This window comes from Peromyscus leucopus, chromosome 12 (genome assembly GCF_004664715.2).
Source record: "Peromyscus leucopus breed LL Stock chromosome 12, UCI_PerLeu_2.1, whole genome shotgun sequence".
Classification (NCBI taxonomy): Eukaryota; Metazoa; Chordata; class Mammalia; order Rodentia; family Cricetidae; genus Peromyscus; species Peromyscus leucopus.
Genome location: NC_051073.1, coordinates 72,047,475 through 72,175,138, shown reverse-complemented (window position 1 = coordinate 72,175,138; position 127,664 = coordinate 72,047,475). Strand labels below are relative to the sequence as shown.

General features: G+C 45.7%; 1 protein-coding gene and 1 long non-coding RNA gene across 3 annotated transcripts; one reads left to right on the top strand and one right to left on the bottom strand.

Annotated features, from left to right (window-relative positions):
- Positions 1–6,493: 6,493 nt before the first annotated feature.
- Masp1 (mannan binding lectin serine peptidase 1) lies at positions 6,494–72,055 on the bottom strand. Of its 2 annotated transcripts, XM_028875193.2 has the most exons (16): positions 71,696–72,055; positions 67,236–67,467; positions 47,889–48,066; positions 46,316–46,447; positions 43,704–43,900; positions 38,025–38,172; positions 36,793–36,911; positions 35,782–35,860; positions 28,646–28,783; positions 27,215–27,289; positions 16,268–16,405; positions 13,606–13,719; positions 12,146–12,331; positions 9,079–9,146; positions 7,035–7,134; positions 6,494–6,753 (listed from the first exon to the last, which is right to left on the bottom strand). In XM_028875193.2, exons 1-16 carry the CDS (start codon positions 71,698–71,700, stop codon positions 6,563–6,565), a joined length of 2,100 nt encoding a protein of 699 aa, XP_028731026.1. In that variant the 5' UTR covers positions 71,701–72,055; the 3' UTR covers positions 6,494–6,562. The 2 variants fall into 2 exon arrangements, with proteins under 2 accessions (XP_028731026.1, XP_028731028.1); XM_028875195.2 differs by lacking the exons at positions 6,494–6,753; positions 7,035–7,134; positions 9,079–9,146; ... (3 more) ...; positions 27,215–27,289; positions 28,646–28,783 and adding an exon at positions 32,149–32,866 and having other exon boundaries at positions 71,696–72,054.
- Positions 70,861–83,242, top strand: LOC119088804. Its single transcript, XR_005092544.1, has 2 exons — positions 70,861–71,594; positions 83,018–83,242. It is a non-coding gene; the product is annotated as an uncharacterized LOC119088804 (long non-coding RNA).
- The last annotated feature ends 44,422 nt before the right edge of the window (positions 83,243–127,664 follow it).

The following is a 127,664-nucleotide window of genomic DNA, read 5'->3' as shown; positions in this document are numbered from 1 at the left end:
TGTTTAGGAAAACACTAAGACAGAAATGTCTTAGTGATGGTATTGCTACCGAGCCACAGGAACGTTCTGGATCACAGGCTAGAACACCAGGACACCTTACCCCATTCCTGTTTCCTATCAGCAGAGTCAAGGGCTGAAGCCTGGGAAATAATGGCTCTCATATTGTTCCAGAAGGGGCATGTCGTAGGGACAGGATGGCTCAGAACAGCAATTCTCAGACTGGACATCTGTTAAAATCATCTGGGGGGTCTTCTAAGAAGCACCAGTGCTCAGACCTTACCTAGACAGGAGAAGGACCCGAGAGTCTGTTTGGCTCCTGTATGTAGCCTCATTTCACCAAAGTTGGTATGCTTGTGTGGGGGTTGGGCTCCGGAGTCCGTCAGAAACTGGTTTGAAATCCTGTGTCCTCTACCTTCTGTCTGAAAAGCCACACGTGTTGTTTTAAAGTCTCTGTTTTAGAACAGTTTTCATTTACAAAGGTTGTAATGACAGCATAGACCGTTATATATTCTACACTCGTTGTATCCGTTCAAAAAATGCTTTATATCAGTTTACATTAGAGAGCTGCTTTGCAATATCCAATGAACTAACATGGATAGTATTACCAGCAATCAAATCCATAGTTTTCTTGAATCTCCTTAGTGTTTGCCTGAGTCCTTCCCCCAACCCCGACTCCCGTTCCAGAATCCTACACAAGAAGCTTTTGCTTGTGAGGTCTCCTATATTAATGTCCCCAATTAAATGTTTGAAGCCTTTGAGGTATGGTTAGGAAGCCAGAGGTCTAAAATCAAGGTGTTGCCCTGAGATCTTCCTGACCTGCTCCTGTCTTCTGGGGACGTGATGGCGACTCATTGTACTGCCCGACTTGGGGCTGTAGGATTCTGTATGGACCGACATGGTGCTCTCCCCTGTGTGTGTTTATGTCTTAGGAGGATAACAGTTGTCCTGGATGAAAAGTCCACTGGCTCTAGGATGACCTCTTCTTAATTAATCCCATTGGTAATGATGCTATTTCTAAATAATTCACATGTGGAAGTACTAGGGTTTAGGGCATCAACGTCTTGTGGGAGATATAATATAACCCATTCTGAGCTTCTGTTGGCTGTGACAGGTTTTTTTTTTTTTTTTTTTAAATGACATTCTTCCCCTCTTTTTGATGACCTGAATAGTTTTTATAGATCATTGGTCAGATACTTTGTAGAATATTCTTCAGTTGCAATGCGTCTGATACATTTCTCACAGCTAGACAGGAGCTGTAGAGTTTGTGGAGAAGAATGGAGAGATTCGGAGCCATATTGAACCTCACTGTGGCTTCTTATTGTCAATATTCACCTTCACTTCCTGGTTGAGGTAGGGTCGGTTGGTGTCTGCACTGTGGAGCGGCTCCTTCCTTCCTCCTGTACTGAGCTGCTTCTTCTGCCTGTATGGTGGGGGATTGAACGTGGTGCCTTGCGCACGTCAGGCAAGTGCTCTTCCACCAAGCTACACCCAGCCCCATTCTGTGTTTTCTCAAAGAAAACTATCATGTACTGCTCACCCTTCAGGGCTGGGCAAGTTTCTTCACAGCAGGCTTGTCTTCTCTCACAATTTATGGATTCATTAAACAATTTATACATAAAATATGTGCTTGTCTTTCCTTGTTTTATATTTTGGATTATTATTCAATACCACTTTGTTTTGTGGCTCAAATTGTTCCAGCTTTGTCCATTGGGACTCTTTCTGTTGGCTTTGTGCTGTTTGGAGATGTCCCCACCATTGAGGAGGTTTTTGAATGTTTCCTTACTTTCTGGCACTAACTATAAGATGCTCCAGGCTCTCTAATGTTTCATGCCCCAGTTCTAGAATCAACTTCAATGGGCCCTTGTTCAACGGGGCCGTGGAGAATTCTATGATACACCAAGATCTGGGGCTGTGGTGTGTTTGTGGCTGTGGGAAGTTCCTGCTTCGAGGTTCAGTGGCAGGAACTTTATGGCACTCAGTGGCTTCACTGCAAAATGGGGATTCCAGGAGTAATTTCATCGCAGGTTATTGTTGGGGCTCAATTAGAGAATGAATTCATAGATTCAGGAGTCTCAAATAAGAGAAGGCAAGCAATATTTTCTTTTAGTTTAATGAATAGACTGAAGTCAACCTTCACTGTTTCAGATCTCACCTCTTGATTTCAAGACCCATTCTAGACTGAGATTCTATGTGCCTCTGTACCCATTCCAGACTGAGATTCTCTGTGCCTCCGTACCCTTCCAGACTGAGATTCTCTGTGCCTTTGTGACTCTCTACCCATTCTAGACTGAGATTCTCTGTGCCCCTGTGCCCATTCTAGACTGAGATTCTCTGTACCTATTCTAGACTGAGATTCTCTGTGCCTCTGTGCCCATTCTAGATTGAGATTCTCTTTGCCTCTGTGTCCATTCTAGACTGAGATTCTCTGTGCCTCTGTGCCCATTCTAGATTGAGATTTGCTAAACCTCTGTATGTGAGTGATCCTGATCTCCCTGCATCTTTCTTAACTCTTGTTTAAAAAGCATTTTAGGTAGTTTGTTTTTATTTTCTTTGTTATGCCTTTGTAGAAAAGATTAACTTAGAGCAGAAAGCAGGTGCATCTTCCAATCTTGAATATGCCAGTATAGACATGCTGCAATATTTTCTGAAGCAGACATTGAACATACAAACTGAAAAAATAAAATAAAAAACCTTTCTAATCTGGATGTGGGTAGCATTCAAGTAATATAATTTGTGTGCTGAGACATTGGCTTCATGGTGTCTTGATAATTTGCAGGGACAATAGTGTAGGGTTTTTAGACAGAATGAATCAATAATACCCGAGACATGCTTTTGCATCTCTAACTCAACCTTCCCATCGGTTTCTCTCTCTTCATGGTACACTGATCCTAATCGAATAGAACAAATTTTTGAAACATGTAAACAACTTACCAGACTCATCAGTGCATGAAGAAGCACACAAGCCAAGCAGGGCTCTTTGACTGAACACAGATGTTTATTGGAACGAATGTGTAGTTTCCCATAAGAACAACAGCTTCTTTGACTAATGAATCCCAGGCATGATCATCATTGTTAATAACAGTGCTCACAGTATGAAATCATAGCTTTCGTTACACAAATTCATTTATCGGGAGGTAGATTTCAGTTGCCTGGAAGCCAGGCCTTCTTAATGGCAGCACATTTTAGAATTGTTTAGGGAATGGCTGGATTTGAAGGTTGCGAGTTTGTTAGCATTAGGTTATGAACTTAGACAAAGTGGTCCTTATGGCTATACTATCTTTCTGTTTTTGTGGCTCTAGGAGGTTAGGTTTCTTGGATCACAACAGCAAAAATTAGATTTCTGTCTTAGTCAGTGTTCTATTTCTGTGAAGAAAGACCATGACCATGGCAACTCTTTTTTTTTTTTTTTTTTGGTTTTTTCAAGACTGGGTTTCTCTGTGTAGTTTTGGTGCCTGTCCTGGATCTCACCCTGTAGACCAGGCTGGCCATGAACTCACAGAGATCTGCCTGGCTTTGCCTCCCAAGTGCTGGGATTAAAGGTGTAGTAACTCTTATAAAAAGAAAACATTTAATTGTGGCTTGCTTACAGTTTCAGAGATACATGTGATTTCATGTGATACATGGCAGAAAGCATGGTATCACACACAGGCTGAGGTGTAGCTGAGAGTCTTTCATATGGATCCACAGGCAGCAAGGAAGAGAGAGCCTCTGGGCCTGGCTTGGGCTTTTGAAAACCTCAAAGTCCACCCAAAGTGTCACACTTCCTCCAACAAGGCTGTGCCTACTCCAACAAGGCCACACCTCCTAATCCTTCTCAAGTAGTGCCACTCCCTGATGACCAAGCATTCAAATACATGAGCCTGTGGATGCCACATGTTTTCAAACTGTCACATCATCCCATGCTTGTTGGACAAGATTGAAGTTTCATGGGCCAATTAGTTAGTTATTTTCTCAAGATAAGGATGAAGTTGTAATTTGGAGGATAAATAGGATAAACTGGGCCCAGCCAGAAGTTGGTGTCTGCACCAGAATCCCAAGGCTTTTAAAGCATTGTTAAGTATTCTGATTCTAGGGAGAGGCCTGTTTAGATGTTGATTCTCATGCTTGAATACTGGTTTCCTGGAAATATCATTTTTGTGGGAGGAGCTGGTGCTATTGAGGAAAGCCTGAGTGGACTCGGACTCCTGTTTGTCCTTCCAGAGTCTTCTTGGCCTCACTTGTGGAAATGCATGCTTTCTGAAGGTCTTCTCCCCTCAAACTGATTGCCAGTGTTTCCTTTCCTCAAACTCCATACCGTGATGGGCTTCCTTCCATCTCCACATCTCTACAGTAGACTCGTCAGGGGTCATCCCCATATGGCAGTCACATATGTGTCACACATCCACCAGGAGCTTCTGGAAGGCATGGTCTGTACTCTCCTCACCACATCAGTCCTGATACAGCAGCCAGCACGACCCGGAAGAGCACGCTGTTCAGGAAGTGCTGGCAATGAGAAGGCTCGTGGCCTCGAAGCAGTTTCAAAACTGCATCAAAACTCTTCATCGGGAACTGAAATAGATGTCTTAGTTACGGTTTCTGTCGCTGCAATGAAGAGTCAAGACCATAACCAAAAAGCAAGTTGGGGAGGAAAGAGTTTATTTGGTTTACACTTCCAGATCATAGTCCATCACTGGAGGAAGCCAGGACAGGAACTCAAGCAGGGCAGGAACCTGAAGGCAGGAGCTGATGCAGATGGGTGTTGCTTTCTAGCTTGCTTCCTTTGGCTCACTCAGTCTGCTTCCTTATAGAACCCAGGACCAGCAGCCTGGGGATGGTCCCACCCACCATGGGCTGGGCTCTCCTCTATTGATTACTGGCTGAGAAAATGCCTTACAGCTGGATCTCATGGAGGCGTTTCCTCAACCGAAGCTCCTTCCTGTCTGATGATTCTAGCTTGTGTCATATTGGCACAAAACAAGACAGTTCAGTAGAGGACCAGCTGAGAGGTGTGTGATCATCATCGGGTCCAAGTGCCATCTCCTGGCAGAGTCAAGAGCAAACCCCGCAGAGGTAGAATAATTTGCTCGGGGGAACAGAAGCAGGCTGTGAATTGTTGTCCCTGAGTGTGCAGCCTGGGGCTTGATGCCCACAAGCCCTCCTTCCCCATGGTTTTCCTCCTTCACCAGAAATCCACCTAGCAGCAGCTCTAGCAGCAGCAACACAGCTCAAAGGTCAAAGCCTTCTATGGAGAACAGTTCTCACACACAGACACTCGGGCTGGGCTTCTGGTCCTTTGGAAATCTTCTGTCTTGGGTGAGGTTGAAGAGGAAGGTTCTCAGATGGGTCAGACAAAGGCAGGAATGGGAGCAATGGCTGCTGGAGGTCAGCCAGGATGTGGGGAGGGAGAGAGTGGGTGCCTGAGACCGAGCCTGCCGGGGCCTGCCTTGGACAGCCCGTGTTTGGGGGTGAGAAGGGGTTGGGGCTCGGGGAAGCTACTCTACCTAAGAGTAAGGGGAAGAAGATCCTTGCCTGCACTTGGATCTGGTGATGTCCTTTGGGACGTGGGTGTGGTGGACCAAGGTGGGTATTGCAGGGGCAGCAGGAGAATTTTGTCTTTTGAACCTAATGGACATTTTCCTTTGGGTATACTTTGAAAACACGGCTTTGTTCGATTCTAGCATGTCAGTGCTTGCAGGGTCCTTAAAATGAGGGGAAGGAACTTGTAGAGGGACATGTGAGAGATACGTGTAGGTATCTGACTTCACAGTCCACCATTCCTTCCCAGCCTCTGCTTCCCCGAGTCAGTCTTACCATTTGGTACTTAGCTCAAATGCCCAATTACATTGCTGGGTGTGTGAGCGGGGTCATGCCATAGGGCTAAGAATGAGCTTTTTCTTCCTTCCTTCCTTCCTTCCTTCCTTCCTTCCTTCCTTCCTTCCTTCCTTCCTTCCTTCCTCTCTTCCTTCCTTCCTTCCTTCCTTTCTTTCTTTCTTTCTTTCTTTCTTTCACCTTTTTATGGGAGATTGGGGCTGGGATTGGGGGACTGCATTTGGTGAAGAAGCTTAGATTTTAGGGGGCAGACTAAGAAAACGGTGGTGGGTGGGAGGAGGGGTGTGTCGCTAATCACCCCTGAGTCGCAAGCAGGAGTTCATAAGAGAACTCCATCTGCCTGGTGGGCCCAGATGCCCTTTGCTAAGTCACAAGTATGGAATACATTTATTCATACTTTTAGTTCATACACGGACTAAGTCCTATGCATATATTAACTTTCTCCTCATCATACTCTTGTGAGGTAGATAAGGTATAGTCACATTGCATCCCATGGATGAAGAAGCAGGCTTAAAGAGGTGGTCAGCTGCCCATCGTTACAAAGATCCCAAGTGATGAATCCCAGATCCAGCCTTTTGCCCTGACCATTCTGCTACCTGGCCTCTCTCCAGAGCAGGGAGGAGGGGTTGAAGGAATACCGTTATTACCCAGGCATGGGCAGTGAAGAATGAGGGCCAGGAGGAAATGTGACTCACACTGATCATCTTCTGCTGGGGACTGACCACACAGCGGGTGCTGGGGCTGGGGAGCCAGCTCAGTTCCTCACCCCAGTGACTCTCTGGATCCAATCCTTGTTGGGATAGATGTAAGAATATACTCCGTAGCGATCTTTCTTCCCACAATCCTCGCCCCAGGACACCACGCCCACCAGGTACCATTGGTCTGCCCCTTCATCTTTGGTCACCATGGGGCCTCCAGAGTCACCAGCACAGGCATCTTTCCCGCCTAGATGGAAGGGAGTACCAATAAAATACAGCGCCCCCCTGTCCCCACGCAAACCTGTGTCCGACTTGTAGTTCACACAATCGGGCACTAGAGGGTGCAGCAGGCCATTGGATCCAAACCCGTGCTCTAGGTCAGGCAAGCCACAAAGTGCTGGTTCGGGAAGGGATGCTGAAAGTTCTGTATCTCTCTCCTCCCTTTCTCCTCCTCGCCCTCTGCTCCCTCTTCCTGCTGTCTGTGTCCACCCCAGGTTCTCAGTGCCTGTATTTCAGCCAGCTTCTTACCTTCCTTTTCTCCAGCACAGATCATGTCCTTGGTCACCTTCTTCTTTAATGGGACATAGGCTTCCTGGCAGGTGTCCGAGTTTACAATTGGGATTTCAATCTGCAACACAAGGCTATCATTGGTTCCCACTCCGGGCTGAGGGGATCTTGCTGTCTGACGGCTTTGAGCAGGCCTCCAGCGACCTTCTGCTCAGTTTCAGGGACTGCTGTGTGGTGCAGGTGAGGGCACCCCTGATGGAGAGCTGGGGACTCATCCGCTGTAGCCTCAGCTACAGACTTGCTCTGTGACCTTGCTCAAGCAGCTTGGCCTGTTTGAGATTCAATGATCTTATCTGTCATATGGAGACAATGATAGTTGCCTAGCTTCACTTACCACAATGTATAGAAAACCATGTTAATTAGCTTATGCTTCCTCTATCCCTGCTCTGGAACCTGATGCATGTGGCTTTATCTCTTTCCTAGACCACTGAGACTCTCATACCTAATCTTAAAGATGGACCTCTCAGGGGTTGACAAACCAATCACATGCAGTTTCACGAAGGAAATGAATGATCATGTGCTTGGACAGTGTATAGATATTAGGTACTATACGGAGATGCTAGGTATTTTTTAAAATTAAGAGTGTTATTATTTTCAATACATATGGGGTTTTGCCTGCTTGTATGTTTGTGTGTCACATGCATACCTGGTACCTGTGGAAGACAGAGGAGGACATTAGATTCTCTGAAACTATAGTGACAGATAGTTGCGAGCCAACATGTGGGTACTGGGAATTGAACCTGGGTCCTTAGGAAGATCATCCAGTGCTTTTAAGTGCTGATTCATCTGTCCACCCCCCCTCCGCCCCCTCAAATACTCGGTCCTTGACAGCTTGCCACACTTGCTTTGTAGTGAACTCGTTTCCTACTTTCCCTCACTGGAGGAACTGAATGGACCATGTGCTCCGAGCATTCACCTTCTGCGGGTTCTTGTTACAAGGGAACTAAAGTCCATGCAGACTCTCTTTGGGCTATGGCCTTCCTAGAAGGTAGGGACAGGAAGCCATGTCCTGAGGACATGTTTTCAGCATATGCTGGAGTCCCTGATTAACTACTACTATTCATCATTCAGATACCATTTAAGAGTATTATCCTTTGGGAAGCCATATTTGAGCCTCCAAGATGGGGCCAGATCTCCCTTGTACATCGCTGAGCATCTTGCATTTCGTCATCACCTTCATCATGCCCATAACTACTTCCTGTCTGTGCCACTGGACTGTAAACACATGGAGCCCTGAAGCTAGAGCATCCCTTTTGCCCGCTCTTCTCCCTGGCGCACCTACTAGCTAGTTCACAGGAGACAGCAAGCAACCATCTGGGAGTTCACGAACGAAGCAATGAGGGATCGCTACATGTTCAAAGCTTTAAACTGTGATTTCAAAAAATATCTCTATGGTCACGGATTTAGAGCCCAGCCCCATAATAGAACCCAGTAATGCCAGAACCAGGCAGTTATTAGAGGAAATCTAGTAAGTTCGATGCTATCCCTGTCCCTTATAACCTAGAAGGGTCAAATGACCTCTTTCAGGTGACTACAGAAGTCACTAGCATCCCAGACTTGGAACCATGGCTCCTTAGGTCAAGTTCAGCTCTCTTGTCTCAAATGATAGGGATAAAGGTCACTTTGGAAAGAACTGTGGTTCCTGGAGCCTGGCCCATCCTTGCTAATTTGGTATGCAGTTTTCATGGTGTACAGATGAATCAGGAGCCTGCTGGGTACCCACACTTGCTGTGTTCTGGGAGGATTTCCATATTCTGAGACTTTCACAAGCTATCAGGGACACAGGATGGTGTTTAGAGACTGGAACCCAAGTCCAGTTAAATACACCAAACTTTCTGGGACGTTGAGTCCCGTTAAATTTTGGAATTGCGTCTGGTCCCTGTCTGGTCTCGTATCCTTTCCCTTCTCCAAGCCTCCAGAACCCAGAACAGGCAGCAGACAGCAGGGGGGCCTGCCTGATGCACAGCAAAGGTGTCTTGCTTGTAGGCTATGAACTGAACCGCACCTCCATCAGGTTCTCTGGAAACCTATGTAAGAACTGCTTCCCCCAGCCGCTGACGATGACCATGGTTCCTGGAGGAGAGAAGACACAGTGAGGAGAAAGGCCATTAGGAGTGTGCTGAAGATGGACCCTGCCAGCTGCATCATCCTCTGCCCAAGGCTACCTCAGAGAAAGGCAGCGGGGGAAGGAAGAGGGCGGGAGGCCTGCTGAGTTGGATGGCCTTTGCCCCTGTGGCATATTACCTGGTTTCTTTGTTTAGCTACCTCACCTTCCTGGCAGCTGGCAAGGTCCTGAGGCTCTTCGAGAGCTGTAATTCACCCATCTTGTTCCCCATTGTACCCTCAAGTCTACAGCAGTGTTAGGGTGTAGGAAGGGGGTGCCCAGTCAATGACTGGGAATAAATGAAGAGCCCAGCCTAGTCAGCTACAGGTCAGGCCACATTTGCTCCCCTTACCTCATCTTCAGACTCCACATCCCTAAAATGAAGAGGCCTTGGTAATCCTGAAAACAAGCCCTGACTTCCATAAGCTTATGACGTCCCAGATCTGGGGCCAATGTGGAAATGGGCTGAGGGTAGAGAGAGCAATTGCATTCTTATTTAATAAGGAGCCTTGGATACTATAAACAGTTCTGCGTTTAAATTCAGAGAACCTCAACTCTGCTCTGGAATCTGCTTCTAATGACGTTGGTGAACCTCAGCATCTCTCTTCCCTTCCTTCCTTCCTTCTTTCCTTCCTTCCTTCCTTCCCTTCCCTCCCTCCCTCTCTCCTTCCCTCCCTCTCTCTCTCCCTCTCTCTTTCTCTCTTTCTTTCTTTCTCTCTCTCTTTCCTTCCTTCCTTCCCTTCCTTCCTTCCTTCCTTCCTTCCTCCTTCCCTCCCTCCCTCCTTTCTCTCTCTCTCTCTCTCTCTCTCTCTCTCTCTCTCTCTCTCTCTCTCTTTCCCTCTCTCTCTCTCCTTTTTGCATTTATTAGTTCTTTGACAAATTTGTACACTGTGTTTTGATCAGATTAATCCCCTTCTCCCAAACTCATCCTAGATCTACCCACCTTCCCTATCTACATTTTTTGTGACCTCTCTCCATTTTTCTCTCTTTCATCGAGAATTCCAATCTGTGCATCTTTACTTGGCCGTGTGGCCTTACCCTGGAGTGTGGTTGACCTACTAGAGGCCACTCCCTTAAATAATCCCACTCTCCCTTTCCCAGAAGCTATCAATTGCCCATACTCCTTGGTTAGGGGTGGGGCTTTGTGTCAAGCTCCCCTCTGCATGCTGGGATTGTGTCTGGCTTGGGTTTGCACAGGTCTTGTACTGTGCTGTAACACAACCAATGTGAGTCCATACGTGTGGCTGCCCTGCTGTGTCCACAAAACAGTCTTCCTGTGGGCATCCATCACCTCTGGCTCTTACATTCTTTCTGCCCACCTCTTCCACAGTGATCCCTGAACCCTGGGAGGAGGGGTGTGATATAGATATCCCATTTAGGGCTGAGAACTCCACAGTCTCTTAGTCGCTGCAACATGACTAGTTGTGGGCCTCTGTGTTCATCTCTACCTACTGATGAAAGAAGTTTTTCTATGTGCGTTGAGAGGTGCCGTAACCTATGGGCATAGTGATAAGTCCCGGCAAAATGTTGTACAAGGCTTCCAGGAGGAATAAAGTAAGTAGGTGAATGCCAGGCTGGTACATTCGAAGTACATATTCGAAGTGCCTGGCTGATCAGTCAGCCTTACCTACACATTTCCTGTCGGCTCACTGCTCTTAAACACTTCTCAGATTCCAGCATTTTCTTTTGCAACGTCTTTAAGCTTCAGGAAATGAGTGAGGATATGACACACTGAATTCCAATGAGAAGGAGGCCAGCTGCCCCGGGCTGGCCTTCCTGCTCTCAGCTGGATAGGTTCTGTGTGTGATATTTCATTTTAATAACATAGCCAGCCTGATTGGGGTTTCGTGTCCACTTTAGAGGTGAGGGACTTAGGCTTAATGAGGCTGGCAGCATCCTCAGGATGACTCACAGGAAAGCCAGCGTCATGACTGGATCTGTGCTGGAGGTCAGCTACTGGCCCTCAGCTTCAGCTTGTCCTTCCACTCTTTGTTGGTTGTGTGATGCTGGGGATGGAAGCTAGGGCCCAGGGCACACCAGGCGAGCACGCCATTACAGAGTTCTGTTGCCAGCCTGAGCCACACCGCCACCCACCCCTCTGTGTACTCCTTGGTGATGCCAGGGGTGACAGCAAGGAATGGCAGCTTCTCTTGATGGATGGGGTTTTCAGAAAAGGGAGGCACTTTCTACTCTTCTAAGCTCTATAATTTTCTTGTTTCATTCCCTCCCCCCACCCCCAGCTATATGCAATTTCTTCCTGTAGGCATGTCTCTCCTCAGATTTCCCCCTTTGCTTATGTAGTTTATCAGTACTTGGTTAAAATGTTCTATTGTAATTGCTCACCTGGTTTTTGTGTTCCTGTGTGGAAAAACAAGCATGCCCCTTTACCTCAAGCCTAACACTACCTGTGTCCCCCGTGGAGTTAGTTCTGCTTTTGTTGTTTTAGGGGAAGCGATTCTGTGAGATGCGCTGTCTTACTAGAGTCTCATCGGTGCTGGAGAAGAAAGCCTTGCCATAGCCACAGCCACACTACAGAGACGCAGCCAGGGCAGAGATGCTGTGCTGGCTGGTTGTTATGCCAACTTGGCACAAGCTAGAGGTACCTGAGAGGAGGGAGTCTCAGTTGAGAGATTGCCTCTATAAGATCTGGCTATATGCAAATCTGTAGAGCATTTGTAAATTAGTGACTGATTTGGAGGGCTCAGTCGAGTGTGGTTGGTGCCATCCCTGAGCTGGTGGTCCTGAGTTCCGTAAGAAAGCAGGCTGAGCAAGCCAGTAAGCAGCATCCCTCCATGGCCTCTGCATCAGCTCCTGTGTCTAGGTTCCTGCCCTGCTAGAGTTCCTGTCCTGACTTCCTTTGATGACGAACAGTGATGTGGAAGTGTAAGCTGAATAAACCCTTTCCTCCCCAGGTTGCTTTGGTCACAGTATTTCACCTCAGGAAGAGTAACTCAGCTAAGACAGGTACCTTCCCCGGAGGGATGCTCAGGCAGACAGACAGGCATCACAAAGTCGTTCAGCCTCGGGCTCTCTGACAGCTCCACCAGACCCAGGTCGTTCTCAAAGGTGCTGGGGTCGTACAGCGGGTGCAGGGTGATGCGCTTCACGCTCAGATGCTGCTCGTCTTCGTCTGAGCGGTGCCTCCAGTGCTTTCCTGCGCCATGGAAGGCGTGTGAGGGAGAGCGCAGCGGAGAGAAAGGTGGAGCCTTGCTTCCCTACCAGCCCCGGTCCCATCTAGTACTGCTCCAGCCTTCTGTCCTTTTCTGTCCCCACCCCCTCAGCTGTCCTGTTCACTTGTCAAACCCCACAGATTCTCAGGGCTCCACCTCTGATGATCGCACCAACTGAGAATGTTTGTGCTGATGCCCATGGCCACTGTCCGGTGGAAAATAATCATCCTTTAGTGTCTGTGTCGTAGGTTGCCTGCTTAATTAGAGGATTTTTCCTGTGTGATGATCCGGGCTGAGAGAGGCAAACACTGTACATTCTCTCTCACATGTCTATCCTAGCCTCTGTTAAATATGTGCCTGTCGGTAGGAGCAGATGTGAGTGACGATCAGGACACTAGGATGGGACCCATCCTCTGAGGGGGTGGGGGAGGGGAGGCAGTGGAGCAAAGTGGAGTAGAGGTTAACTGGGAGTAAAAAGACACAGAAGGGAAGGGGGTGGGGAGAACCAACCACAATGAAATATGTACATATGTCAACCTCACATGGAAATATTAGTCTGTAAACTAGTTTTTAAAATAAAATAATAAACAAAAAAAATGAAAATGCTTCTAAGCTCTTTATTCCTGGATGCTGTTTTTGGTGTTTCGAAAGGTTTTTGTTTTATTTTAGTGCATGTGTGTGTGCATGTGTGTGTGCGTTCTCTCTCTCTCTCTCTCTCTGTGTGTGTGTGTGTGTGTGTGTGTGTGTGTGCCATGCACATGCGCAGGGGTACCTGCAGGAGTCAGAAGAAGGTGTCAGGTTTTCTGGAGCTGGGGTCACAGGTGATTGTGAGCTGCTGAAGTGGGAAAGGAAGTCTGGTCCTCTCTAAGAGCAGGTGCTCTCAACTCTAGACCCATCTTTCTGGTCCTCTGAGACTAATTTGTAATGCAAATTAGCTCTAGGAGATTTTTTTTTAATTTCCCAAATGAAATTTTAGTTACTAAAAATCTTGATGTGCATCAAAAAATATATCTCCCTACAAAGTTCCCCGACTCAAAACTTCCAGCTTTCACTCTTACAACAGACCCTGCTCCTGTTTTAGAAGGTTTATAGGCTGCCACGAGCAGGCACTAGTTTTTAATTAGACTGTGGCAGAGTGTTGAACTGAACTGAGCCAGTGGGTGGTCTTTATTTCATAAAGAAGAGCTTTGGAAATGGTAGCTGGGGCACTCTGTTCCAAGAACCGCAACTGGCTTTAGAAATCTTGACCCTCACTCACCCATGATAATTTTGAAGTCAGAAGGGCTGAGCAAGTATGAACTGTGTAGGGTTGGCTCTTCTGGATCAAGAGGATGGTGGAGACAGTGAGCCGCTGTCAGAACCCAGCTGGAACCTGAAGAACAGAGCACACACGTTCTGTGTCCTGCATTGTCCCGCCCTGCCTCCTACTGTTCAAAACCCTGCAAATGTCCAAACCTCCCTTCAGTGTGCTCATGGCCCCAAGTCAGACCCTCACAGGATCCCATTTGAAGATGAGGGAGGAGTTAAGTCTGTGATTCTAACTCCCTATTCAATTTAGGCTAGGCTAGACATTGAAAAGAGGTTTTCTGGGCTTCCTTAAGGCCCGGGGTATGGATGAGTACCAGATAGCCCAAAGTGGGTCCTCAAAAATCTGGTGAGGCCTGCCTTCCTTCCCAGCTTTGCTTGTTTGGTGTAGTTCTGTGTCTGCATCAGCAGCACTCGGGGGTCCCTCAGAACGTCTTTAGAAGACCCCTAAGTATTTCCTATGCCCGTGAAAGCTTGGTAAGTATGGTGAGAACGGTGAGTAGCTGCCTAGGTAACTGCACATTGCAATCACCTTGGGAATTAGGGAAGGCGTCAGTATTGTGACCTGTTGTGATCCAGGCCCAGCAGACATATATGAAAAACTCCTCCTGTAATTTGACTGCGATCAGGGCCAGGGACAACTGTTCAGAGCCAGCCCTTCAGAACGGTTGTGTGGCTGGAGTGACTGTAAGCGAGTGGTACCAGGTCTCGTGATTAGTGGCCTAGCGCGCTCCCCGCCTGTCATCTTCCCCTGGAGGAGTATGCCCTTCACGTTTATTTAACTCCGAGTCAGACTTCTGGCCTTCCTTTCAATGGAGCTAATAGCAAGTCCACAAACAGCTGAGGCCTGGACACACCCAGCCGGAGTCAAGCAGAAGAACATCATTGTAGACAGAGCTGGGTGGACGTAAGCGTCAGTGGTCCAGGCTATAGCTCAGAGTCAAAGGCAGAGGGGTGTTTCCGGAGCAGCTTCCAGACTCCATTTGTCCCTCTCAGAAGAGGCCTCGTGTTATGGACAAATCTCAGCACAGAACACTCTCTCCCATGAGGCACATCCTGAACCTGCCCACGACCAGGAATTATTAGAATGGCGGATAAGGTGGGCTGAGGTACTCAGGTTAGGGAATCCTGCCTCAGAGCAGGGCTCTCTAGATGAGTCTAGTGGTATTCTCTGGCTTGTCCAGAGATTAACTTCACCTTTGAACTCTGCCAGCGTCCCCCAGCCCCCACTGAACCTCAGCGTGGACACAGAGACAGTGCTCTGCCTCTTCCTCGGTCTCTTAGACACTTTCTGACCCCTCTGCTCTCTCCTACCCACCCCCTACCCACCCCCTACCCACCCCCTTCCACTACAGGAGCAGCAGAAGCAGGGATTACAGATCTGTAGGGCGGTGGGGAGGGCCAAGTGTGCAGAAACTCTTAGCGGGGCTGATGGAAAAGTGAATTTCCGCTTTCAAACATAAACATGCAGCCAGTTCCAACACAGGACGGATATTATTGACATATTTAAAACATGGAAGTCTATGTTTTAAAAAAAACCTACTTCAAAGTTTTAAAGCAATGGGTGAAGTCCATCTTTCATCCTTTCTAACAAAGTTGGAAACATGACAAACACGCTCCCCGCCCCCACTGCCTGGGGCCCTTCCTCTCCATCTCTCCTCCTCTTCTGTTTCTTCGACAGGCTTCCTCCCTCCCTTTCTTCTTACTGATTTTTTTTCCTCTCCCTTGGGTGTCTTAGGCCCCACCAGTCTCTCTTCTTGTCATACATCACCTTTTTTTTTTTTGTGGGAAATAAATTAAGTATGCAGAAAGTAATTAGTGTGAAAGTGACTAATTGAATTAGTTACCCAGACTCTGTCAATCGACTTGCTAAAACAGAGTGGAGTGTATAGAAGAGTCCTGTTCAGCCACTTTGTTCTCCTAGCTCCTGCATTACCAAACGCATGAAGCAGGTACAGCATGGGGCTTGATGTAGCCAGTGGCTGCGCTTTCAACATTCTGCCTTCAAGTCATTTATTTATGTCTTATTCTGTCTTCATCATCTCCCTCTTGTGTCCCAGGTCTCCTGTGTGCTGCCCCTTTGGTCTTATTCTCTTCCCGGCATTCTCTGTTTATCTCCCTTTCCTTTTCCTTTCTTGGTCCCCACTGGACTGGCCAGTATGTGCCTAGAAATCTGCTTCTGGGTCCAGGATCTGCCCTAAGTTCTCAAGTATACATCCAAGGCCCTGTAAAACCCACTTTCCCTGATGTCTAGGGCTGCTGCTCATGAGTGGGTGTGTGGGGAGGGATGGGTAAATGTTCTGGTTCTCCCTGATCTGGCAGCTCTGGCACATCCCACCCCAGTGCCACATGTGTGTGCCATGGGTCACCACCCATGTCCAGCCGCCTGTCAGGAGACTGACCCGAATCCAGGAAGTGCACCACAGCTCAAGGAATTAGCACAGGAGGATGCTTGTCCTGGTTCCGGCCGAGGGCTTGCTCTTCTGCTTTTCCACACTGTCTGTCTGGGGCTGTGATTCTCAGTGAAGAAACGACCAGTTTCCACGGGAAGGTTGGTCCTTAGCTTTCACCCTGTCCCCAGCCCTGGGTCCTTCCCCCCTTCACCTTCTCCTTACCTAAAAGGCTACCCCCACAGAAGGGCTGCCCGTTCAGTTGTGACAGCATGGCAATCCACGGAGTGGTACCCTTCTGGGCTGGGCGTCCCATGAAGATCCTGGAGATCTGCTTCCGGGAGAACTGGGGGAGACCACACACTGTAGCCAAAGGAGGGGGGAGGAGGTCACATTCTATACTCCACCTTACCCGTTAGGGTCGCCAGATTATCATTCTCTTAGGAACATGTCACTACTAGTCACCCATCATCCACTGGCCCTCCTAATAGTAGTACTATTGTTGAGGTTTTGTTTGCGTGCGTGCGTGCATGCGTGTGTATACTTGTATACTTTCCCCATTCATGGTCTAGGTGACCTGAGTGTGACTGGCCTCAACTCTGGTTTCAGGAGCAGGAATGTGACTCATCAAAGGTCTAGATCCTGGGCCATAGCAATGTCTTTAAAGTGAGATGTGTCCCTGGACAGCCAAGCAAAGTCTGGGTTGAAGGTTTTACTAACGTTAGAATAAGAAGTTTTTCTCTGCCGGATTGCTGAGCTGCTGTTTGCAGGCCCAGCTCTGCCAGCTTTAGTCTCGTGGAGAACATGCAGAGAACAGGAGAACGGTGCTACCAAACATCATGGAAAGGTGCGGGCTGAGACGGGCACCAAACCCCAGTGCTGAGCTCTGCTAAGGAGCCATACCGAAAGCGTCTGGGAATGATCTTTTCAGTTACGTGAACCCGTGGACCCCCGCTTCCCTGTCTTTCTTTTTCCCTCTTCTTCCTCTTGATGTTGATTTTCTGTGACTCCGAAATGTAAGATTCCTAATAAAGAAGCTTCGTGCTCCATCAACAGGGGCCTTGTCCCTAGAGAAAACCTTTCTCAGGGCCTGTGGAGTTGCACACTCCTACAATGAAGGTCTTCCTGCTCTCTTGTCTCATCCCCTGCCTTCCTTGATACAGATTCAGAGCCAAAGCCATGACTGAATGCCCTTAGAAACCATCCGTGTGTCCCTCTTATAAGTCAGAGTCTAGCTGGGGGGTAGTGGTGCACGCTTTTAATCCCAGCATGTGGGCACAGGCAGCCTGATCTCTGCAAGTTCGAGACCAGCCTGATCTACAAAATGAGTCCCAAGATAGCCAGGACTGTCACACCGAGAAACCCTGTTTCAAAACAACAACAAAAAACAAAAGTCAAAGTCTAGAGAAAATATCTGATGGGCAAAGTTATTCTGTGGGGAAATGGCAAGAATGTAATTCTGGGTCACCTGACCCCAACTCTGGGCTTGTTCCACTCCAGCATCACTAACTCTCAACAATGTGGCTTGCCAGGGCCCACGGAGCTCTCTGGATCCAGGGAGCCATGACCACTTTCAAAGCCAAGACTGGGCTGAATCCCAGACAAATATGCTACACCCTTGATTACAACCTCAGCTGCTGCACAGAGTTTAGGCAGTGGTCCTCGTCAACACCCTACCCAGTTCCCAGCAGACACTCAGGGCCCTGGGGATGCTGCTCTTCGGTAGTTTTCATCTCTCCTTCTTCCACAAAACATGGTCTCTCTCTCTCTCTCTCTCTCTCTCTCTCTCTCTCTCTCTCTCTCTCTCTCTCTCTCACACACACACACACACACAAGTTTCCCTTCCTTCCTTCCTCTCATTCCCCAGTCTCTCTCTTCCCTTCCAATGAAGTCTCTCCGAAGAAGACGGAGCACACACCCTTTGCATTCTTCCCCCTCTTTGGACCTGATGAAGGTGCTTTTTACTGCTCATACTTGGAAATGAGGCAATCACTGGAATAGCCAGTAGACCTACACTCAGGCGGCTTTGGGCCCTAAGTGCAACTTCAACAGCGATATTTACATCTACGAGAGAACACTGGTTTTGATTTTGTGTCCTATGTGTTTTCTCCGTTTTCACAGCTTTTCCTTGCCCTGTGGCCCCACCCCCACCATTGAAGCTGGCCCTCCTTTTAAGGAAAGGATAGATAGACTTGGACTTCAAAGAACAAAGCAGAGATGGAGGGAGGGGAAGAAAGACTTTTATTTGAAGTTGGGCACTGTGGTAAGAATAAAAGATTTCTGTGTTTGAAGGAAGCAAAGCCCAGGAACTGAGCATAATTTTGACTGGATGCCACAGAGAGAGGATGATGCGACTGCAGCTTCCTGTCTCTCAGGGGATAGTTGAAAGCCTTTCTCAGGCACAGGAAAGACTGGAGGGAAGGAGGGGGGTGCCTAGGAGGGAGGGAGAGGGAGCACAGAGGAAGACTGGGTTCAAACACAGGCAGCTTGCACCCTGACAGTCCCTCAGAAAGGACCGTGCAGCTTGGATCCTACCTTGATGAATGTCCGCCCCAGAGGCCTTTGCCGAGACCCCCAGTCTACACTGGATGAGTGAACACTTAACTACGCTCCAGTCTTTCTCCTTAACTACGGAAGCACGTTTTTTTTTTCTTGCCTTTAATCCTCTGTCTTGCTGTTCTCTTTTATGCCCTTGGCTTCCTTTTGTTCTCTGCAATTCTCACTAGACAATGCCTTCTCTCGCCAGGCTTCATCCTACCCATTGCTGCTGAGTATCACCTCGCGTCTGGACAGCGCCTCTTCTCTCCTGAAGTCCCTGATTCTGTACGGGGGATGGACACTTGCAACTGTGTTGCTCGAGAATTCTTTGACCCTAGCAAAGCTGCGCCCCTGTCCTCTCCTTCCACAAGCCGCCCTCCCACCCTTGGTCATTCTAGACCTCTTTTGGTGTCTGAGCTGACCGCATACATGTCACCTCCATTTTCCTTCGCTTCTGTATCTTATCAGTCATTAAGCTGATGGAAACTTACTAGACACAGGGTAACACATCTTCCCATTCTATGTCACAGCATGCTGCAAATAATCCATGTGCCACAATACAAAGCCGCGTAGTTAGTTAGTGGAAAATACAGATCAAAAATACTGTCAAATTCGAGTCATGGCAGTCTTTGAAACCAGCAGGGTGTAAAGCTTTCAAAGGCTGATTTAAGATTGTTTTATTTCTCAACAGCATATAAAGCGTGACACACACTCAAAAGTATGATAGAAATCCCAAATGAAGGCAAACCATGTGTGTGTGTGTGCCATGAAGAGACACCACTCTCACGGTAGGTGATTCTGCCTCTGCTTCCTCATGTGTGCGGTGTCTCAGGAGATGCCTATGGCCCAAGCTTTGCTGATGCACCCCCTAAGTTGGCCTAAACTGCCATATCTGCGTTATCATACACGGTGGGGGGTCCCCACGTATGGTGATATTTTATTTGTACTGAAATGTGATTTTATTTGTATGTTAATAAATAAAGTTGCCTGGGGGTCAGAGCTAATAACAAGCCATAGCAGAGCTGAGCGTTCGTGGCACACTCCTTTAATCCCAGCACTTGGTAGGTAGAGCTAGGTAGATCTCTGTGTGTTCAAGGATACAGTCAGCATTGGAGACACATGCCTTTAATCTCAATACCATAGAAGACCTGGAGGGCTGTATATACAGTCAGTGTCGAGGCAGTCATGTGGTTGGGTTTACAACCAATGAGAAGGCAGAACAGAAAGTCTATATAAAGACAAACAGACAGGAAGTAGGCCCCTTTTCGGAGAGGTCTCTTGGCTTAAGAGGCTATCTGCAGCAGGCGGGTAAGGCTCTTAGCTCTGATCTCTTAGCTTTCTTCTTTGCATTGGTTCTGTGTTTCTTATTTAATAAGACGGTTGGTTGCATCTACATCTGGCGCCCTCTATACCCACGTCTCACCAAGATACTTTCAATAGCCCAGTTTTTCCCTGCCATGTCCCTGTCATGCTAGCTGTACTCAGACCCTGTTGAATTCAGAATTGCCAGGGGGTGAGACTCAACAGTTTGCAATGTTCAGCCAGTCAGTCCCACCACATGAATCGAACATGATGCACTCTGAGAATCTCTGACTAGAAAATAGTGCGGGCCGGGGCTTGTAAGACTGTCTGTCTGTCGGTGCCCACTGCTCCGTCTTCAGCTCAGGCCTGCTGTCCTGTTTGTCTGCTCTTGTCCATTATGCCCTTTCTCTCCCCTTCCCCATGAGTCTTTGCAGCCCCTGCTAAGCCATCCTGAGTCCCCGTAGCTATTCACTCACACCGCCTTTTAATTCCATCTCCACAATACTTAAATCTCATTCCTTCGGTGACAGCTAGCTGCCTTGGCTTGTGTTAATATCTATTCCCACATAGCCCCGTCTTGTCTGCTGGTGTGAGCTCTTTGAAGCCACGGGCACAACTGTAGGCAGTTAAATGAGAGGAGTTACAGCCTTACTTCTGAGGAAGAAGTATGCCAATAACCAACAAGCACCCCCTCTTCCTCACTACCTCATCTTAGATGCTGCTCAGAGGCCAGCATCTGTGCCTACACAGGGGCTGGGAGCCTAATGAAGGCACATTGATGTTTTAAAAGATCAAAGTGAATGAACACACGTCACAACGAGCTCTCAAACCAAGGCTATTGGTTATCCACAGCTTTATTGCCACCGGAGACCCCCGACAAGGGAACCGGTGCAGAGGCCCCTTAGAGAGTAGCAGAGCCTGTGGTATTAAATATACAAAATATAGTAGTAGCCTTTACATGTGCCATTCATAGATACAGGAGTGTGTTTTGATTGACCTTTCCCAGTTCTCTCCACATCCCTTTCTGGGTCTTTCCAGCTGCCTTTGTCAGATGGAGATTCCTGGGATTGTGAACTCGGGGAAAGGAGAGAATTCAACCAGGAGAATCCGAGCCAGGAATGCTGCTAGCAACCAGGGAGGTGGCCATTGAGAGTGCTGGACAGACCCCAATGGATCTTCTGCCTTCACCCTCCAGATGAGGATGAGGCTCAGAGGGGAAAATAATGTCAAGGGTCACATGGGCAGCTGAAAGGCAGAGCTAGAGACAGAACCCAAGACTCAGGGCTCTCTATCTCTTTCCAATGAGTGAGCCTTGTGCTTCTCTGACCTTGGTCCCTGGAGCACCAAGGAGTGGATGGCTTGGAGGATGCTACTTGGTAGATTCTCTGCTGAGTTCAGGCTCCAGGGGCGAGTGCAGGTTTGGAGTGATTCATTGTGTCTTGAGTCCATATTTTCTTCTGTTTTCCTGCCGAGAAGCAACGGGGCACAGCGGGGCAGAGTCTTCTCTTTCTCCAAATAGTTGCCTGATCTCCGTACGTGTGTCTGGGGGCAGGAAGTCTAGAGATGAAACATTCCAGGGCTGGAAGGTTGCTCTGTGTTTGTGTGGGGTGGCAGGTGTTGACACCGTACGGTGCCAGCCGGTATTTGAGTGGCACATGGGCCCAGTGTACTCTGAGTGGGCAGCAGGCATTTAAGGGGCTTCGGAGAGCTGTTTCTACTCCCCCTTCAGTCAGTACAGCCCTCACCGTGTCCTCTCAGTTGTTGGAAACTCTGAGAGCACCAAGCATAAGCCTTGCACGGCAGGAAGCTCTTAGGAGAAATTCCAAGAACGGAAGTGTTCCAAGGTACTGCACTCTGAGAGCCAGCTCAGGCTCATATCTTGCTCCCCCGAACCTGAATGGTTCCTTCCTACATGAAGAACTAGGCTTAGGGCAGGCCCAGAAACCAGAGCTGGGCAAATACACAGATGCAGACTTGAGCTGAATGTAATCCTTTCCTAAGGATCAGGTCCAAGCATTCTGACATCGATACTGCGCTTCCTGGGCTTGGCAAGTGATAAGGCGTGATTGACACTGAGGATTGAAGCCTTCTGGAACAGCTTCCCCTGTACGGCCGGAGAGGTGAGGCTAAGGGGGAGGAAGAGGCTTGGTCGAAGCTTTGGACTGAGTCCTCCTGCCTAGAGACTTTCCCTGCACCACGCTAACCCCCCTCTTGGGGGATGGGCAGCTATCTCAGGAGCTAGGTCAGTGCGTTGTAGGTTATTTGGTCTGGTAACATGGAGTATGCTGTTGGCAGTGTGTAGTGTAACCTCGCTTGATCTGGGCCAGGGGAGGCAGGCCCCGAGGAAGTCAATGCATTCACCGTTCCACCCGAAGCTCCCCAACACCCCTTGGGGAGTTCATCTCCTCCCATACCCAGTCCACATAGTTGGAGACCTTTGTGTAGACTCCATATACTTGCTTGCTACCACATTCTTCAGGTCCTCCCCAGGACACCAGGCCTTGGGCCACCCAGTGCTGGTTCAACTCATCGAAGATGACAAAGGCCCCACCACTATCCCCAAGGCACGTGTCCTTGCCGCCCTCATAGTAGCCAGCACAGAACATGTTCTCTGTGACACTGTAGTTGCCTGAGCGAGATTCATAGCTGGCTTTGCATTCAGCATGTGACACCACAGGTAATTTGACGTACTGTAGCACGTCTGACAAGGTTCGCGTGCCACTGCTGATGATCTCATCCACCGTCACATTAGGATTAGAGATGCCCCAGCCAGCCACCAGCCCAACATATGAGGGGCTGGACCTTCAGGCTCAGGTCTCGGTAGACAGATGGGCATGACGTGGGCCCCCAAGGGCACAGGCTCCTGCAGCTCTACCAGCGCTATGTCATGGTTGTAGTTCTGGATGTTGAAGTCTGGATGGAGCACCACTCGGGCAGCCGAGCTGTTGACGGCTCCTGATTTGTCCCGCACGTCATGTAGACCCAAGAAGACGGTGACATGTTCCTTGGAGACAGGGATGACTGTGTTGTCTCTGCGCTGGGAGCGCAGCACGTGGGCGGCTGTGAGTATCCAGGATTCAGAGAGCAGGGCCCCGCTGCCAAACCACTTGTCGTTGGGTACCCTCGATGTGTCCTCCACCACGATCAGGGCCTGCCACGGGAAGAGGCCGAGCTCAGCGTTCCGGCCTCCGATAATCCTCTTCACCAGGTTTGGCAGGGGCCGGGAGGGCTGCCCACACACTGCAAGGAGAAGGAGGAGGCGGAAACAAGAGACACGGACAGAGTCAAGCACGTGAAAAGAACCGAGAGAAATTCAATCTCACCCACTGTGGATTATGCCACCATGGAACCCTCACTAACCTGAGTCCTTGAAGCTTCAGAGAGCTTAGCTGTGGTTCAGTCATGTCTAATGCTCTCTGGGTTGGCCTACGTCTAATTTGGACCTCCATAACCAGAGCCATTCCTGCACCAGATCATTCTATATTTCGGTCTTGTCCAACTTGAGCCACTTCTGGCTCAACCGCTTTTGGACGGGGCCACGTTTAGCCACCATTAGCCGAGGACACTTATACCCCTTCTTCTCTAGGAAGGTACCTTATCTCCCAGAAGCCATTTGCACCACAGGCACTCAGAGAACCTCCTGGCACTTTCTCTAGCTGGGCACAGAGAAATGGAGAGCGCCTCAACGGCCATCCATCAGACAATAGTAGTCAGATGTCAAGCTTCCAACTCCACAACTTCCCTTTATGAGCCATGGCAAGTTGTATGACTTCCAGAAGCTCAGTTTCCTCATCTGCAGAATGGGTGTGCTACTGGTGCTTATTTTATGAATTATGCAGCATGTGGCACAATTACTAAGTTCAGTGAGAATTTCATAGATTTCACACCAGACCGAGATACTTGGGTTCTTGACTTAACTTTTCCACTTTCCAAATGAACTAAGTCAATACTCCTGTATTTCAACTTCTGAAAGTTGATGTCCAAATTTTAAATTTCTTGGATTTTTTTCTTATGTTTACTCTGTCCACAATTTATACATGAATGTCATTGTCTAGAGGTTGAGGTTAGCCCAAAGGACATGGTTATCACATCAGGCACGCAGGGCCTAAACTAGACCATAAGATAGAGTTTTTATCTGTATACTGCTTTATTACACATTAAGACCATGGCCATAGGCTTCTCTGGCCTAAAGGACTCACTGGTGTTTGTGTGTTAAGGCTCAGTGTGTACAGGGTAAGGAGAAGGTGGCATAATCCACAAGCAATGATGCATGCTCCCTGCTCAGGACCACCCATCATTGCACCCAGGGGTCCTGTAATACCTTCAAGAGAGAAAACTCCGTTCCTTTGAGCTGCACCCCAGCACAAACACGTGTCACCAAACTCCCACAGCCAAACTTATGAGCAGAGGGTCTTCAGTAACAAGCCCTCACTGGCTATGAACAGACTCATACAGGCGTTTCCCAGGCAGGGTGTTAGAGGCTGGTGTGGGTGTGCGCATCCTGTTGCAATGGTCAGGCTATCCTCTTTGGCCCTGAGCACTTCTAACAGTTCTTTAGAGACCAAGGAACATTTGGGTTCTTTTGTGACTTTGGGAGGGTAAACTTTCAACAGGCTAATGCTTTTCGGATGCTCTTCTTCCCAGTGCCAAATGCTTCTTCCACGATCCTGGGCCATCCTGTCTTTTATTCCAAACCAGATGTAAACAGACCTTCTAACCCGTTTTGGCCTGGGCTTTGAAGTTCAGGGCCAGTCTTTCATTACCAACAGCAGACAACAAGGTGACATTTCAAGGGGGGCCTGTGGCATGCGACATAAAAACTCATCTAGCAGACAAAGGCCATAATCTGATGAGGGACAAATAGACGACCATGTCATAACGGAGCTCATAGACAGCAATGAATGGTTTCTTTCCCCAACCAAGGTGCCAGTACATCCCGAGGTCACAGAAGGTCACAGCCCAAAGAATGTTAGAGAACAGCTAATTTATAGATGGAGAAACAAAGTTTCAGAGAAGGTTGTTTGCTTACAAATAATATTAAGAAAAGGAAATACAGCCTGCTTCGTGGGACTAGCTTCATTTGCCAATTTACAACGTTTTACTTCTGATGTACCTTTGATTTTTCAAGGGGTTTAAATGATGCAGCAGGTCACTGGGGGAGTTCACTGAAATAGGACCCTCCTGTTCCTCCTCCCCACCCTCCTCCTCTTCTGCTTTTGCTTCCATTGTTTAAGTAGGTGGGACTCCAGGTGCGCACCACTGAGCTCAGTGAAACTCGGCAGTTGGTGACAATGACCTCTGATTCCATGCCTGGAATCTTCCATGTTGATCACTGTTACTTCCCTCCCAGTCTTCCCTTGGACAGAGAACGTTCTTGGAACGTTCAAAGTTTTGGCAATGCTGAAGTCAGATTAAAACAAAAAGTAATAATGGTGGGCGCCAAAGGAAATAGGCTCCTTAAAACAAAAAGGTGGTGTTCTGGGATTCTCAAGACCTTTGGATGAAATACATTATGACCTGTCAAGGAAAGTGCAGCACTGCCCACGTAGATAGCAACATTCCGAGTTATCTTGTAGATCAGCCCCAACTCGAAAGGTGGCCTTGCAAAAGTCACCCCACCCATTTGATCCTGAGTTTTCATGTCAGAAAAAAAAGTAGTGAATCTTGACTGCTTATAGCCCTCCACCACAAAAGGGTAGTCATTGTGGTACTGGATGAAATGGTTTTGTCAAGTCTGGCTTACTACCCGGTCTTTCAGAAGGAAAGAATTTGGAAAGTTCTAGTGTGGTCCAATGATACATTATGATTCTGCCAGACTCTGCGTGTTAAAAGGATTTCATGACTCAGTGTATCCAAGCTGCTCTTTACAGAGTGGGACTGATGACCATTGAGAACCATAAAATGTCAGCCATTTCTTGGTCTTGCCCACTCATTTCTGAGGTATGAAATCCCATCCCCAGATAACATAATTTCTTACCAAAGACCCCACGGGGAAACAGCTGCAGCAGGCATGCACCCAGCCCAGTATATATTCCCCAACCAAACATCACACTGTGGCTTTCTAGGATGGGAACTGATTTTTAGTTTTCTTGGCCACATAATATTTTAGAAGTACGGACATCTGAACCTCCAGCTTGCTACCGACCCACCATTCTGCTCTTTTAAAAGTCTTCCCCACTTGGAGTTCGTGAACGCGCTTGTGGCCAAGACAACTTGAGGTGAGTGGAATTGTTAAGCGTGTGAGTGGCATGGCCTCTTCCTTATGCACTGCCTCAGTCCCTTTCTGGTGTTTACCCTCATTCCTGCACCAGCATCTACCTTTAGTTCCCCTTGCTAGGAGGCCCAGTGTGCCTGTGATGGAACATACTCAAATGCTGCTGTGCTCTCCATGTCCTGAGGATTAATCTCAGAAAGCTCCTTAGCCTGGTGTTTCAATGTGTAACCCACTATTTAGAAGTCCACTAAATGAACACCAAGGGCCACTAACATGTGTCATGCATAAAGTACACTATCTCAGTTTGCCCGACATTTTCCTTCAGAAAAAAAAAAAAAAAGCCACCAGATGCAAAGCTGCTCTTCATGGAAATGTGCATGCTGAATCAGGAAGGGCGATTACATTTCAGTGTTCTTCAATGCTGTCTTAAGTGCTGCATCATTTAATTGCTATTATTCTCGAATTTTAGAAATTAAAGTGTACAAATTCCAGCGTTGTATGTACTAAAGTTAATTTCTGTGGGTTGTGTTTAGCTCTACAGTGTGTGATCTTGGGCTATAATTTTCTAATTGTGCATCGATGCATTGTGAGTCATGATGCAAAGTTAATCATCTGTACTTTCAATGCCAAGACAAATTCCCCAACGTCTATATTCATCCTGACACCTCTTGTTACCTCAAAATCTGCTTTCCACTTTAAAGTGGGGCCAGTAGATGAGACATGGAGGAAGCAGAATCAGACCTACTTGCACACATAACTCTTTTTGGGCTCGATAGCACATTCTAGTTATCTTATTTAGGGGCTGGTGCATGCCCAAGGACAGGGTGTCCATTTTCGTGATTTCCCTGGCACAACACGAGGTGCACACGCAAATTGCTTTGGCTGAAAAACCTAGTGGGAAGGACTGGAGTTGAACATCAAAGAGATGGGAGGCTTCTGGGATCTTAAAGTAGGCCGCATATGGACACTGGTTAGTTTGAGAAGAGGTGGGGCTAGACTTTTCTGACCTTTAACCTTCTGATGACGTCACTTCAAAAACAAAGCCTTTTTTTCTCAACTTGACATTAACAGACCTCACGTGGGGAACCGTGAGACAGAGGACTCGGTGAGTGAGGTACCTGGAAGGCAGGTGGGCAGGCTTCTCTTGAGCACTTCATTCGTCCAGACCCCGTGTGCAGAACACGTATATACACCTTTGTGAGGGAAAGGAGCGGAGAAAGGAAATGATTATGTGGAACACCCAGGAAACGGGCCTGGGCTCTCAATTGCTCTAACATGGATCACAGCAGCTCTTCAGGATCTCTCTGAGCCAGTCATCTCTGAGACCTGAAGAAGCTTTTCTCTTCAGCTCTGAATTACTGTCCTCAGAAGCGAACACCGTACTCCTCAGCATGGCCCCAGAAGCCCTGCCGGTCTAACCCTGCCTGCCTGAGGACGGTCTGTGCTCTTCTCCGGGCCTTGGCAGGTGTCTGTCATGGGTCATAGAACCTTTGTTCATCAAGCTCTGTCAGCACACATGCTTCTCTCTCCCTTTTTTGAGCTCTTTAATAAGCCACATCTGTGTCCACCACCCAGCGTGGGCCTGACAATAGCCGCGTGAGCTAAAGCACGCTTCCTTATTTAAAGGTGAGCTTTGGAGGAACTAAGTCTCACTAAGGAACTAAGGGGTTGTCCTGGGTGCTCACATGCAGAGGGGAGGCTTTCTTGTCTCCACCAGGGTTGGTTGTTTTTCTGCTGGAGACCAGGGGTGACTTTGAGGGTAATGATGGTTGGAGTCCACAAGGCCTCATTCTCGGGAGAAGTGGGGCACATTTCTAATTATTTCTCCTTCACTGTGACCAACAGACTGGCTGTTGCTAGTCCTTCACCCTTGGCCTACATGCTGCCGCCTGACCCCGGGCCGAGCCAAGAATCTTGGCCAGAAACTATGCAGAGGCCTGGAGAGCAACAGCCGTGGCTGTGTTTGGGTCTTGGTCTGGGACGTGTTGGATTTTCCACTGAAATGTGTCAATTGCTTCTCTTTCTCTCAGCCCATCTGACCTCTGAGTGAGACAGGTCTCTGAAGGAAACCCCACAGGATGGCTACAACTCTACTGGGTGGCTTTGGTCTGGTCAACCCCAAGAGGAGGCAGAGACAGTGGAGTCAGCCATAGCGGCCATTTTCTAGAAATCCTAGCTCTTACCTCAGACGCATGAGGGGATTAACTTTGGGAGAGTCCAGACTTCCTTGAGAGGCTCAATTAGTCTCTAAATTTTGTCATGTGTGCATTCTTCATGTTCCACCACAGACTCTATATTTTACTAGAATCTTTTCAGAATTCCAAGGGAAGAGGGAAAACACGTTGGGTTTGGTCCTGGGACTATTTAAGTGCATCTAAACAGACCTATTTCCTTGAGCACATGGGGAGCAAGGGTCAATGCCTAATGGGACATGACACTTTGTATCACAAGGCTTTGCTCATGTCTAGGCGGCCACTCCTCCTAGAGCTGTTTCAACCCCCAGCCCGAGGCCCAGGAAGTGTGAGGTACAGTAGACATGGAGGGCTTACCTGTGATATTGTGAAGCATCTTGTAAAAGGGCTGCCGGCAGGAGTATCTTATCTCGGATTTGTATGTTGTGAGGTTGTTTCTTGTGGAGAAGGTCACCAGTCCATGCTTCAACCCCGCTGGGACCCCACAGTCTACAACTGAGAGAGAAGACGTGAGACCCCCATTAGCTACCGTTTGTTCTTCCTCTCGGGGTCACCAGGGCATCAATTTTTCCTTAGATGTGCAGGTTATACACTACACCCAACTCCAGGGGGAAGCACCGTATCCTATCGGACTGGTACCCTGTACCTGTGCAGTATACGGCCCACACAGCTGCCATCTCCACTTTTGACATCTCTCCATTACAATCCAACTCTACAGCCGACTTAGCGGCCCTGGTGTCAATTTCAGGGCAGGGCAGGCCTGCCGAGACTACGGAGACCAAAGTTTCTCCCCCACCACAGCCTCTTTGACTCCCAGTTTGTTTTGCAATCGTCTCTGCTTCTGTGGCCCAGGCATGAAGCCCATAGTGCAATGAGAAAATCCTGGCTGACCTGAACCAAATCATCTTCCTCTTTTTTCCAGTCCCAACCACAGGCCGAATAAGAACATTTAATGTGCTCACATTGGAACTTCGTATTAAAATAACAAAACCAACCAACCAAACAACCAAACAACCAAACAAACAAAAGAACGCAGTTCCTCTGTGAGTACACAGCCCCACCCTGCTGGCTCCCTGCAGGCCGCTCATCTGTCACAGAATGCAGGGAGAGTCTCAATGGACGAACTCCCAGTCTCCACCTGTTCACTTGCTCCTCTGATAGTGCTGGATAGCGGGGCTGGCTATCATCTTAGTGCAGGACATGACCAAAGATGCCGCCCCTTGGGATGGGCTTTAGAAAACTTGCTTGTCTAGCCAGGTTTTAGGTAAGTTGCTAGCATGGATGGAGTCTAGCATGAGTCAGCCCAGTCAAGGCATCTTTTCATGGTTGCATCAGAGGCTGAGGACCCAATCTATTGATGTTTTTTTTAAGGGCCGCTTTTGGAGAATGATGCTCGCTTTTTTTTTTTCCTCATTAAGTCCCTGTAGATGCTTTTTTTTTTTTTTTTTTTTTTTTTTTTTTTTAAATTTTCTTTTTTTTTTCTCTCATTTAGAGGTTAATCCAACTGCTCTGTGAGGGATAGTACAACTGCAAGGATGCTTCTTTTTAAGGAAACGCTAATCCTACATATAATATAGTTTATAACAGAATTAGAGAAACATGAAATTCCACAGATGGAAGAGAAACTGAGGTAGACCATGTAGAAATTCTTCTTTATGTCAGAGATAAGGCAAGAGAGAGAAGCCTCGATCAGTCCAAAGTTACCTAGGGAATTATTATTAGAGTGAGAACTAGCCCTGACCTTGGTTGGATTCAGTGTTCTTCCAGTAAATGGTACTGGCTGTTCCTGAATATCTGCTTTCTAGTTAAGTAGTAAACATTAGCTGGCTGATGTGGACACTAGCTGTCAATATTTCCAGAGTTCTGGTAAAATTTCCAAAATTCCACCTCCCCCTCAATTTGGTCACTTGAGAGGGGCAGCTAACCTTGTGGTTAAACCTTGTGGTTTTTAACCCTAGGACTTTAAACTCACCTTTAGATCGACTAGAGTTACCTAAGTTACAATTTGTCTGATTCCAGAACCTTCCAGATTAAAAAAAAGGGGGGGGTGAGGGAAGGAAGTGCATGTGGGTACTTCTTACCCAAAGGGGTCCTGGCCCTCAAGCCCCCTGAACAGATTACTTCCTTTGCATTGATAACCCAGAACACAGACACTCTGGCAGTTTGTGAGGTAAGTGTGAAGGCTAATGCCAGGATAATAAGAAATAGAGACTGCTATTTAAAACCCTACATAGATTTAAATAGACTTTCCTGATGAGACTTGAAGCTGATGTTCTACCTTTAGAAAATCCCTTAGTACTTGGATACTGGTACTACTGCTACCTCCCTGAGCCTTCTGGAAGCTTCTTTAGCTTCAGTGATCCTCATGACTCAACTCTCCCGTCCCTAATGGAGGAATTGAGTGCTTGGCCCTGTGCTTGAGTGGTTGGTGTTAGAGATATTTTCTCAGTAGAGGGCACACTTTCACGTGGCTCCGGACATGTAACTCTGCCCACTGACAGAGATGCCAGAGAAAGGGGGTAACAAACAGAAAAGAGAGAGCCATGTCAGTGTAGTCAGTGTCGGGGGAGCAACCCTCTTCCCAAGTGCAGAATGGCAGGGAGGAAGTCCTGTGTCTTTGAGAGGAGACAGCTTTCCCAAGAGCTCGAAGGCTTCTTGCCTGACACAATCAGTGTGTATCAGAAATGGCGTCCCCAGCTACTAATAAGGGTTTCTCCTGTTCTATGTTTGCCTCTGTCCTCACTCTGCAGACTTTCCAGAGGGACTTGAGCTCCAGACAGCACAAGCCCTGATTGACTAGAATTTGGCTTTGGAGACATTGATCAAAGTGTTGAGGGTGGGGCATCAAGACTCCTAACTTCCGGAACCGTCAGCGCAATGGTGTTGGCGGCCATGTTGCAGTAGCTTGTTAGCTACACAAAAACGAACTCACCCTCTCTGTCTTTGGCCACTTCACACCCTGGAGTCAGAATGTTCTTCTCTCCTCCCCTTCCTCAGCCTGCCCTGCTCACCACTCTGTGGAATGAGCATGAGCAGTGCTATCCCACATCTTGTCTCTCTGGTCATTTCCTGCTGCCATTTATTTTTCTTCTAATACATCTTTCTTGGCCTAAGCTCTAAACATGCTTTTCTGTAGTTCAGGGGCTTCTTAGAGAGCCCTCCATAAGAAGATCCTGGTACTCTGGACCAAGGATTAAGCCCCACGACCTTCCTGATCTTATTCTCTGTCCCTCAGCGCATCTATACTCCAATGTCATCAGACTCTCCAGCATGCCATGTCCTCCTCACAGGCATTGCCTGTACCACCCCGATATCTTGGCACTTTGTTTCCATACCACCATGCTTCTTCCTAAAATGTCTGTAACTCTTCTAACTGGATAGGTCATGCTCTTGTGTCCTTGAAATCCTCACTCACGTCTCTTAGGAGATACGCATCTTATGTTGTTTGTTATTACAACTGTTTGGACACATATCAAATCTTCCTCTCGAGTTGTGAGTCCCTCTCTCACCTCTGCATAATGATTGTGAACACTTTGTGGGCTGGCAAACGTTTGCCCAGATGACATTCGCCTTCAGTGTCCATCCTATCTCCTCCATCAAGGACATCTCTACCCTAAGACAGCACCTCAGTCTCCAACTCATCATCCACATTTGCAGGATTCTGCTCCCACCAAGTGACCATCTAACCATTAGGTTGGGTAGTCATAGACTAAGAAGCAGGGCCTCTCAGATATGTGTGCTCAGGCAGACGTTGCCTTGTAGATGCCAGCATGCATGCTGATGTTCTTCACTGTTGTTTATGACCTAGGTAGAGTCATCACCTCCAAGCTGAGGACCACTGCCTCCAGATGTGATTGATGCTCATTTCGTTAAGGTTTTTAATCAGTGAGTTTTAAGAAACACAAAACTTGTAAGCCCCAGTAATAAGGAAACTTGGACAGTAGAATTTCAGCCCAAACAGTGTGGATGGGAAATACACTTTCTGAATGAGAAAACATCCAGATTCTCAAAAATCCACACTCGGTGTTATTATTCATTTTATAAACTCATGGTTGTTAAGACAATAGCAGAAGCCAAAAATTTGAAAGTCATTAAGTAGCTGGCATCCTGACCCATTTAAATTTGCAGTATGGAGTTGATCAGTAGCCAGGGTCCATGTTGATCTAGGACACATGATTGTATATTAAATTTGTGTTTCTCGACCCAAGGACATATTTTCCTTTGAGACAAGTACAGTTTACTTAGAGATTTAAAAAAAAAAATCACCCATTGTCTTTCATTGCTTTTTGGAGTTAGTTTGAATGGTGAGTAAATCGTCAAGAGAGAATTTGTTCTCAGTCAAGCAGCACTTCCCACGGCTGAGGCACGGCTGCCTCGCTCGCTCTGCATCCGTCCTAATCCACACTGAAGTGGGCAATGGAGTGTCGGTGGGTGGGGCAGGGTGGGGTAGCTCTGGGACTGGGGGGTGTCTCTGTATAATCCATCCTCGGATGTCTGCACTGTGTGGGGCTCCCATGATTGTCATTCACTCTGTCACTGGCTCTGACTCGAATTCCTTCTCCAAATCGATCTCGCTTTCTGTAACCGTGGTGAAGTCATGGTGGGACCAGGAGACAAAAGGAAGAAGGGCAGAGAGAGGGAGAGGGAGCAAGAGAAAGAGAGGGAAAAGGAAGAGAGAGAAAAGTTAGCGAGCAAAGCAGAAATAGTTCATGCAGGAAATACAGAAACTATTCTACCAGAACGTTCAGAATGCGGTTTAGGCACAGGCAGTGGGAAGGACAGTTTGGGACTGCTGAATTTGTATCATTCTGAGAATTTGCATAATCTTACATCCTGGCTCCTGAGGAAGATAAAATTCTGCCCCTGGCTGGGAGCTTTGCATTCATCTGGCCAAAATGCTTATTTGACAGATGGCATTCAGAGTATAGAAGGACTTGTCACCACAAAGTGGAGACAGGGCCAGGACCACAGCCCATAATTCCCACTTCCTGTTCTTCTGTACATTTTTATCATTTTTCCTTTTTTTTTCCTTTTTGACAGAGTATCACATGGCCTAGGCTGGCCTTGAACTCACTATATGGCTGAAGACGACCTTATATTCCTAATCTTTCCTGTCTCAACTCTTCATCTCTGTATCTCTGTTTTTTTTTTTTTTTTTTTTTTTTTTTTTTTCTGTAGCTGAGGACCGAACCCAGGGCCTTGTGCTTGCTAGGCAAGCGCTCTACCACTGAGCTAAATCCCCAACCCCCACTCTTCATCTCTGGAGTGCTGGAGCTATAGGCATGGCTCCCACACCTGGTATATTCAATGCTGGGGTCTGGATCCCGCACCTTGTGCATTCTACGTGAGCATGCGACCACCTGAGCCACATTCTCAGTCTCTGCTGCATATGCCTTAGTCACACCCTGCACACTTCTTGTCTGTCTCCAACCCTTCCCTGCACATTCCCAGTGATTCAACTCATCTGCCTTACTGTACGTCTTCCCTAGGACCTACCAGAGTACAAAGTACCCACAGATGCTCAAGGATGCTGGCTGTGTGTTAACAAGGGCTGTAACAGCCCTAATCTAGTTTAATGCAAATGAATTGAGTCAACTCTTTTTTTTTTTTTTTTTTTTTTTTTTTGGTTTTTTTCGAGACAGGGTTTCTCTGTGTAGCTTTGCGCCTTTCCTGGAACTCACTTGGTAGCCCAGGCTGGCCTCGAACTCACAGAGATCCGCCTTCCTCTGCTTCCCAAGTGCTAGGATTAAAGGCGTGCGCCACCACCGCCCGGCTAAGTCAACTCTTAAGTATAAAATGATAAGATGTTCTGTGGCTTTCTAGCATAGGTCACATAAAATGATACGATCTGATATGGCCTTACTCTGTCAACGTGTCCATTATAATAACCCACACGTTTCACCAGGGGAAAGTATTAATAGCACTTTCTGTTTTCCAGAAATATGAAACAGAGATTCCAAACGCCTGCTCTTCGATGGGGGCGGGCTGGATATAACTAAGGGCTTATTACATTTGAATGTATTTCTGGCTCTCTACAGGCATGGTGTGGGTAGGAACCCAATTAGTTCTCACCACAGTCTTGACCATGGAGGATGAGGCCAAAAGAGTATGAGTAAATTACCTAGGCCCACCCAGCTGCTAGAATCTACATGTAAAGCCACATCTTCCTGACTACAGTGTCTGGTTCAGTCTTGAGCACCACACACTTGCACTGATCTTCAGAGTGACCCTTGCTTTGCCCTGCAGGGGAGCTAGCTCAGAATCCAGTCACTACTGCACACTGGACCACCTACGAAGGAACATCTGAGGTCTTCAGGCTAGACCCTGTCCTTTCCATCTGAATTGCCTGCAGAACTCTGAGTTGGCATCCAGGAAGTGCCGACCTTAGGAAGTTATAAATGACAGTCTTTTTCCTTTACAGGCCCCACTACCACCACAGCCCATCACCATGTGAAAAAGGAAACAAGCCCAGTCTGACTTTGGGGCTACCTGGGGTTTGCCTCAAGGGAGCCTTCCTGTCAGGATCTGTCTGAATGCTGGATGGAAACTATTTAGAAGAAAAGAAAGAGGAAAGAGCCCACAGTCATGAGATGGGCATCACGTGACTGATGGTAATACCTGGACTTCTCATCTCTGTTCTAATGGAAGTCCCGGAGCTCCCTTCCCTCCCTGACTGCCACTACACTGTTGCTATACAGCTGTACAGAGTTGCTAAAATCACGTCCAAACTTTCAAATTTGAAACTACATGGGTATGGGAGTAACAGAGTAGTAACTGGAAATTGATATTCTTTTACAAAACTCAATAGACAACTTCTGTGGGTTCTTCCTCTCTAGAACCATGACTCATGTTCTAGAACTAAAGCTAGTCTAAACTCTGTTTCACAGTTTCAGCAAAAGATCTGGAACTGGTCCATGGTCACATAATATGTTAGTGGGACACAAGGCAAGAACTCTGGGTCACTAGAGTCAAGTGTCCTCTGCTTCACAGAGGTCGTCCGTGCTGACCCCACAGCCCTCCCCAGGCAGCCCTAAGCCATCAGCTGATCTAGAAGACTTAGAAGGTGAGCAATTGGCATGTAGACATTCAACACCACTGGATTGGCTCTGCACATCGGCGACAAACTAGTTTCCCAAACTAGCAATTCCCACGCTTGGGCTCATTTCAGACCTTAAGGTATATCCTATTCCTTTACGGAATTTAGTACTCTGTCTGCAGGTGAAGAGAAAAAATTGTGTTTAGAAAATAAACCGGGCCATTCAAAAAGCTTGTGTGTGTGTGTGTGTGTGTGTGTGTGTGTGTGTGTGTGTGTGTGTGATTCTGAACTCTTCTTTCTGAAACAGGCTCCCATATTCTTTCGTCCAGCTCTTATGTAGTGTTTGACTTTTGACACCTTTCTTAGCTCTGGCAAAACTTTCAGCCCCGCATGGTCGTTGCTCTGACCCCACCATGAAGAAATGCATCATTGTAGCCAATCCATTTGGTTTCCTTACTTTTACAGGTGGGAATCTTGTTACTCCATGTGCCGTCCTTCAGACATTCAATCTGGAACGTGTCCATCATCTCATTATCCTGAAAAGAAACCAGGAAGGGAATGGGAAGAAGGAGGTCGTGGATTAGCACTTATTGCCTAGCAAAGATAACTCCAACTTCAAACCTGGCTATCTTCAGCTAGAAATCCCCCCTGCCCTGTGCACTCCAAAGGCAAACTTGCCCATAACAAAGAGACAGGTGCTCACTTGTCTCCCCCATTTATACTCTGGGCACAGGCAACTGTCTCTAGAGGAAAAACTATAGTTTTCACTCTAGGTTTAGGTCAATGCTTCTCCAACTAGAGCTAGCAGTCAGCGTCACCTAGAGAGGGCTAGCGGAGACAGACTGCCGCTCCCTGCCACCAAAATTCCAGTTCAGTACGTCTGACCTACCCAAGGAGTCATAGTTCTAACAAGCTCCCAGGTGCTGCTGCTGCTGACCTGGCCCCTTCCTGAGGGCAATTCCTTCAGAGCAGTGGGCCTCTAGCTTGGCTGTATGTTACTCTCACCTGGGGAACCTAAAGATACCAACCACTGGCTCCAGTCCCAAGCCTCCGCACATGAGGACTGTGCTCCTTACTCCTATTCTGAAAGGTGGGTAGGTAGACAGCCGCTTTGAATGGTAGGAATTAGAGGAGTGCCCATCTGCCATCTTTAAAACCCCTGCTTCTCTTTCTGTACCAACCCACTGCACCCCTGATGAGCTTTGTTAAGGCTGTTGTCCCTAATTATAGAGCCATATGGCCCCATATTTAAAAATTCAGGGCAACTCATGCCCCGAGAAACAACTTAAGTGCCATGTCCCGAAGTGAGGGGTGGCTGGAATGCATCATTCTGAATTTCTGGAGTCACGGGAAGCTTAACGGGATGCTAGGAAATGCTGAGCAGGCAGCATGGCGCCTCATACACCATGGGAGGCTCTGCGGGATTTCTCCAGCCTGCCCACTCCTCCTCCCAGGCAGGGTTCCGCACCTTTAGCACTTTGTAGCCGGTGTCGCAGCTGATGAGCACTTGGTCTTTGAAGGAATACACGGCTTGCAAGGGCTCGATTTTCCCAAATGCAGGAGGCTGGAGCTTTGGGCACTCATTTCCTGGCAGGTGGCAGATGAAAAGGCATCGGGTGAGAAACAAGGGAAAATGGGGGTGAAGGGGCAGCACCAGCCAAGCAAGGCCTGAAGCGGGTGGAGACAGCGGGACTGGGCGCCTAGATGCAAGACGTTTGAAACCAGGAGTGAGTCATTTTCTAACGTGGCCTTCCATTTCTTCGTTGGTAAAGCGAAAGAGCCAGCCAAATGATTTCATTTACACCCAGAGATTGGAGGGACACTCAGGGCCACTGTCCCACAGCCACAGGCGCTCAGCCCCTGAGGCCTGAACTCCGTGGATACCTCGGGTTAAATAAACAAGGTCTTCCTATTCATTTGGAATTTGTGCCCTGGCATTTTTCACTCACTGGCTCCTCAGGATGACCACAGTCACCCTTTCTTGCTAGGACACTAAGGGACTGTGGTCAGATGCCTCTGCTTCTCCTCAAGGGCCTGAGTCTGACCAGAAAACCTCAGTGGGTCTAGCCCTGACACCTTCCCAGGGACAGACCCTCTTTTGTTAAATTTCTGTCGCTCCTCTCCCTGTGTGGCCTTGCAGGCAGAGCCAGGCCTCCTGGTTCTATGAAGAAGACTCCTCATTGGGGTCTACCCTCTTTCCCCTTGAGTTATTACCGACTTATTGAGTCATATAACTCCCTCTGGGCTTGTGTCAGGACTAGCTGCCTTGGGCCACTAGGGATTGGGGTTGCAGGCTGGGCCAGGCCAGGGACCTGTACAGAGACCCATCTCCACAGAGCTCTGGGTCCACATGCTCCAGCACCAGACTTGGAGGCGGCCTGGGTTGGGAGGTCTTCTCAGCTTAATGAATCTCCATGTGAGGAGAAGAGAGAAACAATGTGTTTTCAGTCTCTCTACGCGTTGCTGAAGTGTAGGTAGTCTTGAGTATAAGCCCATTCTCCCTGGAACCCATCCCCCATTTGTAGGTGGGAAACTCAGCCAGGAGGTAGCATGTCCCTTGTTCCTAAGTTCTCAGAGTCCCACTAGGTCCTCAGAGGAGTGGGCTTCTAGCTTGGACAACATCCCTCCTCCCTCAACAACCCACTGTGTGAGCAGGGAGCACAGTGGCTCAGGGTGACCTGGGAAGGGGGAAAAGGTTACCTGCTGCCCTGTAGGAAAGCCTCCAGCCTCGGTTCTCTCCCGAGTTGTCGCTGCGGAAGAGGATCTGGACAATGTGACTCTCGGTACTGATTGGCTCTGGGGATGTCTCTCCACAGAAGGGCCCCCAGACTCTTGAACCAGCTTTAATCTAAGAGAGGCAATAAATAGATATAGAAAAAAAGTCAGATCTGAGTGTTGCAGGGCCCTGATTCAGGTAGACAAGTGCTGGAATTTTCTGGACGTCCTAATGCAAATCCATATACACTCTCGTTTTTGTAGACTGACCAGTCACCACATGGCTTTATGCCCATCTTTGTCGTAATTTCAGTGGCCTGCAGAGTTAACCAAAGCAAGTTAATAATGCTGGAATTAATGATGAATTAATTGTGGGCAGTCTTGTACAGTACACAAAATATTCAAGGGTCCCACTCTCAAAGACTCTGTCATTTACTGCAGTGACTAACAATAAGTAAGCAAGATAATTATAAGCATATAAATATATATGCACATATGTGTAATAGGAACATGTGTCATATTTTCTAATTCCAGTATTAGAGCATATATAATCTATAGAAGTCACCATTTGAGTAATAGAAACATAGTAACTAACAATTTTTGGTGCTAAGGAGAGCCCTATGATGACATGACATTAGATCTAACATATAGGACGAGTGGAAGAAAACAGAAGAACAGCATATTTTTCTGGCCACTTTCCAGGCAGAAAAAAGGATAGCATATGTAAAAAAAGCAAGGCTGAAGGTGGGAGAGATCTTGGCAGGTGTGAAGAGCAGGAGAAGCCACTGTGGCTGGAACAGAGGGAGTGGTATGGGACGAGGTTGGACAGACTGGCGAGGGTCTTATTTTATTGAGGAGCTTAGCTTAATTCCATGGACAGTGCTGGTCTGATCTTGATGTAACCCTCTATGCTGTGGGAGGAGAGATGCCGCAGGAGCAAGAATGGAGTGAGGGTACCAGTTGGGGAAGTCGCAGATGAGCAGGGCAGAGGCGATGGAGTTTGGACTATAGTGGAGCAGAACGGGAGAGATGGACTTAAATGCCAACGGCTGATTCAGATCCCCCAACTCCCAGTCCAGTGAACTTGACCCCTTTCTTCTGTCACTGAGAACCACAACTCCATTTTTAGCTTTTGGCAATGTCTATAATCCTGGGTGACATCATCATTTTGCGGAGGACAGAGGAAGTGATGCTTCAAGACATTCAGTATCTGGATATGGATATCATGCTGAGCTCCTGGAACACAATGGTTAGTCATCCAAGACAGTCTGCATGTTCTTCTCCCTCTTTGTTACTTTGTGGTTAGAGGGACTTCAAAAAATATTGTTTTTTAACTCTTTGAAAACTTCATATATATATATGTATATATATAATATATATATATTGATTATATTTGCCCCTCACTTCTCTACCAACTCTACCCAGGACCCACCACCATATCTCCTCTCCAACATGACAAATGTCCCCCTCCCATAATCACTGAGTCTAATCAGTGTTGGTCATATACGCACATGGGCGTGGGGCCGACCACTGGAACACAGACAACCTACCAGGGGGCACTTCCCTAAAGAAAATGCATTTTATCTTAGTAGCCTTCAATGGCCAAAGCTCTTCAGCTAGGTGCGGGGCTTTGCAAGCCCCTCCCCCACCTGTGCTGAGCTTTTGACTGGCTTGATCTTGTATAGGTCTCATTGGAGCAACGACAGCTGCCATGAGTTCATGGGTGAAACAGTCCTGTCATGTCCAGAAGACACTGTATCGCAGCTGACTTCAGTGATGACCTGGGTTCTCACAATCCTTCCGCCTCCTTTTCTACAATATTCCTTGAACTATATGAGGGAGTGGTGTGATATAGGTGACTCTTTAGGGCTGAGTCTTTACTTATTTTCTGCACTCTGACCAGATGTGTGTGTCTGTATTTAATCACAGCTCTCGGATGCAGATTGAGAGTTTCACTAGTCTATGGGCACAGAGAGGAATATTTAGAAGGCAGTTTGACGCTATGTCTGTGTAACAAAATGATAATAGTGGGTTCTTTCCTGAGCTCTATGACTTTTCCAGGCATAGGTTCTTTCCCAAATTTACAGGGCCAGGCATGAATATTGTTTTGTGGTGTGGGCCTTAAATTCAACCATAAAGCAGTTGGTCACCCCATTAACATTTATACCACTGTTGCCTTCAAGGGCATATCTTGCCAGGCTACTTTTGTAGCTCACAAGGCTCATACCTGGTATGACTGTTGGTAACTGTTTTCTCTCAGCTGCCTCTGTGGCACCACAAACACCATGAAAGCTGGCTAGTAAGGAAGAAACTTCTAGGTCAGGACCAGCTTGACTTTTCCATGCCTTATGACTCAAGTGAATGGTGTCTTTAGCAATAGGGTCTTACCGTTCACTTCTGATGGGTAGCAAAGAGCAAATGAAAAGAGCCTGTTTTGTTTATTAGGGTTCTATGGGATCTCTCTGACCAACAACTTGAAGGGTAGTACCCTGCACCTGCCACTGGGCTTTTTGTTTAATAACTATGGCTTCTGGGAGAAGCGTTATTCTCCTATATTAGGTAATTCCATTTGAACTCTTGTGTATATAACAGATAGATAGATAGATAGATAGATAGATAGATAGATAGTAGATAGATAGTAGTAGATAGATAATATGAAGCTTCTAAATTAGTATATTTCCATATGGCTCTTTCAAACATCTTTAGTATTAGTTTCTCCTCCTGTGTTAGTTAGGGTTATTACTGCTGTGATGAAACACCATGACCAAAAGCAAACTGGGGAGGAAAAGATTTATTTGGCTTCCACATCCACATCACTGTTCATCTTTAGAGGAAATCAGGACAGGAACCTGAGGCAGGAGCTGATGCAGAGGCCATGGAAGGGCTTGCTCCCAGGGCTTGCTCAGCTTGCTTTTTTATAGACCCCAGGACCACCAGCCCCGGAATGGCACCACAAACCATGAGCTGGGCCTTCCCTCATCAATCACTAATTGAGAAAATGCTCTACAGGCTTGCCTACTGTTGGTGGAGGGCTTCTCTCCAGGTTCCCCAAGCCCCGCAGTCCCACAATCCACTTATAAAATAATCACTCAGATGCTTATATCACTTATAAACTGTATGGCCGTGGCAGGCTTCTTGCTAACTGCTCTTTTATCTTAAATTAACCCATTTCTATAAATCTATACCTTGCCACGTGGCTGGTGGCTTACCAGAGTCTCTACATGCTGCTTGTCCTGGCGGTGGCTGCAGTCTCTCTCCTCCTTCTTCCTGTTTCCCCAATTCTCCTCTCTCTTTGTCCCGCCTATACTTCCTGCCTGGTCACTGGCCATCAGTGTTTTATTTACATAGAGTGATATCCACAGCAGCCTACAGCCAGTCTTAGTGGAAGCAACCCTCCTCTGCCTTACCCTACTAACCCACTTAAACCTTTCTCCCCAGTGTCTCCTTCCATCTGTATACCACCCACCCTCTGCTATCTGCCCTCCCTTAAAATCTTATTTTTCACCCTGGCATAGCCTCTTTCTAGTTTCCTGGCTTCTATAGTTACTCCAAATTAATCATGCATATCTAAAGTTTCTATGCTAACATCCACATAGGAGAGAGACCATGCAATGCTTATCTTTCTAGGACTGGGTTACTTCACTCAATGATTTTTCCCAGTTCCATCCATTACCATTTAATAATTTCATCTTTCTTTATAGTTGAATAGAATTCTACTGTACACATGTACCACATTTTCATTATCCATTCATCAGGTGATGGCCATCTAGGCTTTTTCCATGTCCTAGCTATTGTGAAGAGAGCAGCAATGAAGATGAACGATCAATTATCTCTTGCAGTAGCATCTCTATTAGTATCTTTTGAACAGATACCAATGAGTGATATAACTGGTTCATACAGTAATTGGGTTTCTAGCTTTTGAGGAGCCTCTACATTGATTTCCATGGTGACTGCATCCATTTACATCCCCACCCACAGCGAATATGAGTCCTCTTTCATCACAGCCTCACAGCCTTTGTTGTCATTTGGTTTCTGGATCTTTGCCATTCTGACTGTGGTAAGATAAAACCTCAAAGTAATTTTAATTTGCATTTCTCCAATGGCTAAGGATGTTGAACACTTAAAAATTTTCTTTTAGTTATTTGTATTTCTCTCTTCAAGAGCTCTCTACATAGGTCCATTTTTTTTAAAAGTGGGGTTGTTGCTTTTCTTTGTGTTTAGATTTCTTAGTTCTTTGTATACTCCAGACATTAATCCTTTGTCCGACATACAGTGAGCATTTGTTTGCATACTGACGCTGCCTCTTGACTGGGTCTGTGGTTTCCCTTACTGTACAGAAGCCTTTGGGTTTCGTGAGGCTGACAGGAAGGACTCCTCAGGGACCAGTACAGAGGAAAGTGAGAACAGCTCTTTCACCAGTATGGAACTCGAGTCTTGCAAAGTTAGGAATAAAATTCTGCCACAAGCTTGGATGATCTTGGAAGTGGTTTCTTCCCCAGATCCTGAAGGTAAGGGTCTCATCAAATTGACACCTTGGTTTCAATCCCTTGAGACTTCAAAGGGAAAGCCAATAGAGCCCATTGGGACTTCTGGTCTACCCAAGCATGTGGTAAGAGTTGTTGTAAGCTGTTGTTTTGGGAGCAACTTACTCCACAGCAACACAAACATGCCTTGTGCCCACCTGCAGCCAAGCTCCCTCTTAGCTTCTGACTCAGTAGAGGGCAAGACAGCTTTCAAGTTCTTGAGCTTTCTCACAGGGGTTCCTGGGCTTCTCTGTTTCTGCCACTGCTGACAGCTCCCTTTCAGACTTCTCTTTCTAACCTCACTGATGACCCTGCTCCCACTGCATAGCTCTCAGAACTCATGGGCTCCAGTTCCCATCGACTTTGTTTTCTTGAATTGCTCGCTATCCTCATGGCTTAGAATGACATCAGTTTATATACTTGGTGACACCTTTATTTGACAGGCTCAGCATCTTCCCTGAAATCAGAGCCCAATATTTGGCTTCACTCAGACACTTGACCGAGCACTGTAGGAACTTCTTATTTTACCCCCTACACATCTGAGAACTGTTTCTCCCACTATGCCAGCCAAAGCTCAAAATTAGATTACCTTGCATTTGACCTACAACATAAGAATAACCTCGAATGGAGTAGTTACTGGCCTTGGACCTTTTCTTCCCTCATTATTGCCTTTATAATGCTCTCTTCCCTCCAACAGAAGCACCTGAATAATGGGTGAGATCTACTGCAAACAAAAACTGCCAGCATCTTGTTCGGAATGCATTGAGAAGGCAGCAGGAGCACTAAACCAAGCATGAGTCCTTGCTGAGTGCAAAGTCCCACGCAACTGTCCAGCGGACACTCCATAATGTTGAATCCAGCTCACGGGACCTTCCTAAATTATAGGTTTGACTTTGTAGTTCTCTACCTCATATCACCCTGGTGACCAAGGTGTTGGTTTGGAATCAGAGGAGACCCCAACCTGCAGCGGATGAAGCCAAAATAGCATTTTAAACAATGGCATTCTGGGAGGCTGGTGGCTTAACTCTCTATCCTAAGAGAAGATGAAAAGCCAAAAGCCCAGAACATTGATTTTTTTTTTTCCTCCAATTGAGCCAAGACGCTTCAGCATCCTTGGGACAAGCAGCCATTGCAGGCTTACCTTAATGTAGTCATATGGACAGGGCACCTCAGGATGGTCCTCGACGTCAAAAATGTCCTCAAACTGCAGGCTGACCATGAAGCCATCCTCCAAGTCGATGGTATAGGAGCATTCGGAGCTCTTGGGGTAAGGGTTGGGGTAGTCGGGGCTCGTGATGGTGCCTGTCCTCTGGGTAAAGAGATTGCCACTGCATTCCACTGTGGAAAACATAACAGAGAAAATGGTACTCCATTGACACAGACACAGCCAACCCTTGATGGTCTGCCACTACGTAGTTTTTACAGGGTCCCCAGGAGGTAGGCAGAGAAGGAATCCCCATTTTACTGAGAAACTGAAACTCTGTGGAGGGTAATGGTCCATCCACTGTCACCTGTGGAAAAATTAGACTTTCTAAGTCTCTCTCGAGATGGGGTTTCCATGGATGATGACTCTTGCCATGGGATCCTCTGGCAAGGGCAGGCAGCCACTCTGAGAAAGAAAGGTTTTGAGATGAAGGGGTGGGTGCTGTGTCTGGACCTCTTTGGGTCTTGCTTCCTCCTTTGCCTGGACATTTTTTCTGGTCTCTGCTCAGTCATTCTCGGTCCTCTCTGCCCACCCCCTCACTGCCCAGCCCCTGCCTTTCTCTTGTCGGCTGCACATGTCCACCCTCTCTGACATGTCATACACTCGTTTGCTGATTCCTTGCCTCCCCCCGCCCCCCAACACACACACACACACACTAAACTGAGTTCTATGAACCGCAGATTACTGTGCTTTTTTTAATTTTTTATTTTTTTTTCTGCTATCCAACATCCAGCTCTCTAGGGAGCCTCACCCCATGACTTAGCCCATGATAGGCTGCTGAACGTTGGTCCCTTGGGCTGGCCCCTCCCAGGCCTGGCATGTCTGTGCTTTGTAAGCCTTTGTTCATTCTGCTCATTTTGCAAATGAGAAAACAGTAGCCCAGAGCGGCGAGCATGACTAATGTAAAGTTCCAACACGAACTACAGAAGGAGGCCTCGCGAATCCCCATCTGTTTTTACTTTCTACCTCCAGCATTCGCATGGGGAAGTCTCACCCCTAGGAGGACTAGCAATGGTCTGCGGGGAGGGAAATCTCTTCTTTTTCACAGTGCACAGGCAGAGATGTGGTTCATAAACAGATGTACAGCCCATCTGTAATATTTTTTTGTAAAGGTTCCTGGGGTCAGGGTGAAAAAAAGTGAGGAACCTTGACCCTAGGCTTTCATAATTCTCTTTGAGAAAATTGCTTTTAAAAGGTGCTCCTTTCTGTTGATGGGTTTATATGGGAGGCACACGGCTTTCTTCAGGAAGTTTGGAAGGAAGAAGTCAAGACTCTTGTCTCCAGTCTTGGCTTCCTTCCCTGAGCCCTCTCCAAGTGGGGTCACAAGCACGGACCCTACCCTGGGCCCTACTAACCCACGGGCAGTTCCCAGAATGTCCTGAGTTCTACCGCACTTCTGAATCATCTTAGGATTTGTCCTCCCCGTGTGGAATGAATGTCTCCATATCCTTTCACTCTGTCAAGGGGCACATTTGTCACTTCTCCGGGCCAGCTTGGGTCTGATCAGGTTGTGGCCAGGCTTTCTTTATGCAAGCACAGCAAGGGAAGCATTTCCTTTATCTGAACACGTGTGTGTGTGTGTGTGTGTGTGTGTGTGTGTGTGTGTGTGCGCGCTGCGCAGCTCTTGCTCAGCTAGCCTGGGGAATACTCCCGGATCACCATCTCTGACCCAACCGGAAATAGCAAAGCAGCAGCCACGATGGCAGAAGATGATACAGCAGTGGAGGAAGGAGCCACTTTCTTGCTATCTTTATCTGTTTCCCACCTCTGTCCTTTGGTCTGAGGTAAGCACTGTTAGAGAGGAACAGAGGGGCTACTGAAACAGAGAGAAAAAGGAAACTTTGGTTGAACGTATGGCTCATAGACAAAGGACGGGAGAAGCCAGGTTTCTCATAAGTCAGCCAGGTTGGTTACTTGCAAAAGGAGAGGAGACAAAATTCTTGGAACAGACTTTTGCCCAGGAAGGGCAGCCTGACTTCAGAGCTTCTTGGATGCTCCTCTGACAATGGACCTGGGACTCCTAGTGGTGTGAGCACCTTGGCATGTGTCCATGTGCTATGTGAGTATATCCCTGACTTCATTTATTTTAGTGCTCTCTGTCTGTCTGTCTGTCTGTCTGTCTTTGTATGTGTAAATGCAGGTGTGCATACCCGTGCCGATGGCACAGAGACCAGAATTCAATGTCAGTGATCTTCCTGGCACTCTCCATCTAAGTTTGAGAGCAGGTCTCTCGCTGAACCTGGAGCTCAGCGTTTCATTTCTGTTAGACTGGCTGGCAAGCTCTTCCGATCTACTTGTCAGCACTGGAATTACAAGCAGGCATCTCACCAAGGCCAGCTTTCTGCGCGAGTGCTGGGGTTCCGAACGTAAGTTTGCAGGCTTGTGCCCCAAGTTCTTTACCCACTGAACCGTCTCCCCGGCCCTGGCTTAGCTTTTACCTGGGCCCTGACTTAGTTTTTAATTATAGGTACCATGTATCCGTGTCTCTCCTGATCGCATTGGGACATGTGGCGCAGCGTGACAAAGCACAGCATCGTCCTTCGACCTACCTCGGCAGGTCCTGTTGTCCGTGTGGAGGATGTAGCCGAAGCGGCAGGAGCAGTAGAAGCCGCCGATATAGTTGTGGCAGTAGTGGTCACAGGAAAGCTCTTCGTCTTCCCTCTCCTTGCATTCATCCACATCTGCGGGGCGGGGCAGAGCCTTCATCAGTCACCGCGCATGTCATGATTAGGCCGCACTTACAAAACACTTAAGGTCGTCCATGGTTTGGGGGAGGGCCATGCTTTTCTTTCATTTAATCCTGTGTAAAGCCCAGAGGTGGCCATATCTCTATTTGTCAAATTCTGAGATGAGCAGAATCCAGAGAAGTGAGGCTACTTGCCCAAGATCGCAGAGAGCTGGGTCTGAACCTAGGCAGTCTGAGCTTTGGTAGAGGTGATCACCACGTCTTGGTTACAATAATCACCACACTGTGTGCCCCCCAGTCTTACCGCCCTCATCCCATGGATGGTGAAACAGACAGAAAACCCGGGCTTCTCCCAGAGTTTGGCTCACCACTGCATCCCCAACCCCTCTGCCCTGGGTATAGGTCAAGTCCTGTCCTAGATGTTAAACATCCATTTCTCCTGTAGAAGATTACAAATGGCGGGTAAGCATACACAAAGATGTCCACCATTATTAGCCATTAGGGGATACAGTCTAAGCCACACATATTCACCAGGGAAAATAAAAATAAGGAAAAAGAAAGACTGACAACATTTAATGTTGATGAGGACATGGAGCCATCAGAAATGTCATACACTGTTATACAAATTACATAATTGTTTGGAGAAAATCTGGCAATTTCTTGTAAGACTAAACACAGCTGTCCTCAAAACAGCAATTCTGTGTCTAGATATTCACCAATAAATAGGAAAACATATGTTCATAAAAAGGTTGAAAGAACCTTTATTAAGGACTGTAAAAAAAAAAAAGTGAAGCCCACGTATCTCTCAATGGGAAAAAGGACAAAAAACATTACAGTGTATTCACACAACGGAACGTAGCTCTGCCGGGGAGCTAAAACATAATAATTGAGTCTTAGAAACATTATACCAAGCAAAGGAACAATCATGTCCCCACTATATTTTCTGTGACATTTTGAAGGCCAAACTAATCTATAGAAGAAAGTCAGAACCGTTGGGTTCTGTGAGGGAATTGGGAGCAAAGAATTTAATTGGACAAGAACACAAGGAACTTTCTGGCAGATAGTGAAGTTCAAGGTGTATTGAGGGTTTTGGTCACACACAAATATATGTTTTTTTTCAAAATAGAATAAATGCATGCTTAAGATTTGTCCATTTCATTATATGTATAGTCTATAGCTAGACAAAAAGTTAGCAGGTGTTGAACTAGGAAGCAGTGTAGCGATGCCCACCACTACTCTAGACCGTCTCAAAAGTGGAAAATTGTTGGCTGAGTGGCGGCTCGCTAGATGGATGGGTCTGTGATCTATGGAACAAACGCAGCAAGCCTCTGCAAGCAGAATCCATGGGGCGGGGGCACAGGTGTCCGTCAAGGCGAGAGCATGAGGCAGTTTTCATCTCCAGAGATGAAGGGAGACCCGGTGATGAGGTGACTTACCTACAGCCATGTAGTGGGCATCAAAGCCCGTGAATCGTTCCTCATTGGAGAAATCTGACCGGAAAGTGACGGACATGAAGGAGCCAGGGGAAAGAACGACTTCCTGGCCCGGGGTCTGCTCCGTGTCCGTGGTCTCCCTTCCACAGAAGGTTGCCAGCACCTGATCTTCTGTTTCTACCTTTGGGGTCAGAGTGAAAAGGAACAAGATGAATCTTTCCCATGTCAGCCTCTCTCTGGATCTCCAAGAAGACAGAGGCAGATGAGGCAGCCTGGGAGACTCAAAGAGGGAACTAGGGACTCTGGATAGGAGGAAGACATGGGGCTTGTGTCAGTGAATGGGACCACCTGATCAGTTTCATTTGCTCCATTTAGTTCCCTCAGCAGGTGCTTGGCATCTGTCATTCTTATTGCCGGCCAGATGAGTTGTTCATTGGAAACAATTCAATGGAAAAAGTAAAAAAGAGCTAATCTAGATAACCTCCCAGACGGGTTCTCTACACAACAGGCACTTACCCACTCTTCCAGGGAAAAGAAACCACACACAATAAGTCATTCACAGAGCACCCAGGGTGTGCCTGCCACTGAACACAGCATGAGATGGGGTGATGAAAGACGAGCACGGCTCAGTGTTATTCATGGGACGGTGACGCTCAGATGAACAGGCACAAGCGGAGCTGTGACAGTGTGACAGGAGAATTCACAGAAGCAGGCAGGGGGTGAAGGGTCCCCCGGGGGAACATAAGCTACAGGAGATTAGGAGTGTTTGGTTGTTAGTAGCCACGTCCCTGGTACATGGAATAGAACCTGGCACATAGTTATTTATCCAGTAAATAACTTGCGAACAAGAGCTGAAACTTCCAGACACATTGTGAGGGCTATGAGGAGCCAGGGAGTCCGTGAAGACTGGAGGAGGAGGCTGTGCTTGAAAGGATATTGCAGCCTGTTGTGGTTGGTCTTTGATGACGTCAATGCTGCGAGTGGAAGACACTGAAAGTTTCTGAACAAGAAGTCATAACTATATTTAATAGGTAGTCCTGAAAAATTTAGAAACCGTCTTTTGGAGGCCTCCAGAAATTGCATACATGTACGTGTGTTGAGATCAGATGCAAAATTCCCCTGCTTGATAAAAGAATTCCTTACTTTGGAAGGTCCAGGGACCCTGTGCAAATCTGGAGACCAAAGCAGAGGTTATTGGTTGCTTAAAGCTGACTTTATGTGTCTTGTTAGGAAACAGCTGGTTGGTGTAGTTATGGTAACGTTTGACGATGCACACATATTTAACCTACTTCCTACTTGTGCTCTGTCGACTTAAAGTTCACTTGATTCCTCTAGTGAGGAATAAAAGCTTGTATTTCTGTTTGCGACATCTGCATTGGTGTTTTAACCAAGCAACAGGAGAAAATCATATGGAGAACGGTTTCTGCCACCAAAGGGATGCTCTCAAAGGCTGTCTGTCTCGAGTGGCTTTTAATAAGTCCATTGTTCTGTTCCTTAGCGTAGTATGGCAGAATATCTTGACATTTGACACTTCTGTTTTGAGACTAATGGTTTATTTATTTAAAATAAGAAGGAGAGCAATTTCCCCGGGGGAAACAAAACACAAGGACAATTAATCACTAATGTTGGAAACTGAAGTGTAAACAGGAGATGAGCTCATGGCTTTGCTATTTGTTCTTTCTGCAGAAAGTAGCAGCAATCTCCCACAGCCTCTGCCTGCAGAATGTGCCTTTCTTCGCACAGCTGAAACTCTGCTCCTCTGCCTCCCAGCTGCCCTGCTGTTGTGGTTAGTGCGCGTTTCCAGATAACTGAAACTTTTCTAACAGTAATCCTTAAAACCCTTTTCTATTGGGCAGAGTGCTTCCTTTCAAAGGAGTGTTTTCTGTGAATCACTATTTTCTGAAGTAAAACACGCTAAGCTTTCCTTGGTGAGCTCAAACATCACAAATGTCAAATGCCATGATACTGCACCAAAGGGGGCCCCTCGGGAATACTGAGCCAAGTACTGTTTGCCCGGCATGGAGCACTGCTCAGCTGTATGCCTTTGCAGTTTTTATGCCTTCATTATGAAGTGTTCTGTTTTGTATCTTTCAATTAGTGTAGTGGCTGTATTTTTCTGTCTGCCTGCTTTTAATGTGCTATAAATTAAATTAGAATCCACTTACACTGCTCTTATTGGAATTTAATAGAAAGGAGACTTAATGGATTTAGAAGAAGGACTAGGGAAGAGATTCTTCGACAGGTAACCACAAAACCCCAGTGCTTTAGCTTGGTGTCCGTGGTTTGGAGTACCGGAAGACGTGTAGATCACCCAGGCTTCCCATTCATGCTCAGGCTCCCCTCTCTCTGCCTCTCACTTCCTGACCTGCAAAGCAGGAGTTTTAACTTGCTGACCTGTAAGGACTGTTGTCCTAAAATGTCATCACTGCCATACACTAAAGAAATGCACTGGAAAGTGGTGAGCAGACATCTGGACACACAGATCTAGGCTGCGTGGTGAAGCTGAGCTTATTTATGAACCATATTGACATGCTCGAAAATTGATTATACCAACGAACAGTCAGGCCTTAAGCAACGAGAACCGGAGCACAGACACCTTCCTGGAGCCTGGCCACCCCAGCACCTCGTGGTTTTTACAGTGCGGGGATCACAGGCTTGTTCACACAGAATCAACTTTGGATCACTGGGAATAGAGATCTGCTGAGGGCCTTAAGGATCTCTTCGTGAGGACTAGACAGTCTTTACCCGTAGAGCCACACCAATCTAAAGAACAGGGATGGCCGCTCTAGCTGAGGGCCAAGAAAACTGAGTCATAGACTCTTTTAGAAACAGACAAGAGACAGTCTGAGGCCCTAAGAATTCAGCCTGTGGCCCGAAATGGAAGTTGAGCACACAGCTGCTGAGGGGGACCTACAAGAGATTTAGTCTCCCTTCTTCCAGAGGAAGCTGAGGCCCAGAGGGGAAGTGACTTCCAGAAGAACAGAGAGATAACGCAGACACTTCTGATATCAGTTTTGCTTTGAAACGGTTCTGTGACAAGCCAGTCAGTGAAACGCAGAGTGTGACAAAGGACAGACACTTGGCCAAACAATTTTCCTGGCTCAAGAGCCTCTTGAAATCTTATCTAGGGTTCATGGATTTTTTTCCCAGGGAGAAGGTGGCGCAGCGAAAGCTCCAGCCATAACCAAAATAGAAGGCTCAGTGACCCTGGTAAACATTGGTGTCCCACTGCTGGATTGCAAAGTACTGCAAAGACCATTCGCCTCTGAGTGTAGTAAGAAAGAGCTGAGCCTTCTGTTTTGACTGTCCTTTTATCTGGAGTTATCATATCAATGTGGTCAAGTGAAAACACGAAATTCATAACTAGAGTCCCATGTGACTGGAGGTCACAGACTCTGCCTTTACCATTTCTTATGGCGGAAACCATATTGATGTAAGTTATTGTTATTTAGGGCACCAGCATGTGGTGATATGAAGTCAGTTTGGTTTCTCTTAACTTCACTGAGGAGTACTTATGTACCGAGTTCAGTCTGGACTACAATATGAAGGATGCCCAAACTTATTCAGGGACATGAGCTAATAAGCATGCCCCCTGCCTCTGGGGAAGTGAAATTTAGGAGGGGAATAATCTAAATGCTCAAATGTGTGTGCTATAATAACTGCAATAAAAGACAGGCAGTCCCGGGCTTTACGGAAGGAAAACAAATCTATCCAGCTAAGAGGGTCCAGAAAATATTTGGGAGCTAAAGACATAGTTCAGTTGTAGAGTGCTTACACAACTTGTGAAAGGCCCCGAATTTGATACCTAGTACCACAAAAGAGAAAAAGGAAGAGAAAACACCCAAGAAGAGGGAAAATGTCCTTAGAACCAAAGAATGGCGGATGAGTAAGATTTAGGCAGTAGAGCGAGGGGATGGAAGGCAGAGGACGTACAGGCAGAAGGCAGAGTGAAGACGGTGTTTAGAGTCTCAGTCACGTGTACACCTCCATACCCCAGCCACCTACTGTACCAGAAGGGACTCTATTGTACAGGGGACTGGACAACACGTCTTGGGAGAGAAGCTAATTTTTATTTTCCATATTTTTTTTTCCAAACACAAACCTCCCAGACAAAGCTGAAATGCGTATCAGGAAGCTGAGCAAATCTCTGTGGAAAGACAGCTAGGGCTCAGATGTATGTAGATGTATCACACTAGTGTCGTTCAGAACACTTGGAGAAAACAGCCCGGGAGAGATGGTTCTCACTCTACAGATGAAGAAAGTGATGTCTAGACTAGTTTAATAAATTGAACAACGTGAGTAAGAACCAGTGAGTGATGCATGGTTTAGTTTTAGATATATGTAGTGAACCATGGTCCAGGCCCAGAATTCTAACATGAGAATTCTCCTACATGCTCCAGACTCCTTTTGAGTTCTCTAGACTCCCTTTGAGTGGCTCGCCACCCAAGCCAGAGCTGCTTTAAGAGCAGTAGACAGAAAAAGGCTCTCCCACAGTCCAGACGCTTGCACTTGGCCTGTCAACAAGCTATACCAGGGCCCTTCTGAAACCTACTCTGGGCCCATGAAGAACTTTTCAGACTGATTGTAGGCAGACATCAGCATCAGTGCTGGAATACCTTACTGATAGTTTAACTGATCTGGGGTCCTATACAGGTTTCTTCCTGTATAATTCTGGGGTTGCCAATGAGCTTAGGCAAATCTGGAAGGCAGTAACCATTACTCTGTCATGGTGGTTTTGGACAGATGGAGAAAGCCCGGTACATTCTAACTTCTCTTCTTATTCCTCTGTACACTCAGCTCTCCCTCTCACACCACAGTCTGAGGGCCAGCCGTGGTCTGTGCCTACCATCAGACACGGGAATGTGGACCTGTAAAGGTGCTGTCTGCCTTCTTTGAGCCAAGAGTTCTCAGAGGCCTCTTTAATTAGATCCCTTTGCAGGTACCACCTTCTCCACCTGTACCAGGACGTCAGGAGAATTGCTTGGTAGCTTCCTCTGTGGCCCTCTGACTCTCTGTTCCCAACTTTCACTCCCCTAACTCTTCCTACAATGGTGTGAAAACTAACGTTCATGATCTCACCATGCTCACAGAGTCTCTGTTTCAGTTCTCCTGACTGAATGTCAACTGACAGTAGAATACTGGAGCGTCAGAAGACTGTGTCTGTTGCCCGTGGTTGGGGATTGGCTCACAAATGGGCTCTAGAAGAGTATTAGGAACCCACAAAAAAGATCATACGAGCTCGGCAGTGGTGAATCAATAGGGAAACCATCGGAGGTGGCTTAGAAGACAGCATCAGCGCAGTGGGCTGGTGGTTCTGACTAACGAGACATCCGGACAGAACACTGCCCGTGGGCACATGCTGTTAGCCGTGCACTACGCCGTCATCAAGAAGAAGCAAGTATTCACTGAGCGATCAGAAGCCTGAGAACTTACAGAGGGCCAGGATGGGGCTGGGAATAAGCTCCTTCACTAGAAAGAGAAAGGAGCTGTAAGGTAAGAATGAAGTCAAAGGCATGGTGTTGAGACCTGTGTGCTAAGCCCTGGGGGCTCAAGGTGGTGCCTGGGACCCCTTATCATCCAAACCAGAAGTGAGCTAGGAACCTCAGGGGCCCTGAAGTGCTCTCCTAAGCACAAACGCCAACTCGGAAAAGAACACTGGCTGTTATTGCTATTATCTGTTGTTGTTTTGTATAAAGAACTATATTCCCACATCTCAAAAGAGACTTTAAGGGGGACATGTCAACTTCAACTAGAAATGACAAGACAATTCCAAATGAGACGAGGCCGTGGGTTCAAGGTTCCAAAGCACAGAAAGTGGGTTGAGAGCACTTGACTGCAAACGGGAGCTCTGTCTTAGAGGAGGAAAAGGATGTCTCTGTAGGCGGAATTATGAGGCCAGAGGCACGATCAAGGCAATAGCCCAGAGCCACAGAGAGCAATGGACTGGGAACTCTGTTCAGAGAGCAAAACTGGGCTCTTGCCAAAGAACATTCCCATGTCCTTGAGGAGGCAACACAGAACTCAATGAATCTCATGATGACGATGGAGATGGATTGCTGCGTTATTTCCTTCCCTCCCACTTTTCAGTGAGGCCCTCCACTATGCTCATCTTATTCTTACATCACAAAGACAGTCAGACACTGGGTATGTGGGCGGGGCCAATGATTGTCCCTGCAGGTTCAGAGGTATATGGCAAAAAGAAACCGCACACAAGGGCCTGCTCTGAGTGTTTCATCTGTATCTGGCTTGGACCGCGAGGGTCCTGAACGTCAAACCTAATCTTGTAATGCAATTAGGGGCCGGGTGAAATTGTGTTCAGTGTGTGGAAAGGGCGTGAGTGATTTAGTTCCGAGAGTGTGGTATAGTGTTTCCTACTAAGGGACCCGCAACTGTCTCTTCCATCCCTGGACATAGACCCTTCTGCTATGTGACTCGGCTGCTCCTGGACTGAGCTGATAACTTGTGCTGACGAAAGCATGTTAAGTGACGTGCCTTTTCTGAGCCTAGGCAGCACAGTCCTAGTTATTGACAAAGATTCTTTGCTTGTCTTAGCTATAGTAAAGATTCTGAGTTTTCTGTTAGGCCCATGTGAGTAAAATCCACTGTTAGCAAGGAACCCTGCTAAGGTAGTTTCAAAAGGACTCCACTCAGTTCCCCTGATGGATTTCCCCATGATACATTACTCTCCGGGTGATGTTTGAGCACCCTGGCCTGTCTTCACCAAGTAGCTTGTTAGATCATTTTAACCGCAATACCTGAAAACCCTGATGTTTCCTACTAACAGTTTTTCTCCTCTGTGAATTCCTACCTTCCCAGGGCTATATTTGAACAGGGTGCAAACTCTAACAATGGAACTAGAAACAATCTTTAATTAATACTAACAGTAAACATTAGGGAGCCATCAGTTGTCACATTAGTGGAGAATTTGCAATGACCTGGAAATGGTCTTAGGAAATTCTTAGCAAGGGAAGATCCCATTGCTGCAGTCTTTAGAAGAGAGTGATGTTCTTGAGTAGAGCTTGCGTACTGCTCTCTTAATGTTATTAAATATTTGTGTTTGTTAATTAACTCTTTTCCTTTACCGCTATTTCATATGCAGAATACTGCTCTGAAGTCACCAGGAGAAGAAGGCTTGGGAGGCCTATTGGAGCATCACAGTGATGGAGGACAGAGATGAGTTGTCTACATGAGATTTCTAGAACAGCTAGCTGACACTCACCATTAGCCACCGGATGGGTTATGTGAGATCATTTTGTACCTTTGCGCTTCAGTGAATCTCTGAAAATTGTCGATGCTTAGCTGACCCTAAGCTCACCCAGCAGAGGGCCATTCCACGGAGCCCAAATCAAACTCCCAACTACAGAATTTTGACCAAATGGAATGATGCTGTTTATCTGTGACGGGCTGGAATGGTGTATTACACAGTGAAGGAGAACTTGTGGGGACAGCGTTGTGGAAGACGGACGTGTCTGGGGACAGTGAGTAGGTCTGACATTTGGGAGTGGGCATTTTGAGTATGACAATCTAATAGGTTCCTGGAGTCTTGAACGTCACCTGCTCTTTGTTCTTAGCTTTTTCTACACCCTTAACCGGAAAAGCAATTACCACCTCTACTGTACCAGCATCCGAGGAAGTGAGAAACATGATCCCTTCCAAGACTGACCAGGCCATTTGGTATTACACTTGCAAAGTAGTTATCCCTTGGTCTTATACATGGGACTCTAACCTTGAGAGAAAGAGTCAAACATGGTGTGTGTGTGTGTGTGTGTGTGTGTGTGTGTGTGTGTGTGTGCATGTACACACACAAATCCCATGGGAATCTAGGGAGAAAGAGTCAAACATGGTAAACATGATGTGCATGTGAATATATGCATGTATGTGAGTGTGTGAGTGTGTGTGTGTGTGTGTGTGTGTGTACAAATTCCCATTAACTTAGTAAACATTAGGAGCCATTAGTTGTCTCATTAATGGAGAATGTAAAATGACTAGGAAATATTGTTAGGAAATTCTTTTTGTAAGAGAAACTATATAATGTTGTGTGATCACACATACATTGAGAGTGCAAAGTAGAAGGAATTAGTGCCAAACTATACATAGTTCTTCTTTGTTTTTACATCTAAAAATAATCTTGAGCTTAAAAATGCATTGCTTTGATAAGCCAGACTTGACTGACAAATATATAATATTTTCCTTAATATGCATACTCTAGATTAAAAAAAAAACAGACACAAAAGTATTTGGTAAAAAGAAGGGGACCGCCTTTACCTCCAGGGGCCAGGCCAGTGGCTGATAGCCCAATCTTGCTATTCTAGTCTGTGGCTTTAAATTTCAGTTAAAGAGCATGGGTAAGAGCAGATGAAGTATGCCGGACACCAGACAAGAACCTGGGCCTAGAGAGAAAGGAGGCAGTGTGTAGTGTGCTGGTGTGTGAGCAACATATTTAAAACACTCTTGAGAGTTATGCCTGTGAGATAACACAGCTGGCCGATGGGAGATTTCAGTGGAACTTCAGATAGATATGCTGGGAGGTTGATACTTCAGTCCTGGCCCACATTATGTGGCCTTAAAAAAAAAAAATCAATGTTTGAACAGCAAGGAGTGGCAGCCTCATACAGGTGGATCTCTGTGAGTTCCAGGCCAGGACTCACACAGTGAGTTCCAGGTCAATGAGAGCTACACAGTGAAACCCTGTCTCATCAATCAATCAATCAATCAATCAATCAATCAATCAATGAATCAATCAACAAATATGATGATGAGGATTGATCCTCATTCTGGTGGAGAATTTTTTTCTGCTTTATTTCCTTCTAATCATGATCATGTGATGAGTGTACCTCAGATAGACATCACAGTTTTGAGCCTAGAGAGGTCGTATGAATCCCTCAAGTCCACACAGCCTGTGAATTGGGAACCTGAGATAAAATCCACATGTGCTGACTTTCAACTCTGCTCAAATAATTAGAATTAGGCAGTTATATAGATGATCGGAGTTGGAAAAGATGGTCAAAGACCTTAAGTGTACACCTTTTATTTCTTAGGTGGGGAAACTGAGTCCTGTTCAAAGTTACATCATAATGGCCCAGGTGTACTGATTTCCTCAGGACAGTGGTGCCATTTTCTTGTGTTTTTTTAGCTAGTCACCGTAAAACCTCTTATTGGAGCTGACAAAACCATAAGAAGGACCTGTCTGTGCAAAGGGCAGACATCATAAAGAACGAGGGGGCCTGAGAAAGATCTCCCAGGTCCTGAGAGTCTGTGGATACCACGGATGCCAGGAAGGATAGTGAACAGAATAGATCTGCATGTACAGGGAGAGAAGAAAGGATGGGCAGGGGAGGGGGGTCTGGCCCAGAGCCTGGGAACTGGCATCCAGGCATCCCGCAGGTGGGAACCAGCAATGGCTGGGGAGGAGGGCCAGGCTGGATTTACAATCTCTCTAGCTTGTGAATGGCTTGGACTTCTCCATCTCATCTCTTCTAGGACTGGGGGCTGCTCATTCACATGCAAATCCTTTTAGTGCTGGGAGGCTGGGCCCCACTACTCAGTGCAGAGAATAGCTGCTCGGGACAGGAGGAAACAAAGGGTGGTTGTGTTCTCCAGCAGGGCTGCCAGGCTCAAGGTATGTCACAGTCTGGACGGAGGGGAGACAGTGATCAGCCCTGCTTTGAGTCACATCGCCAGAGTTAGCAGGAATGTGTGAGCTACTGTTCTCCCTGCCCCAGCTCAGAACCCTGTCCTACCAAACCTCAGAAATACATCTTCGAATCTTTGTATAGAGATCCTTCAGGGCACTGGAAATCTGGATCTGGGTCCCTGAGTCCTGGCACACTCCTACTTTAATTCTGCCATGTTGTGCTATGTTGAATCTGGAAATGCCTACTAGCTTACGAGAACCAACTATCAAATTTTCTAGGATTTTGGCTTTTATTGTTTAACACAGCCTCACAGCCATCCTTAAAGGTTAAGCTCCAAATTAAAAAGAATGACAATTAAACAAACTACATTACAAATAAATGAATTCTATGAAAACTCATAATTTCTAAGTTATGTTAGCCTTGTTCTTCCATTGTTCCTGGGGTTTTAATGTCTTTTGTATTCAAGCGAAGAATGACGTGCCAAGCTCCATCTCGTCCATCCTATGCTCCGTACGTTCCTTCAATTTTGAATGTATCTACCCTTGTCTCGAGGCATCAGCTTTTCAGAACATACAACCTGGGCATTGATATTGTCCTCCAAGAGTCAGGGCAAAGGAGGCCTCAGGTGTACAGACAGACAGCTGTCAAACATCCCTTACTGCATCTTGCAGGAGCCCTGTTCCCGAGCCTCCTTCCCCGGCCCTATCTGTCCCCTCTTGCCATCCCTCATTTCTAATTTCCTTCTTCAGACACACCAGACATTTCCCTTCCTGAGGCTCTTCGTGCTCTTCCGTCTGAGTGGGTGCTTTTTTTCTCCAGGAAGCAGAAACTAAGATCCTCACCGCTGTCTTGGCTCAGATAGTCCCATCTCAGGGAGGCTTCCCTGAGCTCCGTAGTCTAGTCACAGCCGCGCCTCCCTTCCACAGGACCCCTATCCTGGCTCTGTTTCGTTCCGTTGCCTGTCTGCTCATTACTCACCAGATACCTTTCTGATTACTCTCGTTTATGGCCCGCTTACTCATTGCACTGTGAGACCCAGCTGCTGTACCTTCAACATCGGAGCTACACAGTAAATACTTCTTGAACGCACACCTTTCCCACGTACTCTCCTCTCCTGTTAGGAAAGTAAGTTCAAGTTCTGCTATTTGCCGAGAAGTTTTCTGTGGGCACACAAGTACACAGATGTGCGATCTGTCCACCCGCACCCCAGAGAGAATATCTGTCTCACGGCATCCATCCACACTCACTCGCTTTCCTGCCCCCAGCATGAGACGCTTCCTTCTGTTCCTCATCACCCCAGAGCCTGTGCTGTTTGCATTTCCTGCTTAAAATAAGATTTGGTCACACTTTTCTGCAGCTCATTTTCACTTCCTAGTTCTCTTTGGTTAGCAGGAATTGGTATCTGAGGCCCAGCAGTCCAGAGCGGAGAATCCTGCGGGGACTACAATCATAATTCAAGAGAAACTTTCATCTATTTCTCATTTCCTTCTGAGGCCAAGGCCTCCTGTCCCCTGCCAGAGAATGAGCAGACACCACAGTAGCTGGGGTCAGCATGGCCTGAAGGTCATGGGCATGTTCTAAGTAAACAGAGAGCTGTAATGGAATCAGGAGTCGAGGTCAGAAGACTCTATCTTAATTATGCAGCAGGATGCAGACTGACCCATGTAGCTTGGGGAAAAGGGCATTGGACTGGGTCTCAGATCAACAAAAACTGGAAGGACCTGACAAGTCCACTAGTGAACTTTCCTCACGGGGAAAACTTCAGCCCAGAATGCACTGGTGACGAGCCCAAGGTCTCCTCCTGAGCCAATGGATGATTTCTAACATGCTCTCTCCTCTGCACAGTGCCTGGATAGAGACTGTGCCTCTTTCTGTCCCACCCAGGGCAGTGTCTGCTACTAGAGAAAACACAGACACAGCCCTGAGTCCTGGGGCTGGCAGTCTAGTGAGAGGCACTTGGAATGTACGCACCGCAAACATATCATTCGAGCACGTCCCGTCCTTTGTACCAGACTTCATTCCTTACTACTTTTAAAACATTTTTTTCTCCCAAAGTCAGAATAAAAGAGAAAGTTACTTAGCAGAATTTGGACAAAACAGGAACCCTCAAAACCCTTGGTGACATTTTACAAACTCCACTAAAATACCATGACAGGCATGCTGTTGCTTTAGAAAAAAAAAAGCATTGGTTGAGAAGCAAATCAAGGTCCTTCCCAGACTAGAACCCACATGAGGTGGCACCTTGGGGAAACAGAACCGCATCTTGCCCATGCAAAGACCAGGGATCGAGACCTGGCTTTTCCAGAAGGACTTGGGCAGTTCTCTTTGTGCCTCCGTTTCCTTCTCTGTAAGCTAGGCATACAAGTACTTGTTATTTCTATTCCATGAGGAGAATTACACATGGCAGTAGGTTAGAAACTGCTGGAAAAATTGGGATGCTAAACACACGGCCTCCTGCATTGAAAGTCTTTTAAAGCATTTTGTAGGAATTATCTGAAAACACTTGAGTGACTCATCAAGATAGAGTGAGAATAGAGGAGGAGGCTTAAGTTCACAGATCAGCAGGCGATGCCAGGCAAGTGCTTTGCCTTCTGGTTCACACCAGGCTCAGTTCACACCAGGCCCAGCCCACACCAGGCCCGGCCCACACCACGTCCAGTTCTCACCATGCCCCCATTCACACCATGCCCAGTTCACACCGTGCCAACCCTGCCTTTCTTAGCTAATATGCATCGGACATAGGTCTTTCAAGCATCTCCCCTCATTTCCATTCACAATGAGCCTATGAGAAAGGGATTGTGCTATCTCCACTTTACGAGGGCACCGTGGAGGAAGCATCTGCTCCTGTGAGAGGCGGTGGTAGGACCTGACCTTAGGTCTCACAGTTTCCAAACCACTGAATCTGACTGCCGCTTCCAAGCCATTCCACATCAGACTACCCCACCTCAAACTATGAGGAAGACACTCTGCCCATTCTGGATCTTTAAAATGCTGACAACAAGCCCAAGCTGAGATGAAGAAGCTTGGCTGAGAGGTCTCACGCATAGAGACTCGGTAAATTTGATCCTTATGTCCATCCTTTAAGCTCCATCCTCAAATCTGGATTATCACTTCCCGTTGTGTTCCAGACACAGAGTCTTCAACACACCCCATGCATTCTAAGCCTGTTGGTCCCTGCCTGCTCCCCAAGAAGCTCCCAAAGCTTTCTGCAGGGGCCTGTGAGCTTCCTCCAGACATGTGTCCTAGCCAACCAACCCAGCCACACTCTATCTAGTCAATAAGTTCCTGGCCTGCGCCTAACTCCTGTATTTAGATGTCTAGATCAAAGTTACTCAAACACGCTGCTGACGACGTCACCTCCATGTCCTCTGTCCCCAAACAATTCATAGTTTCCCATTGGCAATCCTAGACTCGGATGCCAAATGAAAGCATACAGGACTGAAGCAAGTGACTTTTCTTTGGACAGAAACATATTTTGCACATTAAATGCAGACGGAGATTCTTCACTCCACAAAGAATGCTTTCAAATAATTTTCCTTGACATAACACGCCTTCTCAGGCACTTCCCCGTTTCCTATTTTGGTAGACACACTGGAGGGGAAAACTTCACATTCTTTACTCCAAGGGGAGAAGTGCTGCAAGCAAGCTGTGAGGAAACTCTGGCATGAGGCTAGGGAGGGGGCCACGGGGAGGGGGGCCGCCCTAGCTACACGGTCAACTCTACCGGGTACCAGCCGTTTGTTCCCCAGTATTGCCAGACTTTCTAAAGGAAAGGGGGATTTTTGTGTGACAGCAGAGGTGTTAATGCTGATATTATTATTATTATTTTTTTGGTCATTGTTACTAGTTTTCTTTTTTAGAACATAGTAAGCTTGTATAAAACTGGTGAACAAAGTATACTGAAGAATTAATTCAATCTACCGATCACTTGTTTATGACCATGGGTGCTCATGCTTACGTCCCCGGATCAATTCCATCAGTCGGTCACTTGTCTGTCACTTTGGATGCCCATGTGTAAACCCAAATTTACTAGACATCTTAGTCGCTTCCTGTGTGATTGTTCTGGGCTTTTCTGGTGTATCTCCCTCCCTCAGATGGGTCGACCCTAACTACTCTCTGCTCTCACTATCGTGTCCTTTTCAGTCTCCACACTGTGGTTACACGCCGACACATTCCGTTCCAGGAACGGCAACGCTGGGCTTCCACTCACCCCCAAAAAACTATCTCAAACACCAAGGACTTCCAAAGCCTTTCTGACCACACAGAAGTGACCACACACACACACACACACACACACACACACACACACACACACACACGAGCACGTGTGTGTGTGTGTGTGTGTGTGTGTGTGTGTGTGTGCCTTAAGTTTCTTGTGTGGGTTTTTAGATTTTATTTATATAATTGTCCTTTTACACCTTTTGAAATTGTGGGTTCCTAGAGGGCAGGACAGTAATGTTTGTCTTCGAGTACTCAGTTTGGGCAGTGTTCATCTTACTGTGGGATAGTTTACCTACAGAATTCTTGGGCATCGTTAGAAAGTGGTAGGTATGGAAAGATTACAAGAACAGCACAAACAGAGATATTTGAAGATGACCCCTCTGGATTTCTGTAGAGGGTGCACTCATAGGCGAGGCTGGTATCTGGCAGACATGCAGGAGGACATTGTCACATAGCAGGTGGGCTGACTGGTGGGTGGAAGCTAAGGGGCTGGCAGTGGAGAGGGCGCAGGAACTGCGCATTATCTAAGGGACGTGGGGTCGACAGAACAGCGGCACTGCATCTTATGGACACTTAATAGGTGCCAACTGAGCTCTGGGGGCGGGAATTGAGAGAGAGAGCGAGAGAGAGCGAGAGAGAGAGAGAGAGAGCGAGAGAGAGAGAGCGAGAGAGAGAGAGAGAGAGAGAGATATGCTGGACTGAAATGCTATGTGCCTTCTTTTCAACAAGCAGAGGGCATGACTGAACTTGAAATGGGGTTGTGATCTTCCTTGAGGTTTGCATTTCCACAACTCCTACCTCATGACTCCTTTGTATGTCAATCATTTGATCTGATGCTTAGTTCAACAGAATTTGTTTCCTTTTCTGGGAAAATTCTGTATTTCCTGGCTATATAATAGAATTCAACTCTAAGAGAGGTTTTTTTTTTTTTTTTTTTTTTTTTTTTTTTTTTTTTTTTTTTTTTTTTTTTTTTTTCCTGGAACTCACTCTGTAGTCCAGGCTGGCCTCAAACTCACAGAGATCCGCCTGGTTCTGCCTCCCGAGTGCTGGGATTAAAGGCGTGCGCCACCACCGCCCGGCTTCTAAGTGAGTTTTAACAATTTGACTACAGGCAACATTGGTTACATATTGCAACTTAAAATCTAGATATTCATAAGATGGGACTCTCCTATAGCTTAATTAATCTAAAAGAAGAAAAGATAGATATAGACATTTTTGTTGTACAGGGTTTCTCTTCAAACCCTGGCTGGCCTGGAACTGAATGTGCAAGTCTGGCCTCAACGTCACAGAGATCCACTGCCTCCTGAATGGTGGGGTCAAAGGTGGGTAGCACCACTCCGGGCAAGATTGGCTACTTTCAGATGTAAATTCTGCTCTAGGCCTGACATGGGCTGATGAATTGTCCTTCCCAATCTTTTGACATGATGTTGATGGAGTTAGACCTTGATTTCTAAGGTTGTTGAATACTGAGCTTAGCCGGACCTTATAGACCATGTCAATCAACTCCCTGTTTGACAGGGGAAGGGAAGATGGACCAGGAGAGATTCCTTCTAGAAGAAGCCACTCGCCTAAGGCTAGTGTGGTAGTAGAGAGATCAGCAGAACTGAGACTTGCAGCTCCACTGCCTAACATCTGGGCTGGCCCCACCAGCTGTGCTGCATATGCCTCATTGTGCACTGCAGGACTCCACAATGGCAGCACATTCCAAGGAAGCAGATGCTGCTGTGCAGATGTGCACGTGTCTTGAAGACTTCGGGAAAGCAGGCTGGGGAGGAATTCCCATAAATGCAAGCATCCGTCCCACAGTTTCGAGGTCCTGTTTTGCCTCTGGGCTGATGACACTCAGTGTCAGCAGTTCCCTCATGGTCACCCTGATGGCGTGAGTGAGAAGGGGGGAATCATGATGTGGGTTGGACTGAAAAGGGTTCCTGTGAGTTGGGTGGTCCTTTAAACCTACCCCTTGGCTACAAGGAAAATTCAGCTATGGAGAAAAAAAAAAAATCCTCAAAATAGTCCAGGATGTTATTCTGCCAAAGGAAACTAAAGATATTTTAAGTTACTTGGTAAAGAACAGTGGTGGTATGCTATGTTTACAATTTGACACAAGTAGTGAGTCACTAATGCATTTCCCTGGAGAGTGTAGGCTCTACTTAGAGTGCTAATGGCCATGGAATTTTGAGAATTGGCTAAATAGGATAATGAAGACTTGGAGGGGTCATCTGGAAAATTCTGGCAAGTAAGATTGCAAGGAGAGTCCAGAATTTAGGGTACTTTCGGGATCATCTCATCCACTTTTTATTCCATAAATTTCCTCCATGCTGCAACATTCTCTCCTGGAGGAAACTCCTTAAGATTCAGAAAGTAAGCCATTATACAAGGTTTAGGAAGTTACTAAAACTAACAAGATTCACTAGGCCTTGCTAGGTAGAAGAGAAACTCCTACCTTCTGAGCTACCTGCAAGAGTCTCTCTAGCCTGTCTCCAACAGTTTGCAAGTCACATAGAGTCCCAGGGTGTGGCTTTCATGAGTTGTTGCCCTCTGAGGTGGGTTTTGGGTGGTGCCGCTGCCTTTGACTCATTGTAAGTGACCCCCTCATCCATCTTCCTGTAAGTAACCTCAATGAACTCATAGGTTCACCGACTTGGACTTTGGTAGGATTATTCCTCTGGTGAGTTGTGGATTCCTAGCATGGAGAGTAGACATTTGCTCATGTTTCTCCAAGAAAAGTGATGCAATCCCACATTGAACAGATGGACAAATAGAATTTGGGAGAGTGCTGTTGACTTATCCTGTAGCCACATGGCAAGTTTGTGCTTGTGTTCAGATGGAAAGAGGAGAGATTCTCATTAAAAGTCAATCAGAGTAGCTATCCTGGGAGCTGGGGTTGTGTAGGCACCTGGGAAAGGAGAGCAGGTTCAACTCTGTGTGAGACTTCAGGACTTGTGAATTTACAGGTAGAGTGTTAGTGTTCCCCTTGAATTCTGAATGTCAGCCTCTTATTTCAGCCAATGAGAACTCAACTGGAGCTGCAAATTCAAGCACTGGGCCTTGAAGTGCTATAGGGCGATCAAGGTCAACGAGCAGGTAGAGGAGCTTTAAGGCTCATCTAAACCCAAACAGTTCCACATCTGTCTTTCTCTGTATTGGGCCAAACTGAAGGGTAATTAGAATGTGTTCATCAGGGGGAAAATACTTAAGACACAGTAACATTTAGCATAATCCTGTAAAATGGGAGAGTGTGGACCTCTACAGGCCCTGGAGCTTAACTTTTGTGAGTTCTTGACTCTCAGAAGGAAACTCTATTACACATGTGTGGACAAGCACACAGGGCTTTGTCTCTGTGAGCGCCAGCTGCCTGCAGATGTGCGAGGGTCTGTTCCTGTCTCATAGTTGCCAGAACCTCTGCAGGGAGCTGCTGCTGATGCTGAGAGGGTGTTCTAGAGAGTCAGTCATGTAAATTCTCTCCCCAACATGAATCCCTTTCCCTATAGGAATTGGAGAGATGTGTCTAATTCACAAGGACTTCAGGACAGCGGCTCATTCTACAAGTGGCCTCAAGTACACTTTGAAGTGGCCAGAGCTCATGTTCTCTAGGCTTATCTTTCTTCTTGGGAGTCAGATATATTTGAATCCTATTGTCCATAGCGTGGGGCATCCAGACAATGGTAATGTCATATACAGCAATCGTTCTGGGATAGTGTCAACACCTGTAGACATTGTTGGTTATGACAACCTGGTGGAACAGCCACTGACATCCAATAGAAGCCATGGAATCTTCCCCCCCCCCCCCAATATCCTTCAGTGCTGAAGACCTCTTTTTTTTTTTTTTTTTTTTTTTTTTTTTTTTTTTTTTCAGCAATGGCTGAAAAACCTGGCTCCAGATGTCAACAATGCTGACACTGAGAAACCTGACATGGAATACTATGATGCCACAGCAATGCTCTCTATGTAAAATGGGCCAGGACACGGGAAGGGTCCACAGCTCCACTTAGCATTTTCTGTGCCTCTTATAATGTTTTGCACCCCGAGACTCAGGGGAGCACAGCTTGTGAGGTGTTCAGTGTGGTCAAATAAGCTTCAGGTTCACATTTGCCTGGCATGGGCTGGGATCTTGAGCTGCCATCTTCCAGATGGATTACCCTGTACCACTTAACCTTTCTGGGTTTGTTTTGCTGTGAAACAGGATAGGAGTTTATGTCTCCCAAAGCTTGGATGAAGTTCGAATGAGATGATAAATATAAAGGGTCCTTGTAAATTTACCACTTTACTGTTAATCAAACATGGTTAATACAAGGCTAAGTGTGTCTGAGTGGCAGGTTGTGGGATAATAAGGGTAGACTAGTGATTAAAATGTAGAAAGCTGACTCTAGGGTTATTTGGTGGGAACCTTTTCCTGGAGGTCAGAGAGGACTTAGCAAGTGCTTCATGGGACAGGAGAGATAGCCCATACTGCTCTTCCAATAGCCCTGGGACCAGCACCCACACAGGAGTTCACAACCACCTGTAACTCTAGTTCCAGGGAATCCAGTGCTCTCTTTTGGCCTCTGTGGGCACCGCACACATGTAGTGTGCACTTATATACGTGCAGGCAAAAAACTCATACACATAAAAATAAAGAAGTAAATACATTAAAAAAAGAAAGTTGATTTTTCAGTTTTCACAACCTTTTGAAGTAGGTACAGTCTGAATAAATTTGATCTCATAGAGTATTTTGAACCGTTTCAGACCCACATTATTATTACTAAATTTTTGTCTCATTTCTTGAAGGCCTAACCTGAGGTTGTTCAAAGGCTAATTGTGAGCTCCTCACCATTGCTCTGTCCCTAGCCTCTAAGTCCTGGAGTTGCAGACATGCATGCCAAGTATAGCCCCACTTTAAAATCCAGAACTTCCCACCCATGGCAATTCCAGGGAATACTGTCTGTGTATTGTGATACTCTCCTTCTCTCCCTTTACATTTTTAATATTTCACATTAAAAATCACTTCCCTTCCCTGGCCATGCCCTTGACTAAGAAAATATGAACTTTTTTGACATGACATTCAAGGTCCGCAGAATCACACACCAACCTTGCATCCACACCTTACCTCTTACTTTTGACGGCTGCACAGTAGTCTACAGCCCTAAACATTTGATCATTATGTAAGGAATTTTTCAGTGCTCTCTAATGCCTCAGTGTCAGACATAATTAGGATTCTCTGTGGTTACTGCTTCTTCTGAAGTCTACACCCTTTGTTGGGATGTTGGACCAGAGGCTATTGGATTTATTACAGGCATTGAGAATAGAGTGGGGGGAAGAGACGTGTCTAGCCGAATGCCCAATCATACCACCGGCTCTCATAGACTTGAACTTGGCATTCCACTCCCGTTACACCTTTCACTGCACTGTCTCCTTGTGTAGCTCCCTCAGTAGATGCATCCTCATGAGGTGAGAATGATGTCTGCTCTACACCTAGTCAGAGAATCTTGTGGGGCGGGGGAGGGGGGTGTCTCACCTTCACGTAGTCATATTCACAAAGATAGGAGGATTCCAAGTTGAAGTGCATGAAGTAAAGCTTGATCCGAAACCCCTCAGGGACAGTAATATTCCAAGTCACCTCGGAGTCACTCGGATAGGAATCTGGATAGCCAGGGGACTGGATCTGGCCAAACATTTCATTTAGCTCCACGGTATGGGCTGAAACCTCCAGCAGGGCTAGGCACAGAGCATGGCAGAGAAGGAGCAACCTGGAAGACACAAGTGAGGCTTGGCTTACATCGATGATTGCAGGTCCCCAGCGCTGAACTGTTTAAATAGCTGTTCTCACCCCTTTTCTCCTTGCGGCCTAGCTCACTGGGTCTGCAGGATGTTTGGAGAAAGTAACTAGGTGATTTCTCAGAATGCTTTTAGCTTTGGTCTTTTGAGACATTGATATGCATACTGAAGTTTTCTATAAAGTAGAACATTTGGGACCCTGACACATGTTTTCCTACTTAGGTGATAATTGGTATTACTTCTTCAATTGTTCCTCACTTAGGAACCACAAATTATGTAGTTTTAAAAATATAACTAATATTGCAATAAAACCCAAATTCAGTGGAGGAATCTACAGACACTGAACACATTTGATATTCTGAAAGAAGTTATTGGCTATGTACCAGTCAACACACACACACACACACACACACACACACACACACACACAAAATCTTGATGAAGATAGAGTGAACAGCTGGGTGGTGGTGACACACGCCTTTAATCCCAGCACTCGGGAGACAGAGCCAGGTGGATCTCTGTGAGTTCAAGGCCAGCCTGGTCTACAGAGAGAGAGATCCAGGACAGGCACCAAAACTACACAGAGAAACCCTGTCTCGAAAAACAAAACAAAACAAAAAAAAGATAGAGTGAACGAAGCACATCTTGGTGAGTGCCCTATAGGAATCAAGTTTAGAATTCATTCCTGAAGAAATGAAAAGTAATAGACTGCTAAGAGAGTTACAAAGCAGGACATGGAAAACCCAGCATCCAATGTGGATGATGCAATACTGAGGCAGGGTAACTAAGGCTGGTCATAGTCCTAACGGTCAGGTCACAGCATAGCACTTTCCCAGCAAGGCCCAAGGACCTTGAACTCAAACATTTCCAGCATGACTCTAGCTGCTCTAACAGCTTCCTGTGCTCATTTCTGATATTTTTTTCTGTGCATGCATGAGCAAGTGTATGTGTATGTGTATGCGTGTGTGTGTGTGTGTGTGTGTGTGTGTGTGTGTGTGTGTGTGTGCATGAGAGTGGAGGCCAGAGACAAATCTCAGGCGTTCTTCCTCAGGAGCCGTCCACCTTGCTTTTGGAGACAGCATCTTAAATGGGGCTCACTGCTTAGGTTAGGCTGGCTAGCCAATGAGACTTAGGGATCTTCCCACCTTTGCTTCCCCGGGTCTGGAATTACAAGCTAGTGTCTGTGCCTTTTGTTACCAGGCCTGAGAGTGCAGATTCAGCTGTGCCTGGCATGGAAGAACAGATTCAACTCCAGGCCCTGACTTTACTTCTCCTACCCACTTCAGGAAAGTGGTGGCACTTCATCTCATATACACCAAGAAGAATGGCTTCCCACAGGGCTGCTCTGCACAGGAACACTGGTATGAGCTTTAAGTATCCAGCCCTAGGATAAAGGCTTGCTCTGATGATCCAGCATGCTGCTGCTTTCTGAAAGTGGAAACTTTGGCTCCCAACCGTGCCTTCCCTGCCATAGTGACAACTGGATTACACAAGGCTGAAAGGTTGCTTCTATTCATGTCTGTTTTTTTCCAGAACACACAGAGGAGAAAGCCTCCTCAGGCCAGTTCTGTGGGGGCTGGCAGTTGATTGACCCCTTAGCCCAGGCCTTAGTGCTGTGTGGTAGGCAGCTGGTGAGTGTGTATGAAAGGCCCGTGGAGTGTGGAGTGTTCTGTTCTTTGCATCTCAAGGCAGACTTGGACACATGAAGCAGTTCTCTCCATTCATGTAAGAGGCTGGAGCATATGCTTGCTTGCTTGCCTTAGGGGCTGGGAATCAAAGGATGCGCGTGGCAGCTTTCATTTCTCATCACACTCATGTTTTGGCTTCGGAGGCACCAGGCACCGGCTGTACAATTCCTGACACCTGTTATCTATCCTCCAGCTGATCAAAAAGTTGAGCTACATTTGCTTGAAATGTCAAAAGTGATATAGAGAGCTGGGATTTCATCGTCTCTGTGGGGGAGAGCGGGCTACCAGGGACGCATAAAGAAGCCGCGTGTGTCAGATTGTGGGGTGAATGGATGGCAGTACCCTAGCGTCTCCATTCACTTCTCTTTTCAGTGTACACAACACCAGCACTCCATGTGTAAGATTCAGGGTTGGAGGAGATGGCATTGATCCCTTACCCACCACCCTCGCTTGACAGACGATGAAAAGTATACCCTAAGAGATGGCGCATCATGCCAAATACCATATGGCGAATTAACTTCAACAGCAGAGAAGAATAACAAAAGCTCACAGAAGAAGTTGGGTCCATGCCCATATCATGCCCAGGCATCTGGCCAAAGCAATTAATCCTGTGAAAAATAATTTAAAAAACCCATAGCTTTATGTGGAAATTTAAAAAAAATACTAATGTTTGAACACCTCCCCACCCCCAAACCCTGTGCATGAAATTCTGTGCTATTGCCTGGGGGTTGGCATTCCTTAAGTACCATAGGCCATTGTAATCTGCAGCTGGGATTGGAGCCTAGTAGAATGTAGCAGGAAAGTGCTTGGAGTCCAAAGACACAAGACTGAGTCTGGGTCTTCTCAAGATCATCAGTGTGACTCTGGGCAAGTTGCTTAACTGCTTTTATCTCCTATGTCCATTAATTCTGATGTCACACAAAATCTGAAGCCAAGAGGGGATGATGCTCAGGAAAAGTGTCTTGCAAACTCTGAAGTGCTGTATGCTGGTGAGTCCAGACCCTTCAGGGACAGCTAGTAACATGCTCTCCTAAAACTTCTTTTTGATACCCAGTAATTTAATTCAACTCAATCATATTTATTGACATTCTACAAAGATGAAGACATTGATCACATCTCTTGGAAGGGGAAGTGGACATTCAAATAAGCAGCCATTCCAAAGATGACAAGAAACCCAGTCACAGATGTGAACAAAGGAAGAGGTGCCATGTCGGGGGTGGGGGGTGGGGATTAGGAATGAGGAAGCAACGTTGAACCTGCCCAGTCAGTTCTAGGTGGGAAATGAGTGGGAGGGTCGTTCTAAATCGAGGGTTAAGCATAGGCAAGGACAGGCTTTGGAATGGCTGAGACACAGATAAAGCAGATCATACAAAGGAAAAAAAAGCCATTGTTTTAGAAGAAAGGAAAACGAAAATTTCTGGCAGGTTGAAAGACTTTACGAAGATCAGGATGACGAAATTCACTTTTAGAGATTTCTCTTCCTCTGAGCCATAGGTACATGGAATTCAAAGTTACACAGATTGAAACCCTTATGGGCCCTGGACTCAGCAAGGTTACTAGGTGAGTCAAGAAGAGAAACAAACAGAAACTCCCAATTTAAAGGGAAAATGAATGGGAAAATAGGCGTGAAGAGACTTAACACGTCTAAGGAGTGTTTTTCTCACTACCTTCGAGTGTTTCTAGCAGCCTTGACACTTAAAGTGATAAAAAAAAAATAATTAGGATAGTTGGGGTTTCAGACATTCTGGGAAAGCTCATAAGAAATGCCTGGTGGGGAGCCTCGAGCAACCTAAGATACAAGAAAGGTTGAGGAGCTTCAAGCCTGTTAGAATTTAAAGCGGCAGGTTTCAGAATTCCAAACGCTCCTTTAAAAAGCTGTGGTGTCTCTTTAAGAGCCATTTGGTGCATTTCATAGCCTGATTCATGTCACCAGCTGCCTCTGATTTCAGTGAGAAATGCAGAATTTATAGGGAACTGTAAAATGGGGACAGGTTTTTAGTTTTCTAAATTGAGGTTTAACTGGCAAACTTCTGAACGCTCAAGAAACCACGAGCCGGGCTGTGGAGAACTGGTTTCTTTTCCTTTTAGAAGAAATAAACACACAAACACATTATCTAACTCTCAAAGTGTTGCGAGAAAGAAATCCTTGCTCTTTGCCGAGTAGGAAAATGAAGAATCAGCCTTGTGGGCAAGAGGAGGAGGATCACATTGGCCAGTAGGCAGCACCCTGTGCTGGCAGAGGGAGAAATCTGAGCCTCAGCAGAGCCAGGAACAGTCTTTGTACAAACTCTCTGGTTTCAAGTTGCGAGTCTCCGGAGTCTCTGGGAAGGTGCCCCAGGGACGGGCTCCCTTTGCAGAGCCCTGAGGATTGATGAGAATCCCCCATCCCCAGCCACCCAGAGGGCAAGCAGGTGAGTCTGCTTAGAGACAAGGTCAGAGCCAGCCCAGCCGGCTGCTCTACATTTGGTCTTGGAGAGGGAACCCGGTACCTTCCCCCTGACCTGGCACTCACCTCATTTTCCTGCCTGGTGTGCTCCTGGCCTTGGTCCCGTCTGCCGGACTTGTCTGTGAGCTGGTCCCCGTCCCCGGGGTGGTGTCAGCGATGTCTTATCTTTGTTCTGAGGTCCCTGTGTGTCTCTGGAATTGGCTGGCATTCTCCATTCAGGTCACGCCTTCCCCTGCCTGCAACAGATCCCCTCTCCCTCTCTCTTCTCTGACTGAGCTTATGCACACTCAGAGGGACCTGACAAAACTGTTTGCTTGGAAGATCTGCTGGCCAGTCCCCTCCTTGGGAGGGACTGCAGCCCTCGAGAAAAAAAATCGGAGAGACTCAGAGGTGTGTGTGTGTGTGTGTGTGTGTGTGTGTGTGTGTGTGAGAGAGAGAGAGAGAGAGAGAGAGAGAGAGAGAGAGAGAGAGAGAGAGAGAGAGGACAGTTTCTTTTCAGCCTCCTGATGGCTGTAATAGTTTGTTCTTCTTCAGGACCCCAGCAAAAGAACAATTAAACAGAAACCACCAACTCAAAAGGCAGCTCTGGGAGATTATGAAAAAGAATGCAGATCCCATGCCTCAGACTGTCTGTGGACATCTGGCCCAGACTGTGAGGGAGCACCAGTTTCTGTAGTTGGCTACCTACTCTCCCCCACTTGAAAGGTGGATGTGTGGTCCTGTTCAACTTTGAGCATGCAGAGGTCTAATCTACCCATTTGGGAAAGGGCTCCAGCACAGTCAGAGCCAAGTGACCTTTGAGTCTCGAAAGATCTGTGCCTGTGAGATGTCAGTGTCCCATATCTGTGGAGAAATGGTACGGTGGATCTAAGCTGAGCTGAGTGGTAAGAGCTAGCTCTCTTCATAAAGACAGCCAGTACCAAATGGGGACGCTCTCCACATATAAACCTCTCCACAATTAACCCCTTCTTTATAACTCCCACCACACTATAACCTCTGCATTCTGACTTCTCTGCGTGCTATAACACCCTCCACAATAATAATCCCCTCCACAAAATGGCAGCCATCATCGAAGAGAGTGTAAAAAGTGGGACTCACTGAGCAGCATTTCTGTGCTAGGCACAAATGTCATCTAAATTACTTTCACAAACTTCTGAGGGTTCTCTGTGACACAGCTTTTACAGGCGAAGGAATGATGACTTGGCAAGGTTATGACTGGCCAAGGCCTGCAGATACCCATGATCACTCCTGAGGCTATTGCTTCTTCAAGCCAGTTGGTACTCAGAGTGGCACTGTGCCAACCACGTTTCAAACTCATTCCTTCAAGCACGCATGCGTCCTGTTCAGGTCATTGGCGGTGTTATGTCCACTTTCCAATGAAGACACTACCCACAAAGTTGGCTATACAGCTTGAAGGGGAGGAGCAATCCAATCTCTTACACTTTCTGTGACACCAGCTCTCTGTAATGTATCGTATGAATGTGGCATTTGTGTGATGCACACATCCACTAACAGAGAAACTCAATTTTGAATCATTCGAAAGGAGCTTTAGACACCAATCCAGAACTTAGCTGTGACCTCTGTTTTCTGTCCACCCTGGCTGAGCACTTTAGGCTGGCCACTGTTCCTGATCCGGTCTCCTTGTTTGCTGGATGGAAGCTGTAATAAGGCACAAGCGAGATTATGATCGCAGACTGAAGGTGCCCTTCAGTCATCCAGAAGGCTACCTGCCACTTGAATCAAGGTGACAAACACACGTTCTTCACCCTTAGATAGCACTCCTTTGACATATTGGGGGGTGGGCAATGACTTGACATTCACTGTAATTCTTGCCCATTTTCTCCCCAGTTTCTCTATTTTGTAGCTCCTGAGTGTTAGCCTTGTGTGCTTGGCATGATTACCAGGCTGTGTCTGGTTGATAGTGCAGGTGCAAGTGTGTGTGATGAGGAGGGAGGATTGGACTCTGACATTGTCTGAGAGAAGTGTTCTCTGTTTCAGGCAGGATAAAAAGAAAAGTCTGTAAAATTCCCATTAAGCAGACTGTCAGGCTCTTTAGACATCAAATAACTCTCACAAAACAATATTTTAATGATTTAAGTGTAAATGAATCAGAAACACATGGGTTGCATTTCTTTTGGAATACACAAGGGTTTTCAAACCAAAGGAGAAAGAACTTGGCAAGATGTACACAGGGCGCAGTGGCCTTGCCCGGGAAAGGAGCCCCACAATTCTCCCTGCAGCCCAGCCCGCCCTCCCTGGATTCCGCATACACGCTAGGGAAGGCGTTTATTCAGGATCTGGGCACAGAGGGAAGGGCTTGGGAGGGAAAGCCATAAGCTGCCCCTTGTAAAGTGTCACATAGAGCAATTAGACCTCCGGGAATAGCTCCCTGCCTTGCTTTTTTAAGGCTGCCAGTGATCAATGGGAGACATTTGAAGGATATTCTGAGCTAAAGTCCTGGCAATATGCAGCAGATCTGGTATGTGCCTTCTGTAGGAGTCAGCCAAGGCTCAGTCGGAGCTGCTGGAGTGGAGGCACTCATTGAGGTGTGGTGAAGGCTCTAGGTGTGACTCACAGCTCCCACTGGTTTGGACTTTTTTTTTTAAAGACTCCTTGAGGTGTGCTCATCAGACCTGGGTGCCGAAGGATGCCCACGCTGCTCTGGGGTTCGGAGCACTGGGCTCGTGCTCTGTAGCCTCAGACAAGTCACCTGCGTTCTTCGGGTGGCATCAGTTGGAGTGCGAAACTCCCAGAGCTTGGTGTGGGTGTGAAAAGATGCCCGGATGGCGGGCTGCTTGTCTGTGCAGAGAGAGGCCAGAGGAGCCCTCACAGCGGTGCCATTCACTTCTTTGGTGGTTGACAGTGTCGTCATTACTACTCAAAATCCTATCATGGACATTAAGGAAAATCATGTTTGGAAAGATTCAATTCGTTTCTTTAAAAGGTTAACAAGAATGGCTTAAAATGTACGCAAGGAACCAAATAGCTCTTTAGTGCTAAGCAAAGAAATGGGGACCACAGGGCTGGGCTCAGAGCCTCACACTACAGTCAGGAAGCCCTCTCAGAAGGGCAGCTTCTAAGGAAATGTGTCCTACAGCATTCCTGATCTGGAATACTGGGGTTTACATTTTCTACCGAAGTATTTATTTTGAGGCATCTGAGTGAAAGTTTCTGGAACTCTACTAATGTGTCAGAAAATGTAAAGAATTTTGCCAATGGATTTTTCTTTTGCTGGGGGAGGGGGGCAAAGCCTGAAAACCAGGCTTCCTCATGAATAGCTGAGAAACAAAGGACTTCAGAGCGCAATTTGGAATTAAGAGTGTGGAGGGAGATGTGGCGGAGCACCACTGTAATCCCCGCCCTCAGGAAAGAGGCAAGAAGACAGTGGATTCGACGCTGGTCTAGGCTGGACAGCAACACCCGCATCAAAACCCAAAGCCAAACAAAAATAAAGGTTAGGTCGTTCAGCACATTGACCAGCAGTCTGCCAGATATCATGACATCTGACCGTCCAGGTCATCACAGTAATGTGGGAAGTTAAAAGAATCCCCACGCTTCATCCCAGGAGACTCAAATTCACTCAGTCACAGTGTGGTTGTTGAATCCGAAACCACGAAACCCTGCCTGGCATGACTGCACCATTTTTGATGCCTACAACATAGAGTACCTTAGAATTAAGGTTGTCTTAGATTTCACGACCTATTTAGGCTTCTTCAGAAATGCCTATATGTTCTTGCAGGGAATAGTCACGTGTTCTCCCAGATGCAAGCATCAAGGTTTAGAGAAATTATGAGTGCCTGTAAGTAGATAATGGCCGTGTGGAGTTCAGGCCTGCCTGACCTCAATCCCAAGACTCAGTCTTCCATTAGTAGACTTGATACCTTTTGCTGAATTTGAATATTCATGACAATGCCATTATGGAGATATATATTATATATATGTGTGTGTGTGTGTCCATATATATATGGACACACACACACACACACACACACACAAATATGTCCAAATCCAGGGAGGGAGGTGGTAGCCATCTGGGTGTGAATCTGGGTCACCTCGTCCACTGAGTTATGCATAGGTTTGTCTTTTTGTCACTGTGGCTCTGTGGTATAACTGAAAGTCTGGGTGATTTTTTCTTTCTTTCTCAGCATTGTTCCTTTTGCTCAGGATGGCTTTGGCCTATCTGGGCTCTTTCCTTCCTTTCTTCCTTCCTTCCATCCCTTCCTCTCTCTCTCTCTTGCTCTTTCTTTCTTTCTTTCTTTCTCTCTTTTTTGCTTCTATATGAGTTTTAGAATTTTTTCTCTTTATGTGAAGAATAACATTGAAATTTTGATGGTGATTCCATTGGATATACAGATTGAATTTGATCGTATAGCCATTTTTTTTCAATATTAATTCTGCCCATCCATAGTTATGGGCAGTCTTTCAGTTTTCTAGTGTCTTCTATTTCATTTTTGGTGTTTTACAATTTTCATTGTAGAGATTTTCACTCCCTCCATTGGGTTTATTCCCATGTATATTATTATTATTATAAATGCGGTTATTTCCTGATTTCTTTCTCAGCACATTATTTTTCAGTATATAGGAAAGGCACTGATTTTTGTATGTTGATTTTGTACCCTGCTACTTTACTGTACATGTTTATCAGTTCTAAGGGTTTTCTGACAGAGTCCTTAGGGCCTTTTACACATAAAAGACATTATTTGTTACAAATATGCTAAAAATATACATTGGAGAAAAGAGACCTCTTCAACAGCAGTGCCAGGAAAACTAGGTGTCCACGTGTAGGGGAACGGAACTAGATCCGCATCTCTCACACTGCACAAAAATCAATTCAAGTGTGTCCAAGGACTTTATGTAAGACCTGGAACCCGGAGTCTGTTAGAGCAAAACAGCGAAGTGTATCAAGATATAGGTATAGAGAGAGACTTTCTGAAAAGAAGAGAGAGAGAGAGAGAGAGAGAGAGAGAGAGAGAGAGAGAGAGAGAGAGAGAATAATCTAGCAAAAAAAACAACAGAGAGAACAAGAGGAAATCTTTGCCAGCTACATGTCTGACAGAAGTCCAATGCCTAGACTATATAAAGAACTAAAAACCCTGAATACTCTAAAGTCAAAAAACCTAAGTAATAAATGAAATGAATAGACAGTTCACAAAGAGAGTGAAGTACAAACATCCAATGAATAAAAACAACCAACCAACCAAACAAACAAACAAACAAAAAAACAGCATCCTTAGCCATCAAGGAACTTCATAGTAAAACTCCTTTGTGGATTCCATCTCACCTCAGTCAGAATGACCCTCATCATGAAAAAGTTAAAGACTTTCAATTATCACAACACAGTACAAAATTTTATATATCTATGATATACAATATAATTTAAAATAGATGACATTGTAGAATGTATAGATTCAACAAATTAACATATGTATCTTCTAGAAGAAAATATCTGACAGATGAAATTAGTTCCTGGTTTCATGGGGCACATGGGAGGTGGTGTTCTGTAGTGGTGGAAGCTTGCAGTGTGACTTGTGGCATGGTCACATGTAGGAAAGACCTCTAAGCCTGACGGGTCACCCTCATAGCAACCTACATCCTCCAGTGAAGCCCCATTTTCTAGTGTTTCAGTCTCTCAGAGCAGTACTGCCATACAACAAACAAACAAACAAACAAACGTGTTTTCTTCTAATGTATCTGTATTTAATTTATTTTAAATTTGTTGTTGTTGTTTAATATTAGCTAAGGCCCTGATTTCTTTTCTTTCTTTCTTTTTTTTTTAATGTGGATAGTTTTCTTAATACTATTTATTGGAGAGCCTGTCTTTTCCCCCGTGGGGTATTCTTGATAGCTTTGACAAAGATTTGCTGACTGCATCTGAATTTTATTTATGGGGGGTCTCTATTATGTGCATTAGTCCACATATCTATTTTTGTACCATTATCAAGTTATTTTGACTTAAATGTTATATATTTAAATGCTACTTTCACTAAGTGTATAATCATGAATTATGCTGCCTCTAACTTTATTCTTTTATGTAAAGTTTTTTGGAAGCTATTTGGACTATTTTGTGGTTCTAAAAAAATTTTGATATGTTTTCTACTACTGTGAAAAATGTCATTAGAATTTTGAGAGTGATAGCATTATATCTGTATATAACTTTGGGTAGTAAGGGTATAGTATCTCATTTTATTTATATGTTTTATATTTATTCATTTTGTGTCATATGTATAGGCATATGTGTCATGGAGCACATGGGGAGTCAGAGAACCACTTGGGGGAGTTGTTTCTCTCTTTCCATCACTTGCATTCCTGGGTTTGAAATTAGGTCCTCAATCTTGGTAGCGAAGACCTTTGCCCACCAGACAATCCTGCTGGCCCAGAAATTTTAATATCAGTTCTTTAAATCCATGATAGGGGACATTTGTTTATAGTTTATTTACTTTCCTTCACCAATCTTTTACAGTTTTCAGTATATTAATGTTTTATCACCCTGGTTAAATTAATTCCTAAATGATTTAATGTTTTTGTTGGTATTGTAAATGAATTGTTTTTCACAGTTTCTTTTTTACTAGCTTGATCTTAATATATAGAAATGCTACTGATTTTTGTGGGTTGACTCTGTAGCCTCAAATTAATTTTAACGATTTTCTTTAATAGACTTTTAAAGCTTTCTATATGAAAGATCATGTCAATTTAACCTTTTTCTTTATAACATGTATATCTTTGATTTAATTATTTATTTCTCTCTTTCTTATTGTTCTATCCAGTACTAACTGTATGTTGAGCAGTAGGTACCAGCACAAAGAACATTCTTGTGTTGTTCTGATGTAAGAGGAAAGGAAAAGCTTCGTCTTTCTTAATAGTTGAGTATAATGTTTCTATGAGCATGTCATATATGGCCTTTGTTAGATTAACATATGTTAACATATCTGGGTGGTGGTGGCACATGCATTTAATCTCGGGCCGAGGCAAGCAGATCTATGAATTTGAGTCCAGCCTGGTCTATAGAGTGAGTTCCAGGACAGGCATGGCTACACAGAGAAACCCTGTCTCCAAAACAAACAACAATGATAACACAGTAACAACAACAAAAGATACATTACTTCTATACTTTGCTAGTATTGTGGAAGGACATCCGGCTTTGTCAATTCTTTTTTCCATCTGTTGAGGTGATCATACAGTTTTTGTCCATTTCGTCACACTATCATGTTTATCGATTGGCATGTATCAAGCAGTTTGCACTAGTTTGCTGTGACTAAATACCCATGAGAAGCAACTAGAGAGGGAGCAAGTCTAATCTGGCTTACAGTGTGAAGGAAGGGTCACCGCCCATTACGGTAGAGAAGACAGCGGCAGTAGAATGAGGCAGCTGGTGACATTGTGTCTAAGGCACCAGGCAGCAGACAGCAGGTGGAAAGTGAGACCAGGACCATCCTCCCACAGCAATCTACTTCCTACAGCAAGAGTCCACCTCCCCCAAGGGTTCCACGGCCTCCTAAAACAGCATCACTAACTGAGGCTCAGGTACTTCAACACAGAAACCTATGGGGACTTTTCATATTTAAACCACAGCATTGCTCCTATGGCCCTCATAGACACACAACAATCTCATGACTTGAAACGCATTCTCTCCAACTTAAAACTTCCTGTGGTCTTTAAAAATCCAAAGTCTGTTCGAGGTCAAAGGTCTCTTCTGAGACTCAAGGCAGGCTTTTAACTGTGACTGTCCCTGTTACATTAAAACAACAAACAAAAAAAAAAACAAACACCTCCAAACAGCAAGGTATATACTTCGAACATACAATGACCTGAAGTCAACATTACCGTTCCAAAAGGGAGGATTGGGACGTAACAAGGAGAGACCAAATCCCATTAAGGCAAACAACAATTTGGCTTCTCTGTATCTGATATCTGGGCCTCATGATGAAATCATCTAGAATGCAACAACAAAGAGTAAGCTCTCCCCTCTGCCACCTGCAGCAAACGCACCCTCTCTTGTGGTCCAGCTCCATTCCATACTGTGACTTGTCTCGATGGGCATCCTATAATTTTGATATCTCCAATAGCCTATGATCTGCATTGCTAGCTTGGCTTTATTTTGCTGCAAAATTGGTACCTCATGGATGACACTATCAAGTTACGCTGTCAGCTAGACATAGCCTGCCCTTGCTTGGGCCAAAGCTGTAGTGGCCTCTGTATTGGTTGCTGAATTAGGAAAACATGTTTCTAGGCAACTGTTTTTGATTAGGGAATTCCTTTAGTTGTATTTTCAATTCAAGGCCTCTCCTTGAAAATGTATTTGCATCATCTTAAGATGGAATGGGTGAAGGTTGTGGTCTTATCCTCAGGGCACTTTTCTTATTGTCCTGGGACAAAAAAAAAGTTTCTCTTTTATGATGTTAACCTCTTCAGTAGTTTCACTGCAGTCTCAGGACCTGCCTTATCTACAACATTAAATTTGTTCATACTCTTTTCTTCATAAAATTTCATGATTTATATGCTTGTTTCTGCTCCACCTGCTGCTCTTTTTCACCATAGGAGAAGAATAATGTGCAATAACCATGCCACAGCCTGAAACTGACTATTGCCGAACAAATTAGGCTGTGACTTTTGAATCCAGCCCCATGTAAGTTCTTAGAAATGGCCAAAATGAACCCAGATTCTTTGCTACAATATCACATGAATGACCTCCAGCCTGGTTCCCTATTAAGCCCCGATTCCTCTCTGAAACCTCAAGAGCCAGTACTCCGCTATCTATCACATTTCTTTCAGAATTCTCATCTCCCAAATGCCAATGAGAACGGCACATTAAGCTCTGCTTTACAGGAGGCATTCTGGAGCTCCTCTATCCTGCAGTTCCAAGATTTCCTGAGTCCTCCCAAACCACTTCCAAAGGTTTATCACAGCAGCAAACCCACTCCTGACACCGACTTCTGTATTGTACCGTCCGAAGAAATGCTGAAGGAAGACCCCAGACTCAAATACTATGAAAGAACAAAGAGCATTTATTATACCAGCACGCATGTGAGGTTGTTCACCTGTACAAAATGGCAACGACCCCGAGAGGGACATGGAGGCTCATTTTAAGCACAGCTGAGGGGAATTTTAGGGTCAGCTACATAATTAGCTTAAGCAAGCAGCAGTTACATTAGTATATTTCTAATTGGCTGAGGTTTAGTCTTCTCATTTTTGGACACATCTGCACAAGCTTGGACATGACTTAGAAGAGGGTTGCTGGTTTGTCCTTGAGATTCCGTGAGGCTGACTTAGACCCTCTGTGTTTGTTCTCTCCCTCGACCCTGAATGTAAGGACCTTGTAGATAAATGGTCCTTTGTTGGAAAAGACACGTTTGCCCTTCTCAGAGAACTGGAACCTAAATTCAGTTGTGAAAGTAGGAGTGTTTAACCCCTTCAGAATAAATTATGCTTCTTGTTGCTGTGACCAAACACCTTACAAGAATTTACTTAAAGGATGAAGAGTTTGCTTTGGCTTACAGTTTCAGGGTTACAGCTATTGAGGCAAGAAAGGCATGGCCATAGAAGTTTGATGTGTTCACATTGTTTTTTTTTTTTTTTTTTTTTTTTTTTTTTTTCGAGACAGTTTCTCTGTGTAGCTTTGCGCTTTCTGGACTCACTTGTATCAGGTGGCCTCGAACTCACAGAGATCCACCTGCTCTGCTCCAAGTGCTGGGATTAAAGGCGTGCGCCACCATCGCCCGGCTGATGTGGTCACATTGTATCTGCATCAGGAAGCAGAGAACCAACGGAAGAGAGTCTGGACTATAAAACCTTACAGCCCACCTCCAGTGACACACTTTCTCCTGTGAAGTTTCATTTCCCAGTGTTTGTCAACTTTCCAAACAGCACCAACAGTTGGGGACCAAGTGTTCAAATTACCCAAGTCTATGGGGACATTTCACACTCAAACAGTACATTCATGCATTCCAACGGGAAATTCTACTTTGTCATATTTTCTCTTTCAAAATAAAGGATTAAATTTAATTGTTACTGCCCTGTTGAAGAGTCAGTCCCTATGTCTATCAATAAAGTTGGCCTATAGATTTCTTTTCTTATAGTATCATTGTCTGGTTTTGGTCATAAGTAATGTTGGCTCTACAAAATGATCTGGGTGTTTTCCTTCCTTTTCAACTTTTTAGAAGAGCTTGAGAAGTATTGATATTAGTGTTTTAGTCATAAACCACTGGCTTTTGGTTTTTATTTGTTAGAAAGTTTTAAAATTATTTCTTAAGTTATTAATTATTTGGGGGGTTTAGTTTTTTAAGACAGGGTTTCTCTGTGTAGCTCTGACTGTCCTGGAACTCACTCAGTAGACCAAGCTGGCCTTGAACTCACAGAGATCTACCTGTCTCTGCCTCCCAACTGCTGGGATGAAAGGCATGCATCACCACCACCCATCTAGTTTTTGATTATTAAGTCAATCTGTTTATGTATTATTGGTGTGTGTTGAGAGGTTCTATTTCTTCACATTTCAGTCTTGGTAAGTTGTTTACCTATTTATTTCATGTTATTTAATTGTTGGTATAAATTTTTACAAAGCTGTGTCTTATGATTCTTTGTGTTTCTATAGACATAATCTTTGTGTTCCTATAGACATAATCTCTCCTGTATACTTTTATTTATTTAAAACTTTTTGCCTCTGGATAGATACTTACAGAGTTGTTCATTTGTCATTTTAGAAAGACAATTGTTAGTTTTTGAGTTTTTTTTCTTTAATTTTTGCATGGTCTTTCTATTCTTTATTTCAATTATTCTACTTTAATATTTATTTGTTGTTGAATATTTGTTTAACTAGGCAAAGATGTGTTACATTTGTTCATGCTGCATTTGTTAACTGTGTAAAGATGTGTTGCATTTGCACTAATTAAATAAAATTAACCTGGGCTCAGAGGGGCGGGGTTAGCAAGTGGTTGACAGGAAGTAGCAGGGAGAAGCTTAGCGTGGGTTTCTTTCATTGGGGTGGTGTGGAAGGGAGCGGCTTCCAGGATGCCAGCCAGGATGCCAGCAAAGAGAAAGTTAGCCAGTTGGTACTCTAACTCTTTGAGCTCACAGGTTTTCACTCTAGCCTTTGAATCTTAAGTTTGTTTTTAGAAGAATAGAGATTTAGTTAGCACTACCTTTAGTGGCAAGCCACAAAGCCATTGTGTTGGGGAACAGAATTCCCCCTAGGTTATGGCCTTAGCGGTTGGGCAGCTAGTAGTTTAAAGTACAGCCGATATGAGGAGGGTAAAACAACATTGATTATTTATTATTTCTTGCCTTCTGATAACATTTAAATTAGCATATTATTATTGCCATTATTGCTGCTCTGGTTTGGTTCCTTGAAGTCTATTATTAATTTGTTTGTGATCTTTTTACCTTCTTTTTGATTAGGTCTGGTGTTTTCAGATAGAGTTTGTTCAGAGCTCCTGATTGTGCCTAGCCAATGAGGGAGGACCACACAATGTCACCAAATTGCTATCCAGAGCTCCTGATTATGTCCAGCCAATGAGGAATGACCACACAATGTCACCAGATCAGGACACAGCTGGGTACTGGGAGGAGGGTGTATAAGGCTTTCCCCATTACTGAATAAAGGAGTCTGCTGTTTGCCTTTCACCTGACTCCCAGGATCTGTGTCATTGACTCCGCACCTTCTCACCCTCTTCCCGAAGGAGCTGTTAGGACCCAGCAACATCTCCCTACATAGCTCAGACTAGCTTCTGGCTCTTTAGCCTTCTATTTGAGTTTCTTGAGTACTAGGAGCACAAGCAGGCATGATGATTTTTCAGTATTTCAGTATTTATCTGAATGTGAGCATGTATTGCTTCAAATTTCCATTTTATGACTGTCTGTTGCTCTTCGTAGCTTTTGGTGTAGTTTGATTTAATTTTTACTTTTTAGATACTTTTATATTTCTCTCTTGCTGTTTTGTTTGACTCGCTGGATTTTTCAGGAGAATATTGCTTGATTTCCACGTTTTTGAATTTTTAAAAGTTACTTCTGTTATGATTTATAGTTTCATTTGTGTTTGAAAAAAAAATGCCCGATACAATGTCTTTCTTCTTTTAAAAAATATTTTTCCTATTTTTATTTGTGTGTGTGTGTGTGTGTGTGTGTGTGTGTGTGTGTGTTGTGGATTTTATAGGTACATATGAGTAGGTACCAGTGGAAGCCAGAAGACACCATCAGATCTACTAGAGCTGGAGCTACAGGTGGTTGTGAACTGCCCAGTGTGGATGCTGGTGGAACTGAACTCCAGTTCTCTACAAGAGCAATAAGTGCTCTTCACTGCTGAGCCATTGCTTCAGTCTCCCCATTTTCCCTAAAACAAACAAAAAATGAAAAGAAAAAAAAGACTTTATTTCTTCTCTCAGTTCTATAATATCCTGGAGAATACAACATTTTTACTTGAGTCAAATGTATATTTTGTTCCTTAATGAAATGTTTTATCTATAACTGCCTGCCCTACTTGGATGATAGTATTATTCAAGTCACTTGTTTCATTATTTTTTTTCTGTTCAGATGACCTGAACATTGTTGGAAAGGAGGCACTGAAATCACCTACTATTATTGTACTTCAGTCTATTTCTCCATTTAGGTTTTTTTTTTAAATCTTAATGGGAAAATATTAATTCACATCATCATAAAGTTTATGGTCAGAAGCCAAACTATTGTAAGTTGTTGCGTTTCTATATTTCAACTTGATTTTACATTTTTCTTGGAGGTTGGGTCATGATTCACAAATATGCAATTCTGAAGACAATAATTCAGAATTTTGGAATCCTCAAAGATCAAAATCCTCCAAGTATGACTTAAAATTCTTTAAGAGACATTCATTTACATTTAAAAGAAGATTTGAGAAACATGGAAAACATACCATCTTATCTAACAAAATAGGAAATAAGGAAAGATGTAGTTTTATAAGCATAATGTTCAAGTACTCTGATGGCATTATCATGAGCATAAAGGTCACCAACAGTGAAAATCAGTCATGGAGAAAATAGCTCTGAAGTGAACTGTATAAACACATGTCACTATAGCTGATAATTGTGCTCACCAACTTTATATGTGCAGTCACCTGTGGCAATGTGGTAATGGAGATCAGTCAAAAGTGGCCATTCTTGATCACAAAGCCAGCCAGCACTCATTCCCAGGGACCCCAGGGAAAAGAAAGATAGCTCACCCTGGACTCCAAACATCTGGTTTTTCCTCTGGAGCCAGCTGATGCATACTGGGATAGTGGTTACAGCAGAGGTTGCAACTGAGCTGCACTGAGACCCTTCCCCACGTCAAGGGACACAGTATAGATTTTACTGCATTGAAGGCTAAAGGAGCTGGTGGCTGGGGCAGGATGATTTGTACTAACAATAGTAATGGATGGCCATCAACAGCCTTCAAGCTGCTGGAGCGAGCTAGGGCTTCAGTCCAGGATCTGGGTTTGTCTGCGTTCTCTACCAACCCTATTGTCTCAGAACCACAGCCCCTCTTGCCTCCATGTGGCATTGTGTTGAGGTCTGCAGCGCCTCTGGAATATCCCCTGGTTTGGGCATGATGTTCCAGCCCCTTTGGGGTAATATTTGGAATATCAACCACATTTTGGACATGTGAATGAGCCCACACAACTGCACTTGGCTTGTTGGCAGCTTCACAAAACTGTCTTCTTCTTCCACAATTTTTCCTGGAACTAATAAAAGGAACCTCAGTCTCCAAAATAAATTCATGGTTAGTCACCAGCGACTGTGGACTCAGGCAAAATGTGATCCTAGAAATTTTATGGTTCACAAATGTAGATATACAAAAAGGACCTTTCTTCATTTATTGAAGAGATTTCGATTTTTTTTTATAAACATGCAGAATTCTTACACACAAGGCCAACTTTGTGATAATGTACGTTTATGGAGTTAAACCAGCCAAAGCGGGGGGGGGGGGGGGGTGGGGGGGGGGGGGGGAGAAGAAGAAAGGAAAAAAGAAAAAGAGAAAGAAAAAAGGCACAAAGTTAATTAGATTAGAACTCTCTAGATGTCTTTATAATCTATAAGCTCCCTCCCATATTAGAAAAAAATGGATTGGTGAAATGTATAGCATAGGATGGTAAGAAATGCTGATAATTAAAAATAGTAGAAAAACTATAAAATAAGATAAAGACCAAGGAGAAATAAATTTATGATGAAAAAGTATGATAGAGTCATCGATTATGAGCAGCTCAATGAGGTGGTTCTCCTAGCGCAGGCCATCTTTTACAGTCACTGTACTTTCAAGTCCTACATCATGGCAAAGCTGACTTTTTAAGGCCAGGGCTGTCCTTGAGGAACATATTTACTCTTATTTGTTCTGCAAGGCTGCTCTACTTGATAGTCTTCTGTGAACTGGTATCCACCAATGTGTATATTCCCTACGTAATTTCTCCACAGCTAGGGCCACCCTTCTGTGCTGTTTTGGGAACACAGAGAAATCCATTCCCTGTTTACTCATATACAGACCTCAGATTTTATGGAAACAATACTAGTGATCAAAAAACACCATTGCGTAAGTGCCTTCTTGCCCCTATCCTGCACATAATTACTTTCAAACTGGCCAGTAACTCTGCTGGCTTCTTGCAAATGTGGCTTGAATTCATTAAGAGCTCCTGGATTTTCATCAGCTGGAAGGAATGTCAATGCAGACAAATGACGAATTTTGACATTAAAATTTTTGTCATTATCATGTGGCCAATCCACTTGTCAAAAATTTCCACCAAATACCCTGGGTTGAATGAGGGGGAAAAAAAAACCAAACCTGATTGGTAACACATTGAAATTCACCTTTAGACTCTTTGATTCCATGTATGTCATAACCACGGATTCAGATGAAGTTTATTTTCTCATCAAAGTTTGCAAAACATTCCAATGCCATCCAGGACGCTTCACTTTCATTTCAAAATACAGAAACAAATGGCTAGGTTCTCTGATTTTCCCTGGTGGTGCACACATTGTGTGTATCTGACTTAAACATAGTGGAAACAGTTTTGAAAACGCAATGGCCAGCTACAGCAAAGCATGCAGTAGTTTGTCTGTGTTATATTTAGTAGTTAGTAAAAGTTAAAGTCTGCCTCTTTCAACAGCCGAGTCACTAACCAAGACTCTACTGACTTCTCAGTCTGCTTCGTCACATGGCAGGGGACTGATCAGCAAATGTCTTTGACCCAAATTCACTTCACTCCCTGACACACTATGTATGAAAGGGGCACAGACAACACATGATTGAATAATTTGGCAACTGCTCTGGGCACAACCAAAGGAAGCACGAGTTCTTTACCAGAATTCAGCTTTCTATTCCTTTTACATAGTATTTTTAGTTTTCATGGAAATGGCCATTATCAGGCTGTAGGCTTTCAGGATTTCAACATTTGGAACATTAAATATTTTGTTATTATGACTTGGGATTTTTATCTTTGGATATTTGGGTCTCAGGATTTCAGTGTTGGAGGGGTTATAAAATTCAGAACCTTGTCTTTTCGTATGTTGATTGGTACCAACCTTTAATAATTCACCTTATCAAATAGATGAGTCTGTAATTCAGAAGTTCTCATATTGTTACTTAGTTTCATTTCTTTTTATTCCTTGTGGGTCACATATAATACAGCACACTCATCCAGATTTTTTAGTTTATGAATGTCTTTTATGTCTTTATCACTGTCTCTCATTCTTTTCTAAAGAATAGCTTTGCTGGGTATAGAATTCTTGTTTTTTTTTTTTTTTAAATTTGTTTTTTAGTACCTTGACTGTATCATCCCATTATATCTTTTAAAGTTTTAGCTGGTAAGTCAGCTGACTTATGTATATATCTCTTTTCTCTTTCTACTTTTAAGATAACCTCTTCTTTTTGACAGTTTGTTCTGTGTCTACTGATATTATTAGTTGACTTTTTTTTTCATTAGAGACTTAAGTTTCAAGTATCCAGTTGTATATATCTCTTAGAATGTAGAAATTTTAATTGATTCTTGCTTTTTAAATTTATTTTTTATTTTTATTTATTTATTTATTTTTTTTTTGGTTTTTCGAGACAGGGTTTCTCTGTGTAGCTTTGCGCTTTCCTGGACTCACTTGTAGCCAGCTGGCTCGACTCACAGAGATCCGCCTGCTCTGCTCCGAGTGCTGGATTAAAGCGTCGCACCACCCCGCTTATTTTTTATTTTTTTAAATTAAAATATAACCATAGTAACGCTTTCTCCTCTTCCAAAATCTCCCATAACTCATGTAGTGGCTTACTTAATCTCATCCTATAGATACATTCTGAGTTTTTCACTTTTCATTTTTGGTTTCTTTAATTGCACAAGATACATTTGAAATCATTTAAAAATATTTGAAAAATGTTCTTGCTATTTCTTCGGCATGGTCTTGGTCTCATCTTCACTGAAACTTTGCTCTGTGTCTTTCATTTCTATCATTATGCTTTTCAGCTCTAGAATTTCTGTGGTTTCTACTTTTAGATGTAACTTTTGGTTTTGTTTCCGCATTGTTTCCCCAATTTCAGTTGTCTGAAGCACCTTGCTGGCTCCTTACTATCCCAATAGCCTTGAGTTAGTGTCTATCATTTAGAGAATGAATATCTCTTCTTTTCTTCACAGACTGGTTTCATCAACTGAAGGTCCTTTCCTATTGTCTTCTTGTTGGATTTATGGGGTTGTCTCAGGGATCAGTGGAGTGGAAGTGAGTCACACAGCTGTTGTTGAATCTGCAGCTGGGTCTGTAGATTGCAATGCACCTGGTTAAGACACAAGACTATGTATGATTACCAAATTCTTAAGAGTTGTGAGGGTATAAGCAGGGGACTTCCCGTTCTCCCATCTTGCCAACCCAGACATTTACATTTAAAATGAATATTATTGCAATTGGATTCGACATGTCACAGTGTTCCTTTTGCTCTATTTGTCCAAATCTTTGTCTACTTTATTCATTTTTTCCCCTGACCTTTAGATTAATTTAAATTAGAAATAGCATATCCATTGCCATTTCTTTCTATCTATAGCTATAATTGGTTTGTTATTTCACTGTTTGTTTTACAGCTTAACTTATCATTATATAGCTCAACTGATATTATACTCTTCCTGTGTATTATAAGAAAATTTTGATAATTTCCATTTTCCTGTTCTACATCTTTATATTACTGTGGTCATTAACTCTCCTTAAGTGTTCATTATAATTCCATATCCCACTGGTTTTATTTAAGTAAGCAGCCATCCATATTTTTAAAAACAGAAATAATGATAAAAATAATCTTAGATATTTACCCATTAGGTGCCTTTGTTTCTGTATACTCCATATTTCCTTCAGTATTTTTTTTCTTTGTCTGCATCACTTTCTTGAATATTTCTTTTCATATGGGTTTACTGGTAAGCAACTTTTTCAAATTTTATACATAAAGAAGTCTTTACTCTTATTTTTTTTTAAAGATATTTTTACTAGAAGCAAAACATTCTATGTAATTTTGAGGACTAGGAAAGGCATAATTAAAATAACAGTTTACATCTGTCAAACCTAAATATTATTTGCACTGTAGTTGTTGTCCAATGTTATTCACTTACCAAATGTAGTTGTAAGTTTTCTCTGGTCCCACCTGGCTCCCACAGCCCCGCGGTTCCATAGCCACTTGGACCCAAATAAACACACAGAGGCTTATATTATTTACAAATGATATGTCCTAATGGCTCAGGCTTCTTGCTAGCTAGCTCTTACATCTTAAATTAACCCATTTCTATAAATTCTATTCTTTGCCATGTGGCTTGTGGCTTATTGGTACCTTTACATCTTGCTTCTCTTCACGGTAGCTGGCGGCATCTCCTCTGTTCTGTCTTTCTCCTTCCTCTCTCTCTAGTTAGATGTCCCGCTTAACCTTATTCTGCCTCACCATTGGGCAAACAGCTTTCTTTATCAACCAATCAGAGCAATACATATTCACAGCATATGAAATGACATCACCCATCAACCAAATAATAATATGTGTGCAGCTATATGACCTAGAACTATAACCACAGTATCCCATTGCCTATTTGGATAGAAGATGCAGCAATACAGACCATATTAATCACTTTTCTGGTCTCTGTAACCAAATACCTGCTTAAAGTGTTTTGGTTCATGGTTCAAGGGAGAATTCAGTGTATCATGGCAGAAAGGCAAAGATGCAGGGGTGTGAGGTAGCTGGTCACATGGTAGTCACAGCTGGGAAGGAAAGAGGGGGAGAGAGGGCAGGGGAGGGAGAAGAAGAGGAGAGGGAAAGGAGGGGAGAGGGAGAGGAGAGGTATAGGAAAAGAGAGAGAGGAGAGGGAGGAAAGAGGTAGAGAGAGAGGAGAGGGAGAGGGAAGGGAGAGGTAGAGAGAGGAGAGGAAGAAGAGAGGGAAAGGGAGAGGAGAGAAAGAGGGAGGGGAAAGTTAGAGAGAGAGGGAGAGGGAGGGGAGGGGGAGAGGGAAGGAGAGGGAAAGGGAAAGGGAGTGCTGTGGGATAACCCCTCTGTGTGCTGTGAATATGTTCTATTACCATTGGTTAATAAAGAAGCTGCTTTGGCCTACAGCGAGGCAGCGTAGAGCCAGTGGGGAAATCCAAGCAGAAATACAGGGAGAAGAAGGGAGGAGTCAGGGAGATGCCAGCGAGCCTCTGGAGCAGCAAGATACACTAGAGAACAGGTAACACCACAAGGCCACGTGGCAAAATATAGATGAATAGAAGTGGGTTAATTTAAGTTGTAAGAGCTAGTTAGTAATAAACCCGAGCAACAGGCCAAACAGTTTGTAATTAAGTCTCTGAGTGATTGTTTTTTAAAGCGGCTGCAGGACTGGGCAGGACAGAAAAACCTGAGTTTACAAGGGAGAAGAGAGGAGAGGAGTGGGAGACGGAGAGAGGGAGAGGAAGGGGAGAGGGAAAAGTGCAGGCTCTGCTGAGTGGAAATCCCTCTGTTTCTTTTTATTCGGTCCAGGACCACCTTCTAGAGGGTGGATGTCCCTCCTCGGGGAAGTGGGTCTGCAGATGCCTCGTACCCATCCAGTGCTGCTTCTCCCAGGCGACTCCACGCTGAGTTAGGCTGGACATGGAAGTTCACTCCTCCCAGAATGTAGGAAATGCTCCATGCTGGTATCTGAGGGGAACAAATCAGCACTTTGTTACAGCCATTCTGGAATGTTTGCTTCTTTTGTCTTTCTCCTTTTCTTCATCATTTGACATAGTCTCGTTTTGAAGCTCAGGCTGGCCTCGAACTAAAATTGCTTGAGTCCCCTGGGCTGGTGTCACAGCGTGGGCTATGCCATGCCTGGCCCAGGAACGTCCCCCAAATATGCTTGGAATGAGATTAACAACATCTTACTATGTAGTGTAAAGGTTGTTCTGCATTAGAAACAGACAGAAGTGCTTGTGACTTTCCACGATGTCAGAGTTTGTTCAATAACAATAAATTCACAAAAATGGCAGTTTCAAATGCCAAATTTGCCTGATAATCTTGCTTTCCTTGGTAATTTGGCTGAGGCAAAGCATTTTTTAAAGTTCAATCTTAATTACTAATATTAACTCTCTTAAGACATATCATGGAGTAAATCTCTATCTATCTATCTATCTATCTATCTATCTATCTATCTATCTATCTATCTATCATCTATCTATCATCTATCTATCTTATTAAATGGTGATATAAAAGATTAAAGAGGCTACAGCAGTATATTAAGAGGCTGCAGAAGTAGTCTATAGGAAGGTAAATAGAATCTGCATTGATAAGCTATGGGACCCAAGCCCCCAACAGAAAAGAAGTCACCACTGTAGAGTCAGGCTGTGGATCACAGGGTTGAGAGCAATGATGTGGAGAAGATTCCAGCTAAGAGGTAGATGTGCAGGACTAGGTTCTGGCATGGAAGGGGCAGGCTGATAGGTGGGTGTCTGGATGAGTAAACAAGAAGACAGATGGACAGCAAGCAGTTGAGTAGACTGTGTCAGTAGTGTGGATGGCACAGAGCTGAATTCCCAGGGACAGCAGAGAGTTCTCTGCCTCGTGCCTTCAGCATATACCTGGTGTCAAATGACAGGCTGCTGGGGCCATGGCCATTGTAATCGTGAGTGTCCACTTCTTTACGTGGTCGAGGGGAGGAAGTTATATCCTTTCCTTGGTCTAGTGTTTCTGATGAGTTTTTGAACTTGCTTTTTATGATATGATTTTAATAGGCACTCATGTGCCCTTATAGTCTCAAATCACCCCAGTAAATTTGAGGCTGAAAAGCACCTTTTCTATTTTTATTATAAATACTTTCAGGTCACGACCAAGCCAGTAACAAGATGGGGCAGAAGATCTGGGATGCAATTCTGTCTGTCTTTGTTCCTCTGTGGTGCTGTGAGGCCTTACAGATGGGGTCACATCCTGAGTGTTAGTGCGTTTCTCTGTTTGTCATGATAATGATACTCTTCCCACCTACACTCTGCTTTGCCGCTGATCTGTGAAGTGAATATCCCTGAATGCTCTCTCGACCACTTTGTGGCTTGTCGTCTTCTCCAGGAAGATTCTGGACTCCTTCCTCAGCCTCCCCAGCTAGAAGTGTCTATTTTGAAATTTCAGAACCATCCTGCCCTTTCTCTTGAAGTTGTCCATCTCTGTCCATCTTGGTTCCAGTCAATTCTGTTTGTGCCTTATGCCTCCTGTCAGACTGTTAGTGCTTTGAAGGATGTATCTATAACTACCTCATTTCTGAACCCTAAGGACATTCACATCTAGCAGTTCTTCACAGTCTGTAAACTGTCATGTCACTGTAGTGTCTTCATGAGCACTGATGGGGAAAAGGATGACTTGAACATTTTAAAAAGACCCTCTTGGACCCAGGTAAAGATCATTACTGAAATGAAATGTCCTTGGCGAGTTACATGACTTTTGCCCTTACTGGGTCTTTTAGAAACAACTGTTAATGTCACCATGCTTTTTTCTCTTGGGCCCACAGCAGTATTTGAAATGTACTTTAAAACTCTTTGAACATGCTAGGAACATCCTTAAACATTTTCCATATAGTCAACATCTCTTTAGAAGATATGCTGTGAACCCCAAGGACTTCCCTGTTAACCTCCACGCCAGGTCTTAGCTGTGGATGGGACACATGCTACAGCGTCTCCATGCAACCACATCTCTGTTACTGTCGTGGTTGAAGTCTTCACTGTGCCATCGGAAACCTTTGTGAGGATGTCTGAACCGGATCACACCCCCCACACCCCCCCCCCCCCCCCCCCCGCTTCCCGATTCTCATCTTCTAATATATCTGCTGTTCTCATCAGCAATCCTTCTTATGTACTTACTGAGATGTAATAATCAATAGAGTTGGAGACAGGCATGTGAAGCCCAACATATCCGGCTGGGTTCTTCGATGTTTGGCCTTGAGGAAGAGTCCCTACTCCCTGAACTTCAGCCCTCATCTGCTGTGAGCTTTATGTGAGATGGATTAGGAAAATCTGCCACTGTACCTGGGTCCTGTTCAGCACTTCCAAATCATTATCATGCTACTTTCTATTTTTCTCAAGTCATGTTTTGTCTTTATTTTTTTAATAAAGATTTATTTATTTATTATGAATACAGTGTTCTGCCTGCACATATCCCTGCACGCCAGAAGAGGGCATCAGATTTCATTATAGATGCTTGTGAGCCACCATGTGGTTGCTGGGAATTGAACTCGGGACCTCTGGAAGAGCAGCCAGTGCTCTTAGCCTCTGAGCCATCTCTCCAGCCCCACGTTTTGTCTTTAAACTATACTTTTTCCATATGATAAATAGATTACTATCACACTCAGCTCTAATAATTGATAATTCTAGGACCTGATAATAATTCAAGGGATAAACCATAATTCAGACAGAGAACTCATCAGAAAATTCTATACAGCTTCTCCCATCCTGATGCTCCAGACATCCCTCCCAACCCTTAACAGCTGTTCCCCTTTGGGTCTCCTCTGGTCTCTTCTGCCAGACGCTCTGGGACCAACTAGATGTAGACTTTCTTTTTAGAACTTCCGAGAGAGACTCAGGACCACAGGCCCTTCTGGTTTTTGGTGGCTGTTTTGGCCTATCAGGACATCCATGTTTCGGAACCCTAGGTGATCTGCATGGCCCCTCCCAACTCTGACACCATCTTCACTTCTGAGGGGTACTTCTCAGTTTATCACCAATACATGCTTACATGAGGAAATAGTCACCATGGTGGGAGCAGGGGAAGCTGATGGTATTTTATTCTCCGATGTCCTGTCGACATCCCCTGGTGTAGGACAGAGATCCTGGCCTGAGCTCAGGCTGCCTGAAGAGCCTGATGAACAATCTGAGCATTTCTTGTAACTCGCCTGGGCTTTAATCTGTAATAAGGGGGCTCAGTCACTGTCCAGCCTCCTGTTTGGCAATCTGCAAAGGTAATGGGATGCTTATTGGTGTTTTATAAGTGTCACAGGACACTACACAGAACTACAACCAAAACATTTTATGTGGAACACTGAACAATAAAATACAACCAAAACAACTATTTACACCAACTTGGAATTTGGGACAGAAATTATTTATAAAGCAGGGATTTGCTCCTAAGTATGTTTTTGGCCTTCAATTAAATTCTTTTTAAACTCAGGCTCCATGCTACAATGGCTCCGGAATTAGAAATAATAAAACATTAGTTACACTGGTGGGTAATAGCTTTATTTAAAATAAGATGAAGTGGTAACTCAGTGTCTCCCAGGACGAAGTGAATGTCCTCAGGAAGCCATCCAGAGGCGGCAGCCTTTACTATAGGCATTAGATTGGTGGCTGAGATACATAGCACAACTTACATTTTATGTAGCCGTTTCCCCTTGCTGTTATGATTGAGCCCCACAATTCCTTTGTGAATCTTCGCTATAACTCCTTTTACTGGCAGTGGGACTGAGCATCAAAGAAGGTTGTTTGCTTTAAATCCCAATCCTCACAGGAAATGACAAAGCCGGAGAAGCTCTGAAGCAAGCCGGGGCTCAGGGCAAGGGTCTGCTGCCAGACCTTAGACAGTATGGGCTCCAGCATGACACGCAGTCACCGCGTGAATGGGAGCCGGGCCTGCTTCACAGAGAGAGGATACGCAAAGTGTTCAGCATGGGGCTAGGCATTGACACGTCATAAAAGCTGGATATTCTTCGCCTTCCCCGTATTTTCCCCTGAGCACAAGGGTGTTGACAAACACAGCCACAGGCATCTTCCAACTTACGCATTTCCCCCAAACCACCCAGGAACATACCCCTAGTCAACCCAGTCTGGAACTGACTACACGGTCACTTCCCTCTCATCTGGTGCGCCCTGGGTGCTGGGGGCTTTTCTCCACGCTCCGTTCCCCTCCCTCAGTCCTCGAGCCTTGCCACACCTTCCTGTACCTGCGTTCCAGCCTCCCAGCTCCGGAGCCTCCTCTGCGTGTCAGGTGACTATGGGGGGTGCATCACTTCAGAAGGGAGGAAAAGAGAAAAGGCTGTCCCCTCTCAGGGAGAAGCAGCTCGTCACTCTAGGGCTTGGCTCCTTCCCTCGGCCTCTGTCACCCTGGCCAAGCTCCCCTGGAGTGAGTTGGCTTTGCCCTGGGACCTGGGGACATAGCTGTCCCAGACTCAGGCAGCCTCTGTACCATCTGAGAAGTTGGCAGGAACACAAATTCGCTGGTGTTCCACACCAGCCCTACAGAACGAGAGGGCTGAGGGGGGAAAGAGGCATTTGCACTCTTAGGGATTCTGTAAGCATTCTGGTGGGTGTTAAGATTTGAAAACTGCAGTTTTAAAGAAAAAAAAACAACAACAACGAAGGAACGCAGAGAGCATAAGCTTTGATTCTTGCCAAGCACTGTGCTGACCTCTCAGGTTTTTGTCAAAGGCTATATGCTGGCTCCACAGACTGGGGCCTGGGGTTCATGGAGGGGTGGAGGTACTTGAGTAGCTAACTTCAGCTTTGTCGGTCACGAAGGCACTAAAGAGGCAGCCAGTCTGCTATTTCCCGAGGATTTACTATGGACTGTGCCCTTGGCACCCCCTATTTCATTTAATTTTTATTTTAACGGCCTCTGAAGTAAGAGAATTCATCTGTGTAGATGTAGAAATCTGGAGTTGGGCTTTGAGGAAAGAGGAGATAGATGGGGTGATGCTGATGTAGGGCCAGGGAGGACACAGGCTGTGTAAAGCAGGGGGAGAGCTCATGTAGTGAATTATTATGCCCCAGATGGATGAACCAAGGGCTGGAAAGGAGACAGGACCATGCAGACAAGTCGATGTCTGCCAGCGCCTACTGACATGCTCACCAAGCCTGATCGGTAAGCAGTTGCTTGCATTTGAAGACTGTTTTTGAACTTCGTATGTTAAAATGTTTTTGAATTTATAGAAAAGTTGTAAAAACAGTGGCCTCTCTTCCATTCTTTGATTCTCTCCCTGCCTTTCTGTTTCACCATCCTCGAGACCACAGAGGGCAGACTTAAACTCTGCTTTCTGAGTCGTAAGATTTACAGTCAATCATAAGAAATACTACAGACATTCCCCATGTATCCTTGAGGGCACTTTGCCCAACAGGAAGATCGTGTGCAGAACTTAAATATTTGTTTAAGCATTCTCTTTTCTTATTCAGGCTCAACCTCATTCAGGACGAGGTTCTCAGACCTCGGAGGCGGAGACACTTGAACCTTCTGAAAGACCTTCTTCAGCCCCGTAGAGCCCTGCTGGCTACTGAACAGGTGGAAGCGGGTGGGGAGGTCACAGGTGCAGGGTTGTAGGAACAGGAAAGTTTCCTGAGACTGTCCTAGTGAGGGATCCGGAGCCCAGAGCCAATCTCTGCAGAACGAAAACTCACCCTGTCCACACGCTTTGCTGAGCTGAGCATCCGACCGACTGTTCTGTGACTCTGCTCCCTTGGCGGCTGCTTCGTGCCTCCTCTCAGCGGCTGCTCACATCAGCAGCTGACTACATGGGTGAATGAATGAACTCCAAGCAGGTGCATGTCATAGAGGCACTCTTCCTTCAAAGGGCACCTTTGTTGCCTAGGCATAAGAATAGCCAGGGCCAGCCAACCAGAATCACCGCCAAGCGGTGTGTGCCTTGCTGAGGGAAAAAGCTTCCTAAAGCTGGCTGACAGGATGGAGTGCTCCAGAGTAAGGTTCTGGAACCTGGGCGATGACAACTCTTTTAAGTGCTGGGAGTGCTGGGGCCCTGTGGCGACCTGTTCTCACCTCTCTGACTTACTACAGTCCTTCCTACGTGAGTTGAGAGAAATTCAGTTCACATGTTCCTGGACGATTTTCAGAAGATGCCACGGTTATGGTTGCACCCCTGGATGTTGATGGTGTTGCTTTCTTTATTGCATTTGGAGCCCAGTCCCTGACGGAAAGCCAGCTGGTCCATTACTGGACAATGAGCGAGAGCAAAGGGCACAGTGTCTGCGGGCAACGCCCGCCAGAGCACCGCAGTGTCCAGCGAGAAATGGGAGAGGTCACAAGCTACATGAGCTCTGCCAGGCCTGCTGGCAGGACCTGGGAGAGGTGGAAAAAGCGAGGCGCTGCAGAGGAGCTGGGAGGCTTCTGGTGCAGAGGAAAATGGGGGTTGCCAGGCCAGGCCAGCACCAGCTTACCGCCTGTCCAGCCTGGAAAGTTAACTTTCTCCCCGAGGTCTCTCACCCTCCTTCTGGAGCCCGGGGTCTTTGTAGCCCCAAAGCGACTATTAATTTATTGTAGGAATCTTTAGTGTCTTATTATGAATAATATTTGGCACTGCCTAAATAAATGTTTTTCCAAGAAATATTTTTACTCCATAATCCTCAATGAGAGATCCGTTTTATACAGTCATCCAGTACCGTGCATACCAAGTGACCGCCAGGGAAGTTTCACGAATCAACGTTTACCCTTCCTACAGAACAAATACGTCAATGCAGAGGCCTTCCTGTAGAAGCTGCAAGGCTTCGATTGGGGGTGAAGTGGGGTGGGGGAAGGACAGTCCATGTAAGCTGTAGTGCAGGAATGGCAAGGCCGCCGATAGCAGATCTGGAAACTTCCACACTTTGCCTGGTAGGCAGAACTGGTTTAAAGTGAGTTGCCCCTGAAGGTAAGATCTAAAAATAAAGGTTGTCTTACACATACTTGTAAAACTGGGGCAGTCATCGCAGACAGTATTTTAAGTGAAGAAAGCTAAACATCAAAGACAAGGGTTGTATGGTTTCATTTATATGAAATTTCTAGAAAAGCAAAACACTAGAGAGACAGAAAGCAGGCCAGAGTTTGCCGGGCTAAAGGAATGCACAGAGGAGGGGGCTGTGTGGAGGGGGGAGAGGGTTCTGAGACCAATGATGGCCGCGTATCTGCATTCACTTAGTAACACCGCCCAACTGTACAGTGAGAGCGCACAAACACACGATATAAAGGTTGAAGCTATGCGAGGTGTGGGGACTGACCAAACTAAGCCTGACGTGGAGGCGATAGGTGATTTTGTTCATTTGCACTGTGTTCTTCAGGGAGGCTGACTCTGGTCTAAACCTCTCAGTATTTATTGTCTCCTCACACCATATCCACAGCATCATTAAGTTACGTGTGGTTTATAAACAGCTAGGGAAAACCGTAGGAAGGAGTAGGTGGACGCCCCTTAGATTTATCTTGGAAACTAAATTCCTTCATAAGCAATGGGGTTTTATAAATCCAAGCAACTGTTAGATTTATCTTTTGTATTTTGTAATGTTTGCAAGGACGATAGCTCACCATGTTGTCCAGGATAACTTTGAACTCTTGGCCTCAAGTGGGTTGTGACATCAGCTGTCTGCAAGCTTATATACAACAACTAACAAATGCCATGAATAGACTGTAGCAAGCTGCAGTTCCAAGCACACACGTGTGTCATATTTATGGCTGGTTTTGACTACATGCGAGGCATGGAGAGGACTGTTTTCCTTTGGGGCTTAGGATGGGAGCCAGCTATGTGCGGTCCAGTTCCCTGGCTTGCTAAGCAGCTCTGTGGCTCCGCCCTTGCTCCAGTTCCACCGAGATAGTCCTTTGACTCCCATCCCAGACCTGCAGAAGCAGACGTGGCCTGGGGTCTTCGTGCGCCATTCAAACAAAGTTTCTCCAAGTATCCGGGGGTATTTATAAGCCTTATCTGCAACCGCACCTTTTGGTTATTCAGATTTGAAAGTGAGTCCCAAAGACGTGGACCCAATTTACGATTAAAACGCCATTTCTTGTAAATACGTGAAAAAATATGTTATCAGAGAAGAGGACCTTGTTTCAGTAACCACAGCACTCGTGGTTTCATAGCTTTAGACAGGGGTGAAGCAGTAGATGTCAGGGTAGAAAACCTTAGATGCTCAGGCTCTGCCTTGGTGACCTCAGTTCCTCAGCTTTTCAAGTCTCCCAGCCCCTTTTAGCAAAATGGAGAATGTGCCTGTTCTTCTTGCATGGCTGCGATGATATTTGTTCAGAAGCCGCTGAAGGGAGGGGAGATTTATTCTGGTTCATAATTTCAGAGAAATCTCAATCCTTCAGGGTGGGAAGGCCCGCAGGGGCATGGCTCTGTCTATAGTAGGAGGAGCACGAGACCCGGACTGCCTTACAAAGTGGGACCAGGAAACTGGAGGTGCAGAGTGAGGGGTGGGGGGTGGAGCGGACTTCAAAGGCCCACCCTAGTGACTTCTGTGTTGCCAGACAGGCTCCCAAAGGCTTCAAAATAGTACCACAATCTGGGAACCCCGAGTACGGAACATGAACCTATGGGGGATCTTTCATGTCCAAACCACAACAGAGACTGTCATCCGCGGATGCAGCAGTTGCTTGACACTGTTAATTAATCCAAGTCAACCCTCTTGTATTTGCACTTTGAACCCAGCAGCACAATTCACTTTTACATAACTGAAGCCAGTGTGTGGCTCTCTGCTCTAGACTCCCAGTATCTTTTCGAATCTCCACTCAGTTGTCAATAGATGCCATGACTTCACTGAGATGTGTATCAACTCCAGTTTTACTAGGTGAGTTTTTACAGTATGGCGTTTCCTACCCTTCCCTACCTTTAGTTACCCCACAGCCTGGCTTGTGAACCTACATTGGTTCTTCCACACCAGCTCATTGAAGGAGGACCTTCTTTCTTGGATTCAGGGGCCCTCTTCCAGTCCAGAGCATCTTCCTCCTCAAACTCTGGCCCTGCATCCTGCAGACACTGTTGTGGCTGCTCTCCCTCATGGCACAGAGACTCCAGCCTTCACCCACAAAAGTAGCATCCTTCTCTGTCCCTGGGTTCCCCTTCCAGCCGTCCTCCAGAATCCCTCCACTTTCTTCCTCAGTGGCGCCTCGAGGGCAGTGGTTCTCAACCGTCCTAATGCAGTGACACTTTAATATAGTTCTTCATGTTGTGATGAGGCTCCCTCCACCCCACAGACATAAAATTATTTTTGTGGCAACTTCATATAACTGTCATTTTGCTCCTGCTATGAATATGTGAAATATCTGTGTTTTCTGATGATCTTAGGTGACCCCTGTGAAAGGGTCATTTGGGGTCGAGACCCAGAGGTTGAGAACCACTGCTGTAGACAGAGGCCTGCTTCCAAACGATATTTATTATCTTTCCCTCAGCTCCTGAGTCTCCTCTGCTGTCTGTCTTCTGTCCCAGGCACCCCTGAAGGACCCCGGGTTCCTGCATCCAGTCAGTCTGTCTTCTGCTCACGCCTCACTCAACCATCTTGCTGGCTTTGCTTCTGTGAGTATTTTAAGAACTCTGTTCCTTCCCCCCCCCCCGTGCCCGCCTTCGGCAGTCCCCCCCCCCCGTACTGTTCCTGTCCGTCTCTCTTCCTTGTTTTCTCTGGCGACACCAGTGTGGCTCAGGAACCATGAGTAGCTGAAGTACTCAAACGCCTTGCTAGCCAGGCAGCTGCACTATGGACAGCCTCTCCTGGGCTCCTGTGCCATTTGCCTGAATCATGCTCTTTAATGCTTCTCAGCCCACCATCCCCACGTGGGTCTCTCAAGACCCCTGTCATCCATAGATATCCAGATGCTGTTGTGATCTGGCCCCTGTGTAGTTCTTGAACTGGCCGCTGACCCCTGACTCTCAATGTGCTCTGTAACCAGAGGTACACTCTTCACACACACACTGGCTTATAATGCTGAGTATGGCAGTTCCTATTACTGAAATGCCCTACACGACAGCCCTTCTAAACTCACCTTCATGGCTGTGCGTGGTGGTGTGTGCTTGTGACTTGACAGGCTAGGACAAGAGAAACAAAGGCCACAAAGTTTCAGTTCAACCTAAATCATACAGTGAGATCTTATCTCAATATTCAGAAACTGAAAAAAAAAAAAAAACAAACAACAAGAACACCACCACATCCCAAAGGCTCTCATCTTCAAGTTTGGAGCTGCATTGAGCATCCCAGCTTGAGCCCAATGTTCCCTCTCTGTCCTTAAGGCTCCCCTGTGTCAGTCATGTGGTTTAACCACCCTCAGCACTGTGGTTAATGAGGACTAGCTGGGCTCAGATTGGAGGACCTGAGTGTGTGTCTCCAGTCTCCAGAGAACAGTGCAGGATAGGCCCTGGGTGCAGTGTGAATGAGACCTCCAAGAGTCTGTTATAGAAAAAGAAGGAAACTAGAAAGTCAAGAATGACCACATTTTGAATAAAGGATTCTGTTTAGAGGAAAATTCCCAGAAAAGCGGCAGCAGAGAGGGTGTACATCTACTTGAGATGTCCCGTCACAGGGAGAGCATAGAGGGATAGGGAAGTCACATTGCGGCGCTGCCCAGAACTGGAGAGAGTTGGGCAATGAGAAAGAAGTTCTGGCCCTGTCTCTAACATCATATCAGAAGATTGTGAAGTTTCTGAGTACCAACACACAAGTAAGCAAAGATGGGTGGGTTAAAGGTAATCTAAGATACAACTTGGTACAAATTGGGGTGTGAAATGTGCAGTAACAGATGTTAGCCACCAGGTGACACTAGAGGATTTCCTTCAGCATAAACAGTGGTTTATCTCCCTTCCTCATCCTAAAAGCAATTCTGAGATTTGGAGAAAGTACTCCTTTTGGAGGATGCATTGAAACTATTCATTAGCTGCCTTTGAATATGTACATTTAAAAAGGTCAGCCCGCTTCCACCAGTCTCAAAGCATTTAGAGGTTGTCTCCATACTTTTCCCAGCAGCTTTGGCTCCGACACCATATCCTGGATACAGGCGAGGAAGTGATCTATCTGTCTTGGTCCTAGTGGGACCTCTTGCGTACCCCTCATTCTAGAGGATGGGTATGGATGGCAGGAAATTGCGTGGGTTCTTCGCAGAGATCTGCCCCCACTTCTGGGCTCTGAGCAAAGGTAGGGCATGGAGAGGGAATTGTAGACCATTATAAGTCTGAGTTTGAGAACCCCCTCTGACAATCTGGTGACTGCCACAGACCTTCCCATCCAGAATGATCTTTTAGCAGCTCTGGAGACCCGCTCTATAGCCACATACAATTTCTGCCTGTCTTCAGTATCTCATGTCTGACATTCACACTGTGTGATAATTACATGCCACAGCAGCTTCCTAACGTGCAACAAGACTAGAGTCCACTAAGGAGAAGCTGTGGCCGTGAAGAATCCCACCATTGTGTTGGTGGTACCCAGGAGGCCACCGACAGGATTTGAGCTTTCCCGGGTGCACGACAGCCCTGAAAAGATGCTGAAGCTTGAAACTGTGCTGCCGCGGAAGCTAAACACTCACGACCCCAGCCAGTCCCTGCCTAGTGGGACTAGCCCCGGCTGAGCAGTAAGGACACAGCTTCCTGCCAGCTACGCATCTGTGTCTCTGTCTTGTCAACCTCTCCCTGTACCTGCTTTCTCTCCGTTCTATATAGCTGCTCCATACCTACATACATGCCCGAGGGGTTCTGCGCACCCCAAAGCCGCCATCAGCATAGGACAAGGGAATTAGCAATGACCTTGGATTTAGGAGTCTCTGTTTGGCCTGGTCACCATTTATGAACTGTGGGATTGGCCTCAAATGTGAAATGGGGATAATAACTCTTGTTATTGGTCTTATTCGGTTCCTTTTAAAGTTCTCTCACAGCTTATTCATTTTCTTTAGCACAATTAGTTAATTAGGACATTGGGAAAGAGAACTTAATTCTAAAATGGGGGAGTAAGAAAAAATCAGCTTTGCAGCATGGAGATGACTTTGAAAGACGGGCTTTTGAGCAACAGAACAGCTCTGAGTCCCCACCTCCTCCCAGCCATTGGCTGCCTACGTGCCTCTGCATCGTCCCCTACTTGCCTGCATAGCGTGGCCACCAGATCTTATGCTTTCTGGTCACTCAGGCCCAGGCTGTCTGATTCTGTTCAAGGCCAAGTTCTAACTTACCTAAGACTCAACCTTTTCTCTTCTTGAAATGCTCTTGCCCAGGTCACATTTCTGCTATGTATATGTTCATTCCCAGCTTTCTTCTCTTCTTGTTGAATTCTTATACCCATTTTCTCCCCTGCGAGCCACTGTGTGGAAGATTCCGTACATTAGCTTTCTGTCCTCCACGTCTTTACCCTGTTTCTAACTCTCACATATACTTTGAGTTGGGCTGGGAGGCTTAGAGCAGATCACTATCAAACTCAATCCTAGCAAAAGCTTTCAGAGAGAGCATTTGCTCTCTCTCTCTTCTCTGGCCTCTGCTGTTGCCCACAGGGTTAGGCAAGGTTGCTGGACAGATCCGAGGGACATGTGAAGAGAGGTGATCCCAGAGTCCCCAGAAACCTGCCAACTGGCCAACTACAGACACAAAGTAAGTACAGACAGGGTTGGCCAAATCCTGCTGCAGAGTTCAGCAGAATCACCCAGCTGTGCCATCGACTTAGAAAAAAAACAAAACAAAAAAACAGATGACTAGCTATTGGGTGGCTTGTTATGCAGCAGGGTCTGGCTGATGTAACAATGCCACTCAAGGTAATTTCCAGACTGTGGTAATGGTAATTTATGGGCCATTCATTTGCAACATATCTGCTATCCTGAAAGGTATATTTTTTCCACTTAAGTCTCCACCCTGCTGTGAGAATAAACTGAATTATAAACTGAAGAGGTTGGAGGATCGATCACCTTGCCATTTGTAATTGAAGAGAATGAGGTGTAGAGAGGTGATGTGACTTGCCCACGAAGACTCGGTGGCAGCCCCAAACTGGAAAAAGAAGTCTCTAGATTCTGTAGGAGGCTCGTTCCCTGCATGGGCAGTCTCACCTGACTCACACCAGGGCGCCCAAAAGATAGTAGCTCCCCCCTCTTCTTTGAAGAGCATCCCGAGGTTCAAATACTTCTCCTCGGGTATCCAGAATGACTAGTGTGGTTCCCTAAGAGCGCAGCATGGTTTTCCTGGGCCTTTTCACCTGCTGCTTTCAATAAAGGACGGCAGGGGTCCCCAGTGACACCTCTAGGAACCGGTAAATTCCTCCATTGCTCAGTCCCCTCTTCTTCCCTTGATTGTGCCAGAGACAGAGCTGAACGGCTCTTTTTCTGAGAGGTGGGTGGTTACCTGGGTTAGGACACAGCTGTCTTTAATGATTCCACGGATGCCCCTTTGCCTGACAAACTCACAGATATTCCTAGGTCACCAACACTTCTGGCTTGAAATGTGAATTCTATTTTTTTTAAGAAGGCAAATGGGAAGGGGATGATGGTTATTAAAACAGCAGCCTTGAGCGCCCTTTGCTAGAGGCAGCAGCCAGCTGTGTGAAAACTGTAGCACAGCTCCCTGGTGAAAATGGCCCTAGGATCATCCTTAAGACACTGGCCATGGGTACAGTACAGAGCCCATCTATGTCCTGGCCATCACCGGACTGTCTAGAGCCTCCTGGGCACTGTCGTCAGTCATATTGCCACACCGCATGCCTTCCTTCCTAGAACTTCCTCAGAAGGTGTGTGTGTGGCTGATTTGAGCAATTCTGTTCTGCAAACGTTGTTCAGAAGTGTCGTTTATGTTGAAGAGAGCCAACAAGCAAGGCAGAGAGGATGTAGTGGCCAAGGACTCTTTCTTGTTCCCAGAACAATGGGGGAAGGGTCATGGAGTAAAACTGGACACACTTCTGTACAACACAATTTAGGGCAGCCTAGATCACCACAGCCACCCAAATGCTGAACACCAACGGGGTCCCAAGATCAAGTGGATGCCTTTTCCATCTAGTTGAAGTGCCATCTGTCCTTCCAGGAGCTTGGTCCCAGACTGTGGTGCTGTTTGTGAACACCATCTTCCTCTCACACCACAAAGTCCCAGTGGACTCTACTTCAGGGTGTATCTAGAATTCAGTCGTTTCTTATTCCCACTGTTACATCTCCATCTGGGGTGACTGCCATTGCTTCTTAGTCCTCCTCATTTTACCCTTGATCCCTAAACCCAGATTTAAAATTCCAGACAGGAACGTTATGTAAAACAGCAATATCATTAAGCCAATTTTCCACCCAAAAATATTAAAAATGGTTTGTGTTCTCTGCCGATCATTGGAATCCCGAGCCTGCCTGTCCTTGTTCAGGAGTGATAACCACTTCCAGCTCTCAGGTTTGGGATTAATTTTCTTATATGGTCTTAACGACTGAAAAACCCTAGAAATGAGGCAATAGCAGAACCAGGCTGAGGTTTCTCTGAGGTTATTAATTTTTATTTCCTGCTGGCTAAATTAGGCCCGCGGTTCTCCCCAGCAGCACAGAGCAGTGATTTTGGCAGAGTCCTGCCAGAGTTGGTTCAGGGGATTCATCCAAGGCTGGCCCAAGAGAGCAGTTGGGTGAAGACTCCAAGAGCCTCTGCAAAGTCGACTGGAAACAGATGAGTCTTGACTGACCTTCATTAAACTGCAAGTGTCCCTCGCTGCTCTCCCTCACCTCTGGTCTTCCCTCATGGAGTGCTCTGCTCGCCGGGTTCTTAGATATTTGCATTGCAAAGTCTGATCTGAGGAATGGAGGTAATGTTGATGGTGGCTAATGATAATTAGCCATTTGGTTAATAGCGATGATTATTGTTCATTTGATGAGACATTTCTCAATATTTTTATACTATTGTTCACCTGTGTTCTCTCTCTCTCTCTCTCTCTCTCTCTCTCTCTCTCTCTCTCTCTCGTGTGTATGTGTGTGTGTGTGTGTGTGTGTGTGTGTATTAAGTACTTATTTCATCCTCAGGAAAACAAAACAGAAAACCCAGAGCTTGAATCTGGCACATGGAGACAGGAAATGAACTGGTAAGCAGAGAGAATAAAGAAGTGTCTGTGAGCAGAGGCTGGAGTTGGTCCCTGTAAACTTTTATTGAAAAAAAAATGATATTTGAGTGGAGATGAGAGGCCAGTCATGTGAGACACCTGTGGCATAGTGTTTGGGGCAGAGGGATCAGCCAGTGCAAGGACTTTGAGAACAACCTGGATGCTCTAAAATGGTGAAGAAGCCCAGTGGTTGGAGAGGAGGGGAAAGGAGATAGACAGGTGAGGAGACAGACATGGGGGGCAGGCACTAAGGGGCTCTCTAAGTCTGGGCTTTCTCTCTGAATCAAGAAGGAGCTGCTAGAGGCTGCTGAGAGGGACCTGAGAAGGCAGCTTCTGTTTCACACGATCTCTGACTGTTATGCTAAGGGTCGACTGTAGTGGGTAGCCATTCCAGCTTTGATCTGGAAGTTCCAACCCCCACTGAGGCTTCAGTAACTGTCATGCGTACAAGGCAGGGCCCAGAGAGGACCCTGAAGACCCGAGATCTGGATGTGCCGCCTCTCTTGGTTCCTGGACCCTAGACGCTGGAAGTAGACTGAGCAGAGTTCTCCAGAGAACACTGATGGACTGCGCTGCATCTTTCCCAGACCCTGCAACCTACCTATCCTTTCATTTGTAAATTATGCCACTAAATAAATCTCCCTTTAACTACATGGAGTGGCCTTAATAATTTCACCAATATCTGGCGCCCAACGTGGGGCAAATTCCAAAGGCCTGGGTGGCCCTGCCTTGTAGGTGTGACAGTTACCAAAGCCTCAATGGGGGTTGGATCTTCCAGATCAAAGCTGGAATGGCTACCCACTACAGTCAACTGGAAGAGGTGCCTGGGAAGAGAAAGGGCACTGGTTAGGAGACTAATGTGATGGCAGCTTGGCACAGAGAGCGAGAAAGGTTTAGATTACACAGATGTTTTAGATGTAGCATCAATGGGATTCCTTTATTTAGAGAGTTCCAAAGCCAGAGGAAAAGAAGAATTTAAAATGATACCAGATTGTGGCTTGAACACCTGGAAGATGGAGTTGCCCTTTACTGATCTGGAGAATGTTGGTGAGCAGGCTTTTGAAGGAAAATGGGAGTTCCTTTGGGGACATCTAAGTTTTGAAGTAGGAGGGCCATAGGCCATGTGAGAATGGTCTTCGATACATAGATGATAGGTCAAGCCTGGAGCCTGGCTGAACTCACTAAGGGATTATATAGGAAGAAAAGAACCAGGTTGAAGACCCTGGTGTTTTAAAAACCACAGTCTTAGAAAAGACATACTGCCACCCAAAGGAGAAGAGGATCAGAGAAAGGCAAAGCCAAGAGGGGCCATCAGAAGCCAAGGAAAGGAAGGACCCCAAGGAGGAAGCAGCAAACCGCTGTGTTGAATGTCCCCAGAGGCTCAGGTAGGAGCAAGGCTGAGAACTGATGATCATGTGTGATCTTGCGTGGAACCCTTCATGTTGAGCAGTGACGCTCAAAGCTCGTTTCATACGCTTAGAGGGCAGGTAGGAGAGGAACTGGAGACAGGAGTGCATCAGCACCAGAATCATGGCTGCCAACTGTGGCAGGGAAAAGAGAAAGCATCAGGCAGAAAGAGGGGGGAATGAGAGGTCAGTTATCCAATGGTCAAATACTGACCTCTGTGGATGCTGATGAGGACCAGAGAGACGGACAACCCTGCACTGTAGGAGAAGATAGAGTACAGAGCAGCTGTGATGAGAGCCGTGAGAGCTAGCCTCTTCTCCTGACTGAAGGGTTAGCTTGTGTAGACGCTGCCATGCTATCATAACAAAAGCAACAAACAGAGGGTCTTAAATGTCAGAGTCTGGTCTGATCGGGAGGCCAGAGGCCCAGATCAAGCCATCAGCAGGGCTGACTTCTCCTAGAGCTGGAGCCAGAGTGCTACTTCTCCCTAGCTTCTGATGGTCTGCTGGCGATCTTTGGTGAACTTTGGCTTTGGGGCACATCCTTGCAGTCTGAGGTTCATCCTCCTGCACCTTTCTCCCATGTGGAAATACATTTCCCCTCCTGGGACAGCTTTAGATAAGAGCTGGATCATCTATCATTACCAACACGGGGCAAGACAGAGCATTTGTTTGAAAATACAGGCAGGTTTATGAGCGTATTTGTGAGAGGTCCTAAAAATACTCTTTCGATTGCTTCAATTTTCTCTGAGCTCTGAAAAGCAAGGTCCTTAGCTGAAGGTGTGAGTAATGGCAGACTGAGAGAGGGAAGCGGTGAAACTGTTTCTACTGGCTGTGAGGGTAGGCAAGCTAAGGAATTGCAATATGGCGGCCAGGCAGTCTGAAGGGCATATCCATGACATTTGGTCTGATAATGGAGAACAAGTCATGGTGCTGATTTAGTTACTCTCCTATACTGTTCTAAACACCATGACCCAAACCAACCGATAGAAGGAAGAATCTAGTTTGGCTTATGGTTCCAGGGTGAGAGTCCATCATGGTGGGGGAGACACAGGAACAGGAACCAGATGCCGGAAGCTGAGCAATCACATCTCACTCAATCGCACACAGAAAGCAGGGGGTGGGGTGGGGTGGATGTGGGGAGGCGGACTGCAGTTTGGAAGCAGGACAAAGCTATAAGCTCTCAAAGCCCGATCCCAGTGACCTGTTTTCTCTCTCAAGGCTGCACCTCCTAAAGGTTCGTAACCCTACTAAAAAGCAGCGCCAGCGGTGGGTCAAGGGTTCAAACTCAGGAGCCTACAGGAAACATTTTTCATTTGAATTGCTTCAGGTAGGAAGTTGTTTCCAAGCCCCACTCAGCCCAGAGGCAGGAGAATCATGATAAAAGATTTCGAGTCTTACAAGGGGAATGCAGCTCACGGGAGCCAAGAGGCAAGGGAATTGAGAATTCGTATAATAAAATCATGATGATGTCTCAGAAATAAACTGAGTAAGAGGGAAGAGAAGCGCCTGTGTGGGGATCTTGCAGCTACTCTAGCTTTATAGATGAGGAAGACGGTACATGGAGAAAGGAAGTGTGTTCTGAGGTGGAGAACCAGAATTCAGATCTTAGGCTTTGTGGCTCAGCATCCTTTGGCTCACTGTGACAGAGATGCAGGACCAGAAGCTGCAAGAGACAAAGGACTGGGAAGATAAAAGGACAGAAGCAGGAAGGGCAGACATGGAGCAGAGTTCAGAGACGATCCCACACTAATGTCCTAGGTGTCTGTGAGTCCCTCAGTCACAATCCCCTACAATATCCCAGGACCCCTGTGGGCTTCTTCTCCTTTACCTACATTTCACCCTCCTTGTTTCTTCTCTTGAAAATATCTAGTGTTTCTCTATCCAAATAATCCTTTCATTTTCGTCTTTCTCTATGTGTCCATAACTATTTTTCCATGTCAACCATGACTATTTCTAATTTCGTGACAGGACATTTTCAAGACATGCTTGGAATCCTGAAGAGGTAAACCCAGCAATTGGTTGCCTGTTTGACCTTCCGGTTTAAATCTCCAATGTTAGGTTCAATCCTCTTCTCCTAGTGTAAAGTTCTTCCCCTTAGAAACAGTGTTCTCCTCTCTTTCAGACTGGGGTGGGAGGTGCGCATTGACCCAGCGAGGTTCAGGACTGCTGGGAACGTTGATCTGAGATTCTATCAAATGCATTCAAACAGTGATTGCAAGGCTAAAGGACAACTTACATGCCCTCTACACTGTTTTTTCTTCTATTTTTTGGTGTGTAGTGTGCACATGTGTGTGTATATGCCTATGTGTGAGTTTGTAGCCAATCATGTGTTTCTTCAACCAACTGAAGAAAACATGGTTTTCTTTTTCAGAGAATACAGGAGCTGTGTGTGTGTGTGTGTGTGGGGGGGGGAGGTGTAATGATCTGCTCTCTTAGGGACCCAACCTTTCTCCTTCCCCAGACTCAGTTCCTAAGTTAGAAAGTGAATATTTTTTATTGATCATGTTTTCCCCCTACCCAATTCCTCCCAGATCCTCCCCACCTCTTTACCCACCTAACTTGATGGTTTTTTTCCTAGCTCTCTTTAAAGCAAACAAAGAAAACAAAACCAAGAAACATATGAATACAAATTTCTCCACAAAACCATAAAAATGAAAATCAAAATAAATAAGCAAAATACCAATAAGATTTTTTTTAAAAAAGACAAATGTTCAAACAAAGTAAAATGAGGCAAAAAGTCTACAACAAATACCAATGAATTTGTTTTGTGCTGATCAACTACTCCTGGGCATGGGGCCTGCCCTGAGGTGTGGTTAATATACCCAGTGAGAGTACACTGGAGAAGACTGATTTTCTCTTTGCCAGTGAGTACCAGTTGCAGATAATTTCTTAGTTCCAGATGGGAGCCTGTGTCCACTTCTGCCTCTCAGTACTGAGATTCATCCTGGCTGCAACCTGGTCAGGTCTTGTTTGGGCTTCCTCAGTCTCTGTGAGTTAGTGTGCGCATCAATTCTGTTGAGTCTGGAAGTCACTGTTTCTTTGGAGTCATCCATCAACTCTGGTTCTTACGATCTTTCCACCTTCTCTTCTGCACAGGTCCCCGAGCCTTGCGGGGAGGAGTTTGATGAAGACTTCCCATTTAGGATGGAGTGTGGCCACCAGCATTGTTAATCGCCTCTATGTTGTGGGCTCTTGGATATTTTCTCCAATATGTTATTTTATCTTTTCTGTCCTTTTCACAACTTCTACAAAGAGTATCTTGGGATTTTGATTGGTTGTTTGGCTTTATTTACTTATTTGAGACAAAAATCTCACTATGTAGCTCTGGGATGGAACTAATTATATAACCCAGGCTGGCCTGAAACTCATACTTCTCCTAGCTCTCTCTCTTAAGTACTAAGATTACAAGTATGTACCACCACACCCATCTGCAAAGCTCTTATTAACATTAAAATATAAATGCATCAACTAACCTTAAAACACCAAGATGAAGGAATTATAACAAATAGCCTCTAATCCCATTCTAAATTCAGTGACAAAATTTCAAGTAGAGTTGGAGGAAATAGATTATACAACAGCCAGGCATGGTCAATCCTAGCACTCAGGGGGTAGAGGCAGGTGGCTGTCTCTGAGTTCAAGGCCAGCCTCATCTACATAGTGAGTTCCAGGATACCCAGGGCTACATAATAGAGAGACCTTGTCAAAAATAAGCAAACAAACAAAAAGCAAAGGCAAAAACTGGAGGCTGGAGGGTACAGCATTTAGTGACATGGATAATATAGAATTGATATTTATACCTTTGAAATAATTTCAGTCAGAAAGATTTCAATGAAAGACCCTAGAAACGGGCAGGGGGAGCTAGTTAAAAAGGAAATTCAGTAAATTTGGACTGTAGCATAGATTGGATTGAGTGGAGAAAAAGTTAGTATGGTTAGTTTGTGGTCAGACAGTCTGGAACTAGAGGAAGCAAGCTTATCCAGCCTGAACTGATGCAAGTCAGGCCATCTGTGTCCCCAGAATGACCTTCTGGCAAAAAAACCCAACCTACTGCCTTATCCCTCTGTGTGACTGACGTCGATATGATTGAGACTTTCAAATAGATGACCCACGGCTACACAAAAGGCGCTTGCTTTGATCTGACGCACAAGAGTTTACCAGCAGGGAGCCATCTGCAGCCCACCTAGCAAGCAGTTCCTCCTCCTTGGAGTGCCAGGAAAGAAAGCTGGTGCCACGGCTGAGCCACGGCCAGGCCACAGCTCCCTTGCCATGTGTGTCCCTTGCATTTTTCATTCTTAATGAAAGTCCTAGTTATTTTGATATTTGTGTGTGCTTTCTGGCTTCTTTGAACAAGATGCCCAGGACCCAAGATCAATCATCAGAAAAACAGACAAAAAGAATGAGTGAGAAATAAAGACAAGATATAAGAAAATATGCTAGCTTGGAATAGACTAAAAGGGCAGACACACACACACACACACACACACACACACACACACACATCAACCCTAGGCATATTTTAGTGGAATCATGGGAAAATGAGGAGGAAAACAATTTAAAAGCATCTGGGAAGAACCTTCTGGAAGACTGTGACAACAATGAGTCCCAGGCTTCTGTTGGTCAGTAATGGAGTCCAAAGACAATGGGATAAAAGCTACCATTCTGAACTAACCCACAGGGTCACTGCAAATGTAAGGTCAAAATCAGTACATTTCAGACATATGAGGTCTGTACAGCAATGCTAATTACCAGAGCTCCTGGAGCTGTCCAGATGAAATGGGAATAAAAGGGGAAATCATCCGAGAAACTTTCCTGAGTAAACAGCAAAAGAAAAAGCTTATGATGAAATCTAGAACAATGACTGGTAGATCTGAGACTCAAATGACTCTTGAAGGACATGGGCAGCCAAAGACGGACCTTCTTGTTACTGTGAATGGGGAAAATACTCAGTACCACAGCCCTGGAGCTGGAGCTGGCAAGGCGGCTAGTGAGTAAGAGTTTTTTGCTGCCAAGCCTGATGACCCAAGTTCAATCCCCAAGACTCACTCTGTGGAAGGAGAGAACCGGTTCCTGAAAGTTGTCCTCTGACCTCCACGTATGCGTCGTAGCATATCTGTCCTGCACCCCCCCACACACACATGTGCTCACAAAATCAATTAATATCAAACACCCCCGAGCTACAGGGAGCAGATAGCGAAATGTAGCTTGACTGCTTTTGTTTTGGTCTCTCTAAGGGTTCCTGGATCACTTGAACATTTCCTCGTTTCTTTCAGAGAACAAACACAGTTTTCTCGGCAGGAATTGTTTGGCATTAAGGTGGCAAAGCTTGTCACTTGTAATTGACAACTTGTCCAAAGAAGCTTGACAAAATAGAAGCGTTGTGTCGTGGTCAGAGGGCTAAGAACAGGGTCAGTGTTAAAATGGGGTAGTATTCTTGTCCCCTGCTCTCTGCAGAGACGAAATAAAAGTCAGGCTGGACTCAGAGCAGGCAGGCACATGTCTGCCAGTTTAGAGGAACTCTTTGTTTGGGGAAGTCACACTTGGAGATGGGAAAGACCTGAGAGGGGAGGACTCCAGCCTCAGGGGACAGTGTGAGGGGAACAGCTGAGGTGGCCTCTGAGTGGCCACACCCACGCATCCTGGATTCCCTGGGTTGTCGCTGTGAGCATCCTATCAGATCAGCGTAATGACCTCCCTCCCACCTTGTGTTAACTCGGCCAGTATCATTTTTTAGGAACTAAAAATGTACTTTTTAAATGTCAACTCATTCATGGCTTTAATTTGAAAGTGTACAGATTGTTTAAACATTCTGTGTCTTTTCAGCCACCTGAAGTAGTGTTGCCTGTTTTGGTTTTGAGAGACTTTGGTAAAAGGTATTTATTTCAGTTACTGACTCCCCCCACCCCATGCCAGGCCTTTGGAACGTCACACTAGTGCTCAAAGTTAAAAAGAATTAATAAAAGAGATAAAGTTTAATTTTAGGGTATGCCAAAATAGTTTAGGACATGATCTGGGTCACAGCAGTGTTAACTGCGTTTGGAGTATGGGAAGAAATCTTCAAAACGTGCACACACACCCAAAAGACTCCTGTTGAAAGGAAACCAAATACATGTCGGCTGAAACCTGAACTACTGGGTCGCTCTTGTTTCAATATATTAGAGCCAGGCTTTCCCTTCATATCCCTGGCTGACCCCAAACTCCATAGTCCAGTCACTGCATAGTCCAGTCTGGCCGTAAGCCTACAGCAATCCTCCTTCCTAAGGCTTCTGGATGCCGAGATTCCAGTTACGCACCCCACATCTGGGTGACTAACTCCTTCATTGCTTTCTAATCCTGCTCACGGACTGTCTAATCCAGAGTAAGAATGGCCTCTCAACACCCAGGCTCGAGACCAGATTAATCAACAGAGAATCTCTGGGGACGGGAGTCGCGCATCACGTTTTAAACCCCGTCCGAGTGATCCCAGTGTGCAGTGGACTTTGTCAAGCGGAAGCAGAGAGGACGGGAGCTCAGGAGGGAAGGCTGCCTTACAGCTGGGTTAGGTGCCCGCAGCAGGCTCAGCTCCTGCAGCAGCCTTTGCCTCATAGCAATTGCTGTGGAGCCAACTATGGGCGCTATTAGAGAGGAACCGACTCTGCGGGACCGATCCCAGGAAGGCAAATTCCGTCATGTGGCTGGCTTCCATTTGCATATTCGTTCATGCATGGGGCCTGCCTGAACACGGAGGTCTCCTCCAAGGTTCTGCCCCTGCGCTGTTGGCAGAAGATGTGACTCGCTGAAGTCTCTGTCCATTATCTCTGTAGCCTTGTTGGGCTACATTTAAAGTGTGGCTCCCTTTGTGCTCCCTCCCATGGCCGTGCTCCCTCCCATGGCTGTGCTCCCTCCCATGGCTGTGCTCCCTCCCATGGCCGTGCTCCCTCCCATGGCCGTGCTCCTTCACATTATCCTGCTCCCTCCCATGGCCGTGCTCCTTCACATTATCCTGCTCCCTCCCATGGCCGTGCTCCCTCCCATGGCCGTGCTCCCTCCCATGGCCGTGCTCCCTCCTATGGCTGTGCTCCCTCACAAGGCCGTGCTCCCTCCCATGGCCGTGTTCCCTCCCATGGACGTGCTCCCTCCCATGGCCGTGCTCCCTCTTGGCACCCACCCTCACCATGTAATACAGCTCCATTTCCTTTATGTTAATTTCTCTAGATGGATCACAACAAACCAGAGGACATGCCTCTGTTTTCCCTTAGGACTACCACGGTGCCCGCGCATAATCAAGATAAACATTTATCAAATGGATGGAGGAGTCAATGGAGGAGTCACTAAGACCCTGCTCGGCATCTTTTCTGCTGCTGTAATAAGACACTGACCACGAGCAGCTTATTGTGGCGAGCCACAAGAATATATTATAGCGATTCAGCAGGACTGTGAGAGGGCGGTAAGAGAGGACAAAGAAGAACTGAGTGTCAGGACGGAACCGAAGCTATGCAGACAGGATTTCTTCTCAGAGAAATAAAGTAGACGGACACAGAACTTGATGTATCTAGATTCATTCCTTCCCTGAATGCCTGACAGAGCTGTAGCTGAACAGATAAAATTCTGTCTTAGCAGAAAAGAGTTAACAGACATAAGAGCGTAGTGTACGTAGATTTTTTTTTCCCCTCAGATATACCATGCTGGATGAAGCATCTTCTCCAGACTCTGGGCAATCCATAGCTTATGGGAGAAAAAGGGTTTATTTGCCTTATACTGTTAGGCCATAGTCCATCACTGAGGGAAGTCTGGGCAGGAATTCAAGCAGGAACTTAAACAGAAGCCATGGAGGAACACTCTTTGCTGCCTCTCTCACAGGGTCATACCTAACTAACTTTCCTATACAGCCCAGGACCTTCTGCCTGGGAAACAGTGCTGCCCATGGTGGGCAGGGCCCTCTTACATGAATTAACAATCTCCCACAGTCCTGCTCATGGGTCAGTCTGATCTAGGCATTTCCTCACTTAAGGCTAAGCAGGACAGACGCTGAGGATCTTAGGAAAACAAAGATCTGGAGCTGGAAGAAAAGTCAGAATGAGAGAGAGCATGTCCGAATGTGCATTCCTAGGCTTCGGCTCCAAGGATGTTCAGTCAGTAAGATTAGGTGAGGCTTGCGAGCTGCACTGTTGAAACCTTCGGGAGCTGAGGCACGGTTACTCTTCTGCCTGTGAAGTCTGTCTTTTCCCTGGGTCAGCTGGAAACAGACACACTGGACCTCTTTGGTGTCTTCCTGTCTAGGAAGGCTGAGAAGGCCAGCTTCCCCCACACAGTCCCACACCTGCTGAAGGAGAGTCTTTATAACCTAAGCCCCTTGGAGGCTGCGCCCTGAGCATAGTGTCAAGCAGCTGTACTGTCCCTCTTGGCAGCAGATTTTCCTCTGGCTAACTTCTAAATCCAGAGGATTTGAGGGAACAGAGCCACATTTTGCAACTGGGGTCCTGTCAACTCCGTGCTCTCTCATGTGACTGACAACCCCAGTAAGAGCAGTGTGCCTTTTAGCTTCAATTTTTTTTTTTAACCCAAATGAATATTGATGCTGTGTTTGCCTTTAGTTAATATTCATCACGGTAAAGGAATTATACTCATTCACTTATAATTGCATCCTCCTTCCATAAACAGGCTTTTAATCACAGACCTTCCGGGGTGGGGAGAAGCAGCTCTGTGCCCCCCAGCCTTGGCTGACGCCAGGAAAGCCTCCTCTGCTCTCTGTTTAGAGCATCAGACACTGCTGTGTGTGGAGGGAGCTGCGGGGAGGGGGGGGGAGGTTAGGGGGGCGGGGAGGGCGGGGGAGGGGGGGCAGGTCTGCTCAGTTCCAGCTCCTGCTCGCTCGGGGCTAATGCTTTTCCCTCCAGGGCCTCAGCCCTTGAATCGGAAAACAGAGACTGATGGCTCCCATCCAGGCCTGCACACTGGGGCCATCCAGAGGAATTATTTTAAAACACCAACCCAGGCTCTATTCGAGACCATTCAGTGAAATCTCTATGGCCAGGGCTCAGCATTAGAAAAGATTATCCATTAAAAAGATGCCCTGGCAGAACACTTCTGAAAATTCCAGGGCTCCCACTGCCGATCCAGCCCCCTGGTTGCTCTGGCACCTGCTTGGGTTGGAGATTCCATAGGGCCCAGAGGAGGGCCAGCATGGGCCTCCAACACTTGCTGAGTTCTGCCCTTTGCAGGGGTTCCTCTCTTGGGACCAGCTTCCCGGCACTCTCGCGAGATGGAAGGGAGAGACTAATGTTCACCAAACCTGCTGTGTGTTGGGGAAATCCTGTCTTTCACTGTCAGCAGTCAGGTGTGTATCGTAGATCTAATATACCAGGCATAGAAATTCCATAGTCATGAACAAGGCAGTTTCCGACTTTATATGGTGTATGATCTGGAGAAAGACATTAAGCTAATAATGGATGATTATTAATGTATAAGGAGATGCAGGACAAAAAGTACAGGTAACCATGAGACCCAGAAGAGTAGTGGAGAAATGTTGAAAGGGGAAAAACCATAGAGCAGTGTCTAAGGCCTAAGGCTGAAGGACAAGGTGGAGGAAGGTCAGGTGGTCGATGATGGGCTCCTTAGCCGTGTGTTGTTGGGAGAGAGAAAAGCAACTGAATGAGGGGAGGTCCCTTTGGGCTCACGGTTTCCAAGCTTTCAGGCCCTGGCTGGCTGGCTCTATTGCTGTGGGCTTGAGGTGAGGCGGAGTGCTCTGGAGGACAGGATGACAGAGCAGAGCTGTTCACTCTACAACAGCCAGGAAGCAGAGGGAAAGAGGAGGGGAGGGAGACAGGGAGAGAGGGAAAGAAGGGAGAGAGGAAGAGAGAGAGTACACTCAGAGGCCGCTTCCTCCTCCTGCCTTTATTCCATCTGGATGCCCAGCCTAATGTGTGCAGTCTACCTTTGCAGCAGGTTGACTCTCTTTGTTGCTGTCCTGAATGACAATAGTCCCGAAAACGCCCTCACAAATGCATCTAGAAGTGTGCTTTACCAACCTCCTAGGCATCTTTCAATACAATCAAACTGTGGTCAGTATGAAGCATCGCCAACAGCTGGGCATGATGGGATACACCTATAAGCTCAACATTCAGCAGGAAGCGAGTTCAAGACCAGCATGGACTACACAGCAAGACTGAATAAAAACAATACCCACTAGCGTGGGCTACACAGCAAGACTGAATCAAACTGATACACACACACACACACACAAAAAAAGATGAACTAGCAACCATGGGGAGGAAGGAAGGAGTTGGGTGATGCTTCCACAAAGCAAAAATTGCCACCCTTTCTTCACCAATCAGCAAATTGCAGGCCTGAGAGGCCTGGTGCTGTTCCTGAGGCCACAGTAACCACGTCACGTCGTTTACGGCTTTTCATTTGGGAGGGGGCTGTGAAGTCACATGCTGAGGCAGAACTGGCCCAAACAGTCTTGGCTTGGTGGAAGTCAGGGGAAAACTGGGGGAAAGGAGTGAAGCACAGGGCCCGTCGGGGAGGTGGTATATGCCACCTGCTTGGTTTGCCAACAGGCCACAGGTTCTAGGAGGGCAGTGCACCGTGCTGGAGTCAGTGTCTTTGTACAGCTGGTGGCTGGTGAGAGGAGAGGTCCACACTCTTGCTTTTGGAGTCCAACACGTGGTCCAGAGCAGGATGACCATTTAGCGTCCAGGTTTCCTCACAGCCTGGAGTACAAACTCCAAACAGAAAGTCTACCCTTGCAGAGCAAAGATGGCCAAGGCTGTCCGGAACTCACCCAGGGAACAACGTGAGCTCCATATCTTGATTCTGACGGGTTAAAGGTTAGAGACTGACAGTGTTAGTTTTCTGGCTGCGTTGTTTTACCTGTAAGACGTCACGACGACGAATCGCTTATGAGTTTTTAGAAACAAGGAGGGTGCGCAGGCTGTGGAGAGACACGGCGGGAGAGGGGGATCGGCGGACTAAGGCTGGGGCGTGGAGGTCAGTCATACTCTACGGTGTGTGTAGAACATGGTAGTTGGGCTACATGACATGATGAGGATCTGATCACGAGCCCTTGGCGACTTGCTAGCGGATATCCGGGTTCTGTACGGCTTTTGATGCGGATGTAGGGGAGTGTCGCTGGATGAAGTGTGGACCAGGCAGGCAGTTTAGGGCCCGGGTCTAGGATGTTGGAGATGAGAGCTCTAGGCTGAGGACACAGGATCAGGGCTAGAGGCTTTGGTCAGCCTTGTCTTGAGAAGAGAGATACATGTGTCTAGGTGCTGGGTGAGCATGCACGCAGTACAGAGTGTCAAGGTGGCGAGGCCTGGACTTCCATTTCAATGGTTCTCTGTGGCCACACAAGTCTAATTTCCCTGATGATTTATTCCAGCACATTTAGGGTAGATCCTGAGTATTTTTTGTGAAACCTCATGAGTAAGTCTCACGTGTGCTTCTGGTTGAGAATAGATGTCTAGCCTGACCCTCTTGGTTGTCAGATGAGGATCCTAAGGCACAGAGACAGTTTACTCGACTGAGGTCATAGAAACATTAGTGGCAGCAAGGATACTAGAGCCATGTGTCATTCATTTATGGTCCAGTATGCCCAAAAATTCGTGTTACGAATGGCATTAATGGTCACAGTCGCTCCTTAAGCTCCCTCTCCATTTGCAAGTCCCTTCCATGCATCTGACATCACCTGGTCCTCAGGACCAGGGAGAAGCAAGGAGAGCTGTGTGAAATGAAGTGATGTGCAAGCCCGAGACTGTATATCTGAGCTGGGACAGGAACTTATTCCTCACTCCCAATCCTGAGACCTTTCTCCTACTCTAAGCACCAGATTAGAAAGCTGGTGCCCAGACTTTTTCTCCCAGGAGGCAAGACCTGACCTTTGTCAACCTGGATGGTCTAATGGCCTGCAATCCATTTCCTGTGCATGTCACCCTAATGGAGTGTAGCAATAAGGCTAAAGGAGACCCCAGTAATTAGCAGCCCAGAGGCATGAATGACATTTGGATAACTGCCCTGCTGGTTACAGTGCATTTGGCACCCCAAGGGTTCCAGAAACCAGAGCCAGAGTGCCAAACACATCAAACCTGTGTCACCGAGGTTTGAGCTCAGCTGCTCCCTTAGCATTTGCAAAATGTCCCACCCACTCTTTTCCTTTGCTCCCTCCCTTGGCCATTTCCAGGAGCAGATGAGCTGAGGTTACGTGCAGCTGATCCCAGTGCTGGTTAATTATCTTGGCCTGTAATTAGCACTTCCCTTTGCTTCTATCATTGCCAGCTCCCACGGTTAATGCAGCAATTTTCCCTGTGGAGGACTACTTGGAAAGGGCTCCAGAGAGGCCGTTGAAAGAAAAGTTTCTAGAAGTGACAACCTTTTGGAGATGTTCCATCGGCTTGCCCTCCCATCACCCCGATTCAAAGCCCTTGTATCATCCCTGGTCTCTCTCTCGACCTCAGACTGGATTTCCATCCCAGCCATCATTCCCTCCTGGGAGTTCTTGAAGAGGTCTGTTTCCCATCTTCGTGTTCTCTGATCGTGTCGTTGGCTCTTATTTGAACTTCCACGGCATTTCCCCAGTGGACCTCCCGCAGCTGGTCCTGAGGGGTTTCTCCTCTGTAGTATAAGCAGATTAACCTTTCTCTGCAGCCTTGTCTTGTCCTTGTACTACTCAAATGCTAGCCATCTTAGTTTGGCATGCAACATGCTGCCTACTTACCAGCACTTCTTTCACCTAATTTTTAATAATATTCTAATTCCACGATGCTGTCCTTCTCTCTCACATGCACACCCCAACACACACATACATACATACATGTGCACATCCACGGGGCTCAGCACCCGGCATACATCCCTCCATGCTGCTCCATCATTATGAGAAGAGAAGAGTTGGATGGACATTTGACTGCCTTAGACAAATGCCCTAAGATCTGTCACAAGGAAAGGCACTGACTCTATGTATGAGGAGACAGAGCTAAAAACTGTAAGCCCATCTTAACGTAAAGAAATGTCTTGACGACAGAGGCAGCGCCTTCCCCACAAACACCAAAGCTAATCAGCTGGAGGATTCCTCAGAGCATCCCTCTGAGGTGCTCAGGTGCAGGTCCTGTGCTGGGCTCCGTCTGACGGTGAGGGTCCACAAATGACATTTGAATTTCAAGATTCTATAAAGTCTTGGATGATAAACAAAACAACAACAACAAAAAAAACCCCACAAAACAAACAAAAAACAGTTTTTCTATTTCCAAAACAATCTTTCCTGTTTGAGAAAGTCTGTCATTTCTCTGATTTGTGAACCCAGACTCTACTCATTCATATTTTCTAGTCATTGTCTGCCGCCAGCATGGTACCTGACCAAGAGAACTTTACAACCCAGCACCTACTTTCAAAATTTGCTTTTGATATTCCATAGAGTCATACTTGCCCTCGTTGAACTACAAACAGATGAGAGGGAAGAAGATCAGAGGGGTGGAGAATGTGCCACCTGATGTAGGCGGTAGAAAGGGACAGACAGTCTGCCACTTCCTTACCACACCATACTGCCTTTGTGCCACGTGAAGCTGAAGGAATCCTGAATTACATGGCTGCTACACCCAAGCCAGTGAGTTCATCTGAAGCTTTACCCAAACCCAGAAACCATTTCCAGCTGTGAAGGCCCACTGCTGTGTTAAGCAAGTTCCCACTGTGGGGACTTCTGAGAGGAGTTCTGTGGGAGCCCATAGAGACTTCCTAGTGAGAATTTACTCAGAGAATCTGAGCTTGCTTTACCCAGCAGGGCTGCATAAGGAGATGATTTGGCCACGGGCATGTTTACCAGGTGTTTAGAAGGGTCTACACTTGGCTGTATGGTGTGCTTTGATCTTGCAAGGGGGAGGTCTTTTCTCTCTCCCCTGGGAATATTATAAAAAGCTCTTTTCAATAAAAGATGAGGCTGTTGGGTATTGTCCCAGGCCCTCCCAAAGCTATCTTGTGTTTCTTTCTTCTCATCATCTAGGTCTCTCTTTCTGTCTGTCATTTCTTAACCCCTCTTCCCTTCACCTAAGAACCTTTCAGAAGGTGGGAGCTGGACTCCCACAGAGTTCAAAGGAACAATGCTGAGGATATAAAGCTACAACTCCTCTATGTAAGGTCTCTTATCATCTCTGATGAGTAGGTATCAAGCATTCTTCACATACTCTGAGAAGACATAATGCTGGAGACCCAGGATCATTAAAACTATTGAGCAGTTCTTAGAGAATAAACTGCTCTTTGGAGATTGATGTAGTAGAGGGAAATCAGTCTAGTGTCAGGGATCTGGGGATCATACTCCCTTAAGGCATTAGGCATTAATGCCTTAGGCAAATCTTGGCCTCAGACCCTTCATCTGTGAGCTATGGATGGGACGGAATGGGAGAGTAGGAAAACTTAAATGATTGTATTCTTTCTTCCAGAAGGTGGTAAGATTTCCCTACATCTTCTTTTTCAGAATTTTGTTTTTCAGATAGTTTGGGCTTTGTGGCTCACATAATCTCTGTCACAGATGCTCAATACTGTCTTTACAATAGGAAAAACAACTTAGACAATGAATGAATAAATTGGCATTGTTTCAATGTACATTATTTACGAAATAAGTTGCAAGATGGACTTGATTTGCTGGCTCCTGGTCTGTCAACTTTTCTTCTAGTGTCTTCTATCCACTCAGCATAGAATGGGTCTTATAATTCTTCTCAGGTTGAAGTAGGTAACAGGGACTCCCTTCCAAACCAGCCAATTGTCTACTTCTTCCCTCTTCTGCATGGTTGAGTGCTCCCAATTAAATCGGGGCTTTGTTCGGATCACCCTCAAATTCTGCTTAATATGAAATGGAGAAACTGACATCAGTCGATCATTGTCACATCTCACAAACAAGTCTCTGCTTTCCAGATTTCCGAATCACTATAGTGTGGTTTGGATAAGGGTTCACCAAAGGCCCCTGTGTTGATGGCTTGGTGCCCAGCCCATGGTACCATCTGGTGGGTAATGGTACCTTAAGACCTAGTGGGGAGAAATCTGGTCACTGGAGCATGCTCTAGAAGAGGATATGGGGACCTACATGCTCTCTCCCTCTTGTTGCTTCCTGGATGCCACTAAGTGAGAAGCTTTCCCACATGTTGCTGTCATGATGCTGCCTCATCATGGGCCCAAAGCAGCCAGGACTCCAAAATTATGGGCCCAATAAACACTTCCTTCTTGGGGTGATTGTCTCAGATATTTTGTTACAGTTATAGAATACTGACTCTGATGAGTGTTCACCAGGAGGAGATATGGTGAGCGTTTTTGTCAACACAAGTGTCAAAGAATATCTCTAATGCTAAACCCATTTGCCTCCGGAGCGTGTCATCGAGTGTTTTCTTGATCTAGTGCCCGCAGCTTATATGCGTTCCTATAACCACCACCTGACATTATACCAACTTTCTCATGTTTAAACTGTGTGACTTTAAGCAAGATGGTTAACCGACCCCTTATGCTTCACGTTTCCTAATCAAATAAAAGGCATCTTGCATAGCTCTTGACATCTGGTAAAGCATTTGATGAATATCTAGTGTCAGTTCCTTGTCCCACAAACATTCACCCCATTTACCCATCTTTCAGATGAGGTGTGTGAATTATCTTCAACTTGAAGGCGCTGTGTTCACTAAAAGTAATCGAGAACCTTTGCACATTTCACTTGCCCTTTAGATGGACCTTCTTCTTCTGCTTGTTGCACTTATCTCCTTCTTCTCCATAGTTTGTTGGCTGGCAGGAGCCATGTGACTTCTTTGGAGAATAAGACCAGAGAATAGCATGAACAACCCTCCTTGTGGCAAGTCCTTGGAGACCTAGCCCACTTGGCAAAGAACTGTGGAGAGTTCGCTGCCTAATTCCGGGCATGACCCCAGGAACATCTGTGCTACCTACTGTCCTTGCTTTCACCGTGCTAGCCACACTGCTGGCCTGAAAGAGTCACAGGAGGTCATGAAATTTAATATTACATATTTACATAACTGTTCTGAAAAGAACGCTTTTGACCACAAGAGTGGAGAAATGTTAATAAATAGATGATATCAGGAGTTAATGGGAACAGTCTAGAGACAGGGAATGAAGTAGAATCATAGAAACCCACAGTTCTCTCTTTTCTAATAACTATGCCAATACCCAAAGAATTTAAGGGAGAAGGACATGGGAACAAGGGATAAACCGTGCCAACCATTAAGAATAAGTTTCCAAGTTGTATTGCTTATAGGATAAAAGGGAAAACCTGGTATATCCCCAGAAGAGATTGAGTAGTACAGAATGTAGAATGGATTGATCCAGCTTTTGGCTGGTGAGCTGATTGTGAGAACCCAGACCCTATCAGATGTAAATATTAACCACTAGAGACAAAACTTTCTTTCACACTGCAAGATGCTGTAACTGCACTTGCTGGGCAAACAGTTCTACCTTGTAGGTGAGCCTAGTTAGAGAACTTCCTTTGTAGCTTGCAAGACTGCTTATGCTTCTAACAGTAGTGATATAGATCAAAAAGGTGATGGCTACTGGTGGGAAAGTTGGGGGACAGAAGGTGAAAGAGGCAAGGAACAAACTGGTAATTATTGTAATCATTTTTAGACACTTAGGAAGTAAAATCTGATTGTAAAACTGTTCATGCAAACCACTGAAACTGCATAAATAAAGACAGCCCAGGCTATCTGGGGCCACTTCTTTGAACAACAACAGCTGGCCATAATTTCTTCATGGCGCTGACTTCACACATCCATCCAAGGTCATTTAACCCACGTGGGAGGCCTATTCCCACTTTTTCCAGGGTACTCTTGAGGAGAGAGGGTTAAGAAACTTTTAGCTAGAAAGATAGCAAAGAGGAGACAGGCAGAAACACAGGACAGCTTCGGGAGGACCTGGATCAAAATCCACAGGCCCCTCTGTCTCTTCAAAAGGACTTTTTATAACAATGCCAAGGGGCTGGGAAAAAGGCCTCTCCCTTGCCATCAAAGCACACTGCACAGCCAAGTGTAGCCCCTTCCAAACACCTGGCAACCATGCATGTGGTCAAATCATCCCCTTATGCAGCCCTGCTGAGTAAAAACAAGCTCAGATCTCACTAGGAAACCTCTGTGGACTCCCACAAACCTGTCTGGAGCAAGGCTTATAGCAGTTGGCACTTGATTCTATCTGTTTATCTATCTATCTATCTACCTACCTACCTACCTATCATCTACCTTTTTTTTTTTATCATCTTTTAACTATATATTTATCTATTATTTATCTATTTAGGTTTCATATCTCATATCTATCATTTATCAATTATTTATTATCTAACTACAATTTATCTCTCAATCTCATATCTATCATCTATCTATTTCATATCTATCATCTACCTGTTATCTATTTGTCTATCTAGTTATATCTCATATCTAGTATCATCTATCTCATATCTATTTAGCTCATATCTATGTATCTATGTATCTATCTATATCGCATATCTATTTATATTTCATATCTATCTGTATCTCATTTCTATCTATATCTCATATCTTTAATCTATTTGTTATCTATCTATCTATCTATCTATCTTCAGCAAAAAAAAAAATCACCATTTCCCTTCTGTATCTCCTCTGTGAATCTAGGCCAAGTGCTTCAACATATAAAGGGCATTTGGTTAATGTTGATTGAATTACTGAATCAAGTAAATTAAACAGACATCTACAGTCAAATTGATTCTCCATTTATCTGAGATCCTTGTCTTTGGCTACAGGAGGAGATCTAGCAGGCTTTTTCTTGTGCTACCAACCAGCTCCCAAATCATGATATGGAGACTTATTAGTTATGAATGCTTGGTCTTAGCTTATGGTCATCCCTTGCTAGCTCTTATTACTTACATTAACCTGTTTCTCTTCATCTACATTTTTCCTCAGGGCTTTTTACCTTTCTTTCCTTCTGTGTGTCCTACCTTCACTGCTTGCTCTGTGTCTGTTTGTCTGGTTCTGGGCATCTCCCTTTCTTTCTTCCTTGTTCTCTCCTCTCTGAGCCTAGATTCCTCATCCTACTTATTCTCTCTGTCCGTCAGCCCCGCCTATCCTTCTACTGCCTAGCCATTGGTCATTCAGCTTTGTATTGGACCAATCAGGTGCCTTAGGCAGTCAAGGTAAACCAGCAACACATCTTCCATCATTAAACAAAGGCATCGTAAACAAATGTAGCACACCTTTACATAGTTAAAGTAATATTCCACAGCATAAACAAACGTAACACATCTTCGCCTAGTTAAAGTAATATTCCACGACAAGGAGTGGGCTCTGTTCAGCATCCAGTGGAAGTCATCAAACTGGACTCCTTGGTGTCCTGGGTATACTGCATCCAGTGACTAACAAAGAGGCTGCTTTTGCTTCATTTGAACGTGGGTGGGCAGATTTTCCTGAAAACATGCAGCCTATAAAGTGACACCACATGTAGGGACAGACTAGAGACTTTGAGTTTTGAGGCTGCAAAGGTGCAGGTGGGTTTGTGGCCTAAGGCAAGAGAAAAATAATTTGGCAACTTTTGCTAATTAAATCTGGGACCCATTGCTCCCTCAGCCTGCCAGGGTGATGCCGATGGGCTGCAGCTTGTTATTTCACGGAAAGAATTCCCACTGTAATTTCTCTGTCATTAGTGGAGAAATCTGCATACATCGGGCACACATTGAGGCCATTCTCTACCTCAGTTTGCATTATGTATTTGCTCCTACTTGATTTCAAATTCACAGAGTCAAATTTAACTTTGAGGAAACCTTTGTTCCCAGGTTTATGGCACTTCCAAGTGTTAGATGAATCACAGGCTTTAGAAAAATTGAAATGGGGCTTTGAGATTAATGACACTGATGTCCTATGCATCATTGTCCCCAAGCATTCCTAAGAGGAGGTTGTACCACTTTCACCAGTGCTTCTTGTGACAGGAGTTTTGTTACTATTTGGGGCAACCATTTCATTTGCATCATAACTCTAATTCGTATTGATATTAATGATGGCGTTAGTTTCGTTCAGCAGTATTTTACCTCCAGAAAGCATTTTCACGTTGGCACTGTGAATTTCACAAGGCTGTTGGGAAGAGGGGGTCCCTTAGCCTGTGCAACTGATGAGGGACGTGGCCTATTTGCCTCTAAGCTGTATGTCTAGGGCAGGGTGTTCCAGCTCCACATAGGAAGCCATGGCAAGCATCCCTTTTAAAGATAAAGATAATTTTACTTTTCAGTTTTGAAATATGGTAACATCACCCTCCTCGGTGAATAAGAGAAATTAAATTCTCTCCCTTTGACCTTATTTACTTGCTTAGAACTCCTTTGAAACAACTAAACCTTTCCTCTAAAGTCCAGGGAAGGAAGGAGCCTAGAAGAGGTGCCTGCCTGTTTGTAGCCTCAGGTTCATGGAGATGGTTGGGGCCATAGCCTGGGATCTGTTTATAGCCCAAGACGGCAGCTTTCACATCAGTGGAGCCTGGCAGGAGCCTGGCTTGCCAGTCTGTGGTGGCCAATAGCCCCAGGGGCACTTGGCCTTGCTGGCACCGTTCCCTCTGGCTGGGAACAGAACCGTGGAGTGGGCACTGCTCTTTTTCATGGGCCTTTTTTTTTTTTGTCTCAATGTGCTAAGAGAAGTTCATTAATTCAATGACTTCCTACATCGTAAATCGAGGAACCCAAGTTTGTCTGGCGCTCTGTAAAGGCAAGCAAACCTTGAAGGCCCTGGAAGTTCATTGCTGTCGGTATGGATGGTTCTATGCCTGTGTTTATGAGAAGGGAATACAAAGGAACTAGGATGTTATGTAGCAAATTCTGGAAACTTGAAATAATGAGAGGCCTACAGGGAGAGATTTAATATTGGCAAATTAAAATAAAGTAGGTTGGGTTTAACCCAATGAAAGGGGAAAAAAGGGGGCAGAAATGAGAACACAGTAATGAAAGTTCTCAGAGTCAGGAAAATGCTACGCGGAGGGAAAACACCATTAAGAAGGAAGGCTAAGAAATGAGAAAATATAATTTTAAAGTGATATCTGAAATTAAAAATTCCTTAAAGGGAGTAAAAATGTGTGGGTTAAATTTTAATTTAAGAAAATTAAAAAGAACACTTTGTACAGTTTAGTAAAGAAATCTGGGTTACTTTTAAGGGAAAGAATGTGATTTTTAATGTTAGTTCATATTTACAAGAGTTGGGCAATAGTTTGCTGTGGAATAATCCTTTTAGTACACTGTGAATATGTATTGCTCCCATGGGTTTAATGAAGAGCCAACTGGTCAATGGCAAGGCAGAAAGAGGTTAGGCCGGAGAGCCAGATTAAGAGGACATGGGGAAGAAGAAGTGCAGAATCACAGGGTTGCCAGCCAGACACAAAGGAAGCAGGAGATGAACATGCCATGCAGAAAAAAGGGTCCACCATGTGGTAGAGTGTAGATAAGAAATATAGGTTGATTTAAGATGTAGGAGCCAGTTAGCAACAAGCCTAAGCCATCGGCTG

Coding starts and splice junctions, on each gene's coding strand:
- Masp1 (XM_028875193.2), bottom strand. Junction 46,448..47,888: donor TGCCCACTACATGGCTGTAG/GTAAGTCACCTC, acceptor CCCGCCCCGCAG/ATGTGGATGAATGCAAGGAG. Junction 12,332..13,605: donor TGACTTCAAAATTATCATGG/GTGAGTGAGGGT, acceptor TCCATGGCGCAG/GAAAGCACTGGAGGCACCGC.